Genomic DNA, 143,426 nt, shown 5'->3' with positions numbered 1-143,426 from the left:
AAGGGAACTACTTTGGGCCTATAGCAGAGCTACAGGAGAAAAGAGTTAGGTGGGGAAAACTAAACTGAATGCTGGGAGAAGGAAGGCGGAGTCAGAGAGAAGTCATGGAGCTGAAACTGGAGATGCCGCCAGAGACAGATGTGCTGAAACTTTGCTGGTAGGCCACAACCTCATGGTGATGCACAGATTAATGGAGATGGGTTAAATTAAGATGTAAGGGTTAGTCAATAAGAATTTAGAGCTAATGGACCAAGCAGTGATTTAAATAATATGGTTTCTGTGTGAATATTTTGGTTCTGGGCGTCCAGGATGAACAAGCCCTCCTTGCAACACTCAGATATCTGTGTAAGGAGAGAATGAATGGGGCCAAGAGCAGGCTCGGTGGTATATCACGTGACGGAGTGCAGCTCTGGGTTCCATCCCTAACGCCAGGAGGAAAATACAAAGAAATGGAAGACTGTCGAATTTTTGACTTGTCAAATTATCCTAATTAAAATGGATTTCAAAACTTTAAGAAAACCTTAGCTCATCGGGTTAGAATACGAAACATCCAGATATTTGTTTGATTGCTATCACAAAAAGAAATCATTTGTATTTTTTAAAATTCAAGGTGAAGGGGAGATAGAGGTAGTTCAGCAATAGAGAGCATGTGTTGCTCTTGAAGAGGACCTGAGTTCAAGTCCCAGCACCCATACTGGGCATCTCAAACCACCTATAACTATAGCTCCAAAAAATCTGACACCCTCTCTGGCCTCCTCCAACATCTACGCTGACAGTTGTCCCCTGCATAAGCATTCACACACAGACACGTAATTAACAATTAATCTTTTTTTAAATTACTTTTTCATGTACTCTTGCTAATAGAGTGGCTATCTGAACCCATAGAGAGGCTCTCAGCTTCATTCTTGTGAGCCAAGGGTTTGTGAGACACAAAATTGCATGCTTGTTTGGTTTGGGATTTTGTAAGCATTCACTAGGCCAGGGTTACCTGATAGGGCTGGTGAGAAATTAAACTGGGCTCAGGCTGAAGGGGCCACAGCAAGACTGAGACGAATAAGGGTTCGGGTCTGAGGGTTGTCCACACACACACTGCCTGCTATGGTGAGGGTCTGTTGTTAAAGGATTACCTCCTTGAGATGTCCAGCTGGCTTCTCGAAGGTCACACTTCTTGAGGACTGTTTCCAGCTCAGAGTGAGTGAGTGTGTTTGTTTCTTCCTGTCCCCAGCCGGTTCCTGTGAACCTTGGGCTCCTCTCATGGAAAGCTGGCTTGAGGACTTCCCTTCTTGGAAGTGGGCTAGAGTCCCCCCTCCCCCCACCCAGCACTCCCCCAACTTTTGTCCCCCCCCCACCCCCAGCTCCCCGCTGCCCACTTCTGCCTGGTCAGGTATCACAATCAGCGCTGTAGCAGGCTTTCTTTGCCTCCTACCCCTGTCCCCTCTGTCCTCCTTGGCTCCCCACACCCCATTGCAGTGCTTGCTCAACTCATTTCCTTTGGCCTCAGTTTTTACAGGAGCAGAGCTAAGGAGCCTATTGCAGTTAACTGTATATTTAGCAAGTGTCCTATGGCCATATGTGCCAATTGTTCTCAGTCAGGGGGCATCTGATCTCTGTCCAAACCCCAGAGCTTACTGAGGGCTGGTTGGTAAACTCCAAGTCCACTCTGAGCCTTACTGTTACGTTGACACCTACACTGATATTTTCTGCTTCTCTGCTCTAGTTTCTCTCCCCTCCCCTCTCCTCCCCCCTCTTCTCCTCTTCCTTTTCCTTCCATCTCCTCCCCTTTCCTTCTTTCCCTGCCCCTCTCCTTCCCTTCTTCCCCCCTCCCCCTCTTTGACTTTTCCCTTTTTCTTCCTCCTTCCCCCCCCCCCCCACTTTTCAAGCAGAGAACTGGACTCTAGGACTTCACTCCACGTGGGTCACCTGCTCACACTGTGGCTGCCCTGAGTAGGCGCGTTCTTGGGAGGAATGTGGGCTCCCTGCGTGGCCCTGAATACCTTTGTTCCACTTAGCTGCCTTGCAACATTGCAGTAATTACACTGGAAGAAACATCTGTGGATATTTTAACTGTGAAATCAAGACTGGGTGTTGCTCAACATGTAGACAAAATATAGTGTTTCCCCCCCTACAAAGAATGGGTCCCATATGGTGGTGGGTCCGTGGCACTTACTGAAGACTGCTGAGAGCAGACCCTGGGGTGGGTGCTGGGACCCAGCCAGGATCTTCCCACCCGTCTTTTTCCTCTCCTAGGCTACTCCACAGAGACTCCATATTTCATCTGTCTCCAGGCCCTTCTTTAAGTAGGGGTGGTGATGATCCAGGGCCTTTTGGGGAGTCAAGTGGGATCTTATTCAGCAAGAAGCCTGTGCTCAGGGAGCTTCAGGTCATCAGGGGATGGGGGTGGAGAATCAGGTGACACAGTCCCCACAGAAGCTTGAATCCACATCCAGAGTGAATGGCACCTATTTCTTGCCTGGCCACACCTGCTAGCTGGTGTTGCCCAGGTTCAAATGCTTCTGTTCTTCCTGTCACGGCTCTTTGGCACCCTATCCTGTCAGGTGTCACTGTTTGCCTATTGCTGGCTTTCAGGACTGGCAAGTGACTGACCCAAGGGTCCCTCTTCACATCAGTTGTGGGGACATTCAAGCTTCTGCACTATAAACCTGGGCATCTTCCACAGAAGCATCCGTCTGTGCTTCCCTAGGGCTGTAAAATCCGCTCTGGCTGGGTGTAAATGGCTGCTGGTATAAGTGGCTGCTCAGGTGTGACACCTGTTAACTCTGAGAGAAAAGATCAGCTCCACTCGAAGGTGCTCCTGCTGGCGTGTGAAGACCGCTGAAAGCAGGAAAATGAGGGACTCCATAGGGAACATTCTAGAAAACTGTTTATGGATCTGAAAATTGCTTTCAGCTTGAACGTGCACATTATTCTCGGAGGGCCCCACTCCCATGCCCACTTGCGCCCCTGGAGACTTAGGGTTGTTGCAAGTTGGGTAATTAATTATTCATAAGTCTGGGGATACAGACAAGTGTCACATTGCAAGGCTTTGACTGCAAAGATCTTTCAAATTAATCGTTTTTGGTAATTAACAGAATCAACCACTCTCCTGATTTTTTCAAAATAATTAAGCAACCTTGAGGACGTCATAGAGTGATGGCGCAGACGAAGACCAAGTTCAGAGCTTCACTCTCAGGAGGGGACGTGAGGAGGCTCAGCAGAGGCCAGTGGCTGTTGTTTTCCAGATCTCGCCACCTCCCCGTGCCCCATGATGTCGTTAGTCTTCTAGCCCAGACTGACTCTGTAGTCCACATTGCCCTTGAATTCCAGGAGGGAGATCATTCCATTTCGTTTTCCCTAGCTCTGGGTTTACAAGTGTGAGTTACCGTGCCTGGCTTCTAGGTCTTCACGTCTGCTTTTTGAATCAGGGTCTTCCTAAAGACCAGGGTGGCCTTGAACTCACAAACTGCTCGCTCCTGCCTCCTGAGTGCTGGGATCAAAGGTGTGCACCACAAAGCCTGGCAAATGTGTGATCTGAGGCTCTAATGAGTTCTAGGGATCTGAACTCAAGTCTTTGTGTTTGTGCAGCGAGTACATTACCTACGGAGTCACCTCTTAGTTCAAATATTTTGCTCACTAACTTTAAGAGTCCTTTAATTCCAGGAAGTTTTCTGTTAGTTCTTCCAGAATTTCCCCTTCCCTGTCTTGAGGTTTTAATGGCTCTCCATTTGTCTTTCCACTAGATATATTCTTTTTACTTTTGCTCTGCTTTCTTGGAGAGTTTCTCAGCTATGTTTACCTTTACTGTTGGCTTTAATTCAAATTTTTTCTCTTTTCACCATTTATTGATTGATTAGGCCTTTGGCTTTAATGTTAGGAATTGTTTAAAATTAGGGTCTGTGGGCTGATCAGATGCTCAGCAGGCGAAGAGGCTTGCTGTGCAAGCCTGGGGGCCCGGGTTCGGTCCTTGGTACCCACAGAAACAGAGAAAGAGAGAATCAACTTCACAAAGCTGTCCTCTGACCTCCACATAGGTGCTGTTACATCACACAGGCGAGCTCGTGCACACACACACACACACACACACACACACACACACACACACCCAATAAATAAAATAAAGCACCATCATCATCAACAACAAAAGCTTCAGGCCTTGGAATCGGTGGGGACTGGTCCCAAAACAGGGATGCCTTGGACTGTCCTGCAGTGACCTGGAGGCCAGCTGGTGTGCTCACTAGGGACCAGTAGCAGGTGGTTTCTGAGGCTGTTTCACTTGGCACTAGCTGATTTTTTTTCTAGAAAATGGCCATCTACCTGCCTCTGTGGCTGAGGTATTGTTTGCTGGTATCCTGGACTGGAGGACAGGACTGGCGTTCTGTGTCCAGGGTCCATGGCTTCCTTCCTGTCTGGTTTTCAGTTCTTCTGAAGTGCTCTCCGCTGTGCCTCTGTACCTTTGCCTGTGCCCAGGGAATAAACTACTCATCTCCGGGTAGCAGGGTGTGGAGCCCGACTGAGGCTCTTTGTGGACTCTTATGCCACTCCCTCGTTCCGGGAACCCTGATTTTGTTGCCTGGGTGGAGGACGCCTTTCTCCATGGCATCCGTGGCTTCCGTGAGCCAGACAGCCACTCACATACATCCTTCCCTTAGAATTGTATTTCCTCTACCTTTTCTGTGCCTCCCTCACCTCCTGCTTCCAAGTTGTGACTTTTGGCTATAATTATGTCCAGGTTTTGCTAAACGTGATGTTTAGTCTTTTTATTTTCCTGGTGTCTTTGATAAAGGGTAGGTTTTTTTGGAGGTAATGGAAATGGAAGAATTTTCTTTATTCCTGCAGGTTCTTAAAACTGAAGCTGCCCTTTATATTTTCCTTTGAGTTTAAAACATAAAAATAAACTGTAACAGGACATTTGTTGCCCTGGAACCCTGTTCCTACTTGGAAGAGGCTTATTGGACTGAATTCAGTGTGACCCCAAAGTCCAAACCCAACAGGGCTTTTCTTTTCACACCTCAAACATGCCATGTCCTGTGATGTTGGGACCGAGGCTCCTCAGAGAAGACGGAGAAGCTGGTGTGAGCTCAGAGGAGCCAGGGGCTTCAGTCAGCTCATGTTCCACTGTGTGATCGGTGACAGCATGTAGGTCTGGCAGCCTGTGTGTCGGAAATGATCAATAACCCAACTCACCTAGGGAGTCAGGAGTGACAGTCAGGTTCCTGGCTTCTCACAAAGTAAAAAGACCTGTAGTTCTCATTCTAGCCGCTTCATGGGGTTCACCATCACCTTGGAAGCAAACCTCTGAGCATGTACATACGTGGGAGTGTCGGTAGTAGGAAAGACACACCCTAAATGTGAAGGGTACTTAGTCTATGCTCTGGGGATTGAACTGAATAAAAACGAGGGAATAAGCTGGGCACTGATATTCCCCTCTTCTGCTCCCTGACCGTAGGTGCCTCCTGCTCCTACCAGCATGCCTTCCCTGCCCTGATAGTGACGGACTGCATGACCGGGGTATGCTGGCCAAATGCACTCTTAAGCTGCTTTGGTCAGGTGTCTTATTGCAGCAACAAGAAATATAATCAATACAGTGGCAAATACAATGTGCTTCTCTGGACCACGGCGGTCTACTTTACACCAAAGTCGGGGGGTCTCATCTAGTCCTTTCTACCCTCAGTTGAGACCCCTTCCAAGGGTGGATCCCTCTGAGTGTCTTGTAGTATAATTCAGTCCAAGTAGTGTGACTGAAGCCTACAGAAATGTGTTTTCCAGTGCCTAGGAGGCCAGAACTCTGAGATCAGGGACTAGAAGGGCCATGTTCCTTCCGCAGGCTCCAGGTGGTCCTTGCTGGCAGCTGCACTCCTCCAGTTTATGCCTCTGTTTGCACCCAGCCTTTCCCTTTAGCTGTGTCTGTGCCCCTATCCTTTTATTTCTTTTCAAAAGCTTGTTTCAGTTTTATGTCTTATGAGTATGTGTCTGCATTTATGTGCCCCACAGGAGTGTAGTACCCGTGGAGGCCAGAAGAGGGAATCAGATCCCCTGGAGTTGGAGTTGCAGATGATTGTGAGCCTCCAAAAGCATGCTGGGAACTGAACCCCAGTCCTCTTCAAGGTCAGCGAGTGCCCTTAACTGCTGGGGCATCTCTGCAGCTGCAACACACTTTGATTTCTTGGGAGGACTTATTTATTGGCTTTAGGAGCCAGGTAACCAAAGACAATCTTGTTTCAAAATCCTTCATTGTATCTACAGAGATTCTTCTCTTTTATTTTATTATCAAATAAGGTCCTATTCTGAGGTTCAGGGGGGTTAGAGTCTGGACATATCTTTTGGGGACTACCATGTGGCTCACCACACTCCCGGTACTCCTGAAACATTGTTCTTTCCCACCTAGGTGTGTGCATGATGCGTGCTCTGCAGTGCCTGCCATGTCTGTAGACTTTAGGACACGAAAGGAGGAATAAGAAACTGCACAGCAGAGGGGGCATCTCATAATTTGTATTCATTTAAAGGGTAAAGGCTGGAGAGATGGCTCCGCAGATGAGGGAACCTGCTACTCAAAGGGAGAGGCTGTCTCCCTTTTGTGATTCCTTCATCTATGTTTTTTCCCCTGTGTGATGACTCACAGATAAAAACACATTTAGTAGAAGCTGAACCTCAGACTCTGCCGTCGACCTTGCCATGGGCTAATGTTGTGTGTTCTGATCTTCTGGTGTTTCTGAGCAATGGCCATGGGTGCAGATCAGTTAATCTGGGACCCTAAGGGGTATAAGTGACGTCTGCTGTGGGCTGTGTGGCTAAGGGAGCATGTTCAGTAGGTTTGGGCACTAAATACATTTTCCACAGTTGCTATTCTTGAGTGAAGGCGTGTTAAGGGATCTGACTCTCTTACGAGTTGGGGGACATCTCTATTTGTGTTCTCTGTGGTGCAGAGTGGGCAGAGTGGCACAGAAGCTCCTTCTGATAGACCCACGTTTACCACTGAAGTTTATGGTCTCTCCTAGTGCCCGAATCACACGCCCAACTCACAGACACTCCATTGGATCTTGACATTGGCTTTTCCCCACTTGGACTGGGATTTTTTCTGAGGTTGACCAGTTATCCTTCCTGAGCTCCTGCTAAAACTGACCCCTAAACCATCCCTGGAACGCCCAGACCCTGGTAATAAAGTAGGCATTCATTGCTCCTCTCAGGTGAACGTTTCGAGATGGGACAGCCATATTCCAAAGAAGGGACCAGCATGATGGTTTAGGCAAGTTGGTGACTCAGAAAGCGCCGTTGGAAAGGGTGGGTGCCACTTAAATTACAGGAGTAAAAACTCTCAGGACACTTAGAGGTAATGTTAAAAATAAAACAGCAAAGGAACTGGATACGGGGGAAAAGCGGCAGAGGGAGAAGGGGCCAGGGCTGCGTTTGTCCTCAGAAGTGTTAGCATATTCTGTTTGGAGCCCGTTGCCTAGCGAAATTCCACAACGGGAGCGTCATTTCTACTAGATCCTGACTTGTCCAGAACCCTCCAGAGACCAAAGGCTTTTGCTATTTTAATATATGGGTCAATGGAAAACAGTCGGAAATCTGGTAGTTAGCTCAAGTTTCACTACCAGACTCCCTTTTGAACAGACGCATTTATAATTTAGTTAATATTCTAATAAAGTGACACCAGGAGGGGGTGAAAAATGAAGCCAGGATATTTTGGGGGAAGGGAGGAGAAGCAGAGGGATCAGAAACCTGGAGCTTGGAGGGACCCAAGAGTCCTCCCCGGCCCCTCTCTTCCTTGCTGGAGAACAGGGACAGACACAGGCATGTCTTCCACTTTCCAGACTCCAGCTGTCTCCTTTCTCGGGGGAAGGTCACAGCTAGAGACCTGCAAGATGTGTTTGTTTCAAAGAACACATCCTGAGACATCTGAAAGTCATATTTTACACTAAAGGGAGAACTCTGGATTTTTGGACAATATTGAAGTTTCGAATGCCTGGGCTAGTACCCCTGTTAGGGTACTGGGAAGTTCCATTTGGAACCTTGATGTTCCCAACTTCACCTTAGTTAAGGATGAGAGGGGCTTCTGAAAAGGAGTGTGACCATAAATGAGGAACCTCAGAGTTGTCTATCTATAGAAGACATACATAAGAATACATATGCCCACCCATGCATAGCTGGGAAGTGCATATGGCTGGAAGGGTGGGTGTCATATAGACTCCCTTAGGGATGAGAAGAATAAAAGCTGACCCTCTTGGCCCCTGGGTATGTCAGACGTGGACACTATGGGGAAGGGAGGAAGGACATGGCCACCTATGAACTATAGAGCCTTGTATATATGCCCTAAGTCTTCCATAGTTCTAGAAAGCTACAAGACACCTACCTCAGCCCCTGCCCCCAGTCTCAGTATAGACTTCTCAGAATTGGTTTCTGAATGCTGTTGAGACAAACACACAACTCTCACCTTGTCGAGAATAAGGGTTTAGTCTAAAGCCAAATTTGAGTGAACATGGCCTGGGGACACATATTTAGGTCACCCCAAATACCATGCTCCAAAATGGAAGAAGTTTCAGGCAGTTTTTATGGCAACCTAACAAAGAAAATCATAAACCAAGGGACTTTTCAAGTACTTTGGTGGAAACATTAAGTGGTTGGTTGCAGCATAGTTGAGAGATATCCCAGCTTGGGCCTTCAGCTGTGGACACCCTTAGCCCTTTGGTTAGTGGAGGACAGGGTTTTGTTAAGTTAATACATTCCAAAGGTCTTGAAGTTTAGCAGGGTCTTAGGTTTGACACAGAGATAAACGAGAGGACAAAGCAGTCCAGGGTAAATTGCAACTAGGTTCTGGACCTGCAACATTCCAATCTGTCTAGGTACTAAAAGTTCTAATTAGTCACCCAGGCTTTGCAGACACAGCTTCCTTCCAGGAATTCCTGTTCATAGAATCTATATGCTGTATTTAATTAAAATTAAACCAATTAATGCATTTTGTAGACAGAGATTGCTTGCTCATTTCCTGGTCGCCCAGAACAGAATAATCACACATAGAAACTATATTAATTACAACACTGTGTGGTCAAAGATTCATGCATATTTCTAGATAGCTCTTACATCTTAAATTAACCCATTTCTATTAATCTGTGTATCACTACGAGGCTGTGGCCTACGGGTAAAGTTCTGGCGTGTCCATCTCCTTTGGCAGCTGCATGGTGTCTCTGACTCCACCTACTTTCTCTCTATACCTCTGTTTGGATTTCCCCCTGGCTTTATTCTACTAAGCCATTGGCTGAAACAGCTTCTTTAATAACCATTGGTAACAAGACATATCCGTAGCATACAGAGGGGAAGCCCACATCAAATGCGTAATTCATAACCTTCCTTTTCTAAAGTGGTTAGTGATTCCTTACTATTTGTAAAGACCCTATCTCTACAGACAGTCATTAGAGAAAGTCAACAGAGATTAGCTGGAAAATACCTGGGGACAGGGAGAAAGGCACTTAGAATTAGGAGGGATAATTGTCTTTGAAAGTTAGACATGATTCTTGTCTGGAGTGTCAGTCTGTAGAAAATGGTCTTAATCGGGTGTGTTCTGCAGCCTGGCCTGGATGGTGCTGCAAGCTTGGGCAGGAGGTGCTTCCATAGTGTTTGCTAATAGAGCCCTTTGCTTCTGTTCGACGTAGGGATAGGGTTTGGAATGTGGGAAGTAGGAGGCGTGTACCCTACCTATAAGGGACATCTCAGAAATCACCATACTCTAGGGGGCTTCCAGAATCAGAGTCACATGTCACTCCTTCTGGGAAGCCATGGGCAGGAGGTCTGAAGTCTTGCTCTCCCGAGAGTGGCCAGTACCACCCCACAGTATAACAACGGGCTCAGCTACCCCCAGGGAACCTGAATATGAATCCTGTGATCATGGAGGAAAGTGATTGTTTGTCCTGTTCCATCTTAGCTGGCAAAGATGGCATCCTGTAGGTCCTAAAGGGTGGAGGTAGGGCCATTTGGAAGATTCTAGAAGATACAGACTCTTGTTTTGTGAGGTCTAGTCTGATAGGTAGTTCAGAGCTGCCCATTGCTGTCTTCAGGAATGGGTGGCATCTTCTGGAACTTTTGAGGGGTCAATACCCTCACTGTCTTAACACACTCAGCCTGTTTGCCGGATACCCTTCCAGACCAGTATGACTATCATGCTTCTGTTACAGAATACGAAAACCTGGTAGGTGGGAGAGTGGAGTACCTGTCTAGACAGCCTATGAAGTTGGGATTTGATTCAGATCTGGCTCACTTTACTTTAGGTCTGGCTGCCTGGAAGCAGAGCTAGCAGTAGGCTCTCTTAAAAATGGCTGACCCAGTGGGAAACACTGGGCAGGAGGGAGGGTCACAGGAGACAGTAGGGAGTGTGAAAGGGGTTCATGTCGGGTGCAGCTCCTGGCTCTAGAGCACACGCTAAGAGGCTCTGCTCTCCTCCTCTGCCAGCCTTGGGTGCTGGGCTCCTTTCTGGGGAGGTGGCTCCAACGCTCAAGGACCAACCTCTGAGAGAGGCTCTCAGAGGCTTCACATGGGCTTTGCCCAGTTGAAGCTCCTGAGAGATGGGCTTTCTTTGCTCAAAAGAAGGACATGAATGTGGTGGGAGACAGTGATGTGGCCTTAATCACAGTGAAGAACTGGGACACATCCCAGCCCCAACCGCTCTAAGGTTTGCCACTATAGTCCCCCTCAACCGGGATTCCTCAGGGCTACAGAACCTTGGCTGGTAGCCATGACAGGCACAGCTATCAGGCATCTCTCTACAGGATACCTGGAGGGATTCGTTTCTCGGGACAGTGAAGGTAACAAAGGATGTCCTGAGACTCGGAAAGCCCCCCCCCCAACAGTGAGAACCTGTGTGTTTCATTGTGATTTGTATTTTTCCTTCCCAACAGGGTCTAGCAGGTGTGGGCTCTCAGGGGTGGGTGGCTTGATTGAATGAAGCAATGGTACAAGCAGGCTAATGGCCTGGCAGTCCCACTGGGGAAGACGCCCCTCCTTACCTGATCCCTTTCAGTCCTTCTAGGAGACTTCAACCCACCCCTACCTCTCCCAGTATCTCTGCTGCAGATTTGACTTGTGCCTTGGGCACCTTCTAAGTACTAACTGGAGGTACAAGCTGTCTAGGTGAGAAGTGATGGGGTAATTTTTGGGTGCCCAGTGACCATGCCCATGGCCGGAGAGGTGAGTTGAGGAGACTCTGAGGTGGGGAGGCTCACCCATGGTGACGGCCGCTGTTTACAGCTTCCTGGCCATCCGTGACTGCAGCCAATGGAAAAAGCCCTTCACCGGTGCTCAGAAGCCATGAATCAGTGTCCGCCCTCACTAACGGCTTTAGTGAGTATCTCATTTACTTTGCCTGAGGGAGGGCTGAGGTGGCAGCTGGAACAGGATACTCTTGTGCCAGTTCCTATGAATGTTTGTCGGGCATGCCTCATCGACCCCCACTCGGGGTTGCGGCCACTCCCTGTCTGTGGCCACACTGAGAGGGTGGGATTTGATCCTGGCTCTCCTCAGTTACTCATCGCTAGGTCATCCACCCACACAGCTGCTGATGGTCCCCTGTCCTGGGACAGCTTCTGTAGGGAGTCCTCATTCCTGCTTTTCCCCTCTCTAGAATGGTTTTCATCTTTCACCGTTCCCCTTTGTGAGGCCTCATCTCTCCAGTCCTGTTGATTAGCTGGGGTTGACAAAGATGTGGTGGGTATCATGTCTTGCTTAGGATAGCAAGATCTCGTCACAGCACGTAGAGTGGCTTCCCCTGGGAGCCCCACACAGACCTGACATTGCCCTGGCAAGTGATACTTACCTTATCCAAGGTGTCAAAGAGGTAACTGTGGAACGTGTTTCTAGGCTAAAAACAACCTGGGTGTCCCTGTCATTCCAAAGCTCCATGTGAGTTATGTCTACCAGAACACTGTCTGGTCTGTGAAACATTTCTACTTATTCCTCTCTTGTCTCCATGGTAACACCCAGAAAGATGGATGTTATTCCCATTTTACCATGAATTGAGCTCAGGAGGGAGTGGCCAGGTCAGGATCTCATGGTTTATCACTGAGAGACCAGTGTCACGCCCAACCCCATCCTGGGTGCTCAGGTGCCAGCCTTTCCCCTGTCCCCTGCTTCTCTATTGCTTAGTTGATACGTGTAATTTATGTCCTCTCATTTCTACCTTGTCTGCTCTTGTTTCATTGTATTCTCCTTCACCACATCCTAGCACTATGTGACCATGTACTAGTTTGTCCCTATAGATTTACCTTCTCAGGTAATGTGTACCTGAGAATGGGGTACCCTATACTGTGTGACTTTTTTGTGCCAAGCTTCTTTCACTTAGCAGGAGGTATTTTGGGGTGGGGCATGGAAGAAAGAGTTTGTTTTACTTACACTTCCACATCAAGCCCGAGAGGGAACTCAAGGCAGGAACCTGGAGACAGGAACTGAAGTGCAGGCCATAGAGGAACACAGATTACTGGCTTGCTCAACATGTTTTTGAAGCCCACCCAGGTTGTAGCACTATCTTTTTATACATGATTGAAAATCATATTATATAACTGTTGTATTTTGTTTATGCTCCAATCACCGGAAAATTTTTATATTTATATTGTACATGTTTGTGTATGTGTGTGTCCTAGAGAGTGTTAAATGCCAACTTGCCACAGCCTAGAATCACCTGAAAAAGGAGTCTCAATCCAGTAATTATTTTTATCAGGTTGTCTGTAGGGGATTGTTTTGATTATTAGTTGAAGTGGAATGGCCAGCTCACTGTGGGCAGCACCATCCCCTAGGAAGATAATCTTAGACCGTATAAGAAAGGTAGCTAGGCACGAGCCTGTGAGTGAGCCTGCAAACAGTGTTCCTCTACAGTTCTACTGCTTCAAGTTCCTGCCCTGACTTCCCTTAATGATGGACTGTGACCCAGAAGGGTAAGCCAGATAAATTTTGTCTCCCCTAAGTTGCTTTTGGTCAGTGTTTTATCACAGAAATTAGACTAGTGTGTGAACGCACTTTTTGTGGCACACGTGTGGAGGTCAGAGAACAACCTGGGGGAGTTGGCTTTCTCCTTCCACCATGTGAGCTCCCGAGATTGAACCCAAGTTGCTGGCATTGACCACAAGCACCTTTACTTGCTGAGCCATCTTACTGGCTCTTCACTCATTGCATGATGGGCATTTATGTCATTTGGATGCTATTAATACTGCTACCATGAGTATTTGTATACATGCCTCTGAATATACACACAAAACTGATGTGGGAAGACCTTCTGTATATGTGTTGCTTTTATTGGTTAATGAATAAAGAAACTGCTTTGGCCTGTGATAGGGTAGAGTAGAGCTAGGTGGGAAAACTAAACTGAATGCTGGGAGAAAGAAGGCAGAGTCAAGAGAAGACATGTAGCTGCCAGAGGAGAAAGACAGGAGCCACCAGCCTTGTGGTAAAATACAAAATAATAGAAATGGGTTAATTTAAGATATAAGAGTTAGTTAGCAATATGCTTAAGTGGTTGGCCAAGCAGTGATTTTAGTAATATAGTTTCTGTGTGGTTATTTCAAATCTGGGCAGCTGGGAATGAACAAACAGCCTCCCCCAACACAAAACCATATATATTCATATCTTTTGGATTTGTAGAAACAGAAATGCTGAAATGCAGTAAACTAGCTTAGTTTGAAAAGTTGCTGAGCTAGTTTTTTTGAAGTGTCTGCACTTTCTTCTGTTCCCACCACAGGCTTATGAGTTCCATTTTCTCCATATTCTCACCTCTGCTTAGCATCTTAGTCAACATAACGCATGTGCAGTGGTACCTCAGTGGGAGTCGCTATGCTACCCTGATGCCTGCCCACTGCATACTCTCCTGTATCCCTCACTCATTTGCTTATCTCCTTTGGGACAATGCCTATTCAGGCACTGTCTTAGTTACGGTTTCTATTGCTGCAATGAAACACCATGACCAAAAAGCAAGTTGGGGAAGAAAGGGTTTATTTGGCTTATACTTCAACATTGCTGTTCATCACTGAAGGAAGTCAGGACAGGAACTCAAACAAGACAGGATCTGATTGCAGAGGTTATGGAGGGAAGCTACTTGCTGTCTTATTTCCCATGGTTTGATCAGCCTGCTTTCTTATAGAACTCAGGACCACTAGCCCAGGGATGGCACCACCTACTGTGGGCGTGGCCCTTCCATATTGATCACTAATTGAGAAAATGCCTTACAGCTGAATCTCATGGAGGCATTTCCTCAGCTGAGGATCTTTCCTAGTTGGTAATACTAGCTTGTGTCAGGTTGACACACAAAACCAGCAGTACAGGTACCTTTCACACTTCTTACATTGGGTTGTCTTTTTGTTATTGAATTGTAATAGTTCTTAATATATTTTTGCTCCAAATTCTATATCTCATCTATATGCATTTTACTTACGCCATCTCTTTCTATGGTGTCTTCATTTTCTTGACAATATCTTTTGAAGAATACTAGCTTTGAAACATGATGAAATCCGATTTATACTTTTGCTTTTGTCTTCAGTGTGTATGAAGATTCCATTGACCAACCCAAGGCTAGGAAAACTTAGACCTGTAGGTTTCTTTGTCCTCAGAATCTTATAGTTTTAGCTTTTGCATGTAGGTCTTTGACTCATTATAAATTAATTTTTGTATTTGATGTGAATTAGGAATCTAGTGTTGTTGATTGGTTAATTTTTTTGACACGGCTATCCAGTTATCCCAACATTAATGGCTGAAAAAAAGGTTGTTTTTTTTCACCTTGGAGCTGTTTTGTTGAACAACTTTGTTGAACATGAGTGCAAGGGGCATCTACAAACTGAGCAGAAACATAAGGGTCATTTTTAGACTCTACAGGATTCTCTTAGTCTTTATCTAGACAATATAAAATCTATATTGTCTTGATGCTGTTTTCTTTGTAGTAACATTTGAAATCAGGAAGAGAGAGTCCCCTTCAGACTCTGTTCTACTTTTTCAAGATGCTCAGGGTATACCTCATATCCTTATGAATTTTAAGTCAGCTTGTCAATTTCTACATTAAGCTTCTGATAGTTGGATCTTCTTACACCCATGAGACAAACTCAGATTGACAACAGAAATTCAGAAATCCAGTTGTTGTGGAGGCAAGGGAATGTGGAACAGGAGCAAAGTGGAAGGAGAGGCCCAAGGAGACAGACTCCAGGGGTGCTGTGGGGACACGCTTGCTTTGGCTGGGTGTCCTTTCCTGAGACGTGGGCCGATTAAAGACATCAGTATTGTCCAGTTTAACAGAGCTGTTTAGTAGTCCCTGGGAAGCCTTCCCATCAAGCTGGGAACAGACTCTTTAGGGGCTAGTGAGAGAAGAAAAATTTGCTTTCAACCCTGAGCTTATTCTGTCTTTAATCTTCGTACAGCAAGCTTGGGATTCACAGTTGCTTATTGTTTTTGGAGATTTCGTATTCCAAACAACTTCCTGAAAACCAAGGCAGAATCACCTTGGTTGTGATCTTGGTTGTATGAGCTAAGGACTGGATAAGGGATGTGACCCAGAGTCACTCAGATGATGAGGATGATGAAAGGGACCAGCAGAGGTTGATTTGCTTCACAAAAGCAAAACATCTCACTATTGTATTCTTCTAACAAAGAGCTAGGCAGTAAAAATTGCCATACTTGGAGGCTGCAAAGAACCAGAGCTGAGGAAAACTCAATGTTCTTCTCAGAAAGTTTATGTTTGCGTGAGTCGATTTTAAATGTTTACTTGGCATAACCTGTAGTTTCCCAATAAGAAAGTGTCAGTTGAGGGATTGACAAGATCAGATTGGCCTGTGGACATGTCTATGGAGGATTGTCTTTATTGTTAATTAAAGTAAGAGGCCCAAGCCCCCATGGGTGGTGCCATTCCCTAGGCAAGTGGTCCTGAATTATATCAGAAAGCATAGACCTCCCTGCTAGCCAGTAAGTAGCATCTTTCATGGTTCCCACTGTGTGGGATCGCAAGCAAATTTTTAAGTTCCTACCTCAATTTCTTTCAATGACGGACTATATCCTGGAATTATAAGCTAAATAAAACATCTCCTCCCCTAAGTTGCTTTGTTTTGTAGCGTTTTATCACAGCAGCAGAGATGAAACTAAAATAGTTAATGCTGAGCCTGTGATACCCCACAAGGAAAGCCACAGACAAAGAGATTGGAAAGCCTTGGAACTTCCAGAGGATTTCTACAGTGGTCCAGCCCTCATTCTTCTTATCACATTTCCAGATCTGTGATATGAAGGCCCTATGCTCTATATTCTCTCATTGGTGTGACACAAGGCTGTGGCATTCATTAGACTAAACAGCAGGCTGAGGTTCTGAACTGGCCTTCTTCGCTACTCGATAACGTCCACTGTATTGACCATGCACATCTGCTAGATTGACCATCTGCTTGGTTGACCACACACAACTGCAGCCACTTGGTTAACCATGAATATCCACTTGGTTGACCATGCACATCTGCTTGGCTGCCCATGCACATCCTCTTGGTTGACATGGACATCTACTTGGTTGAGCACATATACACCTGCTTAGTTGAGCACACACGTCTGCTAGACCATGTACACTGGTTGACCGTGTACCTCCTCTTGTAGGACAACGCACATCTGCTAGATTGGTCAGGTACATTCTCTTGGTTGGCTATGGACATCCATTTGCACATTTGTTAGACTGACCATGTACATCTGCTAGGTTGACCAGGCACATCTGCTAGGCTGACTATGCACACCTGCTGGGCTGACCATGCATATTTGCTTAGTTGACTATGCAATCTGCTAGGCTGAGTATGCACACCTGCTAGGTTGACCATGCATATTCACTTGGTTGACCATGAACATCTGCCTGGTTGATCATACACATCTGTTCCATTGATCATGTATATCTATTGGGTATACAGCTGCCTTGTTGACCACACTGCGGTGGTGGTTATTGCCACTCGTTGGAGTGACAAGGTTCACAGAGGGCACAGAGCTAGTCAGATCATCTTTCTGAGCACCTGCTGGAGCTCACAGCTTGCCACAGTGACTCAGAATCTGAGAATACAATGATGAGTCAAGAAGGCTCCTGGTGGCAGAAAAAGGACCTGTATTATTGGGCACTGGATGACACTAGAACCAAATTCCAAGCTAGGAGCATCCTGAAGTTCAGCAGGCATGGTGACCTGCCATTGACGACGCAGCTGAGTGTAACAGAATGATTTACAGGACACGGCCTGCCATACTGACCCCTCAGGGACTGACTGAGTGGATGAGAGAGGACTGAAGATTAGATGGGTAAATAAAACCGCCCTGGCCCTGCTGGGGAGGGCGGCTGTCCTTATGAGTGACAGACCTCTCAGCATCAGGAGAGGCCTCTAGAGCAGTCAGTCTGACCGTGGAGTTGGTGGAAGGTTGATTGGCAAAGCCTCACCTGTACCTGGAAGCTCACATGTGACGACTGGAGTGCAAAGATGAACCATGAGTTGGAGCTGTTCCCTCACCAAGTCCTCATGATCTTGAAGCTGCCATATTTCTATCTGAGAAGAGATGGTTTTAACAGAAGGATTCCGAGACCTGAGGCATTCAGGACTCCTGAAGTCATCTCAGATGTCCACTTCAAGGAAATATAGCCAATGTGATGTGACCTGGCCAAGGAAGGGGGTTGTGGACACACACATGCACAAGCACACACATGCACACACATGCACACACATGAACACACACAATATAGCAGTAGGGATTGAACTCAGAAATTTTCGCACACATGTTCGACAAGTGTTCCACTACTTACCTAGATCCCCAGTCTACCCGACATACTATTTTAAATTTGACATATTAAATTTAAAAATCATTTGAACTGGGCTGTCAGTGTCCTGTAAATCATACTGTGTGGTTCAGACTCATTGGGAAATTATCAATTCGTAGAAGGCAGAGGTCACTTTATTTAGTAAATAGGTATTGTTGTTAGAAGTTTCAAAGTGCCCAGTTTATACTCTGGGGTTAAAAGACAAGGGTAGGATTTGAACCTGAGGAACATGGAGCTGGATACATTTTAGGACAAGACAGGGCATGGTCAGAGGAGAGCTCTGCATTCTAGGGAATGATCCTCTACACTCCAGCAATGCACAGACTCTGCAGTCCCTTTTCTCAACCAACTTGCCTGTCAGCTCCACTGTGCATGCAACAGTCCGCAATGCTGCAGGCTTTCCACACCGAGCATCAGCTGCTTCCTCGTGTCACAGGGAAGCACTTGTGGGTTGCTCTCATCAGCTTGAGTCTCTGCATTGCTGAGCAGCAGAAGCAGCCGTTGTGTGCCACTTTTGTGCAGAAGGGAGACAAGGAGAGCGGTGACATCTGCTATGCAATCTTGAAACCACTCTGTATGTGGCTGAACTTGTCATGAACTCCAACACATCATGTAGCACCAAGGTGAGTTAGGGCCATCAGTGATGAGTAGGGTTATGTCTTCTCCTGGGGAGAGAGAGAGTGGAACAGGCAATGAACGCTCCTACCGCAAGGGTTTCCATCCCTTCCTTATCAGCTGGAGAGCAGGAACCATGGAGGAATTTCAAATGGACTTTGTCGTGGAGCTGTAAGCCCTGGGTGCCTGGGTTAGTCAATGGTTATGTTTAATGCAGTTTGTGGAAAGAGTCAAGGATGAGAAACACGCGTTACTGGTTCCATCACCGCCTTGCTCTTCCGGTCTATTGATGGCTGTCCTACAATTTCAAACAAAACCCGCGAGTTTCAATGATGGGATATGGCACTTTTTGGGAAAGTAGTTCTCAGCATTAGCTTTTGGATAATCGAGACAGAAAATCTTATTAGGAATATGAGGTGATGGTTTGTTTAGAATTAACAAAGAGCGAATGTCTCTAGCAATGTGGGCATTTGTGAGAACTTTTGTTTCTGGTGGCTTTGTTATTTCAGACTTGCATGTTGTCTTGGAACTAGAGTTCAACAGCCTTTTCGGTCACAGGAATTGAAGATATGATGAAGTAGTTTCTCAGTTCAATACTGGTCTGGTATTTTTTTTTTTTTTTACACAAGGTCTCACTATTCCAAATTTTATTTATTGATTGAAGCTGCTGTCTCCCTGGAATTGGCCATGCGCTCTGGCTGAGCCTCCTGCACTGTGTCCCCGCATGTTGTCTACAGCCCAGACAATCTCCTGCCACTCCTGACTTAGAAACAAGTTTTGGCCCCTGGCGATAAGAAAATCTTACAAGCTCTGGAGAACATAAACAGTGTAACCTCAAAGTTCAACTTGTCCCACAACACCATGTTCACCATCCCTGACTTCAGGGTGAGGACCTTGGATTCCCTTGTTGGTCTCTCTGATGAGTTGGGGAAATTTGATACCTTTGCTGAAAGCCTCATAAAGAGAAGGTTACAAAGCATGGTGAAGATTGTGGAAGACTCCAAGGGCAAGGTCCACAAGAACTTCCTGTCTAATGGAGTTGACTTGACATCCTTTGTGACGCACTTCGAGTGGGATATGACCAAATATCCTGCCAAGCAGCCAGTTACTGGTGAGCGTGGTAGACACACTGGCCAAGCAACTGGTATAAATTGAGACAGACCTGAAGTCCTGCACAGCCACATACAGTGTTCTGAAGGCCAACCTGGAGAACTCAGAGAAATCCACGGGCAATCTCTTCACTTGAACACCGAGCGATATCGTCAGCAAAGGACTTTGTACTTGATTTGGAATATCTCATAATCTTGCTGGTTATCATTCCCAAGTCAAACTATGCACAGTGGCAGAAGACATATGAATCCCTGTTGGACATGGTGGTCCCTTGGTCAACCAAACTGATTGCTGAGGACAATGAGGGTGGCCTCTTCGCAGTGACGCCCTTCCGCTAAGTGACTGAAGACTTCAAAGTTAAAGCCAAAGTAAACAAGTTCATGTTTTATCTTTTAAGAATAGTAGCTGCCGAATAAGAATTGATTAGGAATATGCGAAGGCCCTCATTTCTTTGGCATCTGAGAGCGTGGCTCCTGGGAGACAGAGGCCTAGATCAACAGTAAAGCATACCAGGACCATGACCCACAGTCACCCCCCGAGGCTGCTCTGAAGGGGGCTGTGGGTTTCGAGAATGTGTTGGGCTCTCTCTCTCTTCCTTCCGCTTGCCTTTGTAAAGGATGATGAAAAGGGAAAAGCCTGAAAGTTTTAAACTTTAAGCCAAAAGTCTCTTTCTTCAAATTGAAAAGTGGTACTTTGGGACCAACACACTCGATGCTGTTGCTAGGAAACCCAGTTCCAATTTCCTACCCTCTAATCTTCTTGTTGAACTTAAAAACAGTATCAAAGGGGAGGTAAGATATTGGGTTTTCATTGTGGCTTTGGTTTTTGCTCCTTTAAGAAAGGATATGACTTCTACCCTCTTTCTTTCTAACAAACCCAAATCTACCAAATCCTCCATCTCATCCTTTATCAAATCCTGCCATCTGTCCTGGCAAATGCTTTGGTTTTGGCCCCCATCCGTCCGTTTCTCCAGGCCTTCAGATGTCCTTCTCTGGACACCAGATCATCTCTGTCTCACGTTAGCCACCTTCTCCTCCCTCACAAGTGTGTCATAAGTTTTGGTTAAGTAACTCTTCAGCTTGTGTGCCTCTGAGAACTAACTATGACCCCACTATGGGTTTTGATGCCTAGATATGAACCCATGTTGATTTCCCAAACCCTCTCTCTTATTTCCCCAGCTCCTGTGCCTCCTTTAGAGCCCCACCCTGGTTTTTTGATCCTTGTGCAATGACCTGGTCTTGTGCCTCTTACACGGGCTATTCTTGAGTCTGTCTGGATGCACTGTTTTCCTGCAGCTCTCTGGATGCATTGTTTCCTTCCGGTCTCCCTTCTTCCCTCTTCCCTGGTTTCTGTCTCTGTGCACTGGAGCGTAGCCTTTAGTAGAATTCTGGTAAAAGTAATGGACAATAATTTCTTGAGGACTTCTCTAACAGAGTCTTTCTTTCAACTTTACTTTTGATTAATAGTTTGTTTGAACACAGGATTCAAATACTTCCCAGGCATTTGGAGGCACTGCTCCCTTGTTTGCTTGCTTCCAGAGTGACTGGGGAGAGGATCAGGTATATATTCTGATTCATGACCTTTTGTACAAATCCTACAGAACCATCTCTTGTGACAAGATACTTGAGACGATTAACTTTAAAATAGGAAGTGAAAGGTCTCAGATGTAGGATCAAGGGACACTGAGATGGACCATTGTGGGGTAAGAAGTTTATTAGGAGAGTTATTAATTCCATGTGTAGACAGACAGACGGAAAGACAGACAACAACATGGCAGGGCTTCTGGGGAGAGTTTTCCAGAGTCAGACAGTATGGATTGGGGGGAGCCTATGAAGCATGGGTGCGGGCCTATGAAACAGGCTCAGGCTCATGTAGCTGAGTCAGAATCCTTTCTGAGAGGAAGCAGGAAAGATTCTCAGTTGGAGCCAGCTTTCAGTTTTTCTGAATTCCAAACAGAAGGTAGGAAGGTAGGGAAAGGGGTTTGGAGCAGGTTATGTGGTCACCAGCATCCCTTTGATATCATCCCAATTCCTAGTCAAGAAGTCTGGGGCACCCAGAAGCTTGTTAGCTAGAGGTTCACACAGTGCCCTTACTAGAGTGCCCTAAGGCTGCAGGTGGTACAGCCTCAGCAGAAGTCTGGTCTGCTTCCTAACAGCGAGGAAAGGTTTATTTTAGCTTATGCTTCAGAGGTTTCGGCTCCCGCTCCCGTGGCTCCGTTATTTGGGGGCAGCTGTGCACAGAGCACTGTGGCATGGAGCAAATCTCTCCTATGGCAGCAGCTGGGAGCAGGGTTCTGTGGATGGGTGTGAGCAATGCCTTTGGAGCCTGGAAGCTCTGGATCCCCAGGAGCTTGAATTACAGGCAGTTGTGAGATGCCTGCCAAGGATGCGGGGAACTGAACTCCGTGCCTCTGAAAGAGCAGTCTGCACTCTCAACTGCTGAACCATCTCTCTGGACCAATATCTTTTCTTTGATTCCTGTGAATATCCACTATTACAACAGATATATGAATGATGCTATATATTATATCACTATCAATGTAAACATTAGCATTATAATATTAATTATATTATATTAATATTAACCCCCCATATTTATTTATTTTGAGTAAATCGCTGTTTAGTGATACGCAATGTAGGGTGTTACTTTGTAGTACTGACTGACTTCATTTTGTAGATCAGGCTGGCCTTGAACTTGCAGCAACCCTCCTGTTTCTAGAGAGCTGGGATTCCAGGTGTGTACTGCTAGACCTGTTTCCCTTAATCTCCTCTTTCCCTTCCCTTTTTCTTTTCCCTCTCTCCTTCTCTCCCCCCTCTTTCTGTTCTTCCTCCTTTCTTCCTCTTTCTTTATTCTTTCTCATTGTCTTAGTTAGGGTTTTATTGCTGTGAAGAGACACCATGATCATGGCAACTCTTATAAAGGAAAACTTTATAATTTGGGCTGCTGACAGGTTAAGAGGTTTAGTCCATTATTGTCATGGCAGGGAGCATGGTGGCATGCTGCCAAACGTGGTGCTGGAGAGGTAGCTGAGAGTTCTACATCCAGATCAGTAGGCAGCAGGAAGAGAGAGAGATGCTGGACCTGTCTTGAGCATCTGAGTCCTCAAAGCCTGCCCTCTAGTGACACACTTCCTCCAACAAGGCCACGCCTCCTAATAGTGCCACTTCCTATGAGCCTATGGGTGCAGTTTTCATCCAAACAGTCACATTCATGCTTCCTTTTTCTATTTCTCCTTTTTTTTGTTCTCACCTTTCTTTGTTTTTCCTTCTTTCTTCTTTCCTTTTCTTTCTCTGTTTTTTCTTCTTTACGTCTGCTGCTTACATCTCTGTTATTTCCTTAGAGGGCATGGCTGGTTATTCATATTAGGAAGGAGGTAGTGGAAAGCTATTTGGAATCCATGCGTTTACGGAATAATTTGTGAAACAATGAAGTTCCCAGTTGAGTGAGAAAAGGACTTCACCTATTTTCCCAACTTATATACCAGCACAGTATATCTTTCTTGAGATCCAGTCCTCTATAGGGAAGCCTGTGTTTATGCCACCAGGACACAATAGTTTGAATTGTGTTCCTCTGAATAGATGTGTTAAAGTCTACCTGCCAATATTCACAGTGTGTCTGTCCTCACTCAGAAGCTGAGTCACTGTATGTGCAACAAAGCAATGACAAGGCTACCAGGGAGGGGGCTGGGTCTAACCAAGCACGTCCACCGTCCACCATGAGGATAAGAAGAGAGAGACGGACCCTGGAGAGCCTCACAGGAGGCAAACACAGAGAAACTTCACCACGAGAGGCTGTCATGGGTGAGAGGCACCTGGAGCCATGAGCCACTAGCAGCTGGAGGCAGCAGGCAGAGTGCTCCCTGGGATGCTCTGGAAACCACGTGACTCTGCCACCCCCCTGACTTTCAGCCTCTGGAACAGTGGGAAGACAGGTTTCTGCTGCTTTGGGCGCTTCATCCTGGTGCCCTGGCGAATGAACACAGAAGGTGTACGTGCCTATTGATCTTGAGTGGTTTCCATCAGGGGAGGTTCAAGTGGGGAGTCAGCTCCTGCAACAATTCAACTTCCTTTCTCCTTCCTCTTTCCTTGGCGGTGTAGGATCCACCTTTGTTCATCTGTACTTGCTGTTCCTGAGTCTGGCTCTCTGGAGTGTCTCTGGCTTTACTGCTCTTGACTTTATTGGGTTGCAGACCTAGGGACTTGCATCTTTCCTGCACAGACCTCCAACAAATCTGTGTCCATTCAGCCACAGCTCAGTTTTGGAAAATATAGATAACCCAAACTCCTTATTGCTGAGAACCTGTACTTTGTCTCCTCAAATATAATTTCTAGTTCTCAAGTCTCTCTAAGGTCACAGCATTCACAACCCTTATTTCTCCAAGATGTAACTGCAGATGCCCACTTCAGGCATTCCCAAGCAGGGGTGCTGGCCTTTCTGGAGTTCCCGTCAAGTAACATCAGTATAGATCCTGGATGGGAATCTCCATGGAGATTTGTCTGGGTACCACCTCCTGGTCCTCAGACTCCACGCAGAGTCCCCAAGGACACGTTTGTTCACTGGAAGCAGGAGCTGAGATGACCATGAAATTGCAGTAAGGACAATTCTAAGCACAAAGAACAAAATCTCTACCCAAGATTATGTCCTGGCTGGTTTTGTGTCAACCTGACACAAGCCAGAGTCATCAGAGAGGAAGGAGCCTCAGGTGAGGAAATACCTCCATGAGATCCAACTATAAGGCATTTTCTCAGTTAGTGATCAATGGGGGAGGGCCCAGCCCCTGGTTGATGGTGCCACCCCCGTGCTGGTGGCCCTGGGTTCTATAAGAAAGCAGGCTGAGCAAGCCATGGGGAGCAAGCCAGTAAGCAGCACCCATCTATGACCTCTGCATCAACTCCTGCCTTCAAGCTGCAGCCCTACTTGAGTTCCTATCCTGACTTCCTTCACATAAGCCAAATAAATTCTTTCCTCCCTCCCAACTTGCTTTTTGGTCATGGTGTTTTGCCGCAGCAATAGAAACCCTAACTAAGACAGATTACTAAAGAGAGACTGGATCCACCTACTTTTTACAAATGGCAGTTTACATTTCAAACTGAAAAAAAGCAAAGAGTCAAATCGGAATTTTCATGTAGTCCTATAATTATAAAACCAAACACATCTTCGCTAAAATCTTTGAATTCCAATCAACTGCAGAAGGCTTCTTGGCTCCTCTCACATCCAGGCTTGTGACAGCCTTAAAATTAATCAGCGTTAGACCTGGTTTATGGCTTCCCAGACTTCTAGGAAGACTGTTATATTTTTAACTGGGTGATCTTGCAAAATTTTCCTAGAGCCGGCTCAGGGCTGATGTGGCACTCTCTGGTTCACACAGGCTTCCTATCTCCCCAGAGGCGGAGTTAAAGATTCCCCTCCCCAAGTTACCGATTCGAGAAAAACCTAGAAGTCCCCAGACATTATTTTTCTTTGAAAAAAATATTTGTTTTGTTTTTTCCACAATCTTCAGGTCAAAGGTTGATTATAACGGCATATTATGAGTGGGATGTGCCTTGTTCTCCAATGAACCCGTGTATGGAAGGCTTTGTTCCAGTGAGGGAGGTTTGGGGAGGTGATCTGGAAGTGATTGGATCATGAGGGCACTCTTACCTTCACTTGAGGATTATTAACTCATTGATGACTAGTTGGAAGAGGTGAGTCCCTGGGGCATGCTGCACAGGCATGTGCGCCCTCCATGTGCTTTTCTGTCACGTGTTCCCTGCTCTCTGGCCATCACGAGCTCATCGAGGTGGGCAGCTCCACCCCACAGTGCCCTTCAGCCTTAGTAGAGCCGCAAAGCAGCCAGCTGGCCATGGGCCATCACTTCCGGAACTGACACCAAGTACTTCCCCCTTTGCTTTTCTGAGGTACTTTGTCACAGAAATGAAACTCTGATGTACATACTAACACAGGCTCCAGGTCTTCCTGGGTCTCGGGTTGATGTTGTGGCGGGGACATCTTGGCATTCGGTTTACCTTTGGGGTGTTCATGTCAGTGACATGTCTATTTTGCGTAGAAGAATGTTTTATGGGACACTTGTAGAAGGTGGTATGGAACTATAAAGAGAATATTGTACTGGCCTCAATGGCCTGCTTGCCCAGGACACGTTTTATAGTTTGTCATCTTTGACAAAGTTTTATGAGTGCATCGTGTGGGCATATTTGGCTGTGTAAGGAACCTAATTTGACAATAAATACCCCCCTGCTTATTTATTTTTTTTTGACCGATATATAAGGCAGGCTTGAGATGAAAGTAAGACCAGACTCTGGGGCAGGTCTGTCACTGATGTCTGGACTCAGGAAGGCTATGCATTCTGTCCCCCACCTGCTCTTTGCTCTCAGGCTGGCTTCCTCCAGAGGGCAGCAGACAGACAGCTCTGGGAATCACATCACTGAGGGCTGGGGAGGAGCTGAGTGCCAGGTGGAACCCTGAGGCTCTGACCCGTCGCATTCATCCTGAACCTCCGGGTGGTAGCCCTGGGAGGCTCTGCAGGAAGAGGACAGAGTTCTTTCGATAAAAGGAGATGGTGGGAAGGAGCTGGCTGAGGCACAGAGCCAGCAGAGGCTGTTGACTGCCGCCAGCAAGGCTCCCTTTACGCCTTCTGTGTTTCAGGGGCTTAAAGGGAGAGGCCAACTGATTGCTACATTCAATGCTGCTAGAACAGCATTGCGTGTGTAGCAGAGCAGAGTCCTGGCCTATCTCTAATTCGATAACTCCTCCTGCAAGCGTGCCTTAAAACAGGAATGAACAGAGAGGGGCAGCAGAGACTGAAAGGACCAGAAGAGCCTTGGGAGTGGCTGCCACTCACCTGCCTCTGTCAGGTTCCTGGCAGGAAGTAGACTGAACTGGACACGGTGGATGAGCGTCACTTGGTTCATGCATGGAGTCGATTGGGAAGCTCAGGGGAGAGGCCTTGAGTCAGCCCTCCAGTGGCACTTCCCAGGAACCCCAGCACTAGCCTCTGCTACACTTCGGAAAATCGGAAACAAGATTGATATTTAGGAACATACAGCACAGTTGCCAACCAGGTCTGAGGAGGTGGAGGGCAGCACCCTCCAGCGGCTGCTGGGTGCTGGAATATGGATTTGGGATGTTCACCCAACCATTACGGCTTCTGCCATCTCCCAGAAGCCAGGGGAGGGCCTGGGGTGCTAAGTCCTACTCCCACAGCCTGAGACTGTCTCTTAACGCCCAGAGGGAGGCATTTTTGCTTCTCCAAGATGGTGTATCTATGTACAAATGCCCTTGAAGCAGGGTGCCCTTGCGCAAGTGATTGCTGAGGGAGAGTGCCCACCTCATGAGGGTGGGTGAAGGAGACCAAGGGAAGGACAAGAAGTCAGGGTGTGACTGAGGAGATCCCTGGGAAGTGCATGCATTCTTGAGTGAATTTTGTGTGAAGACAGAGAGGGGTGGGTGGCCACTGTGTGGGCTGAGGAGGGATCAGAACAGGCCTGAGGAGATCCCATGGGAGTTCAGAGTGTGGACTGAGGAGAGCCTCAGGAGTCAGGCTTGTTCTTGAGGGTAACCATGGGAGTTTAGTATGTGGGCTGGGTGGGTCCCATGGGGATCCAGGCTGTGGGGAATGGGGTATGGAATCCTATGGGAGTTTGGAGTGTGAGTCATGATTAGAAGTTGTCTGGCCCAGGGTAATGGTCTAGAGGGTTGTGCCCACATAAGCTGGTCCTGGATGTGGGCCATCCCAAGAGAGCCAAGGTCAACCCTGCCTTAGTCATCGAGGGCTGCGCAACATGTTGTCCCACAGTACGTGCATTGGTATCCTGGTCAGGAGTTTGGGTGTGGCTTGGCTGGGTCCTCTACTTGGGGTCAGTAGGTTGGCATCTACCTGATGGCTGAGGTTCACATCTTTCTGAGCTTCGGGTCTTCTCACGGCTCCTGTGGTGGATTTCAGGGGTCTGTTACCGTGGCTGTAGGGTTCGTGTCTGGCTCCCTTGAAGATTATTGATCCGAGTTGTTGGGTAATCCTGGAGACTCCTATGTTAGCTTGCTGTGTGATCTTGCCAATGGGTGGCAGTTGACTTTGCTAACACTCTCATTGGGGATGGGCTCAACTCACAGTGGCAGAAGTCCCCACCTCCACAGTTCTCGGGACAGACACTCAAGAGCAAAGCACCAACAGCCTTGATGTTTGGCAAGATCTGCTTCCAGCCCAAGGACAGTGCTTTCAATGAGGGCTCTACGCTCATGGTCTAAACCTCCAAAAGGTCTTTGTTACGGGGGGTTATAATGTCACCTTTCCACAAGCTAGAGTCACTTGACTAGGGAGTCTCACATGAAGAAGTGTCTTGATTTTGTTTTGAATGCAGGGAGGCCCACCTTAATTGTCAGGGGGCACCTTCTGGAATCAGTTCAGATCATGGGGATGGTAGAGGGAAGCCCATCTTGCCTGGTGATTGCTTCCCCTACATCTGCAGCAGTGTTCATTCACCCTGTTGTTGCTGCCACTAAGTCCTTTGCTGATAGCAGAACCAATGGTCAAGGTTTCCTTGTGACTTAGGGACCCGTGGCTCTCTGGGAAACTTCCTGGCTTCTGATATTAGATTGGGACTGCCGAGGTACCCAGCTGCGTGGACTGAGTCAAAACTAGTTGTCAACCAACGAGAGACAGGCATTGAGGGGTTGCCTGACTGCGCAGGAGGCACCCAGACTCAAGCACTGAGTAACAACAGGTTCTCAGCCTCTCAAGGGCAGTTTTGCCATTGGTACTGTTTTAAGGCTGACTTGATAAGCCCATGGCATACACAACATAGCCTGGGGAGTGGTGAGTCCACCACTTGGGCGCAGACAGACATTCAGACCAGAGAAGCCAAGGAGAGACAGAGCCCTATGAAACGGGAAGTGAGGGCGGAAATGACTCTCCACCAACACTACTGTGTATGGTAGCTTCAGTGAGGGAGCCATGCCCCTTGTCAAACTGCAAATGACGCAGATCAGGAGCGTTTAGACAGGGCTCTGGTTGCTGCGGGTCTTTCTAGCACTCTGACTACAAGGCCCACTGTATTCAGAATGTGCAGCTCCCAGAATCCACAGGCACTGGCTCCTGAAAGCATGGGAACAAACCAGTAGCCACTGTCTTCCGTATGGAGGACCCCTGTTGGTGGAGGCTGCTTGTTTGTTTCCCGGCCTCCCAGACTCCCAAAATAATCACACAGAAATCTATATTAATTGCAATACTGTTTGGCCAACAGCGCAAGTGTATTTCTGGCTAACTCTTATCTCTTAAATTAACCCATTTCTATTAATCTGTGTATCTTCACATGGCTGTGGCTTACCGGCAAGGTCCTGGCGTGTCTTTCTCTGGTGGCTGCTACATGACTTCCCCTGACTCTGCCTACTCTCTCTATATATCTTTTCCAGCCTGGCTATATCCTGTTAAGCCATTGACTGAAAGCAGCTTCTTTATTCATTAATCATTAAAAGCAACACTTATACAGAAGGACTTCCCACATGAGGCTCTGGGAGGACCCACAGCATCTTCTAAATGAGGCTGGCCTATGGAAAGGTCAGCCAGAGTAAAGGCTCTGGTGCCCCCTGTCCACCTTCTGTACAGCCATCACAGTGCTCCAAGGTGTACCTAACCCCCATCCCGCTCCAGAGCACAAGGGAATGCAGGAGATGGACATGTTAACTCTTTTTTTATCGGGCTCAGAAAAGGCAACAACCTGGGACCAAGTAGCAATTATTGATTGTTGAGTGAGAAAGACATAGAACTGGGATCTCCTAGCCAGAACAAGGGGGATTTGCCATGGGCTGTCACCAGGTTCCAGAAACTTCTGTAATCACAGGAGGTGTGGAAGAGGGTCCATCATGGCAACCATTACAGGACAAAGAGCATAACTCTTTGCTGATCAGAGGCACTTGCTTCTTTAATCCTGGTTACACCTCGTTCAGCACCCACCCTTGCCATTTCAATGAGATTAAATGAGTAGGTATTTTGAAAAAGCATGGTTGCATTTGGACTTGACAGAGAGAACCCCGTGTGTGATCTTGTAACATGAAGGCCGACTTGTTGGGGTATCTGTCCCGCCCAGTACCCCACAGCCCACAAGCCCCAGAGAAAATTACACACAGGACTCCATAAGATTATAAACTGATTGGCCCATTAGGTCAGGTTTCTTATTAGTTCTTATAACTTATGTTACCCCATTATCCTCATCTACATTAGCCACATGGCTCTGTACCTTTCTCAGCTGGGCAAGTTACATGCTGCCTCTTCGGTGGTCTGCGCAGGAGTGGCAGAGGGAGCTTCTGCTTCCAGAATACTCCCAGTCTCTTTGCTCCACCCCTACTTCCTGCCTGGCTTTCCCGCCTATACTTCCTGCCTGGCCAATCAGCGTTTTATTAAAATATGATTGACAGAGTACAGATAATTCTCCCACACCATGATCTTGTGCAAAGTCCTGGGCTCAGTTAACCTCGGTGGAATGAGCTGCTTGGGACGTATGTTGTTGTTAAAAGTTGTCTTTTGCATCAGCCTTGGGCAGATAGTTCTTCCTAGTGCAGACCTTGCATCCCAACCAGGCAGCAAGCACCTTGGTGTTTAGGGGGGGCAGGATATATGCCTGCAGGGTGAAGAAAGGATTAGGGTATATGCAGGGAACGCTGGATCCCCGTGCCATGTAGGTATTGTGGCTTTTACGCCTAGACCCTCTGCTCCTGTTTCACTTAAAGGAGGTGGGTGAGGAAAGCCCCAGTTCAAGTCTTCATCCCCACTACCCACCCACGCCACACCCAATGAGTGAGTTCCCATCAGATCCCAGTAGCATAGCGGCCCACTTTTCAGAGCATCAGGAGTCCATGGAGCTGCAGGCTGAACTTTCTTTCTGGGGTGCTGCCTCCTTTTCTCCCCTCTACTGGAAGGTAGTAACATATGGAAAGAGTTAATGATTTCACTTTTCTGTACATGGCATTGATGGGATCTCCTAGTAAAACACGCTCTTCAGATGTCTCCCGGTGTTTTGTGATTTCTAACTTTTCACATGGACCACCCGATGGCTGAGTGGTGAGAAGCGTAGGGCTATCTATCCAAAGTTGGACCTCTGACCTGGGCTCTGCGACTAACTCAGTGGGGATCATAATAATGTCACATGTCCTCCTGGAATATGGCTTTACTCACCAGTGACACAGGAGCATAATTTCACCTAACCCAAGCTATCATGGGGTCCGGAGAGACCGCGGAGTGGCTGAGAGCACTTTCTAAGCAAGCAAACATGAGGACCTGAGTTCGAATACCCAGGACCCACTTAAGAGGCTCAGGGTGGCCAAGTGTGCCCCTGTAACCTCAGCCCGGTACAGTGCGGGGGAGGCAGGATTGCTGGGGCTTTGTGACTGACAGCCGAGCTTCAAGTTCAGTGAGAGACCTTTCTCCAGGAAGTAAGGTGGAGAGCAAGCGACAAACGCTGGAACCCGTGTTCTTCTCGGCCATCGAAGTGCGCATGCGCTGTCCTCCTCTTCGCGCACTATATTTGAAAGGGCTTCAGGTGGGGGAAGTCCTCGAGATTTGCAAGAGAGAGAATGAGTCGAGATGTACTTTTAAGTGCTTTGAAAAAAGCACAAAGTTCTATAGACACTCATGGTCTGACTGGAGAGCTTTCCGAAGAGTCCGGGCCAGAGAACCACCCCCATCCCACTACCCCCATCCCAGTGTGCCTCTGAGGAGGAGGCCAAGACTCACAATCAGAATCATTATGTATAGAGCTCTCTCTCCCTCTTGCCTCTCGTCCTGGCATCGGAGCTCTGGTTAGCGGCAAGCCAAGGAGACGACGCTAATTGCTGGGTTTGATATTTGAAAAGAGAGATTATTAACAGCGGTCTCAGTTTAGAAACTTCAAGAAGAAATGGGAGGGTGTGGTGAGGGTGGAGGGGGGAGATTGCATTTCCTGTTTTCCTTTCAGATGGTGGTGGGAAACCATGGATACCCACGGAGAAATTCCAAAACGCATTCCTTTTCCTGCCAGAGGCCAGGCCTGAAAGGTGATGGGCAGAAGTGGTCAATTTATTATTACTCTTTAAAGTTATTGAGGTGAGTTTATGTTGACTGTATCTTTATTTTATATGGATAAGTGTTTTGCATGCATTTCTATCTGTGTATCACGTGTGTGCCTGGTGCCCAGGGAGTCACAACGGGGTGTCAGATCCCCTGAAACTGGATGGTTGTGAGCTGCCATGGGGGTCTGGGAACTGAACCTGCGTCTTCTGCAAGAGCAGTTAGTGCTGTTAGTCTCTGACTCGTCTCTCCAGCTCCTTCCTCCATCTTCTTTTCTTCTTCTTCTTCTTCTTCTTCTTCTTCTTCTTCTTCTTCTTCTTCTTCTTCTTCTTCTTCTTCTTCTTCTTCCTCTTCCTCTTCCTCTTCCTCTTCCTCTTCCTCCTCCTCCTCTTCCTCCTTCTCCTCCTCCTCCTCCTTCTCCTCCTCCTCCTTCTTCTTCCTATTACTAATACTATTACTATTACAGACAGGGTCTCCCTGACTTGGGGCTTGTTGATTTGACCAGATCTTCTGGTCCGTGAGACCCAGGGATCTGCCTGTCTCTGCCTCCCCAGTGATGGGATGACAAGCATGGACCATCACTGACTTTTTTTTCTCCTCTTAATATGTGTTTTGGGGTCAGGATCCAAGTCCTCATACTCAGGCATCAAACAGTTTACCAGCTCCTGTGGTTCTCAACCTGTGGATCACAGCCCTCTGGGGTTGCATATCAGATAGCCTGCATATCAGATATTTACATTAAAATTCGTAACAGTGACAAAATGCAGATATGAAGTATCAACGAAAATAATTGTATGGGTGGGGGTCACCACAGCATGAGGAACTGTATTAAAGGGTTGCAGTGTGAGAAAACTTAAGGACTAAGCTGTGTCTCCAGCCCTTTAGGTTCCCATCTTTACCACACTTTATTTTCGCATCAGCAACATTTATTTGATTGAAAATTATAATTCCTTCTAGATCACGGTCTCTCTCTCTCTCTCTCTCTCTCTCTCTCTCTCTCTCTCTCTCTCTCTCTCTCTTTGAGTTGGAGTTTGCAGGAGTCCAGCTAAAGGCTTGCAGGGCAAAGACGGCCCTCAGAGGTGACATCAACTTCCAGAGCAGGCCAGAAGCAACAGAGCCCAGGGTCTGGTTTTCATTTACAGTTTGGGTCCGTCCTACAGCAGGGAGGGGAGAAGAGGGGGTCTGGAGGAAGGAAGGAGAAGGAGGAGGAGGAGGAGAAGACGGGGAGGAGGGAGAAGGAGGTGGGAGGGAGAGGAGGAGCAGGAGGAAGCCCTGACTGTACCCCTGGACCCTGTCCAGTTTGGAATTCAGTCTTTCACCAAAGGCTGCTCAGTTCTTCAGGCTCCAGGCTCCAGCAAGGACTGCAAGCAGAGACCGCGTCCTCCGATCCTGGAGCCTCCTTCTCTTGGTGGGAAGGGTTGCGGGAAGAAAGGGAGATTCAGTGAGAGGGAAATATGTGTTCTGGTGAAGCGTGACCGAGTCTAGAAGCCCAGGGACACGCGTCTTCAGGTTTGCTCAGGGTAAGTGTGATTTTGTTTTTTTTTTTTTTCCCCTGTGGCATGAAAGAAACACTTCAACCAGACACAAAAGTTAATGGCTCCTATGGGCACCCTGTCAGTCAGGTTTTTTGTGCAGGTTTCTAGAAGAGACCACCTTCTTCTAGACACTGAACTTCTTTCCAGTGTGGTCACTAGGCTTCTTTAACCTGCCGGAGGTCACGGCTGCCCAGCTGTATCTAGGTTTGCTGCTGCTGGGAGTGTTCTGTGTGTTCCTGCTTGCACCCTGTGCACCCCCGACTGGGCTGCTGTCTGCCTGCTGGTTTGTAGAAAATCATCCCTCCTTCCCCAGGCCAGCTGGAATCTGCTTTGTTTGCAAAGGCATCCGATGAGTGCATGGGGGCAACCTGTGGACCCCTAGGATCTCCCTAGGATCCCTCTCCCTCTGGGTTCTCCAAGGGTCACGGGTAGGACTTCACTCCTAAGTGGTTCTGCTGTGGGGAGGCTGGTTAGGCAAACTGATGGCTTCTGAGTCTGGAGAGATACTTGTGCCCTGGCTCAGGGCTGGACCAGAACTACTCAGCCACGACCATCAGGGCTTCATCTTTTCAGGAACCTGAAGTCACTGTTGCAGGAGCTGTCCTTTGGGGGTACTTAAGGGAACTTTGGGCCTAAAGGAGGAAGAATGTGCTGCTAGGGGCACCTTTCCCAGTGGATAAGACAAGGCTCAGGGCTGTCTTGGCTTGAGTTCTCCAGATGGGAGGCCTGTGCCAAGTTGGGAGGCCCAAGGGCTATTCCCTGGCCATGAGGATACTGGGTGGGGCTCTGGTCCTCTGTCACTGAGGATAGAAAGTGTTCATGGACAGTTGCCAGCCTGTTTGGGGACCTATTTCAAGCTACTATAGGATCAATGCAAGGGTGGGGCCATGGGGAAGGGTTCATTGGAGTACTGGGCAGTGGTTAAAGAAAAAGGAATTTCATAAAAGTCAGGCAAACGCGTGACTGGTCTGGACCCCGAGAAAAAGCTGTTATGAGCACAAGGGGGTACTGTATACCCTACAGGGGGCCATTTGTCTTCCTTCCCATAGCTGAGCCCAGACAAAAGCCCCAGGATCTGAGGGCGTCAAGGGTGCTCATGGCACCTGAAGATGGTTCCCAACTTCTCAGGGGGACACAATTCTGAAGTTCCATCAAGAAGCTGAACTTTGGAAAAGCCTTTAAAATCTTGCTCTTAATTAAGCAGTGTAGAGCCAGCTGGTCGCTGTAGCTGCCAGCGCTGAGCTTTTTTGACGGCTCTCCTGGGTGATTTCGGGCTGGAAGCTTCCAGTGCAGTCACCCCTTGGCTTTATAGGTGAGGAAGGAGGGAGAGGCTCTCAGGTGCCAACCAACTTACCAGGGTCCACCTGAGAGGCTGGACTTCCAGCAGCTTCTTTTCCCATGCATGGCTGGAGCCATGGGGCTGAGGGTCCCAGCAGTGGGGTACCCTGATGAATTTGTACCTACATGTGGGATAGGCCGACAGATTATCCCAGACACTCAGACACTCAGAGGAGACTGTCCCCTGTCACGTTCTGTTCAAAGGAGTAGGGCAGTTGACTTTGTCTTCATCAGGATACACAAATCACGGGAAAAGAGGAGAGGCTCACCTCAGGGAGGAGGGCTTGGCACTGGCATAGGGATTTTAGTGTGGGACTGGCTAACATCGAGGCCACCTCGAGGGCATGGAGGGCTCGCAGTGATAGCCTGAGTTTTGCTCCATTCTGGTGTGGGCTTCTACTGAGGGTGAGGGAATAGGGGGCGGGTGTAGAATGTCTTATAGAGAAACTTAAGATTGGGAATAGTGATCCCATGTCTGGGTGTCTTTGATTAGGCAAAAACTTCGTAGTCCCACAAAGGGAATTCTTCCTTTTCCTTTCTCACAGCAGTGAAAAGTCTTTCAGCAGACTCTGGGTGGGGAAGATGGGCAGGATGGGTGGCATGGAGTGGCTCTCCTGGATTTTTCCAGTCTGGGAATTAGAGGGTGTGGCTGCAGTACCTTCCCAGGGGGTGGCTGAGGTATCCTTGGCCTAAGCGTGTATCCTACATTGGAGGTGTGTACCACACCCCATTCTGGGGGAGACCCTCAAGCCTAGGACCTTAATGGTGTATCCGAGTCAAGATCAGCATGGTTCTGAGCGAGCATTGCCTGCGTGCCCGTGCTTAGCTTTATCGGGTGGCAACACTGTAAGTGTATTTTATGAGTTCATACAGCACAATGAAATCTCGCGCTGCCCATAAAGTGGGAGAAATTCCTTTATTCGATTGGCTCCCGAGGCTGTGAACTCTGACCTTGGTTTCGGAGTGGAACCTACAGACCCCAATGCTGAAGGACTCGATCTCCTCCTGAGACCACCTCCCTCCCTGAAACTGGGTAGAAGTGTTTACCATCCAGGGTTCCCTGGCTTCCTGGCCTTCTCCAAACATTTGGTGTCTTGGAGAAAGCGAGGCTAAAGCAGAGCAGCCGTCTCTGTCACCACCTGCTTTTTATGTGAAATTCCACATTGAGGAGTTAAAGTTCATTAGCGAGTTGCCAGTTCGGCTGCATGAGATGTTCTTGAAAGCATGCTAACTATGTTAGAAGAAAAAGTGAAATGGTTATCACGTCCTTGCGGAAGAAGCTGCAAATTGGGTGTCTTTTGGGGGAAGGGTGGCAGGTGATGCCCAGGGCGAAATGAGACGCCATGGACCAACAAGGTTTTTCTAAAGTTGACCTAAAGACAGGAACTGCACACGGTGTCCTGGCGGTGACAGGCAGGCAGTAAAAACACACAACGGCTGCATAAATAGTTGATGACTGACTTGAGGTGTGACCTGACATTTAAAAGTCCTGTTAGCTGCCTAACCTTGAAAACCAAAAGCACAAAATGCTTCATATTTTAAGATTTATTCTTTTATTATTTCTAATCACGTGTGCGTGTGTGCCAGGGTGTGGGCATGGACTCAGTGCAGGTGCCCGCGGTAGCCAGAGGCGTTGGATCCCTCTGGAGCTGGGGTTGCTGGCAGTTGTGAGCAACCTAATATGGATGCTGGGAACTGAACCCAGGTCCTCTGCAAGACCAACGAGTGCTCTTAGCTGCTGAGCCATCTCTCCAGGCCTGTTTTAGGTTCTAAAACACGATGTTAAGATAGATGAGGACGTTTCTCTCTGTTCTTCCACTTCTAGATAAATCTTTGTGCTCAGTGGGGTTTTAAAACCCCAAGAAATAACTCTCGGTAAAAACCATTAGCATCTAGATCATAGAGCTGAATACCTTGTTCTCAGGGAGCATCTGCCAGGTCCTGATTTTTAGAGAGACACTCTTTAGGAATTAATTATGTTAGCTTTCAAAATTGCAATCGCTGTACCTCAGACCTGTTTAGGGATTTGGAAAGGCTGAGTGGACCCATAGCTGCTTTTGGGGTGCATTCTAGTTTCTTTTCACTAGGGGGCGGTGTATCCCAGAGTGTCAGGAAAATGGACATTGCCAGCGCTTCCAGGGTGGGGTTTCAGGGCTTGTGGGGAGTCAACCAATTCACACCCCAGCTGTGGGTGGCAGTTAGGATTGGCCCACAGCTGCTTCAGTACAGTCTCTGTGAAGGCTCACATTTAAAATTCCGTTCTTCTTCCTTGATTATGTGTGAGCGTTCCGAAGTGAAATTTATGCTTCCAAACAACACATTCGCCACTCTTAAGCAATTCCGTCTCAAAAGCACTGGGAAATTGGTAAAGTTTTAAAGGAAACACACTTGCTGAACCTGAATTACAAGAGCTTCCGTGGGAGCATGGGGAGTAAAGCCTGCTTGCACACACACTGTGGGAGCTTTTATTTTAACACTGGAAGGCCTATTAAAATCTGCTGATTTTATGCACGCCCTTAAAGTGTGCATAACCTGCCCTTTGCTGTTCTCCCCAAACATCTTTGAAAGAAATTCACACACACACACACACACACACACACACCTCATTTGAAATACTTTTTGATTAAAATACATTGGTGACTCTCTGATTTACCATCCAGGAGGGGCAGGGGCACTAGATTCGACCTCAGAGCACCGCTCCCTTCTGTTAGTTTACTCACCCCAACACCCTGGCAGATCTGTAAGTCAATTTCGCTGCACTCCAGGGTGCTCAGCTTCAAGATCAGGGCACAAACATGAAGAAGGCCTAGGCTTCGCTCTTCAGGTTGATAAATCCATGGCTTGTGTTTGGCTATTGAGGTCTTACAGAGAGCATTGTCTTGGTGAATGCTTTCTTCATACCCTTTGGGGACATGGGACGTACCGCTCAGAGAGGCTAACGGTGTGGCCACACTGTGAGGAGCAGTAATAATGCCAGCCCCGCCCCATGCTCTGTACCTGCCTGCTGGATTCCACCAAGCATGCACCCAGGACTCAGGCGTAGGTGGGGGTAGAGAAGTCTGAAGAAGTACCATGGGCTTTGTGCATGAGACAGAGGACTGACCTCCAAATTATACAAAGAACTGAAGAAACCTGACATCAAAAGACCAAATAACCCAATAAAAAATGGCGTACAGATCTAAACAGAGAATTCTCAACAGAAGAATCTCAGATGGCCAGAAGACACTTAAAGAAATGTTCGACATCCTTAGTCATCAGAGAAATGCAAATCAAAGCAATTCTGAGATACCATCTTGACACCTGTCAGAATGGCCAAGATCAAAACCTCTGATGGCAACTTAAGCTGAAGAGGATGCAGAACAAGGGAATGCTTCCCCATGGCTGGTGGGAGTGCAAACTTGTACAGCCACTTTGGAAATTAGTGTGGCGGTTTCTCAGAAAATTGGGAATCAACCTACCTCAAGACCCAGCAACAGCACTCTTGAGCATATACCCAAAGGATGCTCACTCATACCACAAGGACATGTGCTCAACTATGTTCACAGCAGCATTATTCATAATAGTCAGAACCTGGAAACAACCTCGATACCCCTCTACTAAAGAATGGGTAGGGAAAATGTGGTACATTTATACAATGAAGAACTACTTAGTGGTAAAAAGCAACAATAACAACAACAAAAAACAACAACAATGACAACTTGAAATTTGCAGGCAAATGAACGAGACTAGAAAAAGCCATCCTGAGTGAATATGTACTGACTCATAAGTAGATAATAGATATAAATCAAAAGATAACCAACCCACAGGCCACAACCCCAGAGAACCTAGGTAACAAATAGGACCCTATGAGAGACATACATGGATCCATCTAGGAAGGGGAAGAAAAGACAAGATCTCCTGAGTATATTAGGAGCAAGGAGAGTGGAGGTAGGGTGGAAGGGGAGTGGGGAAAATGTATAGCACATTCCTTTCCAAACAGTTAAAATGAGAAGGATATAATTAAAAAATAAAAAAGTTATCTTAAATGAAAATAAAGAAGCACCATGGGAAGAAAGGGATTTTTGTATTTTCAGGGTTTTCTTTGACGTTGACGCAGCAGAGGGGTCACTGTCACCATTGCTTGAAAATATTCTGGGGGGTCTGGGGTGTGGCTCGGTGGGGGGAGTGTTCAATTCTCAACACCACACAATCTTGAGACGGTGATGCATGTCTATAGTCCCAGCATTTGGAAGATGAAGGCGGGAGGATCAGAAATTCAAGGCTAGCCTTGGCTATAAAGTGAGGTCTAGACCAGGCTGGGCTATATACGTGAAACTATCTCAAAAAAAGAAATCTGGACATTTGAAAAAAGGGAGAGAATGAGACAGATGCAGGGTGGCTTGCTAAGCCACCATTTAGAAGCAGGGTCCGGCACCATCCTCTCTTCTCCTTAAATATCCAGAGGTGTTTGTGAGCTGGGAGTGGCCAGGGAAGGCCTCACTGGGAGCCGTCTCTGTTGAATCCCCCAGTGTGCACTGTTCTCTTAATTTCCACAGCACCAGCACTTTGGGAATCAGCCGCTGGAAGAGAAAGCTCACAGGTCAGTTTAATTTCAGAAGTGACCAGCAGCTGGAGATGACTCAGGTCTCAGGGGAAACTATTCCAGAAAACTAGCGTTTTCACTTCTGGAATCTTCTCTAGTTGAGTCAGCAGCCAGCAATGGCATCTAAAATCCGCTCAGCTTAAACCCATCTGTGGCGCTGTTGGGGATGTCAGAGACCTGCTAGGGTTAGACTCAGTGGATGCAGATGTAACCCAGTGGTCCAGGGATCCCTGCCAGTTCACACCAGTTGGCCTGTTTTACTCCTAAAAAGTAACCCTGGGGGAGGTTGCTGGTAGAGGCAGTAAGGAGGTAGACAAACTGTCACAAGACCTCTGTCTACTTAAAGGTGAGTTTTCCTCTCTCACTTGAAAGCAAGCCAAGGCCTACCTCTTCCTTAGGGTCGTGAGAAGGCTGTAGCCACTCTCATTCACAAATTCACAGCGGAACACATGATTTTGAGCGAGGCCGGTGGAACCCAAGTCCCTCGCCAGCAAAGGACGAAATAGGACAAATGGGAGGCATGCTGGGAGTGAGATGGTGGGTCGGGAAAAGTGGCACTTGCAGAATTGCGTGTGGGGCATTTTCTAGCAGGCTCTCTCCCTGACTGTCAAAGCCCATGCTGTCTCTGCCTAATGGTTATAATTATCTGCATAAATGGGCCCAGCGTCTCATCTGGTTACCATATAATTCAGATCTTAGAATGCCTTTATGTTTCATGGTGGCCGTTAGCATGGCAGATCCAGAACTTTCTGCCTTGTGATTGTTTTCTTGGATTCTAGAAATAGACTTTAAATTCCATTTCTAAATAGCCAGACAACTAATCTGGAATTTGCTCCTGCCCCTTCTTTTGGATACAGGGATTCATGTAGACCAGAGTGGTCCCAACTCACTATGTAGCTAGCTGACCTTGAACTCCTGAAATTCCTGCCTCTGCCTCCTAAGTGCTGCTTTCAGACAAGGAAAAGAGCTAACGTGTGTGTGTGTGTGTGTGTGTGTGTGTGTGTGTGTGTGTGTCCCCGTCCTCATGTCCTCCACAGGGACTCTCTCTATTAGAGGTGACCACACCCTCTCTTTCTCTGTCACCTCTCTATAGCACCCTATGATGGCTACAGAACATCTGGGCATTGCCTTATTAGGTCCCACCAGGAGGAGCTGGTGCTCCCCAGTGCTGGCATGTAACAAGGAGGGTGCTTGCTCATGCATGATCAGAAATGTTGAAAGAATTTGCAGTCACAGGAAAGATGCAGTCTCAAATTGTTATTGTTGAGATAGAAATACAAGGCCATAGTTGCCAAATCAATGAAAATACTCAAGTTCTGATGCACTCCTTTGGAGTGTGTGTGTGTGTGTGTGTGTGTGTGTGTGTGTGTGTTAGTGTGTTTCAAATCATTTGCTTCTGAAGAGTTCTGCAAGGCTGTGTCAAACAGTCATATAGTAAACCATACTCTCTTCTGCTAGGTCTCACTATGGAATCTCTGCAACAAGTGGGGGGCGGGGAGAGGAAACGACAGAACCGGGCACTTTGATTCTTAAAGATTTCTAAGTGCAATGGCCCACAGAACCCCGAAGAGGATGCTTCATCTCTTGAAGCTGGAGTTTCAGGCTCTTGTGAGCTGTCTGATGTGGGTACTGGGAACGGAACTTGGGTCCTCTGCAAGAACAGTACATTCTCTTAACTGCTGAACCATCTCTCCAATCCCTACTTTGATTCTTAGTCAAGACAAGAGGGCAGTAAAGGCAAGAGTAAGCAAACATCCCAACTGTAATGAAATTTGGGATGTCATTCCACTGTGGGGGCTACAAAGCTGGGCTCTTGTTGTGACTTTTGGCGACTGCCGTGGCCCCAGCTTGAGCAGACAGTGAGGCGTTAATGGAAGCCTCAGAATTTGAACTCTGTAGGAGAGCAGCTTGGTTTTATAAAGCGGTGCCCGGAGACATATCAAATGCAAGGCTTCAAAATGGGAGCTCTGGATGCATTTAAGTCTTTGTTTCGAAATTATTTCCTTGTGTGTATGTGTGTGTGTGTGTGTCTTTCTTAAAAAAGATTTCCAGACATGGAAAATGAAAATGCTTTTGAGGAGGCCTAATGAAAACTAATTTGGCAAAATTGCAAAATGGCCTGGGAAAGACTGCAGTACAATTATGACTTCAACTTGAAGACTGGGTAGGGCAACCTCAACAACAAAAGGGGTTTCCAGAAACTCCAAGTGGGCAGCGGCCACGTGGGAAAAAGACACCTCAACTCTGAAAAAGAGGCAGTGAAATACAGGACTGAGACATGCTAACCAGAAAGCCGAGGACACAGTTAATAATGCACTTGGGTTTTTGAGTCTGTTGCCCCGAGGGCACGGAGTCCCTGACAAAGGGACCCCACCCAGCTGGAGGGTCCCAGGCAGCCAAATCTGACTTTGATGTTTTCATATTGGGAAGAACAGAGCTAGACATTCACCAACACCAAGGCTGTCTGTTCTCCCCCCACCAAGACTCGGGGAGTTTCCTGGAGGTCCCTGCCAAAGGCTGCCTAGCCTGTACCATTTCCTGAGCTTTGCCTCTTCCTCAGAGCCGTGGATTTCAGTCCAGATGCTGACCCTGTCTTGTTTTATATACATGGCTTTTGAAAATCATGCTTCCTCACCTGGTGTTACTTTCTCATGGTGGGGGCGTCAGGCAGCCACCGGATGGCTGGAAGGACAGGGGACATCCTGCCTCTGAGATAGAAGCCAGTGGGTATTTCTTCAGCCCACTTCTCTTTTCTTCCAGAGAGTGATGAGGAGAAGGGGGTATGGCTATCTCTGTTCCCCTTATTAAGGGGAAAAGGGGCGTGACTATCTCTGTTCCCCTTCATCAAGGCGGGCAATACAGGTCATTATCTGGGGAGATGATGTCTGACCTCTTTAGTGAAATTGAGATGGAAGCTGCTCTTCCCACAAGCCCTCCTTTGCCATTGTCCTGAGGAGACGGTCACATGACCCCACTGTCGCGTGTTTATTAATTTTTACGGTTAACTCTACTGTGTGGTTCATTACATCCTAGAACCTGGCTTTCCTGGGAGCAAACCATAGAGAGAATTTCTTTTCAGTTTCACACCTGGGGATCCAGCAGCTGGTTACCGGTAGAATGTCAGTGATACATCACCTCCTGTCCTGCTTCTCAGAGGTGAAGGTGTCCTCTATCCTTACTCTCCCTCAAAACCTGGATGGATTCTGAAAAAAATAAAAAAACAAAACCCAAAATCTCCTGTTTGTGTTGCATTTATTTTGTCACCCGTGAGCCATTGGTCCTTAGGAAGCTGTTCTTCCAAGATGAATGCTGGGAAAATGAGCATCTTGGCTCAGGTCATTCACATAATGTGTGTGCCATTTCCTTAGAGAAATTCAATTAGCAGACAGCTTCAGAAGTCTTTACAGAATCATAGCATCAGCGCTCAGATCTTAGGGAGCTCTGAAGGCAAGGAACTCACTTAGGGGTGACTCAGCCTGTGACTAACACACGGTAGAATTAGTATATTCAAAGGATTCCCCTGTGTGAGGGGCAGGGACGGTTAAGAAACCATTAGCAAAACTACTCCACATGACTCACCCACACTGAGCTCCCTGTCCATGTGGTTTGCAGAGACATCCCAGCACTTCCTGTCCTTAACTTAGACTCAACAGTGGTCAGACAGCCCTTACCTCAGGCCCCACCTTTCCCCACAGGGATCCCATAGCCTACTGCCTCATAGCAAGGCGCTAGGGTATTTTTGTATCCGAATTCTCCCGCAGCATTGCTACTTGAAGGATGGGGCAATGGCTCGGCTAGTCTGGTTGTGCAAGCTTGAGAACTGAGTTTCAGCCAAGACTCCCATAAAAGGCCAGCTGTGCCTGTGCACACCTGCCGTTTTGGCTCTGGGAGGCAGAGGCGGGATTCCTGGTGACTTGCTAACCAGTGAGTCTAGCCCAGCTGGTAAACTCCAAGTTCACTGAGCGACCTTGTTTCAAATCATGAGGTAGAAAACAGTTGAGGAAAACATAACATTGATGTCTGACCTCCTTATCGTGTATGTATCTTATCCTTATCGTGACCTCCTTATCGTGTATCATGTATCGTGTACATGCACCTACACACACACACACACACACACACACACACCCCAAAACCACATATGCACAATGCTACTTAAAGTCAAACATTTCCTGTCTTGATTAAATATTTAAAATAATTGAACTGGATTGCTAGAATGTGCATGCACATTTTTTGATTGGAGTTGTGAAGCTTGGAACTTGCATGGAAGGTGGGGGCAAGTAGTGGTCTAGCTGAATTTAGAGTCACAAAGCGATGGACCCTGTTCCTGGGGCATGGCGCTTTCAGAGATGCAGGTTTGCGCACAGCTGTGAGAGAGTTGTGGATATTCAGATATGTTAATCTAGTGTTCAAATACTACTCTAGACTAGTTACAAAACCACCAGTGACTCTGGAAGCACAGACTGCATGAAGGAAGCAGATTCTCCATCAAACGCGCGATTACCAACTTCAGCAGAATGAAGAATAGCATGTGTACAGTGTTCTTTGTGTGTTCTTGAGTGCAAATCCTCAGTTTAGTTAATTTAGCATGCACACACAGAGAGAAAGATAGAGATAGATAGAGAGAGAGAGAGAGAGAGAGAGAGAGAGAGAGGAGAGAGAGAGAGGGGTTGCACTTGCTTTAGCCTTTTTAATGAAGAAAACCCTAGCATGGCCCAGAAGAGTAAAAGTGGCCTAAAGGTTCTTAGGGTGGAGCGTAAGATTGACGGTGTTCTATAGAGCGAAGGGGTGGAGCTAGACCAGAGACCTGGTGAGAGCGAGACCAGCCAGTGAGCAGTGGGTTCTCCACTGGCTGTGGGTTGTTCTTTGGGCCCCACTACTGACACCAAGGCATCCTCAAGACACAGGTGCATTGTGGAGCCACAACACTGAGCCCTGCAGGCTGCTTTTCAGAGTCGTGTGTTTCTGTGCCGAATGGGCAATGTCCAGGACAAGTCAAGAATGTCGGGCCGGACATTTGTAGTGTTGCCACGATCCGGCTTCACTGCAGAAAGAACTGTGTGGACAGCTTCCCGGATGCCGTTATGGAGCTGACATGTCGGCAAGGGGAAGTTGATTGACAGGTGGTTTTGTGGCAGCTGAGCTCAGTTCCTGAAGGTCTCTTAGTCTGAGCCAAAGGCAGGTTTTGAGTCACAGGTGATCCCCACTGTTTCTAAGAGTCTGACTAATTAGATATCTCATGTGAGGGATTCATGCATTCTTTCTTCTTGTTATTGTTATTATTTTTTGTATGTTACTGCTCTTAGTATCATTCCCTCAAGGTTCATTACATTGTAGCATATGACCGTTGTAACCTTTAAGGCCCAATAGTGTTCTACTGCATGGAAAACCACATTTTCTTACTCATCTGTCTATTAAAATCATTTGGATATTATGGATAAGGCTGCAGTGGGCATGGCCACCCAAAATCTCACTTTGCTTTAGATTTTTGTATTTGTATGCCTGTGCATAGATTGCTGGATCATATGGCCATTCTGTTTTTAATCGTTGAGGACCCTCCACGTTGTTTTCCTTATTAGCTGCCCCATTTCTCATCCCTGTTTATAGCATCCAGGATCTATGGCCCCTGTGCATCTTTGTCTGCCCTGCCTCTGTGTATGGGTAGCAGCCACTGTGATGGGCGTGATAATGCATTGTGGATCTGGTTTACGATGCCCTGATCTTAGTAACATCACACATATTTCCTCATGATTATTAGTCATTGTGTATCTCCTTTGGAGAAATCCCGCCTTATGCTCTTCACCCATTTAATCAGATGAGCTTTCCTTTTTGTGTATCTTTATGCACCATGGATGCTCACCCTTAATCAGAGATATGAGTTCTAAATATTTTCTTTAGTTCTGGGAGTTGTGCATCCAGTGTGCTGATTTTTGTATTATTGGTTGGAAAGAAATTATCTTCCCACATTTCCTTTCTTTGTCTTGCTGTTTGGCTGAGGATGACTTCGAACTTCCGATTCCATTTCTTCCATCATCTGTGTGCTGGTGTTACAGGGGTGTAACCACACCTGGTATATGGGGTGTCACGGATCAAACCCAGGACTTTGAGGACGCTGGCCCTACCAGCTGAGCTGCAGCCCTGGCATCTGGGCAGAGTCTTTAAGTTTGATGGAGTCCCATTTGCCAAGTCTGTCTGCCTGACTGGCTTTTGGGGTCTTACACAAGAAACCCACACAAGTGCAATGTCATGAAGCTCCTCCCTGTTCTGTTCTAGGAGGAGTTACAGTCTCAGGTCTTGCAGCCAGGTCTTTAAAATAAAAAAATATCATATTTATTTTAATGTTTTTATTGATTGAGAATTTCCTACAAAGTATTTAGATCATATTATTTACTCCTCTCAGGATCTCCCCCAACTCCCCACCCACCAACTTCTTGTTCTTTTTCTCTCTTACATCTTTTTTGACATTTTGTTCCATTTATTTGTTTGGGTGCAAGGAGGTCAGAGGAAAACTTGCAAGAATTGGTTCTCTCTTTTGACCATGTGAGTTCCAGGCATCAAATGCATGCCTTCAGGGTTGGTGGCAGTTGTCTTCACCTGCTGAGCCATCTTGCTGGCCCTGAAAACATTATCTGTCTGTCTGTCCATCTGTCTGCCTGCCCGCCCGCCCCTCCATCCATCCATCCACATCTATCTATCTATCTATCTATCTATCTATCTATCTATCTATCTATCTATCTATCTATCTATCTATCTCTATATCTACCTGTCTGCGTGTATGTGTGTGTGTGTGTGTGTGTGTGTGTGTGTGCGTGCGCACACGCGCACACATGTGCGTGTGTGTCGGTCAGAAAAAAATTCGAAAGGATTGGTTCTTTCCTTCTGTCATGTGAGTTCCAGGAATCAAATTTGGGTTGTCAAGCTTGGAGGCATGAGCTTCTGCTGACCGAATCATCTCCCCAGCTCTACAGCTAGCTCTTTCATTTTGAGGTAATTTTTGTCTGGCGCGAGGCCAGGATCCAGTTCCAGTCCTTTGCTTGAGGACACCCCGTTTTCACAGCAGTGTGCAAGCCATCTGCTTGGAGAAATGACTTGACTTTTCCTTTCCGATTTGAGTGGATTTAGCTTCCTTTTCTTGCCTAATTGCTTTGACTAGGACTCTTTTGTTTTCTCTTAAAGGTAAGTGAGAAAGGAGGTCGTGTGACTGTTCAGAAAAGCTCTCTGTTTTCAAGCATGCCTTTTATTGTTAGGGGATGGTGTCCAGGATCACCGAGATGCTAGGCAAGTGCTCTAGCACTGAGCTCTGCCCCAAGCAGTGGTGGTTTTAATTTTTTTTCTGTTGAATATGATGCTTGCTGAGGATTTCTGGGTATTACTTTTATTGTGTAGTGGTTTCCTTCAAGTCCCAATTTGTTGAATGGTTTACTTATCTCTATCATGACAATGTGTTAAAGGGTGTCAAATGAATTCCTGAATACCTGAGATGGTCTTTTGATATCTTTTATCATCTGCCTATCTGTCTGTCTGTCTGTCTGTCTGTCGATCCATCTGTCCGTCCATCCATCTATCCATCTATCTATCTATGTTTCACACTGTCTTTGCATTCCAGGATCACAACCCATCTGATAATAGTGTGCCTTCATTTTAAGCTGCTGCACTTGAGTGTTTCCTAGAATTTGCCCAAGCATGCTTGTATCAGCTTTTGTTAGGAATATTGTCTGCGGTTTTCTTTTCTGGTGGTTTCTTTTCATATTCTTGTTTCGCTCTAAGGATGGGCGTATGGAATGAGTCTGGAAGTGTTGCCTCTTCCTCAGTGTTTTGAGGAGGGTTCGGGCAGAACTTGGGTTAATTCTTTAAACGTTTAATGGGCTTTCCCGCTGCAGCCACCCACTCCTGAGCCCTGTTTCCAGGAGGGTCTGGCCGCTAACTCAAATTCCGCAGTGGCCACGTCAGCTCAGAGGCTTTCGAATACAATCTTGGTGTGTATTTCTGGAAACAAGCGATCATTCAGGTTATCCGGTTTCAGGTATACTCCTGCCCTCACATCGTCCGGGTCTCGTGGAGCCTTGTCCTAACCACACAGTGGCGAAGGCTGTTGTGCAAACCACGCGACACGCCCACTTTGTTCTCTTTCCCCCTTGTCCCTCACAGGCTGACTCAAACCATTCCCAAAACAGGGGATGTAGAAGAAATTTACAAGTATTTGGACTTTTAATATAAGAAGATTAAAAAATACACATTTGAAAATCTGTCATGTACTTGTGAAACACACACACACACACACACACACACACACACAGAGAGAGAGAGGAGATGGGAGGGGAGGTCCTGAATTATTGTTCACACCGATGCCGAAGGCTGCAGCCTAGAGTTTTAATTCATGGGAAGAGCCTCTTGCGACATCTAAAAACCCTAATAATGAAGCATAAAGTATGAAGTAAACCCACTATCCCTAGATTAAATGATTTTCAGTTTCTTAAAGCAGGACAGACTTTCCCCTTGAACAACAGACTAGTCTAGATGACTCCCAGCATCAGACAGCATGCTCTCAAACTCAGTACAGAAGAAAACAGAGTGAGAATCTGAAATCATATTGGTGATATGCTTGGTTCCAGTCCCTCTCCTGGGCCTCTTTGAAATTCCCTTGCCCGCCTTCCAGCCTTCCCAGTTTCTCACTGGGAGATGCTGAGTCCCACTACTGAAGACAACGGCTCCCTAATGACAGGAATCAGTGCCTTAGGTCATGGGGAAGTGAAGAGAGGTAAGGAGACCTCAGCCGAGACAGCGACACTCAGCCAGCTCTGTGCAGAAGTCTTTAGGAAGACTCCAGTCCCAAGCTGATTTGTTATTGGATCCAGGAGGACGAGTGGGCTGGTGTGAAGTCTGAGGGGGAAGAGAAAGGGTTGGCAGGCTTGAGGATGTGGGCTGTTGAAAGTTCTGAACCTGAACTTGCTTTCCTGGAAGTCAGGTTTGCAGCTGCCAGCTGGTGCATGATGGGAAACCAGGGAATACGCACTCTGCCCTCAGCTCTGGTTTCATCGCCATGCAAGCCGAATCTCTTTGGGCTTGTTCCGTGATGATGGTATTGGAGGTTGGCACACGGCAGGGAAAGTACTGGCTAGCAAGGGAGGACAAGGCAGAGTTAAAGACAGGCCTCATCGCTTTCGGTTGGGCAGAGCCTATTCCTGTCAGGAAGGTGAGCATCCCTCTGCATCCCTGTCACCCGTCACCCTCTGTGCACAGCACAAGTCCTTCACTCCCGAACCTCTTTCCTCAGTCCATTTCCCCAGGAGCGTGCTTTCTGCAAGTTACTGCCTGCCTCAATTTGGAAAAAGATTTAGTTATATAGTTCCTAACTGTGGCTGACGTGTGCATTCATTAGAGCAAGAGAGTCTTGCTTGCAGGGTTATTTGATACTACTTTCCAGAAGAGGGTGCCCACTTAGCTCGTTACTTAGCAATTGGAGTGAAAATAGAATGTTCCAGATTGTGGGGCGGATACTCTGGAGGTCCATTCAGAAACTAGAACTATACCTTCCCACATGGTGTTTGGGAATGGCCAACCAGAGATATGTGTGTGTGTGTGTGTGTGTGTGTGTGTGTGTGTGTGTGTGTAGGGGTGGTGTGTAGTTATATGTCACTTAATGATGGGGACCCATTCTGAGAACTGTACTGGGCGACTCCGTCCTTGTGGGGACATCAGAGTGCATCATAAGAGAACTGTAATGTCAGTAGGTAATAAACCTTCAGGGACATTGCTGTTTATAGGGGTTTTGCCAACTGGATGTCACGATGACGTGTCTGTTTGGGTCTGCCTGTCTGTCTGCCTGCCTGGTTTTTATCATCTATCCATTTGCTGCTGGTCCAAAGACTGAATCACACCCCCAGGCCTATTCAGAAGCCGAATGTGACACAGAAAATATGGGTTTTGGAAAAATTTGCACGATGAGAGTTGAACACTGGTCATTCTTTTCTCCTTGTCCTTCCTTTCAGGTTCACACTTGGTGCTTAGACTTTCAAAATGAGGAAACACCGGCATTTGCCCCTAGTGGCCGTCTTTAGCCTCCTCCTCTCAGGCATTGCAATGACGCATGCCCAACAGCAAGCAGGTAAAGTTTGCTTTAAAAAAACAAAACAAAACAACAACAACGTAAAAACAAACCTAGCATCGGTTGCTTGAGTTTAGATCTTAGCCATCCAGAGCTTGACATGGAGCCTGGGAATGTCAAGAGACAGAGCAGTGCATGTCACAGGTTGTCTACAAACTTTGCAGGTCTTCCAGATACTGTATCTGGGCAAGGTGACTTTATTTTTTCTCTGCTAAAACTTGAGTTTCAAATCCTGAGTTACTTGAGAGCCGAATTATCTTAGCAGCTTCTTCACCCCACGACTCACTATTTGCGGGACTTTCCCGCATCTCTGGCGCCAGTTTGCAGGAGGAAGACAATTACCGTGATAAAAGTTATTTTCTCAAAACAAGAAACAGGACCAAACAAAACTCAACCTCCCTTGTCTCTAACGCTAGACACAGCAGGACGGTTATTCATGGAGTCACTGTATCTTTCAAAAAGATGTTTCACTAGACAACTTTAAACAGCAGACCCTAACACCCTTCAAAGAATTTGCTTTCAGAATTTTAGGGCAGCAACATAAATTTCTTGTGTTGGAACTAGAAGCCCTTGACGGGGTCTCCCTGTCATTGCCCAGGGGTCCTGGACCTTTGACAGTGCCGTCTGCAAGGCCGGGTTCCTTAGATGGAGTGTAAGGTAGCCTACCTCAGTGGTAGAGCACAAGGCTTAGGGCCTCTCAGGGAAAGCTGAGGTAAGTAGAGTGTCAGCCAATCTGGCTGCAGCTTCTGAAGGCTCCTCCCAGGGCCACAGACGGCTTCGTCCCAGGGTTTCTATAAATGCTGGGAAATGGTTCATCCTCAACCGAGTGTGTTACTGTCTGGAATATAGGCAGGTTGCTCTGCTCTGGAAATCCGTAATAGCCGGTTAGAGAGCTTCTCCCTCTAAGTAGCCCCAGTTTTCTCTATGTATAGAACCTACTTGTCATATTACATTTCTTACAAGGTTTTAGAAATCCTGGGGCCGGGGTAAGTTCTCATAAAGTACCGGTGGTCTTTCTACCCTGCTTTCTACTCCACACTGAAGAGTGAGCTGCTAAAGATGGTTGTTTGCCAACGACATGAGATCCCTTTGGTCTGTCTGGTCACGTGGACATGGGGGGAGTGTCAGATTGTCACAGCCATGCCTCAGCTCGAAGGTGCCCACAGATGTTTCCTCTATTCTGGAATATTCTACTGGCCTCGAACTTGGGGCTACTCAGTATGGGACTTGGAGTATTGCTGGGTGTAGCAACAGCCGTGTCCTGGTTCTTGGCTCTGCTCTGCAGGTAAGTCCTCCTCCCTGCCTTCATTGTAACCCAGATGTGACTCAGTAGCGCTCGTTAGTAGCAGAGTAATGCTTAGCACATTTAGGAGGAGGTGCTTCAATGGGAGATCATGGTTTATATCACTAGAAGAATCTGAACGAAATGTCTTTTTTTGAAGATGTCAGAAACGGTGCGGCTGCCGACATAGTGTTTCTAGTGGATTCCTCTTGGAGTGCTGGGAAGGACCGTTTCCTGCTTGTTCAAGAGTTTCTGTCTGATGTGGTAGAGTCTTTAGCTGTGGGAGACAATGATTTCCATTTTGCTCTGGTCCGACTCATCGGAAACCCACATACCGAGTTCCTGTTAAATACGTACCACACTAAACAAGAAGTCCTTTCTCATATTCTGAACATGTCTTACATTGGGGGAAGCAATCAGACTGGAAAAGGATTAGAATACATAATTCACAGCCACCTCACCGAGGCTTCTGGAAGCCGGGCCGCTGACGGAGTCCCTCAGGTTATCGTAGTGTTAACGGACGGACAGACAGAGGACAGCTTTGCCCTGCCCTCAGCGGAACTTAAGTCTGCGGACGTTAACGTGTTTGCAGTTGGAGTTGAGGAGGCAGACGAACGAGCCTTAAGAGAAATAGCAAGCGAACCGCTCAGTCTGCATGTTTTCATCCTAGAGAACGTCACCTCTCTTCATGATATAGTAGGGAGCTTAGTGTCCTGTATACACTCCTCCGTCAACTCAGAAAGGGCTGGGGACATGGAAAGTCTTAAAGACATCACAGGTAATGTCTTCACTGCCAGGCTGCTCCCTGCCCTGCTGCTCTGTGCCTGTGAGCTTAGCAAATACTGGCCTAAAGCAACCTAGTGCCTAAGAGACGCTGCAGGCTTGTGGAAGAGATGTTCTCAAGCTTAAAAACAAAGGCTTGACTAGTGAGTCTTCTCCTGTCTCCTGCAGACACAGCCTCCACCGGTACCCAAGAAGTTTCTGAAACAGCCGACATGTGAGCCTTAAAACTCACATTCTGACAACTATCCCAAAGCTCCTTTACATCCCTTAATCAGAAAGCCTCCCTCGGATGAGCAGGCATCCATCTAGGAGCAGAGAGGTCTGAGGGGGAGAGAGGGTCCATGTTTGCGTCTGGCCATCGGTGGACCATTCTTCTTAGCCACTGAGTGGAACTTATTAAGATGTGACAGAATCGTAGGACAGGGAGTCTTAGCTGTGATGTTGTTCAAGTTTGTGTGGGAGAAACTGAGTCCTCAAGGGTGGATGACAAGCCGGGGAAGGAGCCAGGGCAGAGCTGGGGCATCCCTGCCCAGGGTCTGCACTCTGGTGTCTTTTGTGCCCGGTGACTGTAACCATGAGACTCTTTGGATTCTGATGACCTGTTCACGGTCACCCTAGGAGTGTGTGACAGTAGCTGATTATCATCCTGGGTGTTAATATTACACAGATGGGCAGACTCAGTAACCGAAGAGTCCTTAAATCAATCAAGCCTATTGATTCTCCCCTTCCACTGATAAGTTCCAAAAGACGGAGAGGGAAGGAATATGACAAGATCATAGATTGTCCTGCTCAGCCCCAATCTTGCCTAGGGGCCAGGACTAGCTTCCCCATCAGATATGGGCAATCACAGGGCACCCTGTGCTAGAACATAAGTCCATGCAGCACACAGGGAGGAGCAGAGAGTCGGTGGGGAGTAGGGAGGCATGATGGGAGAGAATCATGTCTCCTCCGTAAGAGAGAGGGTCTGAGGTGGGTAGGAGAGAAGCTGAGCACCTCAGGTGAGTGGGCATGGGTCATTTCTAGGATGCTGGTGGCAGGGAGGACAGCACCAGGGATGGAAGCCTGGGGTCGGAGCTGTTTGGAACAACGGGCACAGAGACGCAATGAGGGTTCCCACAGTACTTAGGAAACGACTGCCGACTTAAAGCAGCGTTCACTAAAAAACGGAGCTTGCCAGTCAAGGGACCTTGCCACCAGTGTGCCCCGCTAGCTTCCTTCAAACTCCTCAGGAGCTTTCAGAATGGAAAGAACTCCCAGATTGGGCGTTTCGAAAGAGGGAATTATGCAGTGTGGCTGCAGGTTGCTCTCCACGTGGCTGAGGCCACAGAGAGAGGCTGAGCACATGGCTGGTGGCTGGTTCTTGACTAGGGAAAGGGGGATCGTGCAGTCAGGAGTCAGAAGACTTGTACAGCCCAGAGGAAGCAGGAGAGGAAGCAAGGCTGATGAGCACCTCTGCCCCTCCCCCAAGAGGATGGGCGAGGCAGGAGACTGGAGGTAAGGCAGCTGCTGAAGTCAGTCTCCTACTAATGAAGATACTAAGCGGCCATGAATCAAGTACTCTAAGGGGCGTGTGGGGAAATCTAGGGGTGGCTCAGAACAATGAGCTGCTATAAGGAAATAATGCCAGACAAGTTTTCATCACAGGGATTTAAAAGCAGCAGGCAAAGAGGGAGGTGGTGCGCATCAGCAGAAGGAAACACATTGCCGTGGACAGGTCAGGCTTGGGTACACAAGTGCTTCAGGGCCGAGACATCCTAAGGAGTTTCAGAAGGCTGTTCATCCCATGGCTTCCCCATGGTCCCCCATGATCTCAGCCTTGGTAGGATTGGGGTCACCAAGGTCTGCCAAATGACAGGGAAGAAACGGTCTCCCCCTTGTCCTTCCCTCTGAAACAGGAACCATTTTTCTGTACTACTGGGGTTTCCTGCTTCCAGTGATGGGGAGAGGGGGTTCTCCTCCTGCATTGGGTGACTCTACCAGGTTATAGGACACGAAAGTGTGTTCTAGAGATCACCCTAGGTCACCTGTTTCAGCGGGAAGGACAAGGGGGAACCTGGGGTAACAGTCTGTGACCACTAAGAGTCTCTGACCCAACCCTTTCAGACTATGGATGTGGTGACACACTCACTTAAAAACATGTTTTGTAGAGAGTGGCACATTTCCAAAGTTAATGTCTTGGCAAACTAATGAACAGGAAGAGGTGATGCAGCCATTCTATACGGGTAAAATCCGGAATGACCACTGCAAGAGCGGAGAGTCTACCAGCTGCATATTTTGGTTTAGCTAAAACCTTTGTTTTTCTGCCAAGAGAACATCTCCGTCTTCTATGTCTAAGTCACCGACAGCACCAGCACCAGGGTGGAGTATGAGTCATTTCTCTCTTCTGATTAACTGCACTCTGCAATTCCTTCATATCATGTCTCACTGCGTGCTCCATAGCAAGACTAAAAGAAGATAAAAATGAGTAGCCAGGATCCCCATTGCGAGCCCTGAATAAAGTTTAGGAAAAGGCACGTCGGTGGTCTGAGTAAGGTTGCCACAGGGACCCTTTCCCTGTAGACTGTTCTATATTCTAAAGCAAGAGCCTACACACAGAAGGCGTTAAGGGTCACCGTTCTGAATGAACCCTGCTCTTCTTGTTAGATGTCCCCTTGTCACCCTCTGACAACGGACGCACCCGAAATTAAAGCTGAAGGTGATTTTGAGTTCAGCATACATTTTCTTCAAATTTGTGTTTCTCACAGGAAATAGGAGTGTGATGTTTCCTGAGAGCTCAGGCAACTAGGACTTAGGGCTCTTCCTTGTCACCTTGAACGCTTTCCGTAGAAGGCGCCGCAGAGGGTGTGACACATGAGACACGAAGTAGGAAACCAGATAGCTTCCAGTCTGGTTTCTCTTGGACTTGGTGTTGGCCGTTGGTGTGCCTCGCTGCACACAAGGACCCGGGGGTCCTGGGTCTCTGTGAGGCTTCGGCTCTCGCAGCTAACAAAGCATGCTCTGTGTGTTCCATTATTGTGTGTGTAAGAGGATCATGGTTTTTGATTCAGTGATGACAAATTATCCACCATTTTATGACCTATCATTGATGGTATTCAACCTGCTTTCCCACCCAGAGAGTTCTTTTCTGGGATCTACACCATTAGAAATTGTTGCTGAAGGTATTGAATATTGGAGGTATCATGCCCTGCTATGACTGAAGATTTTTATATTGTCCATCTTGATCATAATTAACTCTCTTTTAAAGTGTCTAGATAGGATGACTAAGAGACAGGTCCTTCTGTGTCCCTTGAGGTCACTGGCTTAGGCCTGGAAACATGGAGGCGTTTTATGGTGTCCACCATGCCATGATGAGAGCCATTTTTATGGTCTGTGTAACCCACATTCCCTGGCTCTGCATCCTCTCAAGATCTTCCGAGAATCTTGTATTTTGGCTGCAGACTGGTGGAATACTTTGGAGTTCAAACCCAGGGTCCGGTCTGTTGATATTGAATGACAGTTATTCTGATACATAAGATCTCAGTCACTGTAGCAAAGCGATTGTCCTCTTGTATTTTGTGGGGAGGACAGTGGTAGCAACATTCCAAATTGCCACATCTCCCTTGACTTAAACCTCTCTCAGGATTCAAACCTGATATATAGTCAAGGACTTGAAGTACCTGTGAAGAAAGAGCATACTGAAGCCTGGCACTCCCTGCTTCAGCTCCCATGAGAACACTGCCTGAGAGAAAAACTCATCTGTTTTGTGAAGTGAGCTTTGTGGGTCTTTCCCCCAGAGAGAACATAAACAGATTTTCTGGCACAAGGAAAAACTAAATTTAAATATAAAACACTCACTGGCACTCAAAAATCCAAATGAAAGGTCTGTTCTTGTATTACAGTGTAATAACTATGCCCCAGAGCCCAAGAATGTGAATGAATATTCATGCTCACGCAGAGGCCCTTCTTGGCCCCAGTACACCCTTAAGTATTAAAACATTTGCTGCTTGGGGTAAACCTTTGAACTGCCTTGCCCTGGCTTGTAGACTCACTCATCGCTCCCCTTTACCCGAGTCTCTGTGTAATCCCCATTTTTCAGTAATAGAATGGAAGTCTCAAGTTCCCATCACTAGGGAAAAAAAGGCCTTTGGCAGCCATTTTTATGTAATTCAGTGATGACCATACCCATTTTGGTTTAGCCAATCTTGGTCCTGGTAGGGAATCCACTAGGATGTCATAAAATGAGATTGGATAATTATGTCATGGCTGGTTTCATGTCATTCTGCTTAACATTGTTCTTCATTATTTGACTGAATATAGAGGCAATGCAAAACAAACATTTCTGACCCCATTGCCATGTTCGAGTCCACATGGCCACACACTCGAGAGATGAACATAGGAACCATCACACATCAAGGGATTTTTTTAAAACTGTGTCTGAATTTTGGGTCCCAGACATGTGTGGAATCATCTATTTTGATTTTCAAGAAACAAAATGAACAATAGTTATCCAAGGAATCAAATAAACTTCTGGAGCTATCAATCACTGGGCCACAAACCCGAGCTTTTGTTTCCTAAACTGCACAGATTCGAAGTAGCCTTTGGGTTCGTGACATCCTAATCTCCTGCAATATGGTACCTTATCATCTGATGCAATGATACTTCCCTCCAAATTTAGAAATAAAGGTCCGGAATATTGACCTCTCCCTTGGAGTTTAACCATGAAGGTATCACAGATGAAAATTGATCATGAGTGCCCTTGTTTCCACCACAATTCCTAAGCTGTTGCCTCTTATCCACTCAGAATGCAGAACTAAAGAGACTCCACACGCCTTCATTGACACCGTGTTTTGTATGTCTGTGTTTCGTGTTTCTTATTGGTTTCCAAGGAAACACGTCGGATGATGCATGTGATCACGTGTTCTAATGCTTTCACTTTTTTTTTTCTGCATTTCTTTCTTTTAAAGCACAAGACTCAGCCGACATTGTTTTCCTTATTGATGGCTCAGACAACACCGGAAGTGCCAATTTTGCTGTCATTCGAGACTTCCTTGTAAATGTCCTTGAGAGACTCTCAGTTGGAAATCAGCAGATCCGAGTGGGGGTAGTCCAGTATAGCGATGAGCCCCAAACCGTGTTCTCCTTGGATACCTACCCCTCCAAGGCTACGGTTCTAGATGCTGTGAAAAGGCTCAGCTTCACTGGGGGGGAGTTGGCCAACATAGGCCTGGCCCTTGACTTTGTGGTGGAGAATCTCTTCACTCGGACAGGTGGCAGCCGTGCAGAGGAAGGGGTCCCCCAGGTGCTGGTCCTCATAAGTGCTGGGCCTTCTAGTGATGAGATTCGGGATGGGGTGGTAGCGCTGAAGCAGGCTAGTGTGTTCTCATTCGGCCTTGGAGCCCAGGCCGCCTCCAGGGCAGAGCTTCAACACATAGCTACTGATCACAGCTTGGTGTTTACTGTCCCGGAATTCCGTAGCTTTGGGGACCTCCAGGAGCAATTACTGTCGTACCTTGTTGGTGTGGCCCAAAGGCACATTATCTTGCAACCGTCAACTATTGTCACACAAGGTACGTATGCCTTTTTTTTTGCCATCTTTACAGGAATGGGGGTGTGTTGTGTAGTGCTTGTCATAAAAAGGAAGGTGCGCACTGGAGTGAAGCCGTAAGTACCCACAGCCAGTCGGTGGTTCTGTGATGTGCTGAAGTCTGTATGGGCTGTGTGTGGTCATTGCATTGATCAGAGAAATCTAAAGATGGACGAATGAATGAAACGTTCTTAGAACTTGAGTTGTAAGCAGAACACGCTCTTTAGGCTAATGCAACAAACGGCTACTTTGAGATGTTAGACATCAATAAGTTTTCTATTTAGTGTCCAGTCACCTTGACAGGAGCTTGAGGGATTCGCCAATTCTGAGAAAGCTATTTCAGGGTATTGTCTGTGTCTTGGAAGTGCACTCATTAATAGTGGCTCCCCAAAAGCAGCAAAGGGGAGTGGTGTCTTCTCCGGTGTCAGTGTGGTGGTCACAAGAGGGACATTCTTGAAGGTAAGGCCCAGCTGAGCACCTGCTGGATGGGGTATTCACAGACCGTTCTGGTCCTCTGCTTTCAAAGGAATTGTTTTGTGTGGCAGACTTATCATCTATGCTCAAATGGAAGGCCTTCAGCTGCACGGCCAACTGCAGCCATTTAAAGAAGCCAGTCAACATCATACGAGAGATACACACTTAAACATGGGAGGTGTGGGAACATCAGAAAGGGTCTGAGAGCCCATCACTTTCAGATGGTGTCTGCTTCATGGCCCTAACCAGGCCAGTTGGAAACCATCCAGTTCGTGGGGACACACTCCCAAAGCCTTCATTACTCACAAACACTCAGTTCACCTCCTGGTGCTGCCTTCGCACAGAGATACCCTCAGATCTGTCCTTGGTCGGTCAGACCCTGTTCCTCATTGTTCTTCAACAGCTCGGGAACAGTGGCTCACGGGAGACTCTGGCTAGCATCTGTAGTCTGTGATTCTAATTTTTCTGTGTGGAAATATTTGTCTGTCTAGTTATATTTGCTAGCTATCTAAAGAAAGAGCCTGGACCTGTGAAATGACTGTTGTCATAGGAGTAATACCCATTGTCATAAGTAATGTCCATTGTTCCCTGGGATTCCTGGCTGGTTTTTCTTAGCAAAAGGTATAACAGTGGGCTTTTTTTTTTTATATAAATGTTTTGGTGAACATGCTAGTGTATAAAATCATCAGCAGAATACTTTAAAGTCTCAATGAAAAGCTTCCTCGTTGGCTCATGTATGGAGCTGACCTCTGCTTCCTGGCATTGGTGAACAGGCAGGTCTAATCATAGAGTAAAGGTAGAAGAAAATGGACCACACCTTCGGGTGTGAAATCCAGTCGTAATTAGGACAGCGTCCTTCAGATAAATTTCAGACAGTGCACTATGACAGAAAGCTCAGGGCCATGACATCTTTACCTGGCTTTGGCACCAGAACTAACCATGTGCAAGTCTTCCCGGAAGTCTCTTGGTATCCCTGGGCTCAGAGGCCAATCAGGCTGTAGCTTGTTGCTTCCCGGAAGTCTCTTGGTATCCCTGGGCTCAGAGGCCAATCAGGCTGTAGCTTGTTGCTTCCCGGAAGTCTCTTGGTATCCCTGGACTCAGAGGCCAATCAGGCTGCAGCTTGTTGCTCCCCTTTCGCTTTGCTGCCCCTCCTGTTTGGATGGGGATGGAGTTCAGGACGGGATGTCAGTAGCCTGAGCTGGATGCTCTGAGAGGAAACACTGGAGCAAGGGGGCTCCGGGTCTGAACGCTGCCCGACTGTGGTCTGAGATGCAGCTGTGTGTCTGAGCCTTGCAGTGACCCTAGTGATTACGGAAACAATGCCGGGGGTGAAGGGGATTTCCAGCCCACTGAGCTTCTCTGAGTCCGCACACACTGGAAGCAAACCACTGCTCTGTGTTTTAGAAATAAAGTAAGTACCACAACTGCCTCTGGGAGATCTGGCTCTGGTCCCAGGTCTTTTGTCATCCTGGCCAGATGTCCCATCTCCGGGCTCCCATTCCTTCACTTCTCACCAAAGACGTTGTACCAGGTGAAGATATTCTTGCTTCAAGCGAGGCTTCAACTTCTGTATTAAAATGGGTGGCATTCTGCCCTTATAATGGATTTTCTGTAGTTAGCTAGCATTTTAACTCCTTCCTTGCAGACATCACTGTGAGTCTCAGTGATGAACTCCTAAATCTTAGTAGATATTCTTGACTATTTGATATGTGCCAGTAACTACGCCAAACTTTGGGGGCACAGGGTGGAGACGGAGAAAGAGATAATTGTTGGGTCTGTAACACATGAGCTGCTGACCAAATGATATACTTCTCAAGTGTGACAAGCTGCAAGTCCACCAAATGGGGCTGTGTTAGAGAGCATGGGGTCAGGGAACTTAGTGGACCTGTCTGCAAAGTTGTAGGGCAGTAATGAGCAGAGTCCAGGCATCACAGAGGGAAGAGTGCTCTAGGCAAAAGGGAAAGGCAGGCAGGCTGTTCTTGCAACATGAAGTGTGGCCTCCCTGAGCTGGCAGCTGGGGTTCTGAGGATGAAGAGCCTAGCACCCAGGCTTATTTGACAGACTGGAGAAGCAACTGTATTATTATTATTATTATTGTTACTACTACTACTACTACTACTACTACAGCTGTAGGTAGGAGATTGGATCCTCCTATGGCAGTGGAGGGGAGAGAACAGAGTCATAAGGTGACTGAGAATGGGGAGACCATTTTCCTGGGAGCATTCCATTGTGGCATGCTGGTGCTGTCAGCCATGTGTCGAGCGAGCACAGGCTTCCTGTTTGTGTTATTTCCCCGGAAGCATCCATTTGCTTGGTTGGCGCATGGGGAGAGAAGGGGAGAACACCATGGAGGCTTTGCCAGGAGGGTCTGATGGAGGGCTGGGGGGACTCAGAAGTGAGGCTTAGTGGATCAGAGAGCCCACGAGGATAGCACAGGGTGAGGGCTGTGAGGTTGAGAGGGGTTGGCCGAGGGAGGGGAAGGGTTGAAGGTCAGATTTGAGAACTTGGTGGATGAAGAAGTGGGGGTGTCATTTGTCTGAAAGAGGAGAGGCAGGGGAAGGTCGTGGGAGATTTCAGGGGTGTGCACGCCCTATAGTATCTGTAGAAGATCATAAGATGTAACCGTAGAAGCAGGGGTGGACTGAACAGGAGGACATGGTTGGTGTGAGCAGCAGGGGCTTCAGGTGACAGGATTCTCAAGTCCTTCAGAAGACTGCAGAAAGACACTTGGCGATAGGCGGACTCTCCAAGGACAGGGGACAGGAGTAAATGGATGGGAGGGGGTGACTCTTGAGAGGATTTGACTGAAGATATCAACAAGAAGACTGTGGATGTCCTTTCCCAACTCCCAAGCTTTTGGGAGAGAGTTGGCAGTCATAGGAGTGAGTGCTGAAGAGGGTCTTTCACAGTTGAGGTTAGAAGGACCTTCAAGGTCACTCCCTCCCTAAGAGAATGACTCCTCAGAGCTCTGGGGAAGAGAAAACCTGACCCTGTCAGGTCTGCGAAGGAAGCTGTAGTGCACCCTTGAGATGGATCCCAATCAGGAAGCCTGAGAATCAGGTGGTTTAAGAACTGGGTGTGAGCTAGCTGAGCGGTGGTGGCTCACGCCTTTAATTCTTGCACTTGGGAGGCAGAGGCAGGCAGATCTCTTTGAGTTTGAGGAGGGTTTGGTCTACAGAGTGAGTTCCAGAACAGGCTCCAAAGCTATAGAGGAACTCTGTCTTGAAAAACAAACAAACAAACAAACAAATAAATGAACACCTCCCCAAACAAACAAACAAAAAGAAACTGAGTGTGAGAGGATGCATAAAGCAGCCCCTCCATCTCCAGAAATAGACATGAGAGTACATGAGCCCACAAAGTTAATCAGCTAGTGTTAGAGCATGTAGCGAACATAGGAACCTGATCATTCTTTGAGAGGCTTGGGTCTTTTTTCCCGTGCTTATTGTGTTTGCCTAAGTACTATTCCAGGCGTCCCTCCATTATCAGCTTCCAGAAATATAAACACAAGCCAAGTGACCTCTTCTATAACCAAAGAGGACTTGGGTCATGGAAACTGGGAGCTCCAAGACACACTGCAGAATTCACAAAGCAAGTCCATGCTCTACAGTTAACAGTGTTCCCCACATGTGGATGTCTGTCCTTCCTGTGGACTACTGGTAAAATGTATGGCAAGGTGCTAAAACTTGGGAGGTGGAAGTATGACTTACCACAACCTGGAGGTGGGATTGTGAAGTGGGCAAAGCACTTTTCAGGTGGCCCCTCCCATGGATATTTGTCTATCAGTCTGCTGCATGAGCGATGCATGGTAAATACGTGTGGTACAGGTGTGGAGCATTGTATGTGCAATACATATGTATTCACTTGTGTGCACATTGTTCCCAGTGACATAGAGGTATTAGAAACCCACTACACACATATGCACCAAGCTTATCTGCAAAGACATGTTTACATTACAATCAAAGTTGCAACCCCAAGAGACTACATGTTCTCAACTGAAGGAGGAAAGAGATCTCTGAACGGATGGATGTTCATGGTCCAGGGAGGAAGGGCAGGTGGTGTTTCACACACAGTCACACCAGCAGGTAACCAGGCACCTGGACTAAGACTTCTCATGCACAAATACCTCCCTCCTGGCAGAACTCAGATTTGGCCCCTTTGGGTGCAGAGAGTGTTACAGAGGAGGCACAGTCAGACTAAAGTCGTTCTTTACAGCAGTTCCAGTGACCCTGACACCATCTTCCCAGCCTCTGGTCCCTGTGATGAGGAATGAGCTGTTTTAGAATACACCATGAGAGGTCTCAGCTCTTAGGAAGTTCTTCCTTGCCTTTATTCCCAACCTTCCTTCATCTGTCGGGTATTATAAAATTAGATTGTCATACCAGATGTCTGGTACAAGGGATACCCCGGGGCTGTTTTGTCAACACCCTCAGCTCAGCTCAGCTCAGCTAATATCTTTATAGTGTAGGAGCAGCCTGAGACATCAGGAAAGGGCGTCGAATCTGGTAGAGACCCTGTTCCATCCCTGGGTGAAGTCCCAGTCGTTGCCAGTGGAGTTCTGAGCCAAGGCGCTTGTTTTCGAGGTGTATCTAAGCCATGCAGGTTGTGGTATGTCACTGACAGCCATTCCCATCCTGGGCTGTGAAATGAAAACCCATGGCTGTCCGTGGTGGGGTGGGCACTGGTTTCCTTTCCCAAGATTTATGAAAAACCGTTAAACGTTTGTTTTGCCTGCCGAAGGAAGCCAAATAAGAGAGAACCAAAGAAAAAGAGGCGATGCCCGTTCTCTTTCAGATTTTGTGTTGGGCAGTGTGTGGGTTTGGAATCAGGTTAGTGATACAAAGCGCATTCTGAGAGACCCAGGCGTTACTGATCCAAACTTTCAAACCTTGTTTATAGCGATAAAGAGCCAATGACCTCTTTAGTGGTGGTATGTGAAACTAAAAGCCATTTTCTTTCCTGAAGCGATTTCTTGAGCACAGTGCAAATTGGCAGGGTTGGAAGGGAGCCCGTCGCTCGTATGTGACAGTCAGGAGAGCTGTCTGTGCATAGTGGGCTTTACAGTGTCACTGTTGAACCTGATCACCGTGGCTATTCAATTCACATTTTATTATTGCTGTCTACAGTCATGGAAGTCAACAAGAGGGACATAGTCTTCCTGGTGGATGGTTCCTCCAGCCTGGGGCAGTCCAACTTCAATGCCATCAAAGACTTCATTGCCAAAGTCATTCAGAGGCTGGAAATCGGACACGACCTGGTTCAGGTGTCAGTGGCTCAGTACGCAGATACTGTCAAGCCCGAGTTCTATTTAAATACTTACTCTACCAAAAGGGATGCCATAGCCTCTGTTCGGAAGATGAGGCCCCTGGAGGGCTCAGCCCTGTACACGGGCTCGGCTCTGGACTTTGTTCGAAACAACCTATTCACTAGCTCAGCCGGCCACAGGGCCGCTGAGGGGGTTCCTAAGCTCCTGGTGCTGATCACGGGTGGTAAGTCCTTCGATGAGGTCAGCCAGCCCTCCCAGGAGCTGAAGCGGGGCAGCGTCATGGCCTTTGCAGTCGGCAGCAGGGCCGCTGATGAGGACGAGCTGAAAGAGATCGCTTTTGACTCCTCCCTGGTCTTCACTCCTCCTGACTTCCGCCCTCCTACTTTGCTAAGCGTGCTACCCAATCTGCTGGCGCCCCTCAGGACCCTCACTGGAACCACAGAAGGTATGGTTGCTATGGTCTGTACATGCAGGAGGGGGCTGGCAGGCAGAGCTGTTGAGAAAGGCCCAGTGACGTATTGATGTTTAATAGACAGAGCACAGTTTTGTGATGAAAACGGCCACAGCAAACTGTTTATTTAAGGTCTATTTTTTCTTCAGGGTTGAGACTGTGGAGTTGAAAATGTCACTCTGCAAATGCATATGACACTAAACTGTAGCATCACAAGGCCATCCACCCATGCTTCTGGTCACAGAAGTCACTCTATGCTCTGTTTTCATTAGTGACCCTGTCTAGAAATCTCCCCTGAGTCAAGGACCTTCCCTTCTGAGATGACAGTATCCCTGCTCACAGTAGATGTGGTGTAGTACACTCAGCTTTTGACCCCTCTTTCCTCCCTGTAGAAGGGATTCCCTTCAAGGGAAAACATACTGATAGATGGGTGTGAAGCCCATGGTCCTTCAGCTCCCTCATTTTATATGGTTGGCAGTGCAGAGAGCTATTCCTAAAGACACTGTAAAGCTCTCAGCCTGAGAACTGGGTCAACACCAACCTCCGTCCTCAATGAAGAGAAGATGGATATCCTGGAATCCAGCTTGCCCTCCTCACAGACCTCACACTGAAGGACTCCACAGTGCATGAACCTACTGCATGAGTGCCTGCTTGCTCCTCAGACCCTCTGGGCTTGAGAGTACTCAAACTCTCTCTCTCTCTCTCTCTCTCTCTCTCTCTCTCTCTCTCTCTCTCTCCTGAACTCACTCTTTTATAACCAAAGTTAAATTTGATGAATGAACATAGAATCCAGTTAGTCTGAACAACAATGAGGCATGGGTGAGGAGTAGTGCATTCTAAATGTATACATAGGGGAGGGGTCAATTCCCTCTACCCACGGATACAGAAATCCACGGATGCTCATGTCCCTTGGTTAAGATGATAAAATGCTCAAATGGAACACCCTCTATATACAGTAACAAATGTGATGCGAGCATTATAGCCAATCTGAAGTGCTGACAATAAGTACATTTTTTAAAAAAAAAATACTTTTGAGCCTTGGTTGAATCCCTACAAGTGGGCCCCATAGGTAAACTTTTTCTCGTGCAGGCAATTTTGGCCTAACACAGGATATAATCGCTTTGCATTTTACTGTCCCCTAATTTCTCTGATATCTGTGACAAATTCTGTGACACAAACAAGGAATTGAAGGAAAGGTTGATCCTGGCTCACAGGCTGAGGATGCTGCCACTATGGGGAGGGAAGCCTGGCAGCAGGAGCTGGTCATATGCACAGTCAAGAAGCAGAGAGAGAGAGGGATGCGGCTGCTCAGTCAAGCTTTCTCCTTTGTCTTCTGCCCAGGACCCCAGCCCACAGAATGGTACCATCTCCATTTAAGGGGGAATCTTTCCACCTCAGTGATCCTAGAAAAACTCCCTTTATGGACATGCACAGAAGATTGCCTCCTAGGCAAATTTTAGATTCTGTCAAGTTGACATTGTGTTAACTATCACACCGACGATCCTGCCACAGCTCCCTGGAGGATCTGCCCTGGGTACCCTGTTGCCCAGGATTGAAATGACCCTTAGAAAGACAGGAGAACAATAGGGAGCAGCAGGGGGATGAGGACTCCAGTCAGAGGACCACATACTTTGATTGACAGGTAGTCTGATTAAAGAAGGGGTGTTCCTAGGGCCAATGTTTCTGGGGCTCTGGGTGGAAAGAGCCCTCTTTGTGCACTCAGGGGAGTCCCGGAGGGTTCCGCCAGCAGGGGCCACCATCCTGTGACCAGGGGTCTGGAGATGAGTGATGCGGGAAGGACAGCGCCCAGGTGGAATTAGTTCCAGGAAAGGGATGCTATTCAGGAGTCTGGGGATTTTTGTCGGTTGTACACATTCTAACTTGAGCACCTTGTCTGTCCATGAGCAATCTCGGTTTTGTACACTTGGCTATCCGTGTTGCCTCACAAGCTCCAGCCACCACGAGAGGAAAATATGCAGCCGCTTGCCATATTTTACCAACGACCTGCTCTGCCGCGTTGACTTCCTCTGTGTTCTGTTTGCGCCATGTGTGCCCTCGCGGGAAGGGCACACATGGGAAGCCCTCTCAGGGGCGTGTCTCACCGTGTTTTCTGTGCTTCACTGCAGTTCACGTAAACAAACGGGATATCATCTTCCTTTTGGATGGATCCGACAACGTTGGAAAAGGCAATTTTGCTTATGTGCGTGACTTTGTAACCAACCTAGTTAACAGCCTCGATGTTGGAAGTGACAACATCCGTGTCGGCTTAGTGCAATTTAGTGACACTGCGGTCACGGAGTTCTCTCTAGACACTTACCAGACCAAGTCAGAGATGCTTGCTCACCTCAGGCGCTTGCAACTCAAGGGGGGCTCGGGCCTGAACACAGGCTCTGCCCTGAGCTATGTCCATGCCAATCACTTCACGGAGGCAGGCGGCAGCAGGACCCGGGAACACGTGCCTCAGCTGCTGCTCCTCCTCGTGGCGGGGCCTTCTGAGGATGCCTATTTGCAGGCCGCCAACGCCCTGGTGCGTGCAGGCGTGCTGACCTTCTGTGTGGGGGCCAGCCGGGCGGATAAGGCTGAACTAGAGCAGATTGCTTTTAATCCGAGCCTGGTGTATCTCATGGATGATTTCAGCTCCCTGCCAGCTTTGCCTCAACAGCTGATTCAGCCCCTAACCACCTATGTTAGTGGAGGGGTGCAGGAAGTTCCACTAACCCAGCCAGGTAAACCTCCCACCAGCGTGGGCCCCTCTCCCTCTTCAGATGCCTTCCTGGCAACAGTGGCCAATGAAACCCCAGAGCCTGTGACATATGGAAGGATGACGGGTGCATCTTGGTTGCACTGGTTGAAGACACTGTGCTAACACACTTGGACTCTATAAGAGTGTTCAGCGATGCTCTGTTCATGCTATCTCAGATTCCTTTGGAAGCTGAACAAGATGAACATTCTAGACCAGTGGGTTCTCAACCTTCCTAATGCTGTGACCCTTTAGTACAGTTCCTCATGCCGTAATGACCCCCAACCACAGAATTATTTCATTTCTTCTTCATCACTGTAATTTTGCTATTGTTATGAATCATAATATAAATATCTGATACGCAGGATGATCTTAGCTGACCCACCAAATGGGTTGCAGCCTACAGATTGAGAACCACTGCTCTAGACGGAAAAATCCGTGAGAAAAGGTGGGGAAGGGGAAAGAAAGAAGAGGAGGGAGAGAAGGGGGAAAAGGGAAGGAGGGTGAGAGAGGAAGTGAGAGAGGGGGGCGTTGACTGATTATATGATTATGCCTTGGCATCCTTTACAATCCGAATCCTTCTTTTATGTGACATTCTACGTTCAGACTCTGCCATGCGTAAAAAGCTATCTGTGCATCTTCATGCAGCAGTGAGTCCGTGTTGCTATTACTGTGGCATATGATTATGAACCTCAGTGATTGACACACGAGAGCTACCAGTTTTCTGCCTTCATCACCCAGATGGCTAGCAAGCCTGAGCCAATGGCTGCCTCACAGAAGTAGTTCTCAGAGCAGTTTGAGATGACATTCACATGGCGTGGCCGTCACTTTTGGCCGTCACTCATGTTTTCTGTGCTTCAGCTTTCATAGATTGGAAATGTTAGGAGAGATTTGAACCCCCCCCCCCCAAAAAAAAAGCATCGACAGTTAGTATTTTGGGTCTTAACTCTAGACCTTAAAGTTACTGAAGACATGATTGAGTTTGAGCAGATCCAAGTCAACCCAGGTGTTCATGGGAGTTAGTCTGTAACGGGTCTCTGTCACAGGAGATGGGGGTCAGTTTTCAGAAATATAGGAAGGAACACAGTTTTGATAGTTCTGTTTGTAACATGAAAACACCCATCTGTTCTCAGTGGTCTAACCTGCTGCAAGAACAAGACGGGCAGGCTTTCCAGCAGATTGCTTTGTCAAGAATGTCTGGGTGGTGGGCTTGTAGAATAGCCAGCCCAGTGCTGTTCCTTCTCAAATTTGCACTGCTCTGGAACAGCAGAGCCACGACAGGGCCTTCGTCCTCCTCTCTTGTTGGTATGGTGATGTCAGATGAATCTGGGAAGCTCCCATGGCATGTGGCGGCACTAGGCAGAATCCACTTGGTGTCAGGGTCTCTTCACTTACTGTGTCCACCTGTTTTCCTTATAGAGGGCCAGCGGGACATTCTTTTCCTCTTTGATGGCTCGGCCAATGTCGCGGGCCAGTTCCCTAACATCCGAGACTTCCTCTACAAGATCATTGAGGAACTTGATGTGAAGCCGGACGGGACCCGCGTAGCCATTGCTCAGTTCAGTGATGACGTCAAGGTGGAGTCACGCTTCAATGAGCACCAGAGTAAGGCTGAAATCCTGAACCTCGTGAAAAAGATGAAGATAAAGACCGGCAGAGCCCTCAACCTGGGCTATGCCCTGGACTTGGCACAGAGTGACATCTTCGTGAAGTCGTCTGGCAGCCGCATTGAGGACAATGTACAGCAGTTCCTGGTGCTGCTGGTGGCCGGGAGGTCATCAGATGCTGTGGCTGGGCCAGCAAGCTCCCTGAAGCAGAGAGGAGTGATACCGTTCATCTTTCAAGCCAAGAACGCTAATCCCGATGAGCTGGAACAGATTGTGCCCTCCCCCGCGTTCATTCTGGTGGCAGAGTCACTTCCTAAGATTGGGGACCTCCAGCCACAGATTGTGAGCCTTCTGAAAGCTGCCCAGAGTGTAGAGCCTGTATCAGGTATGGCACGCTATTGTGGGCTCCCCTTGCAGCCCAGACTTTAGCTTTAGAACGTTAGCAGAGGCTGTTGGCCATAGGCTCTCAGATGAATCCCTCCCAGGGCTTACAGAGAACATGGAAATTGCAGGCTGTTTCCAGGGGAACAAAACAAGAGGAGTATTCACTCTTTCATTTTCTAACTTGTGTCTTAGAATGATACGGGTGAGTCTTTTTAAGGCACTAGACTATTTCATAATAAGATGCATTATAGAGGTTGAGATAACAATAGTTTACATCTTTAAAAAAGTTCCTATCTGGTTATAAAGCCATAGGCTATGGCTATGTCAGAGCTAAAGCAGCCGGTATCTTGATGTCAAGAGTCAAGTGATGTGCTTTAAGTGAATGCAACCGATGTAAGTCCTTCAATCACGTTCATCAAAAATCTAAAGACATTAGAGAAGACAAATGAATTCAGTTCAATCATGAAGACTGCATTAAAATTTCTGACTGAATTTACACTCCCTTAAGTTGCTATTTGACCACTATTTATTTGGTGATAAAATGTGTGTGTGTGTGTGTGTGTGTGTGTGTGTGTGTGTGTATTCCCATATCATGGGAGAAATTGGTTATCTCCCAAGTCCTCTAGCAAGAAGACAGCCTGACCCACCAATAGAATGAACACACACACACACTCACGCACACACACACACGTGTGTATACATATATATTACAATCACCATCTATACACATATATATCCTTTTTGATTGAAAACTGAGATGCTTGAGGCTCTTTTCTGATAAAAGGATTCTCTCAAGGTTAGTTTGGGTCAGTCTGTGACCCTGACATAAGGGCCGCATTCCTTCCTCCCATCCATTCTCTTGTGCTCTGTAGTGAACCCTTGCTGTCTTCACAACTGCAAACTGCTTGGCTCCGCTGGCTCAGTTATTTTCTGCCCCCTGTTATTTCCTTGAGTTTACCTTTGAAAGTTAGCGGTTACTGATTGATTGGTGAGACAGGGTCTCACTACATAACCCTAGCTGGCCTGGAACTTGGAATGCAGATCAGGTTAGTCTCAAATTCACAAAGATCCTTCTGCCTTTATCTCTTTGGTTTTTGCTTAAGAAAGTTAATGCAAAGGGTCCTCTGTTACTGGCATATTCATCTCCCATTGCTGCATCAATGTTTTGCTGTACATATCATGGCTTACAACAGAAGGATCTCCTTCCTAATAATTTTTTTTTGGTCATGCATCAGAATCCATCCTTCCTGACCTGAAGTTAAGATGTTGGCAGGGCAGGCAGTCTCATAGTTGGAGGGTCTGGGAGAGAACCCATTTCTTTCCTTTCTCAGATTCCAGAAATCACTCAAATTCTCTGGCTCATGGTCTCGTCCCCATCCCCCAGATGTGCAGAATAATATCTACCCTAGTCCCTCCTCCTTCCTGTAATGATGTTGTGCCTGTTTGGGGAATACACACTCTTCATCCCTAACTCGTCTTCTTCACAGACGGAAGATATGGGGTTGGACTTCCCTGCGGGGTTGCTATGCCGCTCAGCACAGTGGTATATCGCTGGTGTGTCCAGTCCTGTGTGAGTCACCAGCAGTTTTCCTCTGATTTCAGGTGAAAAGGATGTCGTGTTTCTGATCGACGGCTCCGAGGGCGTCCGGAGTGGCTTCTCCCTGCTAAAGGAGTTTGTGCAGAGAGTAGTGGAGAGCCTGGATGTGGGTCCTGACCGGGTGCGTGTGGCCCTGGTGCAGTACAGTGACCGGACCAGGCCTGAGTTCTACCTGAATTCCCATATGGACCAGCAGGGTGTCATCAATGCCATCCGCAGGTTGACGCTGCTGGGCGGCCCAGTCCCCAACACAGGGGCTGCATTGGACTTCGTGTTGAGGAATATCCTGACCAGTTCCACAGGGAGCAGGATAGCAGAAGGTGTCCCCCAGCTCCTGATTGTACTCACGGCCGAGCGCTCGGGGGATGATGTGAGAGGCCCCTCCGCGGTCCTGAAGCAGGGCGGGGCTGTGCCCATTGGCATTGGCATTGGGAATGCTGACATCACTGAGATGCAGACCATCTCCTTCATCCCAGACTTCGCTGTGGCCATCCCCACCTTCCGGGAGCTTGGGACGGTCCAACAGGTCGTCTCTGAGAGGGTGATCCAGCTTAATCGTGAGGAGCTGAGCAATTTGAAACCAGATTTTCCGCCCTCACCAGGCGCAGGTGAGGGCTTGGGTGTGGGTTCTTTGAGTTTCTTATCCCTATAATCACCTTGGCTATTTGTGCAGACTGTGAGCTACAAAGCATTTTCAGTTTTGATTCCTCTGCCACATGGAGTGTAGAGATGTGTGCAAAACATAGCGAAGCTAAGATTCATATTTGTGGCCAAATTAAAGCATCAAAAAAGGCATGCACATGGCATGGATCCAGGCTCTACAGAGGAGCCTGTGGAGGACCCTTGTTGAGTGTTTAGCCTCAGTGGCACCTTTGGGAACAGTAGCCTTCTGCCCTTCAGAGGAGCCTGGGCACAGATGCTCTGCTCTGGGGACAGGGGTGGTGTCTCTGAAATATTTGTATCTTAGCACCAATGTGTGAAGCTTGCTTGGGACTGAGAGGGTCCCAACCATCAAGAGGATTTCCCATTCTCTGTGCAATGGCCCTGAACAAGGTCTGATCTGTGGCTGCCAAGAGGGAAAGAGGCCAAGATGCACTCGCTCATCCTCAGGACGTGTCAGCCCAGGCCTGTGCTTCCTGGGCACTCAGGCTGATGGTCTCGGGGCGGAAGGAGGCAGATGTGGCCTTGTGTTTTCATGACATGGAGAGGGGAAAGTAAGGGGCCAGGGGGAAATGGGGGAATCGAGGAAGGAGGATGGAGTAATGTAAGTGAAAGAAAGTCAGAGGAGGGTTTGCCTCCCGCGTGCCCTGAGGGGGTCAGCTTCTCCTTGGTGTTCAGGGGAGAGCCATGGGCTCTGCATACTTACATAGACTATCTGAAGAGGTCACACTCATATACATTTGGGGATTTCTCTCTCTCTCTCTCTCTCTCTCTCTCTCTCTCTCTCTCTCTCTGTCTCTCTCTCTAACATAGAAGCATCTGTCAGGATGTACCCTGAGGCCCTAGGGTTCCTGTGCTCAAGCGTGTGTGTGTGTGTGTGCACGCACACACAGAGCCTGCCTCTTGTGAATCCAGACCTATGCCTCCATAGGGCTCGGTTCCTGTTTCCCTCAGTCTCCCACACATCAGAGGGACCACTTTGTACGCTCTCCCTTTCTTCTACCTTGCATCCTCCACTCCTCTCTCCCCACACCTCCCTCTCAGCTTCACACCTTGAGTCCCACTTCCTAGAGAAATTACAAGGGCTTTGAGGAGACTATTCAGAAGCTCGGCTTGGTCCCTCCCAGCAATGGTTCCACACTTCAGAGTGGTCCTTTTTCTTGGGATGGCCCAGCTCTGCTTCTCCTGCCCTTCTCTTCACGCCTGCTCAGTATACACCCACCCCACTCTATCATCCCTGCTCCATTCTCCACTCTACTGGACGATTCTTCTTGCGATAAATGTTCATCTCTCAGTGTGCCGTCGCCCCCCAGTCGCTCCCTCGACTTTATAAAACTTACATGTGTGCTGCGCAAGGTCTCTCCTCTTAGAACCTCATCAACCATTGCTATCTCTCCCCTCACACTCCTCAGAAAGTGTTCTTGTCCAAGACCTGGCAGAACCAGTGTCTTGCTTCCTAGCACCATGTATGTGGCCTGTGGGTAGTTCTTGTCACAGTTGATGTCCCCTTCCTAAAGCACCATCCCCACCCTGGTGTAGATACAGCTCTTCCGTTACTGCTCCCCTTGGGCTCATCCTTCTGAGTCTCTTTCTGTCTTCTCTTCTGTCTGACATTTAGATGTGGAAACACACAGGACTGGCTCTTTGGACTGGTGTTTTCACTATAATGTTTGGTACCAGGATCTCCTGCCCCCTGGGCGTGGGTTTGATGACAGATTAAGAAGTGGTTCAAGAGCACCTGAAGTCTGGAACCCTTGGAGTTGAAGGCCATGGTCCCGTCTGTTTTGCAGGAGCCGGCAGCAAGAAGGATGTGGTGTTTCTCATCGATGGATCCCAAAATGCCAGTCCGGAGTTCCAGCACATCCGTGCCCTGATTGAGAGGCTGGTCGAGGACCTGGACATAGGCTTTGACACTACCCGGGTAGCAGTCATCCAGTTCAGTGAGGATTCCAAGATAGAGTTTCCTCTGAATGCCCACTTCAGCAAGGATGAAGTGCTGAATGCAGTGCGCCGGCTGAGGCCCAAGGGCGGGAGGCAGGTCTACATCGGGAGTGCCCTGGAGTACGTGTTGAAGCACATCTTCCAGAGGCCGCTGGGGAGCCGGATAGAAGAGGGGGTCCCTCAGTTCTTGATCCTTATCTCCTCGGGGAAGTCTGGCGACGAGGTGGACGACTCAGCAGTGGAGCTCAAGCAGTTTGGCGTGGCCCCCATTGCCATAGCCAGACACACAAGCCAGGAGGAGCTGGTCAAGATCTCCCTGAGCCCTGAGTACGTGTTCTCGGTGAGCACCTTCAGGGAGCTGCCCCGGCTGGAGCAGAAGCTGCTGACGCCCATCACCACGCTGACCTCCCAGCAGATCCAGCAGATTCTGGCCAGCACTAGGTATCCTACTACAGGTAAGACCCAAGTGGGCAGGGCTGCTCTCCTATACTAATTTTTTTTAAATAAAGTTTTCATACTAGTATATATTGTAGGTGCCCCTCCTCCCGCCTCTTTACCCTCGCTTCTCTTACTTCCACCTCTTTGCTCCCCCAGAGTAGCGATTCTCAAACACCATGACCAAAACACACCATGGAGAGTAAAGGGTTTATTTGACTTATATGTTCTGATCCCAGTTGACCATTGAGAGAAATCAGGGCAGGAAGTCAAGCAGGAGCAGAGGCAGGAGTCGTGGAGGAGCGCTGCTTACTCACTGGCTCTCCATGGCTTGCCACCTTATACCACCCAGGACAAATTGCCTAGGGGTGGAACTGCTCACAGTGGGCTGGGCCCTTTCACATCAATGTTAATGGAGAAAATGCTCCCATTGACTTGCCCACAGGACAGCTTGATAGAGGTAATTCCTCACTTGAGGTTCCCTCTTCTCAGAGTGATTCTAGTTTATGTCGCGTTGACAAAGAGTGCATAGGGGAATTGACAAGGGCTAGGTCCTCTTTTGCTTTCATGGAGTCTTTCCTACCATCCCGAGAGCACCAGGACACACTTGTCACAAGGTGACTGTCTCCCAGCACGCCACAGGGAGGGCGGCGCTGAAGGCCATCCAGGGTCCCAGCTTGTGGTAGAGAGTTTTTTGTGAAGCCAAGGATGCTTTGGCCTGAAACTGGGGCTGCGCGGAAGTTTGTGGTAATTCTGCAGGTGGTCACCAGTATTCTCTAGAAGCAGAAAGGCCTTGGGGAAGATGGGAAATGTGTCACTGTCACTCCTACTTGCCAGAAGAGGGGCTGTGGGCTGTCCTTGGGGTTTGGACAATACTTAGCTCTTTGTGCTTAGACACAGTTGGCGGGGTACTCTTGCCTTCATCACAGGCAGAGTCTTCCTGACGCTGAGGTCCTGGGCGTAGGCTGTTGTGTTCAGCAGGGAACCCCAAGCCTTGACCCAGGCCAATTCACCAGTTTCCTTTCTCAGTAAACGGCCTCATTTCATTATCAGCTCAACACTTCATTTTGTACCATTGCACTGTAAAAGCCTGGAATTGAGGCAAAAGCTAGACCGAAACTCACCGAGAGGCAATGTATTAGTTTAGTTAAAGGCTACCTGAGAGGCATCTGGAATTTCGACAAGAGCATGTGGCTCATCTTTCCCAAGATATTTCGATTAATTTTATACAAGTTGAAAAATCTTTAATTAAAAATTACTGGGACCAGAATTGCTTCAGATTTTGGATTTATTTCTACTTTGAAATACTTGCATATTCATAACGAGCTAACATGGGCATGAGACCCAAGCCTAGACATGGAATTGCTTCTGTTTCTTATAAATCTAATGCAGCAGTCTTCAGGTAATTTCACTCAATTAAAAAAAAACTCAGCATGAAGTAAAACTTTACAGTGTAGAGTTTTCTACTAGTTAAAAACCAAGTTCTGGAGAAAAGAGAAAATAATAGTAAAAAGAGAAAATTATTGAATGCTATAGATTCATTAAAATGCAATTTAACAAGAATCAAGGGATATAAGAGCATCAATATCTGGGGACAGGTAACATGACTCTTGACATGAAGCATTGCATTGTGGGAGCCACTCCTCCATGGATAGAGGCAGGGTGGCAACAAATGCCAGTGAGTCACATGGGTTCTTCTTAGTGGTGTACACTATGGACAAGTGAGGACAGTTGATCAGAGATGTCTCTCTCTTCTCAAAGATGTTAGCCTTAGTGATCACAATCTCTTTGGCGGTTTCTGCTCGTGATTCATGATTCTATTGTTATGGTAACATAAAAATTACTGTTTCTCAACAATTATTATACGTTTTTAAATTAGTAGTAACCTAAGCCATAAGACTGAAACCCAAATAAAGTTGCATAGAGAAAGTTTTGGATGACTTAAAACACTTCTTAAAAAGAAGTAGTTGTTACCTGCATTTAAAATGGCATTTTTTGTGTGTGTGTTTAAAAAAGTGTGTGTGTAAGGTCAGAGGACAACTTCTGAGAGTGACTGCTCTCCTTCTCTGGGGTCTTGAATTCACGTGATCAGGTATGCCAGCAAGCACCATTAACCTGAAAACCCCAACTTTTAATGATTACGTCTCAAAGGCCCAACATATGTGTTGGAATGTAACTTCAGTGTCGGGCCACACAGGGTGTGACAAGCACAAGTCCCAGAGACTGAGGTCATGATAAAGTCAGAGCAGGGCTGCGCAGGAATTGATCTCCACTTTCCCTTTCGTCTGCAGTGATCGAAAGTGATGCCGCCGACATCGTCTTCCTGATTGACAGCTCTGATGCCGTCAGGCCCGAAGGCATTGCTCATATCCGAGACTTTGTCAGCAGGATTGTCCGCAGACTCAACATTGGCCCCAGTAAAGTGAGGATTGGGGTTGTGCAGTTCAGCAATGATGTCTTCCCCGAATTCTACCTGAAGACCCACAAGTCGCAGACCCTTGTCCTTGACGCCATACGACGTCTGAGGTTCAAAGGAGGGTCTCCCCTGAACACTGGCAAAGCCCTGGAGTTTGTGGCCAGAAACCTCTTTGTGAAGTCTGCTGGGAGCCGGATAGAAGATGGGGTGCCTCAACACCTGGTCTTGTTCCTGGGTGGGAAGTCCCAGGATGACGTGACTCGGCATGCCCAAATCATAAGCTCATCAGGGATCATGAGTTTAGGGATAGGTGACCGAAACATCGATCGGGCAGACTTGCAAACCATTACCAACGACCCCAGACTGGTCTTCACCGTTCGGGAATTTAGAGAACTGCCCAACATAGAAGAGAGGGTCATACTTTCATTTGGACCATCTGGGGCTACTCCACAGCCTCCTGGTGTTGTAGATGGATTTTCTACTTCACGGCCAGGTACGAGCTGTTTGATGCATGGGTGCAGAATGTGGTGTCAGCTGTCTTAAACGAAATGATAACTAGATTTCTCTGCAATGATTTGCTCACGGTCGTTTCTGCAGATGTTAGACATTAAATAGTGGGGAAATAGTTCATTTGTCATTGTTGAGGGAAACATGTCCCCAAAGCAAATGGTCGTCAGTCCTCCATCTTCCCTGAGGCTACCTGTAGGGCTGCTGAAAGGCTTGACATAGGGATCCCAGTCATGGGCTCGAGTCAGCCAGAGCCACACTGCACATAGCTTTGGAATCAGGTCATCCCTGACGGTGGGTTGCCTATTGTGGTCTACCTTCCTTCTCTGAACCCATATGGTCACTATGACTGTCCTACTTACAACAGACTCTTCATGTTCCAAGTTCTTGTCCATGAGACTCTAATCCAACCCCTCCAGACCCCCTGCCTTCTCCTCTTCTGGGTGATGGTCATTCAGACACTCAGTGTCCTCAAGCAGGGGTGGTTTTCCTGAGGGAGCCATGGACCCTGTTGATTCTTTAACTGTTTCCTTCTGAGCTGAGTGGGCACATCCTGTGTTCATCATACTGTCTCCAGTCTCCCATTTTGGCATTTCCAGAAGCAGCTGTGATTGCAGGTCCCTATTAAACTCTCAGCATAAGTCCACATGGTCAGGTGACCCGGTCTGGTTTGCTGAGTTCTTAAAATCATTTTCCTTTTATTTAAGAGACTTATCATTTATTTTCCAGTTTTTAGTGTACTGTCTGCAGGATGGGGCTATAGGGGCATGGGCTAGAGTGGGGGCTCTCCTTACACATGAAGCAGTAGACGTGTTAGCTGTTTTGATTTGTGTTGTGTGTGTTCATACTCTGAGTCTGGAGACTCGAACTCCCCTCATTTTCACCTTCTTTGTGCTCACTTGTAGAGAAGAAGAAGGCAGACATTGTGTTCCTGCTGGATGGTTCCATCAATTTTAGGAGGGACAGTTTCCAGGAAGTGCTCCGTTTTGCCTCTGATATTGTGGACACCGTCTACGAAGAGGGTGACTCCATCAGAGTGGGGCTGGTCCAGTACAACTCAGACCCCACGGATGAATTCTTCCTACGGGAATATTCCACCAAAAGGCAGATCATCGACGCCATCAACAAAGTGGTCTACAAGGGAGGGAGGCACGCCAACACCAAGGTGGGCCTCGAGCACCTGCGGCAGAATCACTTCGTGCCCAGTGCTGGCAGCCGCCTGGAGGAGCGGGTCCCTCAGATCGCCTTCGTGATCACGGGAGGGAAGTCAGTGGAGGATGCTCAGGACGTGAGCCTGGCCCTCACCCAGAAAGGCGTCAAGGTATTTGCTGTCGGGGTGAGAAACATTGACTCTGAGGAGGTGGGGAAGATTGCCTCCAACAGCGCCACAGCCTTCCGGGTGAGCAGCGTGCAGGAGCTCTCAGAACTCAGCGAGACGGTGCTGGAGACCCTGCATGACGCGATGCATGAGACGCTCTGCCCTGGTGTGACGGATGTTTCTAAAGGTAAGCGATGTGTGTACAGCTTCCCCCTTCCTGCTGACACTGAGTGTGCCTAGTGCTGTCCTGGGGATTCCTCAGGCTCATGGCTGCTTTTATTTATTTATGACCCTGTGCTCTTCCACCTACTGTTCTAGAAGGTTCTTCCAGGATAAGAGGCAAAGTCTTATCAACTTCACTTTTTTTCCCCCACTATTTAATGCCCCAGAGAGTTTGGACTCACTTATCTATCTATATCTATATCTATATCTATATCTATATCTATATCTATATCTATATCTATATCTATATCTATATCTATATCTATATCTGTCTGTCTGTCTATCTATCTATCTATCTATCTATCTATCTATCTATCTATCTATCTGTCTATATTTGTGACGTAGCCTGCTTTGGAGCCTAGACTGACCTGGAATTATGAAACTTCTGGGTGGGCTGGTGCTGGGGTTATGGGTGTGCCTCTTATATGTTTATTGATTGGATTAGTTGCCAGGGTGGGGGCATTTGTGTTCTACAGTACCTTCAATTTAAAACACCAACTTGAAATATACTTAAATACCAAATATACATGATTGTGCCCAAATAACTAACACTTCCAGCCCCCAAAGAGCAAACATGTATTCAAGTGGCCACAGTTTTGCGCCCTAGAGTGAGAGAGAGTCAGAATTAGCTGCTTTCTGAGCTTACACATGGAGGATCTCATTTTTCTCTCGACCTTCAACTCTCCTTGCCAGCCTGTAATCTGGAAGTCATCCTGGGATTTGATGGATCTCGAGATCAGAACGTGTTTGTGAGCCAGAAGGGCCTCGAGTCCAAGGTGGATGCCATCTTGAATCGAATCAGCCAGATACAAAGGATCAGCTGCAGTGGCAACCAGCTGCCCACCGTGCGTGTGTCGGTGGTGGCCAACACGCCCTCTGGGCCAGTGGAGGCCTTTGACTTTGCCGAGTATCAGCCAGAGCTGTTCGAGAAGTTCCGCAGCATGCGCAGCCAGCACCCGTACATCCTCACCGCTGACACGCTGAAGCTGTACCAGAACAAATTCAGGCAGTCCTCGCCCGACAGTGTGAAGGTGAGCGGGCAAGGGCTGGGAGCTCCATGTGCAGCACCGTGGGCTCCTCTTGCTTCTGGAAGCCATCCTGAGTGATTGGCGTGGCTCACGACGGATGAGACGGGGTTGTTGACACTTGTGAGGAGAGTTACTCTCTCATGGAGGACTGTAGTTCCCATGTCTTCTTCCTCTTGTTAGATCCCCTTAAGCCCCCACTGTCCCTGAAATTAGTAACTCAGTTGGGAAGAGGTGGATTTGCGATGGACCCAGTTTTAATTATAGTCCCGTTAAAGGTATGCTGTCTGTTTGTATTCTCTCTCTGTACATACATACATCATACACATACACATCACACCGCATACATAGCCCCACACCACACATACACATAGGACACATACTCACCACACTGCAATACACTAACACACGACATACACACACCATACCACATATAACACACTCACCAAATACACATTTTACACATAGGACACTCACACACACTCCATCACACACACATATATAACACACTCAACACACTACACACACACCACACTGCACATATACACAACACACACACTACTACATGTGCACATACACACACAGAGACACATACACAGACTCACACACATACACTACATCACGCATACATATAACACACTCGGCACACTGCACGCACACAGACACACACTCACACACACTACATCACGCATACACAGAACACACTTGGCACACTGCACACACATGCACCACTGCACGCACACACATTATGTGCCCTCATGCTTTCTTTGTTTGCTAAGGCTGCCAAACAAAATACCACAGGCATGGTGCCTTAAACCACAAGAATTTCTTTCTCACAGTGTTGGAGGCTGAAAGGCCCATGATGTGAGGACCTGGGCAGGGCTGTTCTCTGCAGCCTCTCAGCTTGACTTGTAAATGGCAGTGTTCTCTGTGGGTCCTCACATGGTCATCCCTCTGACTGCTTGTGGCATGTTCATCTCCTCCTAGGAGGTCACCAGTCAGACTAGATTAGGGGCCACCCAGCAATCTTACTCAGCTTAGCCGCTTCTTTAAGGTCCTGCCTGCAAGTGCAGTGACATTCTAAAGTATTGGAAATTAGAATGCCAGCACAGTTCAGTACACACACACACACACACACACACACACACACACACACACACGTACACACATACACCACACACACACACACACACACACACATAAATTTCTAGAAACTGTCTCTTAAGTATGAGAATGAGATAAACTTTGTTGCCATTGTTATTAGTTTTTAAAGGTAAATCAAACATGGATACACATTCCTTTATGTTACCTGTTGATAGCACAGTGCCCTTGACGTTGGCCTACAGTCTTGTCAACTGTAGATGAGGAATTCGACCTCACTACAACCTCTCAGTTCCCTTTCAACTGCCATTGATGCTCCCCGGCAGTAGCGTGAGCCTTGACTCCTCCATTACTTACAGGTTGTCATTCACTTCACGGATGGAGCGGATGGAGACCTGGCTGACTTACATAGAGCGTCAGAAGAACTCCGGCAAGAAGGTAGGTCCCAGGCTTCCTCAGCGTGAGAAGTGAGCCCCTCCTCACTGCCCTAGGCAGACCTGCCACTTTGCTGAGAGAAATCTGTCAACACCACCCTGGGGTGTGGGCTCTAAGAGGTGCCTGCCCTGGCATCTTGGCCCTCCATTCCTGCTTGGGCTGTAACATAAAGGCATTGAAGCTACTTTTGAGTAAGGGACAGCTTTAGTGCCAGGATCTGGTCCCTCTTCAGAGACACATTTACCAGCGGGAATATCCAGAATTATATTATCCAGAATTATGTGGGGGCTTTCGCATAAAAAGCTCTAGTATTAGTCCATTCAAGGCCATCACATAACTGAGGCTGGGAGGAGCTGACTTGCAAGTCATCACCCTATTAGTTTGTGGGTCCCACTAAATATAACACAGCCAATAGTAATCACTGAAATTAATATATGCATGACTAATGTAAAATAAATCACTTAAGCTCTTAAAGAAGATTTGCCCATGGCTAGCAGCCTTTCTTGTGAGATGGGCGTTGGAAAGTCCCGGTGTTGACTGTCACGCAGTTGCCAAAGCCAGAGGTTCTACAGCAGTGATTCTCAACCTTCCTAATACCGGCACCCTTTAATACAATTCCTCAGGTTGTGGTGACCCCCAGTCATAGAATTATCTTCATCGCCACCTCATAACTCTAACTTTGTTACTGTTATGAATTATAATGTAAACATCTGATATGTAGGATAGCTGCTATGTGACCCCCCAGAAGGGTAGTGACCCACAGGTTGAGAGTCACCTCTCTAGAAGATGTTAAGGAAGCAGAGCTACTCAAACACACTGTCTTTAAATAAACGTTTATTTACTTATTGTGTGCCCACATGTGTGTGAGAGAGTTTATGTGGACCAAGTGTGTGCAGATGCCCTCAGAGGCTAGGAGGGGATATCAGGATATCGTATGCCCTGGAACTAGAGTTCCAGACAGTTGTGAGCCATCCGTTGTGGGTGCTGGAAACTGAACCTGGGTCCTCTTCCAGAGCAGCAAGTGCCCTGAACCACCTGAGCCATCCCTCCAGACCCACCTAAGTGCATTCTATGTGTTAGCTGCACCTATGTATTAGCAGTGGAGAGGACCTGCTGTGTCCCGATTTTAGACGCATTAATACTTCAGTTCTCTGTAGGGCCAGCGGTGGTGCCCTTCACGGGTGTCTCTTCTATTACTCAGGAGAGTTCAGTATTCCAACTCTTCTAAGAAGGAAGAAAATGGGTTTCACCAGACATGGATGGGTCACAGCAAAGTTTTGATGTGACCTTTTATTTTAAAACAAACAACAAACAAACACACACAAAGGTACGGGGATGTATCTCAGTTGTAGAAAGTAGGCATAGCATGCAAACCGTTCCCAGATCGATGGCTCGATCCCCAGGATCACCGAAAAGCAAACACGGGCCAGAGAGATGGCTCAATGGATAAAAGCAACCGCCACCTCACTTGCTGACCTGAGCTCAATTTCCGGGGGCCCACAGAGTAGAGGGAGCCAACAAATTCCTCAAAACTGTCTTTCTCTGACGGTCACATGTGTGTGGTGCTTGGAGTCGCCCTCACAAAATGAACAAATGTAAATTGAACAATAACAACAAAGTCCCCCAAATCGGATAACAGAACAAAACCAGAGCCAGGTAAAAGGCCGTCTGGCTCTCTAGTGCCGAGGCGAGGTGTGGTAAACGGTTCTTTCCTCACAGGCGCTCGAGCTCTGATCCTGGTGGGCCTTGAACGTGTGGCCAACCTGGAGCGGCTGACGCAGCAGCTGGAGTTCGGGCGGGGCTTCATGTACGACAGGCCCCTGAGGCTCAACTTGCTTGACTTGGATTATGAGCTGGCAGAGCAGCTTGTGAGTCTTCGCTTCTGTTAAAGGGTTTTCCGCACATACTAATTTAGATTCTTTGGCATCTCAGGTCAGCAAAACTGGAGGATGTCTTGATGGCCTGGTGACTGGGGGAAGGGTGTATGGGTGTCTCGTTTGATTCCCCTGAGACCTGCTGTATTTCTGTACGAGCCCTGGATATGCTGTCTGCCTTGTCTGCACGATAGAATCAAGAATATACAGGGAATGAGAGACAGAGATCACTTCCGGGTGGGACAGTTCTCTTCTTGCCTCTTCCTGTCTCCTTTCTCAGTGAGAGTAGTTGCTCCTAGGGTGGGGAGTAGGGGTGGGGGAGAGGATCACTGTTTCTCAGATAGTGACTAATGCCCTAAGAGTGGGAGGGACCAGCTCTGCCCCCTTCTTCCTCTCCACTTCTTTCTGTCACACACACACACACACACACACACACACACACACACACACACACACACACACACTAGGTTGTTTTTATTGGGTAGAAGCAGGTTCAGCCTAGAACAGGGCAGAAAAGGAAGGCTGTAGGGAGTTCATTGCAAGAGAACACTCATGATCAGCACTTTGTCAGTGGATAGAAATATAAACACATCAGGATGTGTAAGGTCAGGCGCTGGGTGAGGAAAGGATACAGGGGTGACTGGTGGTGTTAGAGACACTAGAAACCCACACTGTGATGTTTGTGGCTCAGTCCAGGGTCCCACGGCTGCTCCAAGGTCTCCTCCAGGTAAATACTGATTTCCACGAGTCTGACCACAGCTCAGATGAAGGCAGGCCGTGGGTCCCCAATTTCGAATCTTCTTTGACCTCAGCCAGCTTCAACGTATTTATTGGATTTTATATTTGAGGCTTAGACATATTTAAGTTATACTGAAAATGCAAACCTTGAATGTCTGCACTGGAAATATCTGAAAATTGGGCCCAGTCTAGGGTACTGTGGAGAAGAATTATAGTTGGTTGCTCTTTTCTCTTCCCACAGTGGCATCCCACCCTATGCCAAAAGCTGAGCCCTCAGCAGCAGGCAGCTTTAGGAAGCGGCCTTAGGTAGCTTCATTGTGTGTGCCACAGACTGGGACTATTACCAGCACACTGGTGTTCTCTGTTTTCTCTTCTTTATATTTTTTTCTTGGCAGGACAACATTGCTGAGAAAGCTTGCTGTGGGGTTCCGTGCAAGTGCTCTGGAGAGAGAGGAGACAGGGGGCCCATTGGCAGCATCGGGCCAAAGGTACGGATACAGCTGCCTTCTTCACGCCACAGGCTAGACTTTAGGCTCGGCCACGACCTAGCTGCGTGACTTCTCCAATACCATGGATGGGCATGAGAGGGGGAGAAAGGCCTTGGTCATATGGCCAATTCCGGGCTCAAAGGCACTGGCATCCCCAGGGTGTGTCTTGTTGGTGATGGAGAAGGCCTAAGCACCCGACACATTCCCCTCTTCCGCTACTTGGGAGAATCTGCTCTTTGACACCTGGATTTGTCTTTTCATAAAACAACTTGAAAAACCCGTGCCTACCCACTGGGAGCCTCATGATGTGGGTCAGTGGGACACTTAGCGCTTGCCTTGAAAGAGAGTCACTCTTTCTTGGTAAAGAGTGAGTCTGAGCCATTCTGACAGAAAGAGCCATCACTGAGGATTGAGTGGGCGGAACTCTCATCTCTGTGTGACACCCACTGCCCTACCATCCTGCTGGGTGTCAGAATAGCCCCATCCATTGAAGGGACCACTGAGACGCTTTATGTGGAACATAGGTGACTTCATTTCATATGCTTTATTTCAGGGTATCTCTGGGGAAGACGGCTACCGAGGCTACCCTGGTGACGAAGGCGGACCCGTGAGTAAAAGCTACCCTTTCCCTCAAGCTTTCCCTGGCCCCTGTTCTTCTCAAGGTGGGACTGAACAGTGCTGTTCGTAACCTGTCTGGTGGCCAGGGCCTTTCTCATTTGGAGGAAAGCGAGTTCCTAACTTACTTAACCATTTTCCTTGCATTTCTGTGCTATGAACAGTGAGGGTCTTTGGGTGTGACAATTATGAGGGGGGCATGCAAGTGGAGACTTGATCTGTTTGCAGAGTGGACAAAGGTTAGACAGAGGGCCACCAAGTATGGTGATCCCAGTGTCCACTTATACAAATAGGAGCAGAAACTTGTGGTAAACATCCCCAATCCTCGCTTTTGAGAGGCCGAGGCAGGGGCATGATGGGCAGCCTGAGCTTTTACATAGCAAGACTTTGGCAAGTCTGAGAGGCTTTGGGACCTTAGGTAGGACAAGGTCCATCTCTGAGATATGGGATGGAGAGACTCCAGGTGCCTCCAGGTGTCCAGCTTAGGTAAGCGAGTCAGTGCTGGCCGTGTTGCCATGGGACAGGTAGAAACCTTGACAATATAGAGGAATGGTCAGGGGGAAAGAACGTCTATGGGACCCAGCATCCATACTGGGTATCAGGGTCACTGATATTTCACCAGTCAGGCAGTAGCCCCTGGGTGTTGCTACCATCCCAGAGCCTATTCCCCCATAAAGTTGTGAGTCATTGCTCAGCCAGGAGCTAGGAACTAAGGATGTTGTGGCACAGATAGCCTGGTTATAGTGAAGTCTTCCTCATGCTGCATGCCATTCTCTGAGACAGAGTTAGAAGGGACACCAGACAAGGGACTCCGGCTTGCAAAATGCCTCTTTTCTTTGCAGGGTGAGCGAGGTCCACCTGGTGTGAATGGAACACAAGGTTTCCAGGGCTGCCCAGGCCAGAGAGGAGTCAAGGTACAGTATGGATTTGGGGGTGTAAGAGAATCAGAATAGTACGTGAAGGGAGGATCCGACCTCTCCACGTGCCTTGAGGAGGGAGGGTTGCAGGCTGGAGTTTTCTCCATTCTCAGTGCCCAGCAGCTCTGCATTGGCTGGGTCAGGAGTCCAGAGCAGAGGCTGTGGCTAGGAGGGAGCCTGAGTGGAGAAGTAGTTTCCTGTACAAACATTTAGCAGCCAGAAGTCAGTCGGGAGGTGCAAAAGGCTGCAGGGAGGAGCAGAAAGGGGTGGATCCATGAACTACTTAGGATTCCAGGGTCGGCTGCTTGCAGCCTTGGAGAGCAAGGGTGGAAGGGAAGGGCTTGCACACCGCAAGTCATGAAGCTGGCCTTCTGTGCGCATTTACCTCTCCTTTCCGGAGATGAAGCCCACCCAAGTGTTCACCTCTAGGCAAATTCACTTTACAGCACCCTACTTGGCAGTGAGAGAGGAAGCCAGAATGCATGTTTAATATAGAACCCTCAGAGCCGGGGGCTTTTGGACGTAGGCACGGGGTGGGGGTGGGATGGTCATGCTTTGGCTTCTGAGGGACTGGCTCTGTGTCACCTGTGTTTCCTTTGTTCCCTTCCCTTCCAGGGTTCTCGAGGATTCCCAGGAGAGAAGGTAGTAAAGTTTGTTTGTTTTAATGAAAATAACCCAATATTTCTTATTTCCCCTTGATGGGATAACTCATTCCACTCTCTGTCTGCCTCTTTCTTCTCAGGGTGAACTGGGAGAGATTGGCTTGGACGGTCTGGATGGCGAAGAGGTGAGTGACTTGACTTCCCAAGGACCTCTATTCATGAGGTCCAAGTTTCCAGCAGTTGAGTCCCTAGGAGCCATCACATCACATGACCCTCTCTCATTGCCTTTACAGGGAGACAAGGGGTTACCTGGTTCATCTGGAGAAAAGGGGAGTCCTGGAAGAAGGGTAGGTGTCCCTTTATCTTACTGTTTACTGGGTTAGGGGAAGACATAACACCATCTCCAGGGACCAGCTAGTATTCTTTCCAAGGGTTTGCGTGTAGATGTATGAGTGATGCCCCTTCTTAACTGACACACCCTGTATGCTATGTCCTTGTTGAAAACATGTTCCACAGGGTGGAGAATGAGTTTGTTCTGTTATAAATGAATTCCCAGTGCCTGGTACAGAGTGGGTCCCCAGGAAACCTTTGTGGACTAACCAAACTCATCAGAAATATTTTGGTGTTATTTGGAAGCTAAAGAGATGACTGAGTGGTTAAAAACATACACTAATCTTACAGAGGACCCTAGCTCAGTTCCTAGCACTCAGGTTGGATGTTTCACTACTGCTTTGAACTTCCACTCCAGGGGATATGATGCCCCCTTCTGGCCTCTGCAGACACTGCACTCAGGTGCACACATACACAGATAGACACATATACATACTTATAAAGAAAATGTACCTTAGAAGTGACTTTTTTCTAGCCTCATGCTAAGGAGAAAGTAGCAACAGGTGTTATAGTGAGACTTACAAAATGAGGAATGTAATTTTGATGAATTATCTAGATGTCTAATGTATGGCATGAGGTTATAATTAATAAACACTGCCATATTAGAGATTCTGCTTAGAATAGGAAACATCAGTTGCTTTGATCACAGAAACAAAGCAATTGAGTGGGGCAATAGATACAATAGTTTCTTCACCATAGCAACCATCCCATACCTTTATAGGTCTCATATACTCGCTAAAATACCTGTTAAAAAATCCTACCAGAAATTTCTAGTTTTTAACTTCCATCGTGTGGTTGGGTTTAGGGTGACAAAGGACCCAAAGGAGACAAAGGAGAGAGAGGAGATGTTGGGATTCGAGGTGACCCGGTAGGTGGAGTCTCTATTGTGGATGTCTGGCGGTGGGGTGGGGGGGGGAGGAGGCTTATGGGAGAAGAAAGGAGTGGCTTACATTTTGAAATTGCTTTAAAATGTGTTGATAAAATTTATCCTTCCCTTTCAATTTTGGGGGTCGTTGAAGATGTTATGTCTCCAGTACAGCAAGACTTGGCAAGTCACTTGGTAGCTGCATGTCCCAGAGTCTTCCTAGATGCCCTCTGGACACTTGGTGCTTGCAAAATGAACCAATGTAGTTCTCGGTAGTCCATGGCTTTGCAAACCCTTAAAGCAAAGGCCCACTGCTGAGATGGCCTATTCTGCAGGTCACCTACCTCTGTGGCAGAGGAAGAAAAGTGAGGCCAAAATGGACTCGTACTGCCCAGTGGGGACCATAGTAATCTCTGGGTCTTAGCTGGGCAGGGTATGGCTCGGAGGACAGGTTTTGAGAACCTCCCCTGCGTGCTGGTACAAAGAATTCCACGGGCTGCGACTTTTCTCATGTGGGGCTCATTTTCCAACCCCTGTTGTTTTCAGGGTGACTCAGGACGGGACAGCCAGCAGAGAGGACCCAAAGGAGAGACGGGTGACATTGGCCCCATGGTACAGTAATCCATACCCAGAGACCCCCTGCGCTCAGGGCAGAAAACTGACTCTCGAGTCCTTCATCCCTCACTAACTGAAACCCCCATGACCTGCAGAGTCTGTGAGACCAGCAGCATTGTCTCTCAATGCCTGATATTTTCTGAGCGTACCTGGAGCTCTGTCCTGCAGTCAACAAACCCCTCCCCTGGAAGTAGAGGCCCCACCCCCCAGCTTTCCCTCTAGTGGCTCCAGCACCATACTCTGGGGTGTAATGTTCTTCTCTGCTGGTGAGAATCTCACCCATTTTTTTTGTCCTCCCCTCCAGGGTCTCCCAGGCAGAGATGGCATCCCAGGAAGTCCAGGGGATCCCGGGAAGGATGTGAGTATCTTAGGATGCTGTGCACTGCCAGGCTGCTCAGTGGCAAGAGATTGGTACATAATGCCTGGTGCTATGCTATGGATCAGTTCCTTACTGGGGGGATAGAGCCATTCCTGAAATCATCTGTATTTTATGCTGTACAGACACAGTACTAAAACCAAGACAACTTGCGTCCATTTAAAATGAGTAGGGTTTGGCTTTTGATTTAATGTTGCTGTGCCCTTAGATTGTTTGCTTGGCCCACAGTTCTGGAGGTTTCAGGGAGACCCTACAACACAGCATAGGGCCTTCACGCCTTCACAGAGCATAGCTAGCAAGGGCCTTCATGCTTGTCTTCCCACGGTGGAAAGGCAGAAAGCAAGACGTGAGTCCTTCAATCGAATTTGTTGCTTATAGAAAATTTTCGTTCTTAGTTTCCTCTGTCACCTGTTGCTTCTCCTTCCCTCAGTCTTTCCTCCCTCCTTCAGCCCTTTTTCTTTCCTTCCATGGAAAACACTAACTACTCAGAGAAACAAAGCTCTTTGCTGTTTTCAAGTATTTGGTCAACTCTTACCCGCTAAGTAGCTAAAGCATCAAAACAGAAATGCCAGTGCTGGCGGCTGAGGGCACAGGGACGGAGGCTGGAGGAGCAGGTACTTGGGTGCTGCTCACATCAGGAAACCAGGTGCAGTGTGGTTTAGCACGTTGTATTTTCTATTTGGTTCTGGAATGTGTGTCGCTGAATGGCTCACTGCACACTGAAAAAAGGTGGAAGCCAAGGTGAAGCCAGTCACTGTTAGGAAGCCACGTGACGGCTTCCCAGGTCCAGGTGAGCAGAAAGCAGGGTCCTGGTAGCTGGGATAAGAGAAATCCCACCTGAGAAGGAAGAAGTGGCCAGGAGGTCACAGTCCTCAGGGAAGTTCTGGAAGTTAGTTGTGTGTGTGTGTGTGTGTGTGTGTAAGGGGGAGCTGGGCAGCTAAAGACAGGATCCCTAGCATAGCTGGGCTCAGCAACTGACAGTCACAGGGAGTTCCTGAGGCACAGGGCTTTCCAGAGGGGAACTCCCTTGCCCTCAAATGGTTTCCAAGTTTCTAAAACAAAAAATTAAATTATTACCTTAAAAAGATGTTTGAACACTTTAGACTGGAGAGAGAGCTAGCTCGGTCAACCAAATGCTTACCCATACAGGCTTGTGAACTTGAACTTGAAAGTAGAAGTGTAAAGTCTGGGTGTGGTGGTGAATTAACATGGGTGAGCCACACAGAGACAAGGGCTGTTGCCATCAGCGTTAGAAACCCAGCTCTCAAAACGGTTTTACAGTGTGGGGTATGGTCATGTGGGGGTACGGTCATGTGGAGGTACGGTCATGTGGGGGTACGGTCGTGTTCACTACTATGTGTGAGGTGAGGCGGAAACTCCTGTCGGAATCCAGAGCCTCTTTTAGTCTCAATTTAGGGGTCACTAAGTAGCAGAGGATGGAACACAGTAAGTTTACCTCGGGGTGAGGACCAACAGAGAGGCCTTCTGCTTTGCCAAACATAGACCAAGATGGGCTCCATGGGGTCTGAGCACGCTTCAGTTGCCTCCTTTGGCCTCTGCATGCTGCCAGGGAGCAATGAAACCCTGTTTCTGATGGAAAGCATGCTCCTTAGGGAGGAACAGGGCTGGACTGCTACTCTAGGCAGACAGGAGTGGCCCTCATGCTCACACTGACCCAAGAAAGGACAGCTCTGCAGGGACCACAGAATGGCTACTGTGGCTTCTGGGACTGACCCCCTCCCTGGGGGTGGAGAATGTGGCTCCTAGCTTGGCTAAGCCCCTGGCCTTGCAAAGATAACCTAACACAGCCACAAATCCCTTCCCCCAATCCTCCACTGGATCAGTCTTGAGGTGGGGAATCTCTGGGTTCTTCCACAGGGAGCCTCCATTTTTTTTAAACTAAGGTTCACCCCTGGAACATCCAGGGAGAGACTGCCAAGACACGAGTCCCACTTGCAGGTTCACATGTGTGCACCGGGGTTGTTCTTGTTGCATTTGGCCAGGAGGGTTGAGAATCCGGGACTGCCTTCATCACGGTGAAATCCCAGCTCTGCTAAGTTAGGGCCATGGGCAGATTGGAATTCCTGCTTCTCTTTCTTCTCTGGGAACTGGCTGGGATTCTGCAGCCAGAAGCCATTATTTTCCTTGGCAGGTCAGGAGTCATTCCCAAACTTCCACTGGAGTAACGAGCAGGCGGGGCATAGAATTAGAACCTGTTGGAGATGGGGGAGGAAGAGAGGAAGGAAGGTCTCAGTGGGAGCTCGCCAGCCTCCTAGACACAGGGGCTAATTTCTGGCATGGAGTTTGCACTAGAATGGATAGATACATATGTTAGGGTTCGGTATCCCCACCGCCTCCTCAAAGTCATATGGCTTCTCCCGCAGGGTGGCTTTGGCCGAAGGGGACCTGCAGGAGCTAAGGTGAGCCACGGGACTGGATCTGCATGTCTCTGGTCTCTCTGTCACTCAGTTCCCCAGGAGACTCCTGGACACTCTCAGTCCAGGAAGTAAGCTATTCTCCCCGGCTAATGGCTTACAAAGCCTCTGCCTTCTTCCCCATCATTGTCTCAAACTCAACTCTTCTACAATAGAAGGTGCTTCATGTGATCTCCAGAGCGGGTGGAAAGAAGGGAAATGACTGACAGATGCATTTCTGGGTAGCCCTCTGCCAGGCGTGCCCATATGTCTGGCCTTTATGCCTGTGCCAGAGAAAATTCAGTCAGAAATACCCTTATTTCTCAAAGTTGCCCTGTGGTACGGGCAGGTAACAATTGTGTAGGCTCAGAGAGACAGCTGCTGCCCTATGAGTAGGTTCTCACCCTTACTGTCACCAGCCGCCTATACCCTTTCCTCAGTCCGGAACAGAGAGCTGGGGTTATTTACCTGCTTGTCTTGTCTCCAAGGGCAACAGGGGTGGTCCTGGCCAGCCAGGCTTCGAAGGAGAGCAGGGTACCAGAGGCTCACAGGTCAGTACCCTAGCATGAACTTTCCCAGAGACCCTTGTCTTTTTGTTTTAAATCGAGGTGATGGTCACATAACACAGACTCGACCTTTACGGACAATTCCACAGTTCTTAGAGCATTCACCGTATTGTGTAATAATTTTGAAACATTTTATTAACCCCCAAAGGAGGCGTTGTACAGTCACCCCCTCCCTATTGCTCTCCACCTTCATTGCCCTCTACCCTATCAACCCCCACCTGTTACCTTTCACCTTTGTCATTCCCCACCTACCTCCCCTCACCCTTATAGACCCCAACGCCTGCCACCCTAACTCCTGTCACTGTCTACACTTGTCATCCTTCATCCCTATTGCCCCCACCTCTGTCACTTGCAGTCTGATGCCCTCCACCTCTGGCCAACACTGGTCTTCCTGTCATCATGGATTTGCCTATTCTGGATATTTTGTATAAATGAAATCGCTTGATAGGTGGACTTTTATGTTGCACTTTTTTCACATAGTATAGTTTTTCCTGAACTTCAGACATGTTCTAGCACGTGCCAAAATTTTATTCCTTTCAAAAATGGCTGAATAATATTCCACCACATGGATGAAGAACCGTTTTTCCATTTATTGATTGCTTAGCATTTGGGGTGTGACCTCTTATTGGTTCCTGAGAATTCATAGGATCTCATAGGCTCAGCTCAACATGTGACATGGCCTTTCACTCCCTAGGGCCCTCCTGGTCCCACTGGTCCCCCAGGCTTGATTGGAGAACAAGGAATTTCCGGAGCTCGGGTAAGCATTTGAGTGTGACCACCAGAGTGTGTGTTGATTGGTGGAGCTAATGCAGGACTGGCTGCCTGTGTGGCGTCTGCAGGAACCACTCTGTGATTCCCTGGGCTCGAGAGGGTAGCGCTGAGGATCACTGGGCGCTTGGGATCTGTGGGTGAGACAGCTCACCAGTGACTTCTGACAGGGGACAGCCAGGATCCTTAATCTGGACAGTTGATGCTTCATGTACACCCCTCTCCTTGCCTTACAGGGAAGCGGAGGTACTGCCGGGGTTCCTGGAGACCGTGGCAGGACTGGCCCACTGGGGAGGAAGGTTTGTCTGGAGGACAGTAGCTCTTGCTTAAGGATGGAGGCTTGTGCTGAACTGGATGCTGCCACCTGCCTTCTCCCTGTCTCCCCTGCCTCTTTGCATGACCCCTGTGCCTCAGTTATCACAAGCACAGATACCCTGCCCCGACTTTCCCCACTGAATGTTACAGTTAGTGGTGGTGCACACCTTTAACCCCAGAACTCAGGAGGTGGAGGCAGGTGGATCTCTGTGAATTTGAGACCAGCCTGGTCTATATAGTGAGTTCTAGCACAGCTAGGACTATATATAGTGGTCTCAAAGCATCCACCCAAAATGAAAAAAAAAAGTTAGATACGTAGCCACTTGTGGAGGCTCACGCCTACAGTCTCAGCACTTGGTGGGAGTGTCGGGCAGGAATATTACTGTAAGTTTCAGGTCAGCGTGTTCTTCATAGTGAGAGCATGTGAAAAAAGCATATATAGTCACAGTATTTTGTTCTTATTGAAAAGTTTAAAAGATTTTTAAAATGTATGTATGTGTATCTACCCATCTATCTGTCTGTCTATCTATCTATCTATCTATCTATCTATCTATCTATCTATCTATCTATCTATCTATCTATCTTCTATCTATCTATCATCTATCTATCTATCTATCTATCTATCTATCTATCTATCTATCTATCTATCTATCTATCTATCTATCTATCTATCTATCTATCGTGTTGTGGTGCACTGCACGCACCACAGTGGGTGTGTGGAAGTCATTGGACAATTCAGTTGGGTTTGCTTTTCTTGCTCCACCACATGGAATTCAGGTTTGAACTCAGGCTGTTGGATTTGACAAAAGCACTTGCTTCCTTTTCCCTAGCCCCTACACTTAGCATTCTAAAGTTATGGATGTAACAGTACCTATTAATTTAATGTATACATATAATGATAAGGTCAGAGAAATGGTCATTTCTTTGTCTTGGGTCCCTTGACACTCTCTCTTCTGGTTGACATATACAATAGATTGTTATAAACTATAGCCATCCCACAGCGCCCACTAGAACATCCCACTCTTACCTAACTGCATGCTGGTACCTGTTACTCATCCGTGCTCTGTCCCTCCCCCCCTCCATCCCTACTGGTAATGGGTTTCCACTCTCTCATGATTCTTCATGCATGAAACAGCATGTGACCCTTGTCTTGCTGTGTCTGGGTTACTACAATTAAAAAGGAATCTCACGGAAACCTAAAAGATGAACTATGAAGCACCCCCCCCCCAGTACAACACTACCCGCGACATCAGGGCAGTAATTGTGGGACTCGGGTCCCCATGAGTCATCCTTTCTTCCCCTGTGTAGGGTGAGCCAGGAGAGCCAGGGCCGAAGGGAGGCATCGGAAACCGTGGACCCCGTGGGGAGACGGTAAGGCCACTCAGTGCCCTGCAGGACTCACCGATCATGCTGAAAGGTGCAGAAAGCCGGGACCCGGAGAGGCTTGTTGTGGCCCCCTGCTTGAGTTAATAGGAATATGGTTGAAAATTGCGAAAGCTGCTCATTGCAAAGGGAGCTTTGTTTCATTGGCAGCTTTATGAATGGAAAATAAATCTATAGGCGGTTGGGAGATTTTCTAAAACGAGCCACTCTTCTTGAAGACTGTGAAAGGGCCAGCCGGCAGATGATTATAATCCCAAGCTTTAAAGTACCGATATGTCTTTCCAACACGCTCCTCTTGCTGTAGAACAACTAACATGTTTTCTCTGAATGCCTCATGTGGTGGTGGGCACAGGCCTGGGGACACAGAGCCCAGAGGAGGGCTGTCTGGAATGGGTAGCAGGGTGACATGAAGGTCTTGGGTACTAGAGAGTAGAATCTAAGCACAGAAGACTCGGAAGATCTGAGCGGTCAAGTCACCATTCTTGCTCTGAAGGAGCCTTGTAAATAAATGGTCACATAGATCTGAGCGTCTCTATGGACATGACCTTGCCCACACCTGTGGAGGAGAGCACAGAGATGGAAGGCCTCCTTCTCTTGGCCTCTGGTCTAGAACCATTCATGCACACCCTCTCTGCTGCGGCTGGGGATGGTGTGACATGGTGGCTGTGAGGAGCCTGCTGCAATGGCTTGCAGTAACATTCTCTCTGTTCCCCTTAGGGAGATGACGGAAGAGACGGGGTTGGCAGCGAAGGACGGAGAGGCAAAAAAGTATGTATCTGCAGTGGATCCTGAGGAAACCCCTGTTGTTGAGAGTCATGAACAGTGGCTTTTCACATCTTGAATGAAAATTGATTTTAGATGGCTTTAAGTTGGGACCCAATACTGAGGCATTCATTGTCTTTTCCAGGGAGAAAGAGGATTCCCAGGGTATCCAGGACCAAAGGTGAGCGCCCTGGGTGATGGAGCACAAACATTGCTGTGAATAAGCCTGGGGTTTCCCATGAGCTGAAGTCAGTATTTCAGCTTTACTCTTGGGTCAGCCACTTAAGGGCCACACTGGGAAAGTCCCTGAGCTCTCTAAGATGCTCCCTCTTGTATGGATGGAGGCATCAGTGCTCACTGTCCATATTGCTTGAAGTTATGTGCACAGTGAAAGAACTGGGGACCTGTAAATGCCATAACCCCTGTGGCAGTAACATCAGTGATGAAATAAACCTAGGCCCTGCCAGTGGCACCAATACACTGGGGCCATTTGTAGAAGTGAACCTGTGAACTATTTGGAAAGTATGGTCCAGATGCCCTGTTGGAGTTCTGCCCCAGGGACTCTCAGCAGGACCTTCTGTTATAGACCTTGATGGCTCTCTTCTTGGCTCTCTTCCCAGGGTACTCCTGGTGAGCCAGGAGCTGATGGACCACCAGGACCCAAAGGCATCAGAGGCCGAAGGGTAAGTACGCCCATGTCTGACTATGGATGGGAATGAGTAGGCTCATGGCAATGGGATGGGATGCTGGGCCTTTAAAAGGTTATCCTCTTTTTTCTCAGCCTGATCAGGGACAACCGAGGTGGTAGAAGGAAACTCCAAGTATCAAACCAGTGCCCTCATGGCTCATTGTAGCTGTGTTCTGCTCTGTCCCCCTTTAGCCATGTCCCATCGGGGGAGCCCTGACAGCCCTTTCTATAGCATGTCTCAAAAGTCACTAGCACATAGATTACCCCAGCATGGTTCTAGGGAGGCTTAGGTTCCAGGCTGGATGACATCAATCTTCGTAGTCCCATCTGGCTACGTCTGTTCAGATGTGACAGAACAGGGCTTAATGGGGGCGCAGGCTGCTCAGAAGGCCTGCAGCATCCTCGGTGAGTCATGCCTGGGCTATGGGCTCCTCATTCCCTGATTTCTGAGACTCTTCTTACTTTATCTACTATTGCTTCTGGATTTTTCTCTTCAATGATCATTCACCCACCCTTCTAATATTGGATGGTCTCAATTCATGGTCCAGATATAGATATAAGCTACTAATAGTTGTTTGTAGCCTAAATGTAGTTAATAACAATAACTACCCAATTAATTTGACCCTAAAGACAGTCAGTCTAGATCCTGTTGAAACAATGGGCTAGTGGTGTTCATGACCAGTTATCTAACTGATAGGCAGTGGACACTCAGAGGAATTTTAGTGATGGTTTGGGACAATCATCTGTCTTACCCAAGCCTGCCAGAGTGTAAATTGTGGAGGCTCAAAGAAGCTCTTTGGGGTCATTTGTCCTTTACCCCTGAAGTTTGGAGACAATAAGTCCTGTTGAAGTGAGAGACTTCTCACAGGAGAAAGTTGGAATGGATTCCTCCCACCACCCTTCCACCTACAGGGGCTAAGAATGTCCGTCTTCTACCTCCTCTAGGGAAATTCCGGACCTCCAGGGATAGTTGGACAGAAGGGAGACCCTGGCTACCCGGGACCATCTGTAAGTATTCATCCAGTTCCTAACAAGTCAGTAGGTGGAAGGAAGGGTGACGGGCATGTCTGAGCTCTGAAAACTTCTGATCATTTTTGGTCTCAAAAATGTTCCCTGCACTTGTGTGACTATCTGTTCATTAAACTGTTTCCCTTCTGATATCACAGTGGAGAAAAGTACATTTGAGTTCTGAAATATTACAGTTTGAAAATGTCCTATAGGAGCCGGGAATGTATCTCAGTGGCAGAGCATGTGCCTGTTATGGCTTTTGTCCCTAGAACCATAAACAAGAAAACAAATACCATTTTTTTTGTGGTACTGGGAATTGAACCCAAGGCCCCGTTCAACCAGACAAGCTTTTGGTCTACCAGCTATAAATTTGTTTTATATGCTACTCTGTGGCCTTTGTAATTTCTTTCTCTTAATTTGTTCAGAGAGAGCAAGTTGCACAATTAGACCAAATCTGGGTTTGGGGAGCACTTGCTGTGGCTATAAAATCCCCAAGGGAGCCACTGACTCATTGTTTAGAATCTATCAGTCACGCTTTCCCCCAGGGCCAAGGAGGAACCTTTGTGACTGATACCACTGTTTCCATGTTTGGTTTGTCCCTCTATTGAAATGCATGAGGTTCAAGGAAGGATGGACAAGATGAACCAGGAGCTGGCCAAGCTTCCTAGAGGGAAACTCTGAGGGACTGGGTTGCTTGAAGCCAAGGGACAACGATTGAGCCTGGAAATGTAATGGTTACAAGACAGGGGAATGACCCACTTAATGGGGTGGCTCACAGTTATTTCAGGTTAATAGCCAAGAGAAACTGCTTCAGGGCGAGCCAGCCAAGTAGCCTGCAAAGCTTGACCATCAGGTTGACCAAACACAGGGACAAAGAGAGCAGCGTGAGTCTCTAGAGCCTAAGTGTAGAATCCTGCAGAGATGGGGTACTTTCGACATAGAGGGGACAACGTGGGGATCCCTTACCTTTGCTTCTTCAGGGACTAGGCTGTGCAGAATATGCATGGTAGAGGAAACTGTGTTCTCAGGAGAAGCCATGCTTGTTGCTAAGAGCAGTTGAGAGGAGCCCATGAGGTTGTGGTTAGATTCATGAGTTACGTAGATGGACAGCGAGCTTCCAGGTGTGACGGGTGCTTCTTCAAACCCCACTCACTTCCCAGGGAGAACACTTGGTTTGCAAAAGTACCTTTCTTCTACTCAAACAATGAAATCGATTTTAGATGGAGAGGCTGCGGAAGCTCAAGGTTATGTGCAGTGTCTATTGCTTCCCATCATGTTCCCATGGCGAACGAGTGAACATTTGTTTTTTTATTTTTCTCTTTATTATGGTTCTTAACACATGTTCGCTGCACAGCCCATTGGGTTGCACTCTGCTGTTTCCATAAGTGCACATATCATGACCTGATCATGTGTGCTCCCTCCTCATTAGTCCCCCTCCCCTCTAATTCCAGGCCGAATGCATCTGCTTCCTCTCTCAGATTGTTCTTGCTTGGTTTTGCAGGGTCACAAGGGCAACCGAGGAGACTCTGTTGATGTAAGTAGTGAGTGTCCAGAGTGAACTGTCGTCTTGTATGCCTGTCACCTGCCCTCTCTAATGCTCTCATTTTCCTTCCAAGCAATGTGCCCTCATCCAGAATATCAAAGACAAATGCCGTAAGTATTCGCTCTTCTCTTGCCTAAGGCACATCATGTTTTTATGCTCGGCATTCTTGCCCAACAGACCTGACTTTCATCCCTTCTTCTCTTTGTTTCCTTTATAGCTTGCTGCTATGGTGAGTTTTAGTAATTTTACATCCTTCTGAAGCGAGAAGGCTTCTTTAGGTGAGTAAAACTTGTCTCTAAAACCCCCATTTCCCACAGGGCCCCTGGAGTGCCCTGTATTCCCAACAGAACTTGCCTTTGCCCTGGACACCTCTGAGGGGGTCACTCAGGACACCTTCAGCCGGATGCGGGACGTGCTCCTGAGAATTGTGGGAGATCTGACCATCGCTGAGAGCAACTGCCCAAGGGGTGCCCGAGTGGCCGTGGTCACCTATAACAATGAGGTGACCACAGAGATCCGCTTTGCCGACTCCAAGAAGAAGTCTGCCCTGTTAGACAGTATTCAGAATCTCCAAGTGGCCTTGACTTCTAAGCAACAGAGCCTGGAGACCGCAATGTCGTTCGTGGCCAGGAACACATTTAAACGCGTGAGGAGTGGATTTCTGATGAGAAAAGTGGCCGTTTTCTTCAGCAATAAGCCCACGAGAGCATCCCCCCAGCTCCGAGAGGCCGTGCTCAAGCTTTCTGATGCGGGGATCACGCCCTTGTTCCTTACAAGCCAGGAGGACCGACAGCTCATCAATGCTCTGCAGGTCTGGACTCTGTGCTTTGGTACCCCTCCCCCATATTCCTGAGAAGACTCTCTGGAATGCATGTTCTCCACCAAGGATTCAGGTTCTATGTATTCTAAAGGGTCCCAGTGGGGCTGGGCCAATTGAAACCTCTTGTGGGGTGTCTAGAGCAGCCTATGGCTTCAGCATTGGACCAACCAACAACCAGGGGACTGTAACTTACTCCTTCTAGGTCCCGTCATACATGCTAATAGTTCTGGCTGGGTAGCAAGGCTCTGTGTCCTTACCGGGCAAGTAGAGGGTGTTGGTGTGGGTGAATTCTGTCAGTGGAGTGGGATAGTTCTGGCTCCTCACAAGTGGCTTGATTTGAGTTTCAGATGACCCTGTCTTAGGCATTTGCTTCATGTTGCAAAGCTTTGTTCTTTCACTTCCATCCAATGGATAAGAAGATCTTGGGATTAGTGAGGACCCCAAGTGCGGGGGAGCTGCTGGGCCACCAGACTCTGAGATCCATGTACTGGATACAGCTCTCTCTACTCTGTTCTGGAGTATAGTCTCCCAGAGCTGGTCATGGGGGGCCTACAGCCTCCCAAGGAGGTCCTCAAAATACGAGTGGCCTCAAGATCTATCCCACTGTGAAATCCTTTCCTTAACTAGGCCCCTAAGTTAGGCAGCCTGTGGAAAAGACACACTCTCCTCACTTGGGTGTTTAATTGTAACTGACCAGCAGTATCTATTCAGAGTCACTTCTAGTGACACTTAGTCAAGACTCATGGACAATAGATATGAAGGACCAGAATTAGGTGTCCTTAGTCCTCATTGCCACCTGCCTTACAGACATGTCACATTACCCCTCTCTGCATCTTGGGTTAATTTCTTGTGAGGTGAGGCTGGGTGACGTGGAATCTTGTGCCCTACCAGTTGGGATCACGGCTTCCTGTGTCCGCTAGCTAAGGTTCCCTCAGGGCCACCGCCCCTCAGTGTTTATTCTGCCAAACTAGGCTGGTTTGAGTCAGACACTTGGCTTAGAGTTCAGTATTAAACGTGGGCTCCTGGCCTTGAGTTCTTATGAGCGAACATTTTTGTTTATCTTACTTTTTGTGAGTTGAGTGGCTTAGAAGCTCATGAGGGCCTTACGGATTTCCATAGATCAACAGGAATCCCCTCACTCATTCACATCTGTGACTCATGACACGGATGCCACATGCCCATCGCTAAGATGGGCAGGACCTTCTCATCTCCGAGGAGTGATACTCCCGTTTGCCTTGTCACTGTCTAAACTGGAGGAAACAGGGAAGGGATAGATCAGTGTTTGCTAGCTTCTACCCCTGCTAAAACCACCACCAAAATATTTTAGCCCCCCACTATTTATCGGGGATGCACCAGACCCTTTACTTAATGCCTAATTAACCATCTAAGTACCCAGAGTCCAAATGAAAAGGTGCTGTGCCAAGGGAAAGTTATCTGTTTGTGTCCTATCCCTACTCCCTGTTTGCATAATGACTCCCTATGTGCGTGTCCATCCCAACATCTCCCCTTGTCTAAACCAGATCAATAACACAGCAGTGGGACACGCCCTGGTTCTGCCTGCAAGGGGGGACCTCACAGACTTCCTGAAGAATGTCCTCACCTGCCATGTTTGCTTGGGTAAGCTGTCCATCTGGGCCTGGAGATCTGTCCAGCCACAGCCACTAACGTCATGACTACAGAGGAATGTTTGAATGAAGAGTGACGATGTTGAGCTTAGTTCAGTTAAGACTCAAGGCTCGTTATATTTACTAATGTCAAGGCCCTGCAAGGATGCTCTCATCTTGGAATCTAGAGCCTACATGTTTGGCTCAAAAGTAATTTTAGAACGTGTTTCTTTAAGGAATAGCAAGTGTTTGAGTTTCACGGAGCATTGTGAAGACTTTAGGTCATTGACAAGCTTCATCTAGTGAAATGAGGAGACAGAATCTGAGATCTGGCCACAATTAGGGCAGTGAGGCATAGTTTTAGTATGTATCCCAGGCTGCATCAACCTGGCGATCTCCTGTGTCAGCCTCCCAAGTGCCAGCATTGTAGATACGTGCCATCCTTCCCAGCAAAGTTTCTGTCTCATGTGATGATAGTAATACCTGACTTCCAGAAGGTGGGAACGCTGAGAGGAACCACAAGATAATAGGCCACTGTATTTTTTTCTAGACATTTGCAATATCGACCCATCCTGTGGATTTGGCAGCTGGAGGCCTTCCTTCAGGGACCGGAGGGCAGCGGGCAGTGATGTGGACATAGACCTGGCTTTCATCTTGGATAGTTCAGAGGCTACCACTCTGTTCCAGTTCAACGAGATGAAGAAGTACATAGGCTACGTGGTCAGGCAGCTGGACCTGAGTCCAGACCCCAAAGCCTCCCAGCACTTTGCCAGAGTGGCTGTTGTACAGCAGGCTACCTACGAGTCCATGGACAATGCTAGTGTTCCCCCTGTGAGGGTGGAATTCTCACTGACAGACTACAGTGCCAAGGAAAAGCTGCTGGACTTCCTCAGCAGGAGGATGACCCAGTTGCAGGGAACCATGGCTCTGGGCAATGCCATTGAATACACCATAGAGAACGTCTTTGAGAGTGCACCAAACCCACGGGACCTCAAAATCGTGGTGCTGATGCTGACGGGTGATATGCAGAGGCAGCAGCTGGAGGAGGCCCAGAGAGCCATCCTGCAGGCCAAGTGCAAAGGGTACTTCTTCGTGGTTCTGGGCATTGGCAGGAAGGTCAACGTCAAGGAGGTGTACAGCTTTGCCAGTGAACCCAACGATGTCTTCTTCAAGCTTGTGGACAAATCAACTGAGCTCAACGAGGAACCTCTGATGCGCTTTGGGAGACTGCTCCCGTCCTTTGTCAACAGTAAGTCCCGTGCCACACATAGTGTACTCTGGTCCATATTGTGGTCACAAAGCTGGAAGAACAGTCACAGAAAACACACATACACATCTATGTGCTGATGTGACCTTGTTCATTCATGCACCAAGTATGTATGTTAATACAATATAAATCTATAACATATAACATAGCTATTATATATTATAGTAATACAATATAAATGTTTAATATATACCCATTCAACACAATATATACATATATGTATATACATACATACACAATACATTATATATATGTGTGTGTTCGTGTGTGTGTGTGTGTGTGTGTGTGTGTGTGTGAGAGAGAGAGAGAGAGAGAGAGAGAGAGAGAGAGAGAGAGAGAGAGAGAGAGACAACCCTGTGTCTTGAGTTAGGAACTAGAGTCAATAGGGCATACATCGGCCACACCTTTTGTCTCCTTGCTCACTTATTCTGCCCATTTGACTGGTACTTTCCATCATGAGACATTGATGGTGTTCCAAAGGGTTCACAACTGTAAAATGAGGGCTGGCTTGTTGGGGTTTCCGTCCCGCCCTGTACCCCACAGCCGGCAAATCCCAAAGAGAAATCACACACAAGACTCCATAAGGTTATAAACTGATTGGCCGATTAGGTCAGGCTTCTTGTTAATTCTTATAACGTATGTTACCCCATTATCCTTATCTACATTAGCCACATGGCTCCGTACCTTTCTCAGCTGGGCAAGTTACATGCTGCCTCCTTGGTGGTCTGTGCAGGAGTGGCTGAGGGAGCTTCTGCTTCCAGAATACTCCGTTTCTTTGCTCCACCCCTACTTCCTGTCTGGCTTTCCCCGCCTATACTGCCTGCCTGGCCAATCAGCGTTTTATTAAAATATGATTGACAGAATACAGACAATTCTCCCGCATCACACAACTAGTTTACAAATGGACCAGACACACATTGACTATGCATGACCTAGTATGCTGGTGTGCCTATCCTGCTGGGGGGATTGAGGGAAACTTCTAGAAGGAGTTGCGTTGCTTTGGGATTTGCTGTCAGACCTAGGCTTGCCTCAGGTGGGACACACCCTCCCTCTCATTTCTTCCATTGTCATCTCAGTGCCTGCTCTGCATTTATCTTAAAAACCAATTCCAGTAGTTCCCACCTTTGCACACTTGGACTTAGGATGTCAGTTATGTGGCTTATGGGTCACCTGTCTCTAGCTCTTTGGTGTCTGGAGACTGCATCCTTCATAGGGATAAACAGTTCATTGTATTTGCCAGGAGGGCATACTATAGTTCCCAGCGAATCAGCACAGGTCACATATCAAACGAATGAGGGTGGTCTATAAAATATAAGAAATCATGCCCATGCTGAATATTCACCACTGAAGAGGAAGCCGAGCCCCTTGAACAACATCCTGTTCACATTGTGAAGGCCTACCCCACAATACATTCCAGGAAAACGCGAAGCAAAGGCAAGCATCAGCCTTATCCAGGGGGAAAGAAGAGTGCGCTCCACAAAACATTCGGAGAACACTAACATAACTGAATTACAATTCGATGTTCATGTCTGGAACCTGTTATACTTTCTACTTAAAGTCTCGTCGATTCTGTTCTACTTTCTCCCATTGAGGACATATTGTCTTTATACAGAGTCACCCAAGTATTGGCGTACCCAACTCATCAACACACTAATTTTAATTTTCATAGGATCCTCATGAAGGTTGATGTGTTTTTTTTTTCCCCTTCTAGGTGAAAATGCGTTTTACCTGCCTCCAGATATCAGGAAACAGTGCGACTGGTTCCAAGGGGACCAACCAGTGAAGAATGGTGTGAAGTTTGGCCACAAACACGTGTAAGTATTGTAATTGTCGTACCAAATGGCCATAGCACTAGAGTGGCTGTAGAGCAGAATTTCTCTGACCAATCCCGAGCTTCGTGGAGACACTGAAACAGACAATATGACTTCCCTAAAGTAATGCGAGTTCTTAAGCATGCTTTTGTATTGCAATATGCATTAGCTTCTGCTGCACAATGAATCACCCCGGACTTAGAGATTTAAAACAAGAATAGCTTTCAATCCTGTGGGTTAGAAATTTCTGACTGGTTCAGCTGGGTGCTTTTTCCTCCTTTTTTTTTTTTTTCCTACTGGCCTCCTTTATGTTGATGATCATATGTTTCTTAGCTATGGACAGACTGGTCTAGCCTTGTCTTAGATGGGAAGGTTCATCTCTGCTCCACAGGACCTCTCATCTTCCAGTGGACTAGCCTGGGCTTGTTCCCAAATTGACCAGGAGGGTTTTCACAAGAAAAAGGACTAAGTATAGGGTTTCTTGGGACCTAAGCCCATCGTAGAGCGTTGTTGCTTTAATCCACATTTTATGGGTCAATAGGCCCCGAGGCTAGCCTAGACTCAAGTGTGGCGAGTGGGAACCGTGGTGAGGGTCTGCTCATTACACAGCCCTCTGCCTCCTCTTCTGCCTCCCCCACTCTCCCTCTTCTTTCCTTTTGACCTTTTTAGACATGGTCTTACTGTGTCGTCTATGCTGGCCTGGAGAACTTACTTTTGTTGCCCAGGCTGATCTCAAACTCATAGCAATTCTCTTGTCTCATCTTTTCAGTGTTCCAGGCGTGCAAGAGCGAGCTACCTCACCTAAGGAGTAGATAGTTTAAATGCAAACAACTAGTACTGGTTTCGACAATCATGACTCAGTTAGCTGTTTAAATTAGAACATTGTCAGACATTTTCCCCTCTCCCTTTTGCTTTTTATCCTTTCTCATCAGTTGAAAATAGCATAGCCGATTTATTTATAATTGATGTAATTGTTTTGAATAATTCTATTTTAATATGCTGTTCAATGTTTTCTTAGTGGTAGGTTCTAAAAGTAAGAAATAGTACATGCAATGCTATATAAAATCTACCGACGCCAGTACCTGGATGTTGCTAAAACAACAAAGTTCCTGTATATCATACGGTTATAACTCTCTATTTCACATTACATGCAAAAGTACGGGTACAGGTAATGCTTGATTTGTTTTTAACAGAAACACTCCATATAACGTTAATTCAAGTCATACGCCCAAAGTTGTGACCACAATGAAGCCTGTGACAACAACCAAACCAACAGCAATTGTGAATCTGCCACCTGCTAAGCCAGCACCAGCTAGGCCAGCCCCTGCTCAGCCAGCAACCCCTGCTAGGCCAGCCCCTGCTCAGCCAGCAACCCCTGCTAAGCCAGCCCCTGCTCAGCCAGCAACCCCTGCTAAGCCAGCCCCTGCTCAGCCAGCAACCCCTGCTAAGCCAGCCCCTGCTCAGCCAGCAACCCATGTTAAACCAGCCCCTGCTAAACCAGTAGCCCCTGCTAAATCAGTCCCTGCTCAGTCAATACCCCCTGCTCAGCCAGCAATCCCTGTTAAACCAGCCCCTGCTAAACCAGCACCTCCTGCTAAACCAGCCCCTGCTCAACCAATGCATACTCAGCCAGCCCCTGCTCAACCAGCTACCCCTGCAAAGCCAGCTCCTGCTCAACCAATGCACACGCAGCCAGCCCCAGCTCAGCCTGTCCTGGCTAAATCAGCCTCTGTGAAGTCAGTCTCTGCCAACAAGCATGTGGCAGCCAAACCTGTGGCCACGAACACAGCCACAGTCAGACCTGCGGCAGCGGCGAAGCCAGCAGCGGCAAAGCCTGCAGCAGCGAGACCGGTTGCTGCTGCTTCAAGGACAATTGCTACTAAGCCAGAGACCCCCAGGCCACAGGCCAAACAAGCTGCCACCAAGCCAGCCACTACTAAGCCCATGGGTAAGAAAATCTGACTAGAGAGTCATCTTTGATGCATGTGTTTACCACTCCGAGGCTATGGCCCTGGAAGCCTGTTTACAGCGTAGGCTGCTGATCCAAAGTTGGCATAGCTGATGACAGACTGTAGAAGATGCTAGCCATGACAGAGGGTTGTCCGCACATCACTTTTGCTTTTCTCTGTATCGTGAAGCAGCTTTTCCTCTTACAACCTCTTAAGGCTGCTGTGGTCCTGATGAAGGCAACTCCTTCCCTTGCTGCCAACCCGGCTTCCTTGGGTGTAGTTACCCCTGCCGCAGATGTCCTGTTTCCCTGACTCTTAAAGCGTTTCCTTCCTTTCTTCTATAATGTTCCCTGAGCCTTAGGTGTAGAGGTTGTGTTGTAGATGTATCAGTTAGCGCTGGGTACCCCGCTATCAGTTGGTCTCTGTCTGTTGCAAAAAAGAAGCATCTTTGATGAGGGGGGGATAGCTGTGTTTACCTGTGGGTATAAAGATAAGCAGTTAGAATGCAGCTAGGAATCACACTGGCTCAGAAACAGAGCAGTAGTAAGCTCTTCTCTGGGTCCCGTGGCCTCACCACCCGTGGGTCATTGACAGGAGTCTGTCCAACTTTTTGACATTTGTAATATGAGGGCCGGCTTGTTGGGGTATCTGTCCCACCCGGCACCCCACAGCCAGCATATCCCAAAGAAAATCACTCACAAGACTCCATAAGATTATAAACTGATTGGCCCATTAGGTCAGGCTACTCATTAGCTCTTATAACTTATGTTACCCCATTATCCTTATCTATATTAGCCACATGGGCTCAGTACCTTTTCATGCGGGGCAGCTTACATCTTTCCTTTCCGGTGGTCTGGGCAGAACTGGCAGCTTCCTGCTTCCCAGAATACTCCCAGTCTCTTTGCTCCACCCCTACTTCCTGTCTGACTTTCCCCGCCTATACTGCCTGCCTGGCCAATCAGCGTTTTATTAAAATATGATTGACAGAATACAGACAATTCTCCCACACCAGACATTGCCACATAACACGGTCATTGCCAAAGTTCAAGCTTGAGAACTCTGTAATCAAGTTACACAAGAAACGTTTTGTAGTATTTTAAGTAAGTTTATGATTTTGTGTGGGGCCACATCCATAGCTGTCCTTCCTTCTTCCTTCCTTCCCTTCCTTCCTTCCTTCCTTCCTTCCTTCCTTCCTTCCTTCCTTCCTTCTCTTCCTTCCTTTCTCTTCCCCTTCCTTCCTTCCTTCCTTCCTTCCTTCCTTCCTTCCTTCCTTCCTTCCTCCCTCCCTCCCTCCCTCCCTCCCTCCCTTATTTCTTTCTCTCTTTCTTTTTGGAACCAAACCTTCCCCCTTGTAATATGACTTGGAAAGATCTAAGCTGGAGCCATGATAATCACTCCGTTCCTTCCAAAAGGGATGGTCACAGAAAGGGGTCCCCCGCACTGAGCTCTGTGACAGTACCGAGGGTTTGTTCAGTAAAGTGAGAAACTGCTCCTCAGAAAGTCAGTTGTTCCTCAGAGGCTGACACACGTGCTCATTCTGACCCAAGGAAAGCACATCCCTCACTCTGTTAGAGAGGGATGGGTGAGGTAAGGAGACCCAGGGAGGATTATTGTTTCCTGTCTTTCAAAGACGTAGGAAGAGTCTACAGAATGCCATAAGCTACCAAAGAAGATGAGCTTAGAATATAGCTCTTAAGACAGTGGAAACTGTCTTCATCTTATGAGCAGAGGGAGAGCTGAGACCTCCTGACTGTCAATTCTTACCATAGCCTAAAACGTCATGACTTTCCATGGCGTGGAATCCCGGGATGGGTTTTGTACTGCACACCTAACTTCCTGCTATCATGCTGGAAGTTAGCATCTCAAAGTATCATCTTACCAAGTGATTTTTGATAGAAAAATCAAAGTAGTTATTTATGTGCTTTATTGATAAAGAAAGGGGGGCTTGATTACTGTGTAGTGACATGCCATGCAGGCTGATGGAGGATTTGATTGATGAATGGGACATTGGTTCCCTTTCTTGGCAAGCTTTGGGACGGCTGTCTGCTGGCATCTTCCAGACCTCTTCTGAAGCTCCCATGTGTCCGTGTGAAGTGACCCTTGTGATGAGGAGTTTTACTTTTTAACCTTGCCCTCTGCTCTGCTCTTTCAGCGAGAGTGTTCCGAGAAGTGCAGGTCTCTGAAGTCACGGAGACCAGCGCCAGACTCCACTGGGAGCGGCCCGAGCCCTCTAGTTCCTATTTTTATGACCTCACTGTAACCTCGGCCCATGACCAGTCCTTGGTTCTGAGACAAAACCTCACTGTCACTGACCGTGTCATCGGTAGCCTGCTGCCTGGACAGATGTATCATGTGGCTGTGGTCGCCTACCTGCAGTCCCAGGTCAGAAATGTCTACCAAGGAAGTTTCAACACAAGTAAGTGCATGGCTCATTTGGGAGCACTTAGTTCTTGATTTCTACGTGGCATGCCAATCAGGATGTAAACCAATGATGCACTGAGTCTATTCTGAAGCACTAACCCAATTAAAGAGTAAAATCTGGGCCAGGTGGTGGTAGCACACACCTTTAATCCCAGCACTCGGGAGGCAGAGGCAGGTGGATCTCTGTGAGTTCAAGGACAGCCTGGTCTACACAAGCTAGTTCCATGACAGGCACCAAAAATAAAATAAAATAAAATAAAATAAAATAAAATAAAATAAAATAAAAGGCAAAACCTGTCTATCCTGGGTACTTAGGTTGCACCCTGCAAATCTAAAACACAGTAGCCAATGGAAGATGGAACCCCCTATGCAATGTTCTCATCCTTGGCTCCTGGGATCATTTACGGGGGAGGCCAGACTTGCTCTGCCTTAACCCATCCCATCCAGGGCGGCACCTAGGGAAATGGGGCTTGAATCCTAGCTGCGGAGATGGTGGGGTTTCTGTTGACACTACCTGTCCCTGTTTCCAAGTTCAGTGAGTGAAAACGAATACTTAGGGAGCCAGGGAAGAGTTTGAGAACTCTCGATGTGGAGAGTCATGAGGTGTCTGACACCAGATGGGTGGGCTACCAGTCTCTCCCTCTCTGGTCCTATCCACCAATACTCAGCAGGCTTGTACACTTTGCTCAGGCCTTCCCTCTCTTTCTTTTTCAGTAATTTTCTACTATTATTATTATTACTATTATTACTATTACTACTATTATTATTATTGATAGGTCTTTTTGTTGCTTAGGCTGTCCTAGAACCCTTGGGTTCAAATGATCTTCCTACTTCATTTCTCAAGTGGCTGGGACTTACCCCATGTACACATCACCATGTCCTTCATTTCCAGCCCTTCTAAACCACTCGGGACCATACCTTTCTTCTTTCCGAGTCATTCTGGGTCTTCATCGCTCTATTCTTGACCCCTCTGCTCAAGGATGAGGGTGGAGCATCTCCTTAGTTCAGCATGGTTCAGATGGTAGAATCATTCTTGAAGAAATGAATTCCCACCAGTAGCCCCAGGCTAGGGAGTCACCAACTCCAGGGCACCATTCTCCTGGGTCAGGGGATCCCTTCACCTGCTTTGAAACAGATGCATTTAACATGCATATCGCAGCATCTGTAGTGAGTACAGACTTCTATATTTCGACAACACCCCATTACCTAAGAGATTAATTTTATCCAGAAAGGCAAGTGTACATCTGTGGCTTAGCATTCCCCAGTTCTTTTAGTTTCTAAGTCAACTACTAGTTGCCTGCATTTCTTTTCCTTATAGAGAAAGCTCAGCCTCCACCTCTTCAGCCAGCCCGATCAGCGTCTAGTTCAACCATCAATCTAATGGTGAACACAGAACCACTGTTTCTCACTAAAGCAGGTGAGTCATGGCAATAATCGGTCCACTGATGGATCTCAGGAAGTATTCGCTCAGGCATTGTGAATCCTTTGAAATTGAGGTCTTCTGCCTGAGACTAATTTGCATGACTTCCATGGGGTAAGTGCCAAAGGGACTCTTGGTGCTGAGTTCATCTCATTCTGCAAACTGCCTGATTCAAATGCAGAGAGCCAAGCTCGTCACTGTACTTCGGAGGGAGCTGGAGGGAGCGGCTTCTGAGCCCGTGGGTAGCATGCTTATCTCTATTGGTCACTTCCTCTCTGTCTAACATTGAGACTAGGGTTGACTTTGTGGTCTGCGGTGCTGCAAAGAATAGGATTTCATTCGCTCATTGAATTACCTATAAGAAACTGCTTAGGAAACACCAGGCAACCAGATTAGACCCCACAGAACATGAGGATTCGGATGTGTTCCCAGTTCTCGAAACACCATATTCTGGCTTGGTCTTGAAGACCACTCTTTTGGGTACCAGAGTGTGTCTGTTAGTGACAGGCATGACTTATGTCCTTAGAATATGAGTCTGAGAGCCTGTAACCCCCTATATTAGTTAATGTTCTGTTGCTGTGATAAGACACCATGACCAAGGCAACTTATGGAAGAGAGAGTTTGTTTGGGGCTTATAGTTTCAAAGGAATAAGGGTCTGTTCATGATGGTGGAGCAGAGGTAGCAGGCTACAAGCAGCCGGAGTAGCAGAGAGCCCAACTCCTGATTCACGAGCTAAGAACTCACTGGGGATGGCGGGAGGATTTTAAAGCCTCAAAGTCTACTCACGACATGCTTCCTCCAACAAGACCACAGCTCCTAATCTTTCTCAAACTGTTCTACCAACTGGGAACTGTCTTAGGTAGGGTTACTGTTGCTGTGATGAAAAGCCATGACCCAAAACAACTTAGGGAGGAAAGGGTTTATTTGGCTTACATTTATAGATACTGTTCATCATCAAAGGAACTCAGGGCAGGAGCCTAGAGGCAGGTGCTGATGCAGAGGCCATAGAGGGGTGCTATTTACTGGCTTGCTCCCCATGGCTTGCTCAACTTGCTTTCTTATAGAACCCAGGACCACCAGCCCTGGGATGGCACCGTCCACAATGGACTGGGCACTCCCCCATCAATCACTAATTAAGAAATTCCCTATAGGCTTGCCTACAACCTGATCTTATGGAGACATTTTCTTAATTGAGGTTCCCCCCTCTCAGATGACTTTAGCTCTTGCCAAATTGTCATAAACTAGCCGGCACGGGGACCAAATGTTCAAACACACGAGCCAGTGGGAGTCATTCTCATGCAAACTACCATGCTCAATTAACAGAGCGGAAGCTTGGCTCATCTCCTTAGCCTTGAGGAAGTGATTACTGCAGTGCTCAACATATTTGACTTAGGATGGGTCAGCCAAAGATGCCAGCACTAACAGAACTCAAAATCCCACGAGAACTTAGACGTGATGCTGTTTAATAGTCCTCAGAGTGCAAGCTTCTGTCAGTGTGGAGATGGGTACTTTCTGGCCCATCAGGAGGAATGGAATGCCTCTCACTGTGTCCTTTTTCTGCGAGTCATCCTCGCATTTGCAGCTGCAGTGACACTGAAGAGCCACCACAGTCTTAAGATGCTTCTGTCTTCTGCCTGGCTCACAGTCTATTCTGGTGTATTCTTAGAAGGCCCCAATAAGAAGATTGACCTCAAATAGAAGCCACATCTCTGTAGCTGGGCCCTCCCAGATTTCCCTTCAAGATACTGGTTAGGGAGCAGTGAGAAGACGGAGTGGGTACAGCACTTACAATGCAAGCTGGAAAATCTGATTTTGACCTCCCTAGAATCCATATAGATGTGGAAGTAGGGAACCTACTCTATATTTTCCTTTGACTTTCATACTCACACTGTGGCACACCCTTCTCTCCTCTCATACATGCACACACACACACACACACACACACACACATAATAATAATAATAATAATAATAAAAAAAATTTAGGAAGAAAAAATAAAAAGACCAGTTGAAGAAAACCTAGTATGCACACACTTCAAAGGTACAGAAAACTGCATGTTCCATTTGAATCTCACTTACTAGCTTTTGCCTCTTTGGCAGTGGAAAATACAAAATCTTTCACAAATTCTTGTTTCATGGAGAAAAAAATGGCTTAGAGGAACTCCTAGATAGCAAGATTCAGGGATGGTTTTGTTTCCTTTATGTGTATCTCAGAAGGATAAGGCTGGATAAACAGTGTCTAGTTAGTGTAAACAGCATAATCGTGAAGCACGAATCTGGGTCAGGCTGTTCTGTGTTTCAGTGTGGAGTTGCCGCTTTCAGATTTAGGGAGGCATTTTCCAGCCAAACAGGCAGCACTATGTGGAAAAGAGGTGATGCTGGTTTTGCTTTTTAATGGGGCCCACGACTCCATCAAATCCAAAATCTGTCTCCTTCACACTGCTGGGTCTGAAGCACCCAGTCTGAGGCTGCAGGTGAACATCTGTGTTGGCTTGACACAGCCCCACAAGGGGAGGGGACTCTGACTCCACGTCCTCTATCTGAGGTCTGCCCCTTTGGTAGAGGGCTGTGCCTCTGTCAGACCTAGCCTGAAGACGAAAGTTGATTCTGCTGGTAGACCTATGGCGCCATCCATTACTTGCTTTTTGTGTTTCTAAAACCAAGCAAGAGAAACTTTCCTTAAGACTCCCCAGTCCACCTTTTATTTTCTTCAGCTCTTAAATATTACAGTGCAGCCACTTTACAGTAGTCTGGTCACTGTCTGTTAAACAGGGCCCTTAGCAACAGCTGAGCAATTCCTTCAGTTTTGTCTCACTTGGGAAGGCAGGGAGAGGTTGAGTGTGCGGACACTGATTGACAACCACAAGCTTATTACTGCAAGGGGGCCGTGCACTGTATGTTAATTTTGGTTTTAGAATTTTGTTAGTAACTATTTTTTTTTTCTCATCTCACTTGTGGCTGGTGAAGCCTTGGGGTGAATCCTTTCTTTGCATCTTGCAGTTAAAGTGAAAATTTCTAAACAAAGCTAGTCTAACTGAGAGCGTTGATTTTTTTTCTCTATTACCAAATGAAATGCAGATCAATAGCTTAACCATTCTTGTGGAAGGAAGGTGTCAGTGCCAAAGCTAGCCAAAAGACCTCATCATGTGTTTGGTGTCCATTGTCACTTACCCTGGAAAATGACCAGTCTGTAGGGCTGACTGCATTTTATCCGAGGAGGTAGGACTGGGCCGATTGCACAGCTCCAAATGAATGGTTGGCCCATGCTTATCACAATTTTATTGTTGTATTGATTCTAAGACACACTTTTTCCTCATAGTATCACTTTTGACCCCCAAAATATGACTTACAGTTGGTGCATGCTGTGCTTTATTTATTTATTTATTTTGGTAGGATAGAAAGTAAATTTAATATGGCAATACATCATTTGGTTAGCTATATTCCACTATGGATAGATTCTCCCTCCCTCCTTCTCTCTCTCTCTCTCTCTCTCTCTCTCTCTCTCTCTCTCTCCATCCATCTATCTTCTATCTACCACTGATTGGCATAAGATGGTGCAATGGAGGGAAATTTATGTCAATAATAATTTAAAGAGCTAAACTCTGCAACTTGAGAGAAATAGGTAAAACCATGCTTGCTTTTATTGACTGTCCTTAAGCCTGGTGATCTCTTGGGAGAAGGCAGCATAACTGGTTACAGTGTTTGACTTATAAACCCTGAAAGGAAGCGTCCAAAATTTAGTCACAACCACACTGAAAACTAAAGAGAAACGTTAACCCTCAATTGTAGACATGGGTTTCCGGCTTCAGAAACTTATACCTGCCTTGGAGGATTGGCAGAACCTTGTATCAACACATCAACACTGCCGATAGCCAAGGTGATCAATTTGTGTTCTTAAAACCAGGAACTGCCGAGGAACACATTTCTAGTTATATTTTGACTACTTTTGACTGATCCCTCTTGATTTTGCTCAAGGAAGTGCTAACTACAGCAATCCCATTCTGGTTTGCACAGGGTTAAATGGAGGTGGCCCTCTGTGGGGCGAGCGGCATGGCATGTTAGACTGGTAGCTGCTGGCACAAACACACACACACATGCTATCTGCTCCCAGGGCTTTTGCTGACAGAAGGCTTTGACTTCCAGACCTTTGGATTAAAGCACTTTACATGCACACATCATTCCCAGCAAACTCCGGAGTTTGCCAGAACGTTCTGTAAACAGAAGCCTCGGGCTCTCAAACTATAAACTCACCTCTGCAGACATCCAGGGGACCTGGCCTTCCTTTGCAGCTGGGGTACAGCTCAAGTATACATTCAAAACATAGAATTCCTTAACTGGAGGGAAAATAATTTCTGCTCCCTCTCAGCCTTGCCTTGGGTCATTTCTGCTTTGGCGAGGAGTTTCATCTCCATGTTAGTTTTATGTGAGAGGCTGGGAAGATACTTGGCTACACATGTGTGTGTACACACACCTGTCATAAAGAGCATCTGTTGAAAGCCCAGAGAGGAGGTCCAGCGGTTAAAAGTGGTTACTGCTCTTGCAGAAGTTCAGAGTTCAGTCGGTTCCCAGCGCCCATGTCAGGCTGCTCACATATGGCTCCAGCTTCAGGGGATCTGATGTAGCACACAGACACATAAATAATAAAGTAAGATATATTTTAAAAAGAATGCCCACTTACAGTCTATCTAAACTTTCAATCTACTTTCTTTGCAAAATGTGCAGCTTTACTTTTGAAGTGTGTTCTGACGGAATTTCATGCCATTTTACCAAGGAGTAGAAAAGTCCGTGGTCTGAAGATTCAGTTCTTCTCTGGGCACTGAAGATAGAACGAACTAAATAGCAAATGGCTTGGAGAGTTAAAAGGGGGGTGGGGAGGAGTTAGTCGTTTTATTGTTGCTATGCAATGTTGGCTCATAGGAGATACTTGGTGTGCTTTTATTTATTCTTTGCAAACCCGAGAGGAACTCTTCTGTCAGTCAGTGCAAGAGTGAGGAAACTGAGGCTTGGGGAGGTTGCAGCCTTCCCACCATGAAACCCTTCTCTACTGCAGCACTGAGCTCCTCCCCTAGCCTCTGACATGGACTCTGGAGGTTGAGTTGTTGGCCCAGTCTGACTGGTTCTCCGTTTTCTCCTTTAATGTTCTAGATATTTGTAAGCTGCCCAAAGACGGTGGGACTTGTGGCGACTTTAAGTTGCTATGGCACTATGACCTGAATGAGAAAGGTTGCAAGAGGTTCTGGTATGGAGGTTGCGGGGGCAATGAGAACAGATTCAAGACCCAGGAAGAATGTGAGAAGATGTGCAGTCCCGGTAAGCGGCCCTTCCCTTGGGTTTCATCTTTCTCTTGTAAGGGAAGAGATTAGCAACCTCACCACTGGGTAATATTTGAATTACAATGATTGTGGAAAACCTGAACAAAGTTAGATTGTATCCTTAGATAAAATGTGCCAATGGAGATACCCTAAAAAGAGATACAATTTTTTATTTTACACACATACGCACACATACACACACACAGCCACACAAAATTAGTTATTTTAATGGTTGATTTGTTTCCTGAAAGCACATATGTATCTTTGGCAGTTAGGAACCACAGAGCCAAGTATATCAGAAATGCTACCGCATCCTTGTCTCTTTAGAAATGCCACACTGTACATGATTGTTAGAATAGAATAATGATCAGTAACAGAAGACTAATGATAAACATTCATGTGTTCATTTTAAACTAATTTCACTTCCTATAAACCACAATGTTGACACTGGGGCTATTCAGTCTTTCCATCATAGTGGGAAATTCCATAAACAATGACCCAGGGTCTGGGGTCAGAGTGGGGAGAGGGCTAGTGTGCAAAGTGGAGGGGAAGCTGTGGCTCCTTCAGGGTGGGTTCTGATTTCAGACCTGAAGCCGCCAAGGTCCCAGGATTCAGTGCGGAAGGCTGGAGGCTGTGGGGACATGGCCACGATAAATGCAACGTCTTTTATGTCTAGTGATGACCTCTCTTCTTTTTCTTCTCTCTCCATCTTTTGCCTCATTCTTCTCTTCCTCCTCCCACACTCAATACTTTCCACGGCCCAGATTTATCAGCCTGACCGGAACCCAAGCATGGCCTTCTGGCAACACGTACCTCTGGGAGAAGAAGGAGGCGGCCATTTCCAACTCATTTTTTATAGAAGCTCTGGGTAGATGCCCCAGCACGGTGCCTTTTCCTGCTTTCATTGACACTCAACCTCGGGAGGAAAGCCTCTGCACGTGACCTGTCGATATGGTGCTAAACGTGTCTGTGGACCCTGCTCTCCGTCTCCAGGCAGTTCTACCGTATACTTGGACCCGTTATGTAACAGCTAGCCACTGCTGGTGTTTATGTGAACATTCCTATAAACTCGAATTCCAGCTGGAGTTTCATTGGATGCCTGTGCCAGGCCAACGCGATGTCTAGAGCATAGCCTCAATGTCACAGCTACTCTGTACATTTCTGCTTGGTTCATGTCCCTGTATTTGCATGACTTAGATGGAGAAGCGAGAGTCTAACCTTTTCCTGGCCTCAGTTTCCTGGATTAGACGTTAAGCAACTTCCTTCGTCTAAAGTTCTCTGAAAAACGATCTAATTAGAAGAAAGTAGACCCCCTTCATCTTTGTGCACTGTTGGGACAAATGCCTCAATTAAAGAATTCGAAGAAAGTCGTAATAGAGAATATTTTTGGCATTCCCCTAATGTGGGTTCTTTTTTAAATTGTTGTTGTCTTGGAGTTTGGAGGTGGGATTTAATGTTTAAAATTTTAGGAAATTTATACAAAGAAACTTTTTAATAAAGTATATTGAATGTGTCATGGGTTTTGTGGTTTTGATTTTCCTGTTTCTATATTGCTCACTGTTAAGATTTCCACAAGGCCAAGGATTTTTTGCTCAGGCCCTGACTCTGGTATTACTGGAAGGGACATAAAACCCTATGGGACAATGTTCCAGGAGGTAAGTGGAATTGAAGCATCCTTTGCGGAAGATCCAGGTGCACACTGCTTATTAGAGCCAAGCCAGGTATACCTGGTATACCAAACTCTATTTTTTTTTTTAAATTTAGAGACAGCGTTTTTCTGTGTAGCCCTGACTGTCCAGGAACTCATTCTGCAAAATGAACTCGAACTCACAGAGATCTGCCTGCCCTTGCCTCCTGATTGCTAGGATTAAAGGCGTGTGCTACCACCACCCAGCTTATGCTCTTGATCTTTCTGGTGTACCCTGAACTCATGTAGACTCAAGAGAAGACTGATACTCACACTGTCCTCTAACTTCTGATTGACCCCAGAACCTTAGCTTCTGATCTCTTCCCAATGATTTTTCTTAACCTACCCAACAACGGCTGAGAGAGATGGTTCCCTTTGATTTCTCTGCTTCCCTGGGATCTCTAAGTCAAAGTATACCTTGTTGTTGATATTTTTCCCTTTTTAGCAACCTTTTCCCCTTTCTTCAGAAATCTCTCTCTTGGGGCTAAAGAAATGGCTCAGTGGTTAAGAGCACATGGATGCTAACAACTGCCTGTAACTCCAGTTTTGGGGGTCCCAATGCCTTCTTCTGACCTCTGGCGGTAGCAAGCATACACATACTGCATAGACATACATGCAGGCAAAATACCCATAAAATAAAATGGTGCAGTCTCTTCCCATCTCCACTCTGCATGCACATACACTTGGTGTACATTCTCTCTCTCTCTCCCTCTCTCTCTCTCTCTCTCTCTCTCCCCCCTTCCCCTCCCTCCCCCACCATCATCAATAACAACACTACAAGCAGATACACTTTCAGAGGGCACACAAAAAAATTCCCACCGGGGAAGAAACTGTATTATTTTGACAGACTGTTTCCACTCTGACAGGTGCCAATAGTAAGACCCACCTGGGACCTTAAGCATGGGCAGAACTGTTAATGTAAATCAGAGGGTAGGTTTGCTAGTAGATCTGTACAGAAGCTGAAGGGGAGAGGGACAGCGGGGTGTGCAGAACCTGGGAAGTTATGGGAGACAGTAGCCCCAAGGACCATTCTTAGAAGACCTGACAGATTCTCAAAGGAGATTTTGAAGTTCTCCGAGTGGGCAGATGTTTAAGAAACAAGAGCAAGAACTGAACTCTGTGTTGATGTCACTGTGCAGACATGAAGGATGGCTTGGGTCAAGGAGAGCTCTACCAGAAATTAATGATGGTCTTGGGAAGGGCTGAAGACTTCAAGGTCCAAGATGCTGAGGACTCAAGTTCATGTATATCTTGAGTCTAGATGAGAAATGAACATCTGGGTGGCTTGAGGGGAATTGCAAAGATCTGGGGACATTCCAAGAGGCCTCACAATCAAGTGGTCTGAAAGTCTATGCTGGATGGTTTTATATCAACTTAACATAAGCTAAAGTCATCTGAGAAGGGGGAACCTCGATTAAGAAGATGTCCCCACAGGACCAGGTTGTAGGCAAGCTTGTAGAACATTTCCTTAGTGATTGATGGGGAGGGCTCAGCCCGTTATGGGTGGTACCATCCTTGGGCTGGCGGTCCCAGATTCTATGGGAAAGAAGGCTGAGCAATGTAGGAGGTCCTTCTGTATTTGTGTTGCTTTCATTGATTAAATAAAAAAAAATGTCTTGGCCTAGTTGATAGGACAGAAAATTAGGAAGGCAGAGTAGACAAAACAGGATGCTGAGAAAAGGGCAATGTGGGAGATGCCATAAAACTCCTGTCTGAGACTAATGCTGGTTAGGATCCTTCCCAGTAAGCCACAACCTCATGGTAAACACAGGTGAATAAAAATGGGTTAGATCAGGATGTGAGAGTTGGCCAAGAAGAGGCTAGATATAATGGGCCAGGCAGTAATTTAATTAATACAGCTTCTGTGTAATTATTTCAGGGGCTTAAGCTAGCCGGGCAGCCAGGAGCTGGGCAGCAGGACACAGCCAGTGCTCCCTCCTTTCTCTACAGAGCAAGCCATGGGGAGAAAGCCAGTAAGCAGCACCCTTCAAGGCCTCTGCATCAGCTCCTGGCTCCCGGCCTGACTTCTTCCCTGTTTGAGTTCCTGTCCTGACCTTCTTCAATGATGAACAGTAATGTGAAGTATAAGTTGAATAAACCCTTTCCTCCCCAAATTTATTTGATTCTCTTGTTTCATTGCAGCAACAATGACCCTAACTAAGATAAAGTCTAAACCAAGATATCAGCAGAACTGAGCTGCCTCTGAAACAGAAGAGAGAATCCACCTCCGCTTGCCTCTTCCTTCCTTTTAAGGTTGCTGCAGCCCTGGGCATGTGCCAGCTTTCAGATGCTCTCCACCAGTCTTCTTCAAAATCAGGGCTTCTTCTCATGCACCCCTGTTTTCACATGGCTGTCTTCTCATGAGAACACCAGCCATATTGGACTATGATGCCTCATCCTCTGGTCTGGCCTGAGCTCAACTAATGATATCTTCAGTCACCCTTATTTCTAACAAAAACACATCCTGGGTGATTTGGTGGTCAGAAAATCATCTTTTCAATCAATAGCAGTCTTGTCATCCGTCATCAATGTCGGCTCCCCCTTCTAAGTGCTGATCCATCTCATTGCTGAATATTGGCTCCACTGATGAGACCACAGCAAGCCTCACTGTTCCCTTGTCATGGTGGTTACTGAAACCATCACCACTGAGTCTTAAAACTGGGATCTCATTTCCAGTTTGAAGATTAAATCTCAGACCCTAGATGAAATCTTTCTGTCATAGCCTTCTTCAGGCCCAACTCCCCAGGATAAGCTCAAATTTCTGACTGGGTGGAACTTGAGTGACAAATATATGACCTGGCCTCCCATTCTCCCCTCTGTGTTCTTCAGGCTCTGGTGGACTGCTTCCTGGACTCTAGAGGGGAGGTATGAGCTGGTGCCTGCTAGTTGCTATTCTTCTTGGCTCACATCTGTGGCAGGTTTCTCCTGCCAACTAACTCCCTTGTGAAGCATATATTGGTTCCCTGGAGGACTCTTGGTTGACTAGTTTAAGGATGAACTTCTTTTCTCCCCTGCATCCCTGTGTAAGGCAATACCATCAATCACAGGCTCTTGATGCTAGGATCCTTTATCTGTCAGGTCATCCTCTGGTGGAGCATAAGAAAGTTAGCTTAAGTCCATTACCTTCCAGGGTCACTCCATCTATAGAAAACTTGCATGGCGTTGCCACAGAAACCAGCATCCTGTCTTTTTGCTCAGTCACCATAACATCCTTTGTGAACATACAAAGACTGGACTTGTGGTCAGTGGAGAGTGGAGTCCATTCTGTGACTCAGGATGGGGAAGGAATGGCTCATATGCCTAGCCAAACAACTTTGAGTGTCCCCCTTAAGGGACTTGGGGACCTTGGGCTTGAGAAAGAATCAGTTGAATGCCCCTCTTTTCTCCACAGGAGATGACAGAAGCATCTATCTCGTTGCAAGAGTTTGTCTTTGTCCTCATGAGATCACTAGAACCTTCTTCCTGGTCCCCTGCTATCCCAGCGGTGACCACTGTGGATCCAGTTCAGTGCTCTGATGTGGAGCATTGGTAACTGATGGCTCTGCCAAAATAGGACTACTGGGCACCCAAACCCAGCCCCAAAAGGGCCCTCAGTAGCAGAGAACTTTGGACCGTCACAATGGGCTGAGCTCTGCATCTTCCTGTTTGATTTATGTGACGTGAACCTAAAATGGGTTATCATGACCCAGTGTTTTTTGGGAGGTTCCCTCAGAAGCAGCCCCGAGGAGTTAGGTGTGAGTCAGTTCTTAGAGAGATGAAAGGAGCCACTGAGCAGCTGGGGAGTGGGAAGTGAGACCAGGATTAAAAGGTGGTAGTCAGTCACTGTGGGGGTCATGGGTTGAATTCAGCAAGGGAAGTCTGAGAACCACTGTGGCTTGTGAACCTTGCAGCCTAGCTGTGGTGTGAAGCTGTTTTTCAGGGGTGACTATCTGACTATTCTGAAAGTGAGCCCCCTGGTTGGTCCTGCTTGTATATCCACTGGCCACCAGGCCTGGATGTCAAATTCTGGAAAAGATCTGTAGATACATATAGTGTTTATGGAGCACAGGACAGTGGTTGGACCAAAGGTATGTGGGAGGGACCTTTATATTTTTGACAAACCAGAAGGGTCTGTTCCAGGTAAGCTACAAATAGGCTGGGTAGTGTTTATTAATTGGTGTGCCATTTTCTCTTGCTGAAGAGAGAAGCCCTCTCCGTTCTTCCTGTCTGCTGTTGCTAGCACACCTAACTCACAACTCGGATTTGGTCCACAGCACACCTGCCTCATCACTCAGATTTGGTCCACAGCACACCTGCCCCATCGCTCGGATGTGGTCCACAGCACACCTGCCCCATCGCTCGGATATGGTCCACAGCACACTTGCCCCATCCCTCTGATGTGGTCCACTGGGTCTGTGTGCTGTTTTTCTGTGCCTATTCTTGAGTTGCTTAAGGTTGCTAAGAAAAATCACCCCAACCATTTTTCCAGAGTTAGAAGTGCAGATCACAGAGATCCAGGTGGTTGGCTGAGTGGGCCAACCATTCTCATGCTGGGCTTCCCTGCTCCCTGGAGCAGGGGGCTTGTGGGTGACTCCCCACTTTCAAGAAGTTCAGGTACTGTCACAGAAGGATTGATTCAGGCCATGTCCCTACCAAGCAGATCATCTTCTCATTCTATTTAAAACATTATGTTTTCCTTGGTAGGAGCCAACAGCTAGCTTTATCCCATCACTGGGCTAATGGCCATCAATGAAGAGGCCGGAGCCAAGGCACCATTTCTCTCAGATGCGTTTACTTGAACCCAGACCTTTTGTCTTGTTCCTTGCTGGCTTTGAAGAAAGGTGTACCAAGACAGCCCCACATACTATTATAAATCTGTCTGTCATGCACTTTTGGCAAACTTTCGTCTTGCTGAAGGCTTTTTGGGGGAAGAGCAGCCCCATCGCCCACTCTGTGGTTCGAATCTGTCTACTGGCCATGTAGCAGGCATTGCCATTTCTGAAGTTCCCCCGCCCCAACAACTGTCTCAAGTCCTTTCCAGTGTTTATTGCTCGGCTGTTTATAATGACCTCTGCTTGTGCAACCAGCAGCTCAGTCCTGCCTCTTGGCTGGAGCACTGCACTTGAGAGAACAATGAGCCCACAAAAAGTTAGTGTGGCTCCATTTTCCCTTCTTGTTTTCTGGAAGTCATACTATTTCGTGGCGGCCATCTTGCTTCCTGGGAGTCATACTGTTTCATGGAGGCCATCTTGCTTCCTGGGAGTCATATTAATTCCTGAGTTTCTCTTGGTTCTTGTACTATACATGTGAGATACATCTATCTTCTTTCATTAAAAAATAAGCTTTATTTATATCCATTGAGATGAAATACTTTACACACAGGCATTTATATATACTGACTGGTAATTTTTTATTTTCATTTTTATTTATGTTTACTCTTTAATACACACCAAATTTTGCCATTTCACTCTCCATTACCCTCTCTTACCACCTCCTCCTTTCCCACCGACATCTTTATTCTTTTAAACGAGCCTCCTTTGATTTTGATGTGCTTTTTTTTTTTTTAAATGTATGACTCACTGAATTTAATTTCGGTCACTTGCATGAGCATGAATATTCCTCCTCCAGCATCTTTCCCTGTCCATAGGCCTTTAGTGAAGAGTGGAATCTCAAGGACCTCCTGCACCAGTGCAATCTTGAACAGATCTTGTGCAGTTAACTCTGGATGCAGAGCTCACTGGTGCAAAAGCCTTGCCATGTGCAGAACATACCCTTTGCAGCCCCCCTTAAACCTCTGAGATCATTACATTCCTTTTGTTGCCTCTTTTTTCTTTGATTTTAAACATATAAACACATTGTCTTTATCAGCCAGTTATTTTAAGCTCAAAGCTATCTTCATGACAGAATTATACCATTTGTGAATTAGATTGTCTCCTTCAATGTGCTGTGTAGATATACACAGCTACATGCCTGTCCTAGTTTCGATTCCAATGCTGTAATAAAATACACTGACAAAAAAAAAACCCAAGTAGGGAGGAAGGGGTTTATTTCTGCTTATAACTTCAGGCTGCAGTCTGTCATTGTGGGGAAGTCAAGGCAGGGACTTCAAATAACTAGCTCTAATACATCTACAATCAAGATGTGTAGAGAGAAATGAATGAATGGCAACCACTCACGTCTTTGTACTCGGCTTGATTCCTCCAACTCTTTCACATTTCAGGACCCTCTGTCTCCAACCTTCCTCATGATGCAACCCTTTAATATAGTTCCTCATGTTGTGGTGATACCCACTCAAGCATAGAATTATTGCTACTTCATAATTGTAATTTTGCTACTGTTATGAGTCATAGAGTAAATATCTGATATGCAAGATATCTGTTATATGACCCCAAGGGGGTTTCAACCCATAGTTGGGAACTGCTGGTCTAGCCAATGATGTGACCCACAGTGGGGAGTTTTCCTACATCAATTAACTTAAGATAATCCTCCATAAACACGACCATCTACCAATCCAATGTAAATAACCCTTCAATTGACACTGTTCTCAAATGATTCTAGATCGTGTCAAGTTGACAGTTAAAGCTAGCCATCACATCATTCTTTCTGTCTGTCCATCCATCCATCCATCCATCCATCCATCCATCCATCCATCCATCCAGTCATCCATTATCCATTCACATGTTTATGAAGCATTAAAACACAGTGGGCACTAGAGATATAGTTCCCATGGGATCATAGAAAACAGATACCTCAGCTGGGCGGTGGTGGCGCACGCCTTTAATCCCAGCACTTGGGAGGTAGAGGCAGGCAGATCTCTGTGAGTTTGAGACCAGCCTGGTCTACAAGAGCTAGTTCCAGGACAGGCTCTATAGCTACAGAAAAACCCTGTCTCAAAAAAAAAAAAAGAAAGGAAGGAAGAAAAAGGAAGGAAGGAAGGAAGGAAGGAAGGAAGGAAGGAAGGAAGGAAGAAAATAGATAACTCTGTTAGGTGCTGGCACACAGCAAGCACTGAGGATAGTAACTATGGCAGCTTCTTTTTCCTTGTTCATCTCCTGTTCTTATGTAGTTAGGTCTTGGTGTTCTCGTGGGAGGCAAACCCTGACTACCACTGGAGACCTTCTATTTCTACTTAGGGATACTCAGAGCTTCAGGCTGCTGGGATCCCTTTGCCACAGAACATTCGCTGGGTACCAGAATTGGCCTTCCTTGACCAGCAGCTGACTTCTCCTTCGAACCTATATGCAACTTGCACTGCATCTAGTGCACATTCTGAAGTAGAGGGAAGGTTGCATCCACCCCAGACTTTGAAGTTTGCATGGAACTTCCAAGCCCATATAGTTGTTTGTCTAATAAAGATAATGGGCAGATGCTACAATCTGTTCAACAGGCATATGCACATCCTATGTGTTACTCTGGACTTGGAGGTAAATGAGTGAACCCATGAGTCCTGGATCCCTCATCTGAAATGCAGGTGACAGGATCTGTGGGGATGATGATGGGTAATTGTGGGAACTATGAGTGGAAAGAGAGGGGTGGCATCACTAGACTGTGATGTCATCACTGTGTCATCGGATCTCCATAGGGATCCCTGCAGGGAGGCAGACAAGAAAGAAGTGTAGGGTCAGAATTCTTCACAGTGGGAAACTCAAGGCTGAAGATACTCAGAGGAATAACAAGACTGGATAGGACAATGGGTGGTCTGGGCAACCAAGAGGGGATGCTGGTGTAGGAGGTTCTTCTGTTCATGTGTTGCTTTCATTGGTTAATGAATAAAGAAACTGCTTTGGGCCTGATAGGGCAGAACTTAGGTAGGCAGAGAAGACAGAACTGAATGCTGGGAAGAAGGGCAGAGTGAGGGACGCCATGGGTCTTCTGCCTGAGATGGACGCTGGTTAGAATCTTACCGATAAGCCACAGTCACGTGGCGATACACAGATGAATAGAAATGGGTTAAATTAAGATGTAAGAATTAGCCAATAAGAAACTAGAGCTAATGGGCCAAGCCGTGTTTTAATGAATACAGTTTTTGTGTTTGTTATTTCGGGTGTAAGGTAGCCAGGCAGCTGGGACAAACAAGGGACTCTCCTTGCAACAGGAGGCCACAGGCTCACTGGGGTGGTAGAAGAAGGCTGGGTTTGCTCACTGAAATGGGATGTATCCAGCAGCTTGGAGAAGCAAATGAACATTGAAGGATGCCCAGGCTGCCATGTATGGGTAGACAAGATGCCTGAACTGCTGGGCAAATTGGCCATGAAACCACTGCAGAAATTCAGGGAAGACCATACTGACAGTTGATGAAACACATAGTTGTGGCTTCTGGGATCATTTTGACCCAAAAGATGCAGAGTGACATAAGTTCTCACACAGCAAAGAGACCATGCCATCTGTGGGGTTGTTTATTCTGGCTAGGACTGGGAACAGTGTGATTTGAGCAGCATGGCCCCTCCTGGTCCTTGGCTTCTTGCCATGGCCCACTCTCAAGAACTCTTCTTCACTAGACCACATGAGCTTTGTGTCTTTTCTTGATCCCTGACATGTTCGTGGCACTAGTGTTCCCTCAGTCTCTTTGGGGCAGCTTCTCACTCTACTTGGCAACAATGAGTACTGTGTGTGTGCATGTGCGTGTTTAAGAAAGGGATGTCTCCTGGGTTGAGGCACTGAAACCATGGGCTGTCCTAGCAGCTCAGTCCACACAAGTTACCCTCATTGGTAGCACTGGAATCTGGCATGACCATTGGCATGCTCTCTCTCTCTCTCTCTCTCTCTCTCTCTCTCTCTCTCTCTCTCTCTCAGGTGGTTCCCTCAGGGGAAGCCTTTATTTAGCTGTATGAATAACTATTCAGAATGTCAGGCTGACCCAGTTCACCCAGTTACGTTATAATACATAAGGCATTACAATCCAGCTGCTCGCCCAAAGTTCCAGTGAATATCGGTCCCTGAGTGGTTCCAACAGTTGCTCTTCAGAGGCCTTGGCTTTCTGTCTTGCTGAGGTCAGAGAATCTTGTGTCTTCTTTCAGAGACAAGTTCACCCTCTTTTGCCAGCTCTGCTTGGACCTCCCGTTCTTCTCTCAGATGGAGCATCACTACCCTCCCTTGTCCTTCCACTGTGACATTCTCTATTCATATTTATTATCTGAGCTGCTCTGGCTTCCTTCAGGAGACCCTGGGGAAGCAAACTGTTCTGGAATGTGTCTCTGGCTAGTGGGGAAGTGAGGACCTGGGCTGAGGACCTCTTGCAGCCCTGCATGCTGCCCTCTCCTATTTGTGAGCATAAAACCTACCTCAACCTTGCCTTCAACATCTAATTATGATTTTCAAGTGTGTAGTTTTTATTAATCTCTACGATTTTGTACACAGTTTAAAAGAGGCTTAATTCACGTGAGCGGGCACCAGGCTTTTTGTAGGACGGTGGTATCTGGATCCACTGAGATTCATTTGGAATGTATTCCTCATAGTGATTTCTTTGGGAGGACTGATTCATAGCTTCATGTCAGATTTACCTGCTGAGTTTTCCAGCTGGCTCTGCAGCTCCTGGAAGGCAGGGTGTCAGGGTTCCACATAGCTGGGTGTGACTTCTGGGAACCTGAAAGTTGCCATGTCTGACTATGCTGAGTCATGGTGCTGGGGTGGCGGGCCTTGGTGCAGGCCTGGTGAGGTGTGGTGCAAGGCTGGTGGGGCATGGTGCAGGGCTGGTGGGGCATGGTGCAGGACTGGTGGGGCATGGTGCTCGGGTGGTGAAGCATGGTGCAAAGCTGGTGGGGCATGGTGCAGGGCTGGTGGGGCATGGTGCAGGGCTGATGGGGCATGGTGCAGGGCTGGTGGGGCATGGTCCATCAGTGGCTCTTGGCTCTGCTCCTTCTCTGTTTCTTTCCAGTTCTGAGTTTCCATGCTGCCTGTGGGCCCCATCCTACCCTGCTGCCAGGGACTGGTAGCTTCTCTAAGGTCCAATGCATTCTCAGGGCATCTTTGCTATTTGCTTGGAATCTTGTATAAGGGTTGGACTATCCTGAGCTCCTGAGGCCCTACATGGATCCAGTTTGTATATTATTAATTCTGTGGCCTAGGTGTGGGCACTCGGTTGCTATGGAGAAAACCACCAGTGGTGGTGGGCTTGTACAACCCAGTTGTGGCATTTGGTGATGAGCGATGAACAGTGAAAGAGGTGCTGTATAACAAGTTTACATGATATTCAGTCTGGAAAAACAGGCACTGGGCTCTTGCCTTGAGTCAGAGGTGTCGGGGAAAACCTTCATGCGGCATTGCAGTCATCTGACGGACGACATTAGGGCATCTGCAGAGGGAATGAGCTGCGCATGTTTGATTTCAAGAGAACGATGGACTTCCAGGATTTGCAAAATTTTTCCAGAGATTTTTGGAAACAGAAATAGCCCAACAACCACAAGAACTTGGTAGAGCTTATATACCTAAGAAAATGTATTTCTGCTTTTGGAGGCTAAAGTTAGAGCTTGTGTGTCTGATATCTACTCTATCTAGTCCAGTGAGTAGAGGCGCCAAGTGTAAAACAAGTTACCTGAAGCAGGCCCGCATCCAGTTTTGGCCACACGTAGCTTTTTGGAAGTGCGAAAGAACTATAGGGGATGCAAAAACCAGACTACAGGGAACCAAGACTACAGTGTGAGAAGTCAGCATATGTGCATTGTGAGCAGCCTGAACTTGGTCACCCTGAACCACTGGGGGCCTGGGGACAGTGTGGTAAGTAACAGGAATCTGGGCGCTTATTGGTTTACTCTCAGCTCTTTGGTTGGGGGTTAACCTGGCGTGCTAACCCTTTCCATTTGGTGGAGGACCTGCGCAACACTGCTAAGGAAGGTACCTGGGCAGAGAGGCCGGGGATGTGAACCGCACAGCACGACTGGAGATATCCACCACAGACACAAGTAAACTTGAGGTGGGCTGAGGATCGAGGCACAAGTGGGGTTGGTCGGTCGCATTGGACATGAATCTGGAGAAACAGTAGTGGAGACAGAATCAAGATGAGAGACTGCGTTGCCTATCCTCTAGAAGAGAGGCATGGGTTGCCTGGCTGTGATGATATTCTGAACATGCAACAAAGCCTGGCACTCTATCCCTTGGGATCAGTGAAGTTCACTGGTAAGGAATGCATTTATGTCAGAGGTAGTCACTGAGCACAGAATTTGTCTGGGATGTGAACTCTGGCAGTGGTTCAGGATGCCTAGGTCCTTGTTTCCCATCCAGTTTTGGGACTGAACCTGGTTTTGAGGCATCCTAATGTTGCCGAAAGCTTCACAACAATTTTCACCTATTTCCAACCATGGGAGGAACTGGCAGGTTCTCCTCCAAGTGTGATGGAAAAGCCGTGGGAGGCTGGAAGCCAGGATGTGGTGTTCTGATAGAATGAGTTGGGTCCCACGGTCTTTCCTAAGTTAGGCATTAGGAACAATGACTGGGGTTCAGAGAGTTGGCTCAGAGGTTAAGAGCACCTGCTGCTTTTGCAGAGGACATGGGTTCAGCTCCCAGCACGTGGTCACTCACAACCATCTGTAACTCCAATTCCAGAGGATCCAACCCCCCCTTCTGACTTCAGTGGGTACCAGGCATGCACATGGTGCACATACACACATGCAGGCAAACACCAACACGTGTATAGTGAAGTAAATAAATAATAAAAAAACAAAACAAAACAACAACAACCCCCAAACCATGATTTGGAGTTTTCTTGAATCAAGCAAGTCTGAATCCAGGGACAGGGACAACTCTGGGAATCAACAGGGCTCTGAAAAGAGAATTGGGCAGAGGGAGTCCATGACCACAATGGTGTGCGTACTCTCATGTGCACACTTGTGACATAACAATTCACATCATTTAACAGACTGTGTTCATCTATGCAGTGGGCCAAGCTCTCGTCTTCCCAGCTGATGGTCTTGATAGTCTCTAAAGAAATCAAAACATTAGAAACAAAACCTAACAATTTTTGTTAAAGGAAACACCTGAGGTATGGGACTAAGGACTTTTGTAGTCTCCCAATTCCCTCCACAGGGACCAGGAGAACCAAGTCCGTGTGTGACTTTCAATCAGCTGTCTTAGCTGGACTCAGACTTTGAGGAAGCCCTGGAGTTGGACACTAGAGGACGTGGGGCCACTCTCCAGACACCTTGTCCTCTGCTCACTTTCTGATGATCTTCACTGTTCTCTAGACCAGATCCACCCCTTTGACAGAGTGGAAGACAGGCATGTGAGCCAGCAAGGTCTACATAGAGAGTTCTAGTACAGCCAGGGCTACATAGTGAGACCCTGTATCAAAAAAAAATTGTTTTCTTTAAAGTCAAAGAGGGCTTTGGCAACACGGTACCTGCCTGTCATCTCCACTCAATAGTTTGTGGAAACTCCCATCTCAAGGGATAAATACTCAGGGTAAGACACAGCTTCAAGATAAAAAATAAGTAATGGCCATTTCTAGAAACATTGCTTCCATGTGCTTTGCATTATTTACTCAGAATTAGGGTCCCCAGTGGAGACAAATTTTAATTCTATTCTAGTTCCATTATTCTATTCTACCTTTCCTTCAGAATGTCTTCAAAATGCTTTCTTTCTGTGGGCTTGCCCTGGGGAAATCTGGCACGGGGGACTGAATGTGTTTAGCTGCAAGCTGTGACCAACTGGCGACATAGCTTTGATCGGAAAAGTAAATGCCTGGAGGGAATTTATCCAGGGTCCCTGACTTTGGTCTGAGCGCATCATTGCTATGGCTTCTAATTGTTGTCCCTCTTGAGGTTTCAAAGCAAAACCCTGTTTTCCTCTCTAAGCATGTCCATAGGAGGTTCTGGGGAGTTTGTTGTCCTGAGCATGGAAACGTGTCCGCATCTGTGGTCCATATTCCTAGCTCACGGTCAGTCCACGGACTTTCTCATGCCTTTTAAGGAAGCAGGCGCTGGCCCCGCCCTTTGGGGGGTGTTTCTGTTTCTGCATTCCAGTCTGCACGTGTGGCGCCCTTTGTCTGCCATTGAGCGGGATCTTCTGCCAACGTGGCAGTAAGGACGGCTAAAAATAGCAGGGTGGACTGCAGCAGCAGCCGGTTTTCATCGACTGAGTATAGGGAGGTCTCATTGGGACGATGCTAATTCCCTTGTTTGGCAGGAGCCATTACTCACGCCCCAGCCCAAGCCCACTGCTGGTGTTCAGAGAAATGGCATCGGCATGGAATCTTTCAGATTCTCGTCCTGGAGCCCCCAAGTGTGAAGCTCTTACCTCCTTAAACTCCAGAGTCGGGAGACATCACCTTTCTGGAAATGGGCTAGTCAAGGAAAAGTCTCAGCAACAGGGCAGCCCCTCTGGTTACCATGACCACCCTGCCTCAGCCCCTCGGGGTCCTCCTGAGCCTCACTAAGGGTGCTTGGGTTAGGTGGGGCCACAGGCTTCAATGACACAAACAGCCACACAGGTGTCACAGAGGAGGAACACCAGAGGAAGAGCGGAGGCACCAGGGATGTCTATTGTTTGCATCAGGTAAGATCTATCACTTCGAGGACAGCCAAGTTTAAGGATTTTGACACACTACAGCCAAATATACGTATCCTAGGCAGGTATGAACCCTGGAACACTGGTTCGCGAACTCTGGTTTTAGTAGCACTGACTTAGGATTCATTTCCCAGGACCGGCTTCTGTGGGTGGTCAGTTGTATATGAAGCCATGAAACTTTGCAATTTTGGCCTGAGAATAGATCGCTGCATGTGGTCATTACATAAAGACTGCGCACATGACAAGGTCTAGGGGTGTCATAAACTGGATCGTGAGGAGTTCCATGTTGTTTGAAGGCCCAGTGGGTCGAGCAAGGAAGACCATGTGGAGTACCTTACCCATTGCATGTGGGCATTCTGGTTTTGCCCCTAGTCTCCAAGCCATGAATGACAGAAGACCATTCTGTGTCGGGAGCCAAATACTGAAGAGTTTTCATAAGCTGAAAGCACAAAGAAACTTCTAGAAGTAAAACTACGGGCCAGGTTACCCTTCTCAAGCTGGCTGTGGGGGTGTGGCCTCGTTTGGTCACCACCACATCTAGTCATTACAAGGTGCATACCTTTCTAAAACCCGCCATGCTACTCAGGTAAAGTAGTAAGCTGGCAAGGCACCACACGTTGTCACCACGCAGAACTACGTGGACAAGAAGAAACCCTTTGGGTTTTTAATCTCTCTTGTCTAGTGAGGAAATGTGTGTAAGCAGTGACCACAGTGCAATGTGGCAAGAGCCGTGATGGGGGCGAGCCAGCCAGACACTGCAGAGCCGTCACGGAGAGGTGAAACCTCCTGGTCCTTGCTCTTGAACAGCATTTCGCAACAGCATAGGCGAGTGAACACACCAGCGCTTTGGTTGCGGCGGAGATGAATCTGGAGTGGGGTCCACAAAGACCCAGCCTCAATGGTCCACATGACAGCTGGAGGGGCAGTGGCTGCTTGATTGCTCCTTGTGGCTCTAGTAAAAGTGGTGGCCCTGGGGTCCTAGTTTCTGCCACCTCAGTGCATCATCAGGGCCGCTGACTCAGAGCTGCGGAGACAATGGCAGCCACCCTGGATCTGGTGCTGTCTCTACACACCCCAGTCAATGCGACGTCTGACCCTTAGAGCTGCTGCTGTAGCCTGGCACTGGGAGGGGTCTGCCAGCGGTCAGTCAAGCCACTAAACCACTCTCATGTGACAGTTCTCATCACTTAAGGAAAACCTTCAAGAAACGCTATAGCAAATAGTAATCTCCGGTTGACTTTCTTGGTGAGTTTTTCTGTTTATGGTTTCCCTTTAGGCACAGGACCTCAGATAGGGCTGGGTCCTTTTGATGTCTCCCAGTGGGTTCTAGTGGACCTCTTAGTAACCCGGGGGGTCAGGTTCTCGACTTCTTATCACATCCTCAGTTCTTCCTTCAGTCCATCCCCATTTGCACCTAGTCACATATTCGCCACCACACTGGAGAACACTTCCCTTTAGTATGAAAGATATCAGAAATATTGACTGTGGGGCTGGAAATTGCTCTGCACTTCGTTATTTAACGTCTTTAGCTTAAAGTTGAGTGACTCAGGGCTAGAGAGATTGCCCAGTGATTAAGAGCACTACCAGCTCTCCAAGGGGACACAGATTTGACTCCCAGCACCCACAGGTTGGATCATAGTTGTTTGTAACTCCAGTTCCAGGGGTTCCAACACCTTCTTATGGCCCCCACAGATACCAGGCATGCATGTGGTGCACAGACATACGTACAGGCAAAAACCATACATGCATAAAATATTAACAATTTTAAAATGACGTAGAAAGAGGGTGAGTGGTCTCTCTTGGAACTGGAGAGGCGGCTCGGTGTTAATAGCATCCGCTGCTCTCGCAGAAGGCCTAGGATTGCTTCCCAAAGCCCACATGGCAGCAGATAACTCTAACTTCAGTTTCATGCTCTGCTCGTCTCTTTGGACACTGAAGACTTGTGGTGCATATACATATATACATTTTTAAAAAGTACACATACATATTCATACATATAAACATTCATATATACTTTTTTTAAAAAAAGAGTAAGTGGTGTCATCACCTCTCACTTCCTCTCTCTCTCTCTCTCTCTCTCTCTCTTTCTCTTCATGCCTGTGTGCATGTGTGTGTACCCAAGCACAGCGTTTGATGAGTGTGCACATGCCACTACGTGTGTCTGAAAGTCAGGACAACCTGCAGGAATCAATTCTCTCATCCTACTTGCGGGTCCTGAAGATTAAACTCAGCTCATTAAGTCTGATTGGCTGAGGTCATTTTGCTGGTCCCTACTTTGAAATGATATATTTTCATTTTGAGAATTTTATCTCTGCGAGTCTGGACAACTTCCATTTATTGTTACCAAGCAATGACATACTAAACAAGGTCTGGAGTGTGGTCCATCCTCCCCAGACTTCACGACCAAGAGTATTGGGACACCATAGCAATTGCTAGGCTCGCGGCCCAGAGCATCGTGCAGCCATCTTGGAAACTTGTCTTGGATAAATCAGTCATGATTCATCTCCAGGAAAGCATCTGCTGCTGCGTTTGTCACGGAAGCCCTGCTGTCTAGCTTTGGCATTGGCTTGGCAAGCTCCCATACGTCAATTCCTTTTACTTCCCCCACAGGCACAAAGAGAAGACCGTGCAGGGCTGAAGACGTCTGCGAGGTGAGGAGGGCACAAAAAGTCTACTCCGCAGGAGGAGGAATCGGGTTCTGAGAGACTCAGGCTACCTTTGCCAAGGCTGCACATGGGTGGGGGTGGGGGCAAAGACAGACAAAGAGAGATAGACACAGAGGGGCAAACAGAGAGAGACAGACACCGAGAGAGGAATTTACACAGCATCAGATTTTGGATACCTCCAAATGTCCACTCTGTGGGGTCAGAGGAAGGCTGAGAAAGCACAGCCTAACCATGTGCTGTTTCTGGTCTTGGTTTTGAGCAGCATAGACTAGCAGGTGTGACCGTCCACTTGGGAGACTCCCCTACCAGCTGTTCTTGAGACCAGGGACACAGCTTCGGCTCACCCCACAGCTGTGAGTGCAGGCTGAGCATGAAGGAAACGACCACAGATGCCCTGCCAATGTCACTGGATAGTTTTTTTTTCTTTGCACACACACACACACACACCACCACCACCACCAAAAAAACCAACCCTCCCCCAAATGTTAGAGCCATAACTTAAGCATTTCCCTAAAAATAATTTGACCTGTGAGGTATGGAACTTCAGAATTGGAGCTCTCTCAAGATCAGCTGTAAACTGTTGGGAACCGTTTGTACTATCTGTAACCTCGAAACTGACCATATATGATAGGTGTATTTAAAAAATATTTCATTCATTCTTTGAGACTTCCACGTCTGTATATAATGTATTGTGCTCACTTCCACCCACACTGTCTCCCTCCATCTCCCTCAGGGCCTAAGGAAGCTATTTTGATTGGTATTGTCCCTCAAGCTTTGCCCGCAGACTCGGGGCATATCTGAGCCGGGAGAGCTGGGGTCATGGACTTGTGCTGGGACAGCGCTGTGGTTGCCTCCCACACAGCACCGGAGGGAAGTTTCCAACATGTAGGCTCTTTAGCTCAGCTCCGTCAATGCTCACCCTGAGTCAGGGACACATAGGACAGCTATGGCGCTTGTGCTACTTGTAGGAAAACAAGTGAGCTCCTGTACACCCAAAGGCATCCAAAAGCAGACCTGGTCATGCGACCCTGTTCTTCTAATTCTTTATCCGCTGCAGTAAGGGAGCTAAGCGTCATTATGAATCCCGGGCTAGTTTGAAGACCTTTCTATCCCCACTGTGCTTGGTGGGAGATCGAGGGAGAACCCCTCCCCGTGGCAGCCACTGCCTGCAGGACTCACTTCCTGCTCTGGCAGGCGTGGCCCTGGGAATGTGGTTTCTCTGCTCCATCTGTTCTCCATCAGGGCATCTGACAGCTCCCGAAGATGGGATGCAGCCTAGTGAGCAGAGAGCTGTGTGTGGAGGTGGGGCAGCGCGGTGTGTCACTTACTGGTTAGCGGCGACCAGAGGAATCCCTGAGTCGCTAAGCCGGAGTTCTGGTTGTGTGTTCAGAGCTCGGCTCCCGATTCTTGTCTGGTCCGTGTTTTGGCCAGTGCTGTGGACAAAAACCTGGCAGTGAGTATTTCCATGGCTAGGGATGTCATGAAGCGGAGAGGAATGTGAAGAGATCTGGATAGAAGGAGACAGATTTCAAAAGTTGGGCTGGGGCTGGTGATACCTACTTCTGATCACAGCACTTGAGGCTGGTAGATCTCTATGAGTTTGGGACCAGCCTGGTCTACACAGAGAGTTCCAGGTTAGACAGGGCTAGCTAAGGAGACCCCGTGTGCTGGCTAGTTTTCTGTCAAGTTGACAGAAGATAGTCATCTGAGTGGAGGACACCTCAGTTGAGAAAATGGCTCCATAAGACTGGATTCTAGGCCTATAGGGCATTTTCTTAGTGACTGATGTGCGAGGCCCCAGCCCACTGTGGGTTGTGCCACCCTTGGGCTGGCGATCTTAGGTGTTATAAGAAAGTGAGTTGAGCAAATCATGGAGAGAAAGCCAGTAAGCAATACTCCGCCATGGCCTCTGTATCAGCTCCTGCCTCTAGGTGGTCCCTGCCTTGTTTGAGTTCCTGTTCTGACTTCCTTCAGTGATAAACAGTGATATGGAAGTGTAAGCCAAACACACCCTTTCCTTCCCAAGGTGCTCTAGTCATGGTGTTTCATCACAGCAATAGAAACCCAACTAAAACACTGTGATTCAAAAAAAAAAAAAGCCGCTGATCTGCCTTCTGCCTTCCAGTATAGATGAAGGATGAACTAGCATGCTGCCATGTTAACTCAGTTCAGTCTGAGCAGTGAACCAGGCAGAAGGCCAGTTTGATCTCAGGTAGAAGCAATGAGGTATCCAGGAGAAAGGCTGATTAGAACATGCCTATATGACTGCCACTCTGTATGGCCTTACAGAATCAGGAGTGTGTGAGGAACACTGCAGCCAGGTGTAGAGAATCTTCCCGAACATGTCCTAAGAGAAAGGTGGAGTCAGAGCTGTTCCACGTGACGAAGAGGAGATTCGGAGCAGCCTGCAGCTTCTTTCCTCCACGTGCAAAGCTTTGCAGTGGAGAAAGGCCTTTCTTGTTCTCTTTAGCCATAAAACCTGAGAGTACACAGAATGCTGGTAGGGAACGGGCTGGGCTGCTCAGAGTCTGGCTGTGTCCCCATGTCAGATGCATTCTAGTCCAGACTGTCACCAAGAGGTAGGGAGGACTCCAGATGCAGTTTCCATCACATGGCTTTAATGCTCACCAGCCAAGTTTTCTCAGGAAATGCTCCAAGGCAGAGATGAAAGCCATGCTGAGCTTTGAAGAGCACAGAGGTCTTGGCCGCAGGGGTGCTGGAAATGCCCCAGAAGTCACAGTGTAAACGATCGGAATGCTGGGTAACCATATAGAGGCAAGAGAAGGGATTGGTAGGTGCCTCCTGAAGTTAGACTTGTATTTGATATACTCTGCCACCTGTTAGCCTTGTCATCTTGGTGCTGTAGACAGAAGGATGGCCCTGCTAGGATGTCCCTGTCACAGGCCTTGTGATCTGAAAGATGTCTTGTGACATAGCACAGGGACTTGGGGTTGAAAATGGAGTTGAACTCAGCTTGAATTACTTAGTGGACACAATGTCTTTGAAAGTGGAAGAGCGTGGGCATGAAGATCGTCTATCTGGTCAAACCCTTGCCATGGGTGATGCCACAAGTTCGAGTCCCAGAACTCAAATAGAAAATCTGGTCCTGGTGGCACATGCCTATGGAGGTGGAGATGAGGGGATCCTGGAGGTTCACTGGCTAGGCATTTTAGCTGGCTGGTCAGCTCCAGTTTCAGTGAGAGACTCTGCTTCAAGATGGAGAACTATTGAGGACGGCGCCCAAAGGGGACATCTAGCTTGCACAGGTGCGTGCATGGCCACATGCATCTCTGCGCATAAGCGGACACACACACCTACACCACACACTTCACTTTGAAGTGGAAGATGAAGGACGGAGACCGGATTCGGAGAGTCAGATGTGATGCCAGAGCAGAGAGAGCTGCGGCATGGGTGCTATCTTAACCAAGTTACCATGGAGTGGTTTACTAAGTTCCACATCCATCCCCTCCTTCCTAGAGGTGGTGGTACCGACGGTGAGTTCGGGGCCAGGTAAATGGGGGTGACCTTTCCCGTGGAGATGAGAATCCACGCTCTCCTTTAGTCTCTCTGTGGTGAATGTGAAGGCTCCATCTTCTTGCAGGTCTTGCTACCAAACATACTTGTGGAATAGTTGCTTAACTAGGCAAAGATGTGTTGCATTTGTTAATGCTGCATTTGTTTAACTATGTAAAGCTGTGTTAACTAAATAAAATTAACCTGGGCTCAGAGAGGCGGGTTTAGCAACTGGTTGACGGGAAGTAGCAGGGAGGAGCTGAGCATAGGTGGGTTTTTATGTTGGGGCAGTGTGGAAGGAGAGAGGAGCTGTGGGTCAGGCAGGCAAGGAGGAAGCAGGAAAGCAGGATGAACAGGAGGTAGATGACATAAACGAGCCTCAGGGCCGCACATAGATCAATAGAAATGGTTTAAGTTTAAAAGAAAAAGCTAGCTAAAAACAAGCCTGAAGCTAAGCCCAAATACTGATAATTAATAATAAGTCTCCGCGTCATGATTTTTGGGGCTGGCAGTCCAAGAAAGCTTGTTACACATACTAGGTCCAAAGTCAACCTGCAGAGCAGAGGCCTGCTTTCCTGAAGAGGACAGCATTAACAAAGCTCACCTTTTTGTTGCAGTGTAAAATGTGAGACTCCATGTTGTAGTGAACTCTCAGGATATTGGAGTTCTTTGTTTCTGAGGACTTCCACCGCTCCTGCCCCATAGAAAGTGATGTGGAGACACCAGTGGTCCCTCGTGTGCCCAAGAGTCTCACCTCCCCATTTTTATGTATGTGTGTATGGTGTGCATACGTGTATAGGAATGTTCACATGTGTGGGCACAGGTGTGAAGTCCAGGGTTGGTGCTGGGAATCACCCTTGACCTCTTCCGCATCACTCACTAGAATAGCAGCTCCCAGTCAGACCCAGAGTTCGCGGAGAGAACTCTTATTACTAGCCAGCTTCCTCCGGCCAGTCCCCATCTCCATTTCCCCAGCTAGACTCACAGGCAGGCTGCCATGCTCACCCGCATCTGCGTGAGCTCTGACCCAGCAAAAGCTTAAACCACTGAGACATTGTCCCAGCGCCCCCACCATCCCTGTCTACAACAGGTGGTAACTGATAGGAACTTTATTCCTGTTTTCTGTGTCTGCCACCAGAGTCGGATTTTAATAAATCTGCCTTTTCTTCTCAAGCCCCAACACACAATATTTAGTTCAGAATAAATGTGGAAAACACCCATTGGTTGTTCCCATGTTAATTAATTACCAATAGTGTGGTGTAAGAGCAGTAATATGGTTTGAGAGCTAAAACAAGACTGCCTTTGGGCTTCATTTATTTTAGTTGGGTTTGTCTCAAACCACTGATGCTGTGACTATACCACACTTCCTGAGTTCCCTTGGCTTCCATTATAGTGTGATAGAATCCTAACTTTGGAATAGTCTAAGAAAAGCCTGAACCAAAATGAATTCTCTTCTTCATTTTTCTAAAAGTTAGTTAAGAAGATGATCCGTCTAGAAAATGGCAGCCCAGGGTGGAAAGAGGAGGAGGGAGGAGTCCATTCTTCTATAAAAGGCGATTCGCTGAGTAAACAGCCCTGCGTGGCCAAGCGCGGTCCAGATGAGCCGTGATTTATGAGTGGGAATCTGCCTGGCTTCAGCTAAGCAGTGGGGGAAGATGGAAAGCAGATGTCTGACCTCCATCCCAGAGGCCCTCGGGTGAAGAGGCAGGCGAGTGGGAGCAGGGTGAGAAGCAGCCAGGGATCTCCAGGAGCCTGCGAGCTCAGAAGATCCACAGAGAGAGCAAGGAGGGGGAGGGCGGGAAAGAGAAAAGGCTGATGGGAATCAAATTCCCCTAATCAGGAAGGTCTCGGCCAGACCTGGTGCTTGTGTGGGACATGTGCATTGCTCTCACAGGTTCCCATGGAAACCAGCTGGGAAGGTTCAGGCATTTCCTTTGACTTGACTACTTGGATTTACAAGTGTGTGTGTGTGTGTGTGTGTGTGTGTGTGTGTGTGTGTGTGTTTGTGTGTGTGTGTGTGTGTGCGCGCGTGTGCATATATGTGTGTGAGACTATGAGTAAGAACGTGTGGGGGTGAGTGAGCATAAGTATGTGAGTGTGTGTGTGTGTGTGTGTGTGAGAGAGAGAGAGAGAGAGAGAGAGAGAGAGAGAGAGAATGCTTGTGTGTAAGTGGGTATGAGTGGGCTAGTATGAATGTACATATGTGTGTGAGTGTCTGGGAATGTGTGTGAACACATCTGAATAGTTGTGTTTGGGTGACGTGGCATGTGTGAGTATTATACCTGTACATGTGTTTGTTGATGTTTATGAGTTTCAGGTGTGTGCGCGTGCGCATGTGTGTTCTATGTACGTGGTGTATGTGTAAGTGGTGGGTACACATATGATACATTTCAAAATACATTGTAGTAAAATGTCTCTTCTCTTTGAATCAGATCTCTGCCTAAAACATAATGTAATTCTAACAAAGTCATTCAGGGGTCTGCTTGTCCTCACTGATCAACCAATGGGAAGGGGATGAAAATCTGGCACCAGAGTTGGCAAGAGGTGGCAAAGAGATGGATTTTTGTCCATGGCTTGTTTTGTAAAGTCCATGATCCTGTGTCACTCAAAGTCTCACATAATATTAGGCCATGTCTGATCATTTGCCGGGGAGTCTGCTAGTTCTTGATCTAGACTCTGACACCACTGCAAGTGGAGGGCCACACGTCCCTCGCAGGGCAGCAGGAGGATGACTTCTGTGAGGCAGCAACTCCCTGAAATACGTTAGAGAGCTGTACGGTTCTGCCTGGGTTACAGAGTTTGTCACCCTACTAACCGATGGGCCACCGTGAGCCCTGAGAAGCGAGGCATCGAAGGAGCAGTCTTGCTTTGTTGCAGGAAGGTGTATGGTGTTCTGGGCTGGGTGGGGCCGAGGTGGGCGTGCTCCCCAGCTCAGAGCTGGTACCCATCTGTCAGGCCTCACAGGAGCATGAACCACGGACCAGGAAAAGTCAGGGGAGAGTGATGTTTCTTGCATTTTGAAGATTTCCATAAAACTAGTCACACAAGGAGAAACAGTCATCAGATAACCACCATTGAGGTTTCGATAACCATGAAGTTAATAATATGTTAAGGGTGAAAATATGATAAACCCAAACAATAACTGAGCCAATGACTACTAAAATCCCCCTGCCTCTCTGTGTGTGTATGTGTGGGGGGTATAGCAGGCACTAGGCCAAGCATCTCTTGTGAAGTATGTTTAGCCATCATCATAACCCCATGAGAATGAGGGAATAGACTCAAAAAGAACGTGCTATTTTCAGGACCTGTAACCACGGAATGGCTGTTTAAGATCCAGTTCTTCGTCTTCAAATTTATCACTCCTCAAATGAAGAAAATCCTAAAGCAAACTATTCAGGTATAACTATGTAAGACACAAATGGAATTGAACGTATCACATTTTATATTATATATTTATCATAAAATATCATCTTCAATTTATCTTACTCCTTTCCCCCTAAAGCCTACAAGAAAACCCTCAAAGCCAAGGTATCACAACACATGGTTCTAGGAGTTTTTCCCCACACATTCTGAGATAGCTCCTGTCAGACCTGTCTCAGTATTGTAGACTTTGCTTTTGTATAACCATGAGGATAATAATATGCTAAGGGTGAAAACATGATTAAAAGTATGAGAAAAATTAAGTTTCTCTTGCTTTCATCCCTTGTTCCTTGAAGCCCAGGTCAGCAGACAATACAATCTATCTTGGCTCCACTTGGAAACAAAATCCTGGTCAACATACACAAGTTCTTCAGGAAATGGTGATCTCTTATCACATAAGGCTATACATTTCCAATGTGTCCACAGCAGAGGAGCAGTGTGGGGTGTCAGAGAAGGCTCAGCAGGGGCAGACATACTCTTGTCTGTAGGCCTATGGGAGGCAGAGCTCTGTCGATCAGAGAGGGTGGTAGCAAGCTGAAAGGGCCAGAGTCTCTGCCTGTCTCTGAAATTCAGCTCTTACTGAACTTGGTCAAACTCTAACTTTTGTTTTCCTGTGGATAATGTACTGGTTGCCTTCCAAAGTTCGCTCTTTGTCTTGGCTTTTAAACAATTCATATATGAAGTGCTGAGAGGTGTTTTTTTTTCTCTTCAGTGTGTTCTGAGGGAAGCTCTGAGTTTCTTTGATCTGTCATCTAACGTCTTTCATTGCTTTGGTATAATCTTGTCTACAATTTCTTGCAGTAATTATTTTGGTTGTCTTGTCTCCTTAGTAGCTGTAATTAAATTTGTGTTAGACTATTTCCCACTTGTAATAATTGTATTTTACACAAGTGACAAAATATATACCCAATTTCTAATTTTTTTCACTTAAAATAATGCATGCTAATCCTTACAAAAGTATTTGTTGTTTTCTTTTTTCTTTCATTCTTTTTTTTTTTGATCTCAAAATCTCCCCCACTGTGTAGATACAGACTGGTGGACTTAACCATAGTTGTTAGAGTAGTTGCTCATGTTAAAATCATTCTTGTTGGAATAGAGAGAGCATCTAGATACAATTGAATGCTTAACAACATCCGATGCTTTTCTTTGCATGGGAAAAACTACTGAAATAGGATTGTTATCAGGGCATGGTCGCATGCTAAATTATTGTAATAGCCATTATGATACTGCTTTTGAGGTGCCTCTAAAGATAAACCGAATCTAAGAAAAACCAGCTTTCTCAGCCATTGAAGCATCTTTAGTTGTGATGGGGTCCACTTTTCTTCACTGTTGCCATGAAGATCTTTGATATATTTCCCCACTTTTCTGTATTAGGAATTAAGACTGTGGGCAGGTCATTCTACCATGGCTGTGGTTGGGGGTGATTGTCTTTGTGGTACTACATGTGCTGGTGTGCATGCGTGCATGTGTGTATATGCATGTGTATGGTGTATATACTTAAGTGCACACGTGTTTATGTTGACGAGCACAAATGCGCAGGCCACAGTAGGATGCCATGTATCTTCTCACATCATTCTGCAAACCATTTCCTGGATATAGAGTCTTCTACTCTGAAAACTGGGTACAGTGTACATCCTTAAGAGCTCCCCGATGTATTTTAGAGGAGAATGAGTTCTCCTGAAGATCACTCCTTCCATTCCACACTTTAAGTGAGGATACTATAATGGCATTCGCATTTCAGAATGTCACCATAGTCCTCCCCACCGCCCCCACCCCCAGACTAAATAGAAACTGCAGAGCTAGCAAGTCCTGTGGCATTTAAGCTGTGGCCAGATTTTTAAATCCTATAATCTGTTTCCCCTTGTGTGGGCTCCTTTGTCTTACATGAGTGACTTTCAAATTGAAGTCAGGGAACTCTGGAATGCATTTCTTGGGATCGTCCCCAAAACCAGGCTGCCTTTGAGAAATCTTACCATCCAGAAGTGGTTGTGTTTCTGCCCTGGGCTGCGGTCATGGGCTCCCAGCTCTTGCCCATTTGCCCTCTCACGAGTGTGCCAAAGCCTTACTGGGCTACCACTGCTCAAGTTTTCAGTGAGTCAGTTCCTCTGGGGAGTGAAATGATGCTGCCTTGTACACGGAACCCTTATTAGGGAAAGGAACTTGGACTAAGACTCTATGGCAGGGATCCTTGAACACCCGAGTCCAGTCTGAGATACCACACGTGCAGTGTTTTGGGACCTCCTGCCTCCAGGCTGTCTCTAATTCACTTTCTGTTTAGACTTTAAGTAAAGACAGCAATAGTCATTATCTGTATGTATGTATGTATATATATATATATATATATAATATATATCTATATCTGAATATTCATTTGAAACAATTATTTTTGGGTCAAGAAGGCAAAATTCCAAGTGTTTTCAGTCAATGATAATTTTGGAATAATTTCCATCTTGCTAAGTGTCTTAGGGTTGCTATTGCTGTGATAAAACACCATGACCAAAAGCAGGTTGGGGAGGAAAGGGTTTATTTGGCTTATACCTCTGCATCACTGTTCTTTGTCAAAGGAAGTCAGGAAAGGAACTCAAACAGGGCAGGAAGCTGGAGGCAGAAACTGATGCAGAGCCCAAGGAGTGCTGCTTACTGGCTTGCTTCCCATGACTTGCTCAGTCTGCTGTCTTATAGAACCCAGGACCACCAGCCCAGGGATAGGCCTACCCACTATTGGCTGGACCCTTCCCCATCAATCACCAATTAAGAAAATGCTCTACAGACTTGCCCACAGCCTAGTCTTAATGGAGGCTTTTCTCAGCTGAGGTTCCCTCTTCTCGGCTTCAGTTTGTGATCCAGCATATGAAGTGATTCTATTTGGGGAGGCAACTTTTTTTTTAATTGATGTGTATTAGGGACTTTCCAATGTAGCAAGCATCTTTCATGTACACCATTAATATAAGATGCTGTAGGAGTCATTGAGGACCCAGATAAGAACAGGATAGAGGGGCTGCTGTCTCCACATAACTTGTACCTAGATTGAAATTGCCTAGAAGGAATACAGATGCCGTAATGGGTCTCCTCCAACCATCTACTCCAACTCTCAGATCTTAGGTGTTATTCCCCTCAGACAGGGGCTGACATAGGCCTCCTTGCTAGTGTTTATAAAGACTGGAAGTGAAGAACCACCATAGCAAATTGTTGCTCCTGGGCTTGGAGGCATGGCCCTGTCCATCAAGGGCTTGCTGTGCAAGTTGAAGACCTGACTTTGAAGCTTGGAACACATATACAAAGCGTGCAGAGATGAGAGGTTCCCTGGGGCTACCTGGCTACTGAGCCCCGAGTCTCAGTGAGAGATGAGTTTCAGAATACCTGTACACTGTGAAGATTTGTCTTTGCCGAGGTGCCTCCAGTTGGTTTAAGAGAGAGCTGAACGGACAGTCGCTAGGCAGGAGGTACAAGTGGATTTTTCAGGAAGAGAAAGGAAGAGGAGGAAAATCTAGGAGCATAGGAGATGACCGAAGACACAGAGAGGAAGCAGGAGGTACAAGATGGAAGAGAGGGAACCCCATGTGAGAGAACATAAATTAGTATCATGGATTAATTTAAGTTATAAGAGCTAGTTAGGAACAAGCCTAAGCTATAGGCTGAACTTTCATAATTGATAAGAAGTCTCTATGTCACTATTTGGGAGCTGTCTGGTGGGACAGAAAAAGACTCATTGTTACAAGTCTTAAAAACCAATGTGGTCGTTTTAAAACCCACATAGTTTGCTTAGTGTTTCCAATATATGCATGGCTGTAGAGTCATCCACTGGAGCATGGACATACTATTAGGGGTTACATCCCAGAAAAGAACTGACCCTCCCTCTCCCAGCAGCCATCAGTCACTGACAGCTCTTCTGATAGGGGTGGGACTGCGTGAGTCCCTCCCCTTCCATTCTGGGATTTGGGCTCAACATATTTTGTGTAGGTCTTGTGACTAAACCATACTATACATATTTATGAAATTCTCAAACAACAAATTAAAAGAAAAAAGAAATATCAAGGTGTATGCTGACCTTTATTCTACACACACACACACCCTACTTTATTCACTAATTCATCCACTGACTTATCCCACAGACATGGTTAGGACCCACATAGACTTGCTGAGAATTCTGTCTACAAAGCCAGTTATAGTGTGTTCCACACTCCTGATAATCTAGGGAAGCTGGCAAGGCAAGTATTATTTATTGAGTCTATTTTACAGTGAATGAGAAACACAATGCCCCATGCTCTTCAGCCAGAGTCTCCTGTAGCCCAGGCTGGCCCTAAACTCACTATGTAGGTTATATAGCCGAAGCTAAGCTTGAATTTCTGGTCCTCCTGCCTCCACTGCCAGAGTTCTGGGATTGCAGATGTGCCCCCACCACACTTGGCTTTAAGGACACCACTTTTGGGTGTTTGTTGCATGCTCAGCCCTGTCCTATCTGCTGTGGGATTTAAAGGCATGGAGATACGAAGATGTTGCCAAGCAGAAGAAAATCTCAGAGTTCGAGTCCACAGGGTGTGGTGTGTCCCAAGGGCGGTCCTCTGAGGCAGGGTAAGTCACAGTGACCTCTCCTAGCCACTGTGGGTCAGCTGGCCCGGTGGGACTGGGCCTTCATTCTGAACCCTCAGTGTGAGGGGTCACAGGAGTCCCTGCAGATGCTGATGACAGCTGGTTCCCATGGTGTGTCCTGGGAGCCGCTGAAGACATTTCCTTTCGGGATGACTCACTAGGGAGTGAGCAAGACATGGGGGAAGATGGTCCCTGATGGCGCTCCTCACTGTCCTGCCTGTTGGGTGTCGACTCCCACATGGCAGTACAATGTGTCAAGGTTCTCTTCATTCCAAATAAGCTCAGAACTTCGTGGTCCCGTTAAACGGCAGCGCAGAGATTTACAGCCGCCCTATAAAAATTCCATCTCGTTAGTTCTGGCTCCCGCTCCTACTTTCCTTCTGCAAGGAGTGGGTGAGGGTGGATTGCTCAAACCTTTCTCAGTTCTTGCTAGGATCCCGCCACATCAGGGCCATGTGACACAGAGATGAAGTCCCAGGAGGTGTCTGTCAGAGCTGCAGGGTATGGGGACAGAAGCTTAGGATGTTCCTCTCACCGAACAGGGAAGTGTGATATGGATGCTCTCGTGCAGATGCCCAAACTGGCATTCAGGATAAGACATGATGACATGGTGCTGCTTGCGACTCGACCCTGCACCCTCACTGTCTTGTCAACCCCCACTGCCTGTAGACCCCTGAACCCCTCCTGATCTCACCCTTTGTGTGGTCTTGGGGTAGGTACCTTTGCCAGCAACTTGAAAGCATTCTCCCACCCCCATACTCAGAGCCTCTGTCTCTGTCTCCCTTCCTTGTAAGGATTAGACTTCTGCGCATCTCTTTTTCTGCACCGTCAGCATCTTTCTTCCACGTCATCCATCAGTACCATATGCCCTCATGTCTCCTGGTCTAAAACAAACAAGGACACACGGGCAGTATCTGCTGATGCTTCTAATGCATGACCTTCTTCACCGCTCACCTCAGTGTCACAGCCAGGGTGCTCCTAGGGCCTTTAGATGCTAACTCCACTGCAGTGGTTACGGTCAAGACCCTACCTACCCAACACACTGCCAAATCTGGCTGTGATCTTGTCGTTGCCCAAGGGAAGTGATTTGTGGCTTTTCACACCACTGACCGCTCTGAGAACCTTGCCTCTCTTAGCTTCCTGGACTCTGTTCTCCTCCGGTCTCTCTGCTGCCCATAAGCATGATGTGGCCTCTGTCTTAAAATTGTTTGCTCAGGGTCTCTCACCATCCTAGCTGCAGGTGC

The 143,426-nt window shown here is 47.4% G+C and overlaps 1 protein-coding gene, 1 long non-coding RNA gene and 1 pseudogene across 8 annotated transcripts; 2 read left to right on the top strand and 1 right to left on the bottom strand.

Annotated features, from left to right (window-relative positions):
• The first annotated feature begins 18,160 nt into the window (after positions 1-18,160).
• On the top strand, positions 18,161-20,837 carry LOC125405331 (V-type proton ATPase subunit C 2 pseudogene; annotated as a pseudogene).
• An 11,986-nt stretch (positions 20,838-32,823) lies between these two features.
• On the top strand, positions 32,824-114,346 carry Col6a3 (collagen type VI alpha 3 chain). 7 transcript variants are annotated; one of them, XM_048441799.3, is made up of 44 exons: positions 32,824-33,052; positions 48,977-49,092; positions 50,535-51,152; positions 56,101-56,703; positions 62,321-62,905; positions 65,038-65,637; positions 67,071-67,643; positions 69,245-69,847; positions 71,690-72,295; positions 74,567-75,184; positions 76,104-76,703; positions 77,432-77,769; positions 79,224-79,302; positions 81,019-81,167; positions 82,307-82,399; positions 82,953-83,006; positions 83,857-83,928; positions 84,547-84,573; positions 84,674-84,718; positions 84,827-84,880; positions 85,729-85,791; positions 86,335-86,400; positions 86,708-86,761; positions 89,164-89,199; positions 89,682-89,744; positions 90,454-90,516; positions 90,764-90,826; positions 92,151-92,213; positions 92,943-92,993; positions 93,133-93,168; positions 93,608-93,670; positions 94,621-94,683; positions 96,185-96,217; positions 96,300-96,336; positions 96,444-96,455; positions 96,544-97,037; positions 98,567-98,663; positions 99,201-99,899; positions 101,629-101,731; positions 102,922-103,676; positions 105,830-106,093; positions 107,417-107,515; positions 112,664-112,828; positions 113,595-114,346. In XM_048441799.3, the coding sequence occupies exons 2-44, from the start codon at positions 49,005-49,007 to the stop codon at positions 113,606-113,608; spliced, it is 9,861 nt and encodes a 3,286-aa protein (XP_048297756.3). In that variant the 5' UTR covers positions 32,824-33,052; positions 48,977-49,004; the 3' UTR covers positions 113,609-114,346. The 7 variants fall into 7 exon arrangements, with proteins under 7 accessions (XP_048297756.3, XP_048297758.3, XP_048297759.3 ...); XM_048441801.3 differs by lacking the exon at positions 65,038-65,637 and having other exon boundaries at positions 32,825-33,052; XM_048441802.3 differs by lacking the exon at positions 50,535-51,152 and having other exon boundaries at positions 32,826-33,052.
• LOC146896115 (uncharacterized) lies at positions 99,817-104,545 on the bottom strand. The gene is made up of 3 exons (XR_015737666.1): positions 104,490-104,545; positions 100,602-104,153; positions 99,817-99,951 (listed from the first exon to the last, which is right to left on the bottom strand). It is a non-coding gene; the product is annotated as an uncharacterized LOC146896115 (long non-coding RNA).
• Positions 114,347-143,426: the final 29,080 nt, after the last annotated feature.

This window comes from Myodes glareolus, chromosome 1 (genome assembly GCF_982192425.1).
Source record: "Myodes glareolus chromosome 1, mMyoGla1.1, whole genome shotgun sequence".
NCBI lineage: Eukaryota > Metazoa > Chordata > Mammalia > Rodentia > Cricetidae > Myodes > Myodes glareolus.
The sequence above is the reverse complement of the archived record's forward strand: the minus strand, read 5'-3'. Positions and strand labels throughout refer to the sequence as shown.

Excerpts from the sequence above, each read along its gene's own strand:
- Col6a3 (XM_048441799.3), top strand. The coding sequence starts at position 49,005 with ATGAGGAAACACCGGCATTTGCCCCTAGTGGCCGTCTTTAGCCTCCTC. Across the intron at positions 90,517-90,763 it reads AAGGAATTTCCGGAGCTCGG|GGAAGCGGAGGTACTGCCGG; the intron begins GTAAGCATTTGA and ends CTTGCCTTACAG. Across the intron at positions 93,169-93,607 it reads CAGGGTATCCAGGACCAAAG|GGTACTCCTGGTGAGCCAGG; the intron begins GTGAGCGCCCTG and ends CTCTCTTCCCAG.